General features: G+C 33.5%; 12 protein-coding genes across 19 annotated transcripts; 7 read left to right on the forward strand and 5 right to left on the reverse strand.

The window, feature by feature from the left end:
* The first annotated feature begins 6,691 nt into the window (after positions 1 to 6,691).
* LOC133697962 (putative leucine-rich repeat receptor-like serine/threonine-protein kinase At2g14440) lies at positions 6,692 to 10,901 on the forward strand. The gene is made up of 9 exons (XM_062120805.1): positions 6,692 to 7,002; positions 7,096 to 7,639; positions 7,743 to 8,200; positions 8,387 to 8,522; positions 8,621 to 8,692; positions 8,773 to 8,841; positions 8,975 to 9,046; positions 10,284 to 10,352; positions 10,459 to 10,901. Exons 1-9 carry the CDS (start codon positions 6,921 to 6,923, stop codon positions 10,496 to 10,498), a joined length of 1,542 nt encoding a protein of 513 aa, XP_061976789.1. The 5' UTR covers positions 6,692 to 6,920; the 3' UTR covers positions 10,499 to 10,901.
* A 357-nt stretch (positions 10,902 to 11,258) lies between these two features.
* LOC133697963 (uncharacterized) lies at positions 11,259 to 12,184 on the reverse strand. Its single transcript, XM_062120806.1, has one exon. It carries the CDS (start codon positions 11,979 to 11,981, stop codon positions 11,274 to 11,276), a length of 708 nt encoding a protein of 235 aa, XP_061976790.1. The 5' UTR covers positions 11,982 to 12,184; the 3' UTR covers positions 11,259 to 11,273.
* Positions 12,185 to 22,886: 10,702 nt separating this feature from the next.
* On the reverse strand, positions 22,887 to 24,548 carry LOC133697852 (probable membrane-associated kinase regulator 1). Its single transcript, XM_062120663.1, has one exon. The coding sequence runs from the start codon at positions 24,319 to 24,321 to the stop codon at positions 23,227 to 23,229; it is 1,095 nt and encodes a 364-aa protein (XP_061976647.1). The 5' UTR covers positions 24,322 to 24,548; the 3' UTR covers positions 22,887 to 23,226.
* A 7,442-nt stretch (positions 24,549 to 31,990) lies between these two features.
* Positions 31,991 to 35,758, forward strand: LOC133697411 (cyclin-T1-4-like). Of its 3 annotated transcripts, XR_009842866.1 has the most exons (7): positions 31,991 to 32,187; positions 32,705 to 33,266; positions 33,369 to 33,450; positions 34,129 to 34,263; positions 34,610 to 34,785; positions 34,985 to 35,188; positions 35,328 to 35,758. XR_009842866.1 is itself a non-coding variant. In XM_062119928.1 (6 exons), exons 2-6 carry the CDS (start codon positions 32,710 to 32,712, stop codon positions 35,073 to 35,075), a joined length of 1,041 nt encoding a protein of 346 aa, XP_061975912.1. In that variant the 5' UTR covers positions 31,991 to 32,187; positions 32,705 to 32,709; the 3' UTR covers positions 35,076 to 35,758. The 3 variants fall into 3 exon arrangements, 2 of the variants coding, with proteins under 2 accessions (XP_061975912.1, XP_061975913.1); XM_062119928.1 differs by having other exon boundaries at positions 34,985 to 35,758; XM_062119929.1 differs by lacking the exon at positions 34,985 to 35,188 and having other exon boundaries at positions 31,992 to 32,187.
* Positions 35,759 to 35,913: 155 nt separating this feature from the next.
* On the forward strand, positions 35,914 to 39,434 carry LOC133697412 (cyclin-T1-4-like). Of its 2 annotated transcripts, none has more exons than XM_062119931.1 (4): positions 35,914 to 37,131; positions 37,844 to 37,917; positions 38,196 to 38,341; positions 38,892 to 39,434. In XM_062119931.1, exons 1-4 carry the CDS (start codon positions 37,102 to 37,104, stop codon positions 38,921 to 38,923), a joined length of 282 nt encoding a protein of 93 aa, XP_061975915.1. In that variant the 5' UTR covers positions 35,914 to 37,101; the 3' UTR covers positions 38,924 to 39,434. The 2 variants fall into 2 exon arrangements, with proteins under 2 accessions (XP_061975915.1, XP_061975914.1); XM_062119930.1 differs by having other exon boundaries at positions 35,914 to 36,752.
* Positions 39,435 to 42,525: 3,091 nt separating this feature from the next.
* LOC133697845 (long chain acyl-CoA synthetase 6, peroxisomal-like) lies at positions 42,526 to 52,105 on the forward strand. Its single transcript, XM_062120654.1, has 23 exons — positions 42,526 to 43,020; positions 45,310 to 45,370; positions 45,463 to 45,540; positions 45,679 to 45,750; positions 45,828 to 45,909; positions 46,075 to 46,180; positions 46,264 to 46,340; positions 47,126 to 47,170; positions 47,309 to 47,395; positions 47,840 to 47,929; positions 48,046 to 48,125; positions 48,225 to 48,318; positions 48,658 to 48,746; positions 48,838 to 48,926; positions 49,245 to 49,374; positions 49,470 to 49,588; positions 49,689 to 49,812; positions 49,896 to 49,982; positions 50,573 to 50,676; positions 50,755 to 50,840; positions 51,357 to 51,443; positions 51,551 to 51,637; positions 51,750 to 52,105. The coding sequence occupies exons 1-23, from the start codon at positions 42,882 to 42,884 to the stop codon at positions 51,846 to 51,848; spliced, it is 2,112 nt and encodes a 703-aa protein (XP_061976638.1). The 5' UTR covers positions 42,526 to 42,881; the 3' UTR covers positions 51,849 to 52,105.
* A 4,879-nt stretch (positions 52,106 to 56,984) lies between these two features.
* On the forward strand, positions 56,985 to 65,758 carry LOC133697147 (chloride channel protein CLC-d). Of its 3 annotated transcripts, none has more exons than XM_062119534.1 (23): positions 56,985 to 57,542; positions 57,639 to 57,711; positions 57,923 to 58,144; positions 58,242 to 58,288; positions 58,377 to 58,475; positions 58,587 to 58,661; positions 59,406 to 59,494; positions 59,749 to 59,883; positions 59,982 to 60,052; positions 60,144 to 60,223; positions 60,356 to 60,505; positions 61,060 to 61,119; positions 61,225 to 61,299; positions 62,272 to 62,423; positions 62,752 to 62,887; positions 62,960 to 63,091; positions 63,809 to 63,886; positions 63,964 to 64,019; positions 64,110 to 64,196; positions 64,293 to 64,449; positions 64,546 to 64,647; positions 64,729 to 64,775; positions 65,388 to 65,758. In XM_062119534.1, exons 1-23 carry the CDS (start codon positions 57,366 to 57,368, stop codon positions 65,479 to 65,481), a joined length of 2,394 nt encoding a protein of 797 aa, XP_061975518.1. In that variant the 5' UTR covers positions 56,985 to 57,365; the 3' UTR covers positions 65,482 to 65,758. The 3 variants fall into 3 exon arrangements, with proteins under 3 accessions (XP_061975518.1, XP_061975517.1, XP_061975519.1); XM_062119533.1 differs by having other exon boundaries at positions 56,986 to 57,542; positions 59,749 to 59,889; XM_062119535.1 differs by having other exon boundaries at positions 56,986 to 57,542; positions 59,749 to 59,889; positions 64,729 to 64,770; positions 65,388 to 65,604.
* A 4,473-nt stretch (positions 65,759 to 70,231) lies between these two features.
* On the forward strand, positions 70,232 to 73,290 carry LOC133696763 (sugar transport protein 8). Its single transcript, XM_062119039.1, has 4 exons — positions 70,232 to 70,352; positions 71,323 to 71,642; positions 71,793 to 72,419; positions 72,535 to 73,290. Exons 1-4 carry the CDS (start codon positions 70,232 to 70,234, stop codon positions 72,943 to 72,945), a joined length of 1,479 nt encoding a protein of 492 aa, XP_061975023.1. The 3' UTR covers positions 72,946 to 73,290.
* Positions 73,291 to 73,547: 257 nt separating this feature from the next.
* Positions 73,548 to 75,717, reverse strand: LOC133696436 (mavicyanin-like). Its single transcript, XM_062118619.1, has 2 exons — positions 75,397 to 75,717; positions 73,548 to 74,013 (listed from the first exon to the last, which is right to left on the reverse strand). Exons 1-2 carry the CDS (start codon positions 75,566 to 75,568, stop codon positions 73,628 to 73,630), a joined length of 558 nt encoding a protein of 185 aa, XP_061974603.1. The 5' UTR covers positions 75,569 to 75,717; the 3' UTR covers positions 73,548 to 73,627.
* A 3,502-nt stretch (positions 75,718 to 79,219) lies between these two features.
* On the reverse strand, positions 79,220 to 83,953 carry LOC133695891 (sugar transport protein 13-like). The gene is made up of 5 exons (XM_062117856.1): positions 83,672 to 83,953; positions 82,665 to 82,987; positions 81,381 to 81,505; positions 80,402 to 80,693; positions 79,220 to 80,118 (listed from the first exon to the last, which is right to left on the reverse strand). The coding sequence occupies exons 1-5, from the start codon at positions 83,805 to 83,807 to the stop codon at positions 79,402 to 79,404; spliced, it is 1,593 nt and encodes a 530-aa protein (XP_061973840.1). The 5' UTR covers positions 83,808 to 83,953; the 3' UTR covers positions 79,220 to 79,401.
* A 16,529-nt stretch (positions 83,954 to 100,482) lies between these two features.
* LOC133695691 (protein TIME FOR COFFEE-like) lies at positions 100,483 to 108,072 on the forward strand. 3 transcript variants are annotated; one of them, XR_009842515.1, is made up of 13 exons: positions 100,483 to 100,887; positions 100,982 to 101,470; positions 101,553 to 101,734; positions 101,827 to 102,139; positions 102,295 to 102,697; positions 102,797 to 102,857; positions 102,976 to 103,068; positions 103,192 to 103,456; positions 103,586 to 103,652; positions 103,749 to 103,815; positions 103,897 to 104,256; positions 104,353 to 107,250; positions 107,913 to 108,072. XR_009842515.1 is itself a non-coding variant. In XM_062117616.1 (12 exons), the coding sequence occupies exons 1-12, from the start codon at positions 100,791 to 100,793 to the stop codon at positions 106,777 to 106,779; spliced, it is 4,824 nt and encodes a 1,607-aa protein (XP_061973600.1). In that variant the 5' UTR covers positions 100,483 to 100,790; the 3' UTR covers positions 106,780 to 107,430. The 3 variants fall into 3 exon arrangements, 1 of the variants encoding a protein (XP_061973600.1); XR_009842514.1 differs by lacking the exon at positions 107,913 to 108,072 and adding an exon at positions 107,588 to 107,873; XM_062117616.1 differs by lacking the exon at positions 107,913 to 108,072 and having other exon boundaries at positions 104,353 to 107,430.
* Positions 108,073 to 111,949: 3,877 nt separating this feature from the next.
* On the reverse strand, positions 111,950 to 117,422 carry LOC133697586 (vacuole membrane protein KMS1-like). The gene is made up of 8 exons (XM_062120236.1): positions 116,912 to 117,422; positions 116,216 to 116,427; positions 115,847 to 115,925; positions 115,120 to 115,419; positions 113,800 to 113,957; positions 113,148 to 113,264; positions 112,659 to 112,838; positions 111,950 to 112,434 (listed from the first exon to the last, which is right to left on the reverse strand). The coding sequence occupies exons 1-8, from the start codon at positions 116,976 to 116,978 to the stop codon at positions 112,258 to 112,260; spliced, it is 1,290 nt and encodes a 429-aa protein (XP_061976220.1). The 5' UTR covers positions 116,979 to 117,422; the 3' UTR covers positions 111,950 to 112,257.
* Between the last annotated feature and the right edge of the window lie 13,398 nt (positions 117,423 to 130,820).

A 130,820-nucleotide genomic window follows, 5' to 3' on the forward strand; every position in this document is an offset into this window, starting at 1 on the left:
AATATTTAGTAGTATTACAAAAAAATAAGTTAGAAAATATTTTCTAATATTTTATCGTATCATGAAAAATAAACTTAAAAGTAACTTTTTATTTTTTTTCTAGTTTTTTTCAAGTTTATTAAAAGAATTGAGACTAGATCTGATAGTTAAAAAAATTAAAATATAATGAAATTAAAAATTATATATAATTTTATAAATTATTTCAAACAAAATAAATAACAATAAAAAAACAGAGACCAAATGTGAACAGATAAAAATATTAAAAGATAATGAAATTAAAAAAAATTCATAAATTATTTTAAATAAAATAAATAACAATAAAAAATATAAACTAAATCTGATAAATAAAAAATTTTAATTAGTAAAAGGATAAGAGAAAAACAAATAACAATCAAAAAAACGAGAACCAAAGCTGTTGGTATAAAAATTAAATTTCAAACGATAAAATTAAAATTAAAATAAAAAATATAACAATTAAAATATTGAGAATCAAATTTAATATAATTTATAAATAATATGATATTTTTTTTATTTCTCACAACTTCTAAAAAGTATTTTTCATCTAAAATTAAAAAAAAAATCAAGCTAAATTTTTTTAATTTAAAAATATTCATTAATCAACTTTCATAAAAATAAACAAACTCTTTAAAATATAACTTTTATATAAACATTTTTTATGAAACAAACATCACCTGGGAACTCTATAATTTCAAAATCGCAGTTTTTTTTCTCGAAGTACCCAAAACCAAGATTCCTTCTCTATGATGGTTCAGATGTACAGAGAGCAAAGATCTCGCAGGCCAACCAAACACGAGAAAATCTTGACAGGGAGCGATGCACATGAGCATATCGCACATAAATAGTATCCTTTCCGCGGGCCTGTCAATTCGGTGGTTGCATCTCCACTGTGCCCGTGGAGTGGGGTCTTGTAGTTAGGCCGGAGGGTGAAGATGTTATCCACTTCTCTAGTTTGACCCACCTAATTGACTTGCTTATCGCTGCAGCAAGGATCAAGAAGGAACGACGACGAATTAATTGCGCTAACTAGCTTTAATTATTTTTGACGAAGTTTCAAGCTACCAGAAAAAAAACTCAACGGCATCCATTCAACATGCCAAGTGCTAGCCGGTGACTTTAAATAAACGACGCAAAGGCATAAAGAGAATGAAGACAGTTCGCCGACGAGGTTGTTAAGTTGGAGAATTGTTGTTGTATGAAAAAAAGAATCGCACTGCACTCAACTGGTTGTTTAATATTCTTTTGAGATTCAAATTTCTCCACTTATCTCTCGCGAATTTCATTAATTTATGCATTCTTTATGATCTGTTTATTTGCGACTCTATTTTCTTCAAAATTTTCAAAGCTTTCTCTTTCCTGGCTTTGTTCGACAACTCCCGCACTCCTCCCTGGACTCACAGGGATTGAGCCGGTACACGAGAAAAATAAAGTTTATAGCTGAAACATAAACACTTGAAACTTCATGAATCAAATATATAAAAAAATTGAGTGCCAGAAACTAGGCATCGTTAAAAACAGGACCTTATATTATTAAATGAACGGTAAAAGCCCGTCGTCGTCTAGCATACTAGCAGTAATACTGGAATATTGGCTACTGCCTGTGTTACTGGTCACATTATTTTTTTAGTGAAAAAACTGTTAAGGTTATGCACGGACTAACTTGATATAATAACCCAATGAATTTGTTATATCTAGAAATAATTCAAATGTAATAAAAATATAATTTGATTTACGTAAAAACCAATACAATTCCCTTTTCTTTTAATATTAAGATAGTAATATATTAAGTTGATTCGGGTCAGTCCAAATTAACCTAACAAATCTATAATTAGGTTCACAAAATCATAATAACCCAATTAAAAACAAATTTAGAAGACTTGAAGTTTTTAAAAAATAAAAATAAAAAATTGAAGTTGGGATAATCTTATAAAAAGCAATACAATTTTAATAGATAAAAATAAATAAAAAATAACTCGAGTCAATCAAGGTTAAATTGTCAAACTCATATTATAAAACTAGAATAACACAATGAAAAACAGATCAAAATAAATTATAAAACTCAATTATTAATTAACTTGATATTAAGTAGTGAGATTGAAAAAAACAATAAAAGAAGATAAAAAACAACTTGAGTCAACCCGGTTAGCCTGCTCGAATCACAAGAATAAGATAACCCAATAAAAAATAAACAAAAATAAATTATAAATATAATTTTAATTAAATTGTATATTAAAAGATAAAAAATAAAAATACACTAAGAAAACATAAAGAAAAAAAAAAAACATCAAATCACTGTTCCAATTAGTGTTGGTTATAATGTCCCAGTGAACAGTAATTTACGACGAGAGAAACATATTCTGTCGCCTACAGTGATTATAATGATATATATATATCCTCGTTGAAAAAATATTCTGTCACCTACAGTGGTGATCTACAAATACAAGAAAAATGGACAAGAAACTACACTCGCTGGATCCAATCCCTCGGCCCTGCTTCCAAATTTAACAATATCAAAATAGCATCTCGTAGATAAACTCTTTGAAATCACTTAGATTATTGTCCTTTTGCGTTGATCAATTTTTTATATATAAAAATATATATTCAGGTGCTATTAATATGATTTTTAATAGTTCAATATTGAATGATAAAATATAAAATAAAAACTCAATTAAAAAATTGACACGGAAAAACACTTGGGTTAACCAATCAAATTCGTAACTCGGATCATAAGACCATAATAACCTTGTAAAATGCAAACCAAAATAAAATATGAACCCCAATTCTCATTCAATCCAATATCAAAATGACAAAATTAAAAAAAAAAAAACCTCAAGTCAAACAACCAAACTCGCAACTCAAGTCATAAGACCATGATAACCACATATAAAATAAATAAATAAAACCTATGAATCTCGATTCCTAATAAAACCAACATTAAATGATTAAATTGACAAAAAATAAAATAAAAATGAGAAAAAAAATATTTGAGTCAACTTAGATTAATCCATCAAACTCAAATCAGGAGACCAGGATAATTTCATAAAAATCAAATTGAAAAAAATATATAAATTTCAATTCTCGGTTAACTAAAAGTTAAAAGACAAAATTAAAAAAAAATATTCAATTAAAAAAAAAGAAAAAAACATAATAGGTTTGTCTATTAATTATCAAATAAACTCAATGTTAAATGATAATAATAAAAAAATAGGTTTGAAATTAAAATCAATCAATAAATAAAATTATCAAAATATTCGAAGACCATAATGAAAAAAGTCTTAACATTCTACTGTTCATTGCACATGTTAATAATAATAATAATAAATATGATTGTTAAAAATACAATTACTAGTAATGTTATATTTGTATTTGCTGAAAATAAAATTCGGAGAATTTTAACAAGTTAATTCATTGTTTTTCTCTCAAAATTTAATGATTGTTGAAAAAATTTATGAATACTTACTGCTGTTTTTATGTTCAGCACATAACGAGAGGAGATTGAAAATCGTAAAAAAAGCTTGAGTACACGAGTTTATAATCCGACGTAAGAAGACGACTGAGAAGCTCTTTATGGATTAAAATGGATTGGAGCCCGACTCTTATGTTGGCCGAAACTTGATAAACTCCGAACTTCTTGTCGGAGCCCCCGAGTTTTATAGCACGAAATCTGAAAAATATGAATTTTTATTTTTCTTATCAAATAACCTAAGCTTTAAGTTCAGAATGAATAATAAATAAATGGACATCTTTCGTGCTGTTTTGAATTGATGAAAGAGCGAAGCGTCTCAATGAGAAAATAATAAAATATATCATTGCTGGTAAAAGTAAAACAGAGGCCCAATTGCAATGCATCACAGTATAATATACTGGACACTAAATAATTTTACTTTAAAAACTTGTTTGAGATTGTGATAATAGTTATAATTTAATTAAAATAATTATTTTTTATTTTTTAAAAATTATTTTTAATATCAACACATTAAAATAATTTAAAAATATAAAAAAATTAATTTTAAATAAAAACATTTAAAATTACAGGGAACACGATTTGTACCGCATTTCCAAACATGTGTGATACGTGTTTTACTATAATAATATATTTGAAACTGTTTAATTAATCAATATACATTATATCCCATTAGTTTTTTCTTCTTTAAATTTTAGTTAAAAAATATAATTGTATATATTTTAAATCATAATCACAAAAATTATCAATATACAAAACACAGTCCAAGTAATAAAATTGAACTAAATCCATGTCTTCTTGTCCCGTATGATTTCTTACTTAGATAGTGTAGATAGTGTTTAATATTGTGGTATTGATTATTTTTTAATTAGAATTTATTTTTAATATTAGAATATTAAAACAATTCAAAATAAAAAAAAATCATTAACGTTTTTTAATATATATATAAACATATTTTAAAAAATAATTAGTCTTTTTTATTTAGACAAACAACAATTTAAAAAAATACTTTCCATGTTATAAAATGACGTGGTAATATTTGGAGACATGCGAGATACGCAATAATTCAAATTTTATACTCCTACTAAACACAAGCAACATTAGCATCTCAAAAGAATTTCGAACATTTATGTACAAGACGTGCCTGGAATAGCACATGATACCTCGTTTCTTTTTACAAGGAAACTAGAATTCATTGAAAAGTGGGATATAAAAATCAATTAAGCCGTGAGTTTATTAATGAAACAAATTGATAATTCAAGTCAATATGATAATAATAATAATAACTTATCTGAATAAAAAAATATTAGCCTGCAAAAATTTAATTGAAAAAAATAAAAGATAATTCATGGGTACATTCGAGTTTGCTTGGACCTTAATAATTTAATGTAAAATTTAAATAATAGTATATTGAGGATATATAGTAGAGTTGTTAAAAATATATTTTTGACACGATACTGAAAATACAGTATAAATTCGGATTGTAAGAACAAATCGTGAAATCATAATATCGCAAGGTAATTTTTTTTCCATACATGATCTAAGCACCTAACAATACATGGTTTGAATAAAAAAAAAAATACATAGTTCAAGTAACTTGAAATTACAATACATTTACTTATGTCCATGGATCTTCATTAACTAACAATAACAAACTCAAAATAAATAATTTGTTGGTGTATCATGCACACTAAAAATAGTTTCATTGTTGCCATCTTCCTCGTTATTCCTCGAGCATTCATTAATATTATTATCATCTAGAGGACTATTATTGTCATTGCCGGTACCAACACAATATTATTTAATTCGAAACTCCTTGAATTATTTGGACTAATATCTATTTGAATCTTCAAATCATCTTTAGTACCATGATTATCAATTTTAGTATCGTTAAAAAATTATTCTTCATTACTTTCATTTTCTTTACCATTTTTTCTTCGTGTTGCACTATCAATAACACTAAGCAAATTAAAGCTCGATGAAATATCATGTTTTTCCCTTAATTATCAAATCATCATCGGACAATAAATCATCTAAAACTACACCACAATCACTAGCTTGCTTTTTGACTTGGTTGTTATTCAATTTCAGATTACACATTACAAATACCATGTCTTTTTTTTTGTGTAAACGATTTATTCATTTTGTATAAACCTAAACAAGTCATTCAAATTTATAGCTTACAAGATTCTTGTCAAATATTTACACATTAAAAATAATAACATAAAAAAACTCACAATCTCAAATTCATTATAGTCACGCTCACATCCAAATGAAGCACAAATCAAGTTTAAAATTCGGATTGCAAATCTTTGTAATTATAAACACTAATCCCCATAAGAATCTCACAACTAAGCTAGAGGTTTTTTTTAAAAAAAATCTTTTGTTGTCTTGGCAACTTCGAATGCCAAACAACCTTTTTATATCTTGAAATGATTCAGATTGTAATTTTATACTTTTTGATTGCATTAGACACTATTCTTGGAAGTATCATTACAATCAAGGCAAAGCTCAACTAGAAGTATCTTTTTAAAGATATTCATATTAATAAATGACAATATATGAAATAAACAATTAGTAAGATTAATATTTTTTTTTATAAAACTAAAAATCACTTATCATATAATTTTACAATTTAATTCGCAATTATAATAACCTTGATTGATAGAGCCTCCAATAACTTAATAAAAAATTTAAATAAGTTTTTTTTATTATTTTTTTATAGCTATGTAATTCTACTTGGCCAATATCCATAACAAATTAAAATAAATTTACTTTCAAATTAAAAAAGATACGAGGACCATCACAATTAACAGCGCTCTTAACTTTTATCAAATTGATGCATTATAAATTCCTTTTTAAATATTATATTTTTTTTAAAAAAAATTACCCCTCCTCGTCCCTAAGAGAAAGAAATGCTAACACCTCATTAAAAAACAAAAGTATGTAACTCACAGCTATCTAAAACTGATCCCCATAATAATCCTTATATGGTGAATTTATAGGCGGAAAGAAGTCAATTTATTACTCCCCACCCTTTTTATTTTTATATTTTAAAAATATTTTTTTTCTTAAGTTAAAAATAAATTTTTAAAAATAAAAAATATTATTTTAATATTTTTAAATAAAAAACATTTTAATAATCTCAAACGACATCAGAAATCAGAATGCGTCACACAACTGTACTGGTATCTGCTTGACCTGGCCCTCCCATTTCCCGCGTCACCAAAATTCCTTCCCTCTTCTTCACCTCCTCCTCCCTATTCCTTTCTTGCATCCTATGACTCTCCAACGACCCATTCAATGCCCCATTCCACAATGACCTCCACCACTACCGTATCCAACAAACCAAACCAAACCCATTCAAACAAAAACAGAACAAGCTTCTCTCTCTCTCTCTCTGAAGTTCCAATCTTCTTACAATTTGGATTTCTCCGTCATGCCCCCTCCGTCTCTCATCATCTTGATTTCTCTTTTTTCTGTCCTCTCCCTATCTTCCTCCCAACCTCCGCCTCTTCTCCGTAAGCAATAACAATCCCTTCACTTCTCTCACTCTCTTACACCTTTTTTTCAATCACTTTCTCTAATCTTTTTTTTCTTTCATTTTTTTTCAGGCACTTTAATTGATTGCGGTGCTACTGTGCCGTCAACTATCAACGGTCTTCAATGGATCCCAGACACCGGCTACATCACCAGTGGGACCTCAAAGAACCTAACAATCCCAGTCCTCGATCGCACTCTCTCCACGGTCCGATCATTTCCTCTACAAAACAATCTCCACCGCAAATTCTGCTACGTGGTCAGCGTTTTCCGCGGAGCAAAATACATGATCAGGTCAACTTACTTCTACGGAGGAATCAACGGCAATGACCCGCTTCCTGTTTTCGATCAGATTGTTGATGGAACTCTCTGGAGGGTGGTGAATACCACAGAGGATTACAGTGACGGCATGGCGTCTTACTACGAAGGTGTTTTCTTGGCTCGAGGGAAGACAATGAGTTTCTGTATTGCTGCTAATTCGTACACGGAATCTGACCCGTTCATTTCGGCTCTGGAGTTCGTGATTTTGGGAAATTCCTTGTATAATTCGACTGATTTTAAACAGGTTGGACTCAGCTTGGTTGCCAGGCACAGTTTCGGTCACAACGAGTCTATCCGGTGAGTCATCGACACCTACTATTGAATTGCGTGCTTATTGGTTTGTTTATGATTTCTATTTCTTTACATATGTTGAATGGTTGTTTTTTTTTTTTCCAATTAGATATCCTGATGACCAATTCGACCGGGTTTGGGAGCCATTTGGAGAACCAGTAATTCCACCTAGCAAAAACGTGTCTGTTTCTGGTATCTGGAATCTTCCTCCTTCGAAGATATTCGAAACGGAATTTCCAATGGGCCGGTCAAGTCTTCGGGAACTGAGGTGGCCTCCTGTGCCACTTTCTAATTCAATGTACTATATTGCTTTATACTTTGCAGACGATCATAATTCCTCTACAGGGGGATCGAGGATGATTGATGTAAGTATCAATGGTGTGCCGTACTATAAGAATTTGAGTGTGACGCCAGCTGGTGCTGTTGTCTTTGCTACCAAGTGGCCTCTTAGTGGTCCTACCACGGTTGCTTTGAGTCCAGCTACTGGTTCGAGCGTTGATCCATTGATTAATGGTGGAGAGGTATTTGAGGTGATTGCACTCGGAGAAAGAACACTCACAAGAGATGGTATGGTTACTAAGGACCTGCCTTTTCTATTGGAGTAGTGTAATCAGTTTGTTTTCTTGTCCTAGTGGTGCCCAGTTAACACTTAAAGTTGGGTAGATTGGGGTTGGATTTATTATATAATTGTGCTTTGAATTTGTCACTTGCGTTGTAGTACTGGTTATACAGAATTCTTATTTGTTGGTGCAGTGATAGCTCTGGAAGCACTGAAAAGCAGTCTCCAGAATGCTCCACTTGATTGGAACGGTGATCCCTGTATGCCGCTTCAGTATTCATGGACTGGAATTACATGCTCTGAAGGCCCCCGGATTCGCGTGGTTACTTTGTAAGTTGGGTTTGGTCATGAGAGAGTGTTTCTCTGTCTACGTCCTGCTCCTTAGTCCTTGACTAACAATTTATCTTTTGTTTTCTTCTTGTTTCCAGGAATCTGACAGGCATGGGTCTTTCAGGATCACTCCCACCAAGTATTGCCAGATTGACTGCATTGGCTGACATGTAGGTTATCAAAACTATAGCCGTCAATTAGCAGAAATTGAACCGGGATTTCTAGATTGACGCTCTCTTGTTTTTAACAGCTGGCTTGGGAACAACACTTTATCAGGATCAATACCTGATTTGAGTTCACTAAAGATGCTGGAGACATTGTAAGATTATCCTCCCTTTTCCCTTCCCCTGTTATTTTTCCCTGTTCCGCCTAAAATAGGGTACTTGGTTGCAGTTTTTGGTTAAATATGACATAAATAAGACTTTACCTGACATTGTTTTCATTTTGGAAAGGCATTTGGAAGACAATCGATTCACTGGTGAGATCCCCTTGTCACTTGGAAACATCAAGGGTCTGCGAGAACTGTAAGTCTTTTTAGCTCAAGAGCATATGCAAGTCTCATCTTATCATGTTACACGTTGCTTTCATGGCTTGGCTTTTTATCCACTTATTTGCAGTCAATGCTGTTTACCCCTTAGGAGTTTGTCCTTTAATGTGCTTTTGGTTGTTATGCTAAATAAATGGAACCCCAATCCAAGAGTCTATGATTTAAGTTTTTGGAAATCCTTTACCGTTCAATCATAGATCTGGAACTCGGTGCTATTGGAAATGTGGAACCATTCACTGAACAATTTAAAAATTGTGTTACTGCACACATTGAACCTTTGGTGTTCTATCTCATCATGATTTTTATAATAAGGTAGTGGCATCTGCATGTTTACTCCAACCCTCCCCCAATTGCATAGGCACACAATCTCTTTTAAATAGAAGTACCAATGTGGGATTCACGTAGATTATCACACTTGTAACTAAAATGTCAGAGTAGAATCCGGAAGCACTCATCTTTGAGATTGGTAATTGACCATTTCTGACTTGGTGGACATCATTTTTATACAACTTAAGACATTTTATATGGCGCAAGCAACTTTTAGCTCAACACTGATGTTCTCACATAGTAGTTAATGAAATAGACATAAGAATATTTTGAGGAGTTGATGTACACGGTTTAGTTTCCAGGTTATGATACCCAATCTTTTTCCATGTTTGGGCCATTGTCACTGATTCATTGCAGATGGCTTTTGCGCCTGTATGATAAGAATTATCCCTGCCAAAATTATTTTTAGTTCATAGACCTGTAAGTTTCTAGATAGAAGCGCTGGATTGAAAAGGAATCGGAAGAACTGCTATCCGACATATTTTGTCATCCTTACTTTCTCTATTTAAGAGTGGTTACAACTTACAACAAGTTTGGGTATCAGACTCACGTTGCATTTACTGATTTAAGGGTATCTTGTCCAATGGCCTTTAATTGCTGTCACTACCCATTACGTGTTTACTAAGTCTTTCAACTTAAAAACCTACATCGTAAAAAAATCTGGATGGTTAGCCATTTTATAGCTGGGTTGTTGACTTATTCTTCATTTTTGCTAGAAACCCAGACGTGTTTTAATTTATCTGCTGCTGATGAAATTAATGACAACACATTTGAACGTTTCGTTGCTGTGTTTTTTTGGTCATATGTAGTTTTTTTTATTCAATTGCTTATGTGGTAATTCTTTTTTTATTCTCGATTCATCTGACTTAGTTGCTTTTGTCTTTCAGATTCTTGCAGAACAATAATCTGACTGGTCAAATTCCAAATAATCTTGTGAAACCTGGGCTGAACCTTAGGTAAGTTTGAATGAACCGATGTTGTTTTTTTATATCATTAGTTATTTACATGTAAAACCATTTGTCAAATAATAGTTTAAGCTAATTCATTTTTTTTTTTAATTAGGACGTCTGGAAACCAGTTCTTGGCCCCACCACCCTCTTGAGCAAAACACGGTATATGTACCCAGTGCAAAAGCGGAAGACTGCATTTACTGAGAAACCGATTTTAACCATTTGTTTAAATCTTGATTTTTTCTATTTAGAGATTTACAGCGTCTAGCTAGGCTTGGAAATTTTTCTAGAAGCTTTGTCATTGTCAGGTCCAGTTGCAGTCTTATCTGTTTTTACTTCAGTCGGTTGTCCATACCAAGTCAATCTGATTGTTCTTTAATTCGGCACAGTTGGATTATGCTGTCAACCTGTACACGTAAACAACTGATCCTATAAAATTCATTCTTTGTTGTATACTTGTATCTTTTTTCTCTTCTTACCTTCCAGTTTGTGTAATTTGAAACACCTGGTCCCCATGTTCTTATAAAATGACGAGGTTTGATGGTTTGCTGTTAATGAACGTCTTATATCATTTACTTTCCCTCTGCAAATGACTCTGCAATCTCTTATTCTCAGGCTCTGCATCTTTGCAGGTGGCATGGCACCTCTCAAGTTCCTATCCGTAAGCAACTGAAATGTACTTAATTGTCTTCTAAGCAAAAACAAAGTGGAAGAAGATATTATTTTGTCCAAACCATAGGTTTTGTCGTCATTTTCATTATAATTCATCGTATCCATCATAATTAGCAGTCCTCTGAACACAAAAGCAGGGGAACAAATTGAAGTTTGAAATGAAGTAAATGGACTGATAAAAGAGATGAACGTAAATACTGAACGATCCAACGGTTCTTACAAACTCGATCTACTTTCCCCCCCCCCTTCCAATCTTCACCTTTCTAGCCTCCCTTTCTTAAGGGGAAACAAAGGCGGCAATGCACTGCTCTTCACCGGTGTGCAAATTGGGACATTTATCATTGGCCTTATTCTGATACTGGCTGATCTTGTTCTCTCCAGTCCTTTCTTTATCCTCTTCACATGCTTCTCTCTATTCCCAGAACCGTGCTTCCCTTCTTCTTTAGTAACAATGTCTGCAAGGGCCGAGCTAGAAGTAGATGATGTTGAAGAGGAAGACGAAGAGGGGGACAAAGAAGAAGCACGTTGCTTCTTTAGCCGTAGCAGCTCTTTCCACAGAACAGTGCACTTTGGTGGCCTTGGAGATGGGTCTTCATCAACAAACCAAACCCTTGGCTCTTCTTTGCTCATCTCCTCCCCTTCCCCTTCCTCAGCTTCTTTAGTTTTGAGGCTAATTTTGTTGAGTTTCTCAGAATGCTGCATTTGCCAGAAGGGAAGTAATCTCCCTTCGAAAAAAAGCTCATCTGCTGTTAGCATGGTCTGGCTGCTCATTTTGCTTGAAAGGAACTCAAATTCTGCATTTCTAGCTTTTTCTCGCTCTGCTTCTCCATCTTTCTCAGCCTGTGGGTTCGGACTAATTGGAATGAAGTTCTTGTCATGAAGGAAATCAGCAGAGAAGGAAATTCGGGGGCTTGAAGGTTCAATGGATCTAGATGTTGCTTGAACAGTTTCTAGGGAGATCATTTTCGGTGTCTAGAACGAGAAAAACAAGGAAGTTTGTGGAGTTGACCGTGGAGAGATGTGGATGAAGAGGTGCATGGAATTTGTGATAAATAAAGGGAAGGAGGTGCCTGCTTTATAGTGTCGTGTAACTTTTTGATCTCCTTTGTTTTGTTATGTGAGTAGTCTGAACGGACAGAGTATAAGGTGTTGTTTAGAATATGGGTAGCAGCACTTGGACACCCTGGGAGGAACTAAAGACAAGGTTTTTATTGCTAGGATAATAATTTTGCATACGATTCGGAACTCTTTGTACAGTCTTGTTTTTAAAAAATCCATGGAAAGAAAGAAGGAAGGAAAAAATTGACGGGAATTCTAGTCGTTTCAATTTTCTTCACAGTTAATTAATCTCGGGAGAAAACTTTTCGAGGTCAATCTCTAGCCATGTGAGGGCTGGATCAAAGATAACAGCCTGAGATGCATTTCAATGACCAAGATACCCTCTGAAAGAGCTTGGCTTATGCAGGTATGATATGTTATTTACTGAACCTGGGATGGGTTTCTGGTTTCATTGGAGAGGGTAGATATCATATCTATCTGCATGCCACTTCTTGAAAGGCTTCCACGTAAGATTTGGACAGCTCTGATGAATTTCAGACAGCTAATAAACACAGGAGTTATCTTTTAGGTGTTATACATGTTCTGTGATTTGATTATTCACAAACACATTATTTCAGGCAGTCTGTGGCCCTCCTCTGTTCTATTATTGAGGAGAGACAATAATGTTGAAAGCTTTAACAGATTGAACAAACAACCAAAAGATCCTAAAGTAAGATAATTATTCTGTCGCTGTCTCCCTCCTCTCTTAGTAACTCCACAGCAGGACGTAAAACTTGTCTAATCTTTTATTAGATGAGCGACATATCCACAGAGTCTCTCAATAGTCTAGTTTCCATGCATTAAATCAAAGCTTTATCCTCTATCATGTATTTACATGTTCCCTTCCTTTGTCACGAGGTTCCATCAAACATGTTAAGGTGGTTTACAAGACATGCATTCGGATCTGATGTCATGAAGGGAGCAGCTTGAGATGCCTAAGCAATATGGAAGTGGTGTTGGCACTGGGCAGAGTAACTTCTGTTTTTCCATGTAGCCAAGAAAAAGAAAGAACAAAATCAAGATTATGAAACTTTTTGAACAGCATAAGAGCTTGATACTGCAACTAAGCCAAACTGGGGCCTGTGGACATTGAAGAGTAGCTTAGCTGTTCTCTCCTCTTACTATTTTGGCCTAACATAATGAGAGCTAGGTTACTGTTGCAATAGCAGACAAGAGTACTGGCTTGAGACAGGGAACTTGATAGTAAATACTTTTGGGGAAGGGGGCCACAAATTATATGATATCTTGACAAATTAAGAGAAGGATCGACTAGTGACACTTCGCGCAATTCTAATTGGATGGAAGAGATTATTGACCCACGAAAGACTCCAAGGCAAAGCAATGTGGCTTAACTGTTCTTGAAGCGGGGGACCATTGTCAGTTTGTATTAAATTAAGCATGGATTTAGTCTGTTTAACGCAAATATTAGCTGTTAATTACAACATCTTGATTTTAGATACCATAATAATAACTCAGCCAGGAAGGGTATAATGGCTGTTAGAGACGAGTGAGAGAGAGAGAGAGGGATGGCCTACTAGTTTTGACTCTGACCAAGCATGTGTTGACCGATGTGTTGAGGAAGGCCACTCATTGTTAGGTAGGCACTGCTAGGCAGTGAATTTTGGTTGGTGAAAGTCGCCTGCTTGGCTTCTAAATCTGTGAAAAATAATTCAAATAGCGACTTTTCTAAAATAAATTTCTTGATGGGAAGGTGAGGCATTTGCTTCAATGTCAAGCAGAAAAATAGACATTTCAAGGGCGACTCTTTATTCTACACGCAGCAACGAAGACGTGTTTCCAAGTAGAGCCACTACTGTGTCTGGCAGGCAAGAGTAGACCTGTCCTTTATTGGGCATTCTTTTTTTGCAGCCATTGCATTGAGTTTTATACAAAAAAAAAAAAAGTATTTGAATAACACTACTCATTTACTCTATCTTAATTGAAAAAAAAACCAAAAATTTATAGCAGTTGACCCTTATGCGACAAACTGCAACCAATATTTTCTTCCATATCAATGATGAATTAAGAGTTGAAATTACATGAGTAATTTAACTAGTTAAATTTTAAATTTATTTTTTAATAATTATAAATTTAAATAGTTATTAAAACTTACATAATTATTCATTTTAAAATCTGTAAAATTAATTAAAATATATACAATCTCATCCGGATATTTATATTAATAAAAAACATAAGTTGAAAATAAAATAAAATTAGGTTCAGCCGGTTATGTTCCTTCGTTAATCCTCTCGCTACCCTCGCCGAAAATAAAGAAGAAGAAGAAGAAGAAAAGACTGGTATGACAGGCCTTAACCCTTTACCTTCCTCCATTAGCCTAACTTTAGGGCTTGGGCCTTGGCCGAGGCCTGTTTTAACAACGATGATGCACGTGACCTTTTCCATATTATCCATTCCATCGTTTGGTTCACTAACCTCTTCCTGAGGCTGTTTGGAACGCTCGGGAGTTTTATTAGATTTAATTTTTTAATGTTTTGATATTAAAAATAATTTTTAAAAAATAAAAAAATATTATTTTAATGTATTTTTAAATAAAATTTTTTTAAAGGACAATTATTACCGAGTTTCATGTATATTAACCAATAAATATTGTTTTAAAGGGCAACGAAAACGAGAATCACCTCCGTGATTAAGGAGGGGTATTGGGAATGGCATAACGCTATTGATTATCTTTCGAATCCAGAAGGAAAGAAACAACGAAGTAGTATTGACCTCTCAGCTCTAGGGCTCTATGCCGGGGAGCCAGCACTGCAACGTGGATCTTGTGTACGTGGCTCGTGCTGAGAAGAGAATGATTCATCAATTGAAAGGCTCTTTGCTGGGGCACGTTCCTTGTCTTGGAGGGGTGATTCAGAAGTTGGGGCAGGTGTTTCTGGGCCTGTCTTCTTGTTAGATTTTGGGCAGTTATCACCTGATGGCTGATACTGGGGCAGAGACACTTGAGCCAGGCACATCTTCAAGAACTCCACTCAATAAAAACTCGCAGATTCGATATAGGCCAAGGAAAACTCAACAGAAAAATAGAAAATCCACTTTCAAATTATAAAAACGGCACCGGTAAAGCACAGATCTAACTAGAACCGAACAATCACAAAAAAACAATCCATATAACCAAATAAAAATCACACAAATCTTTAGATTTGAACACAAGTGGAAATGTGTGTACGAGTAATGTATTCATTTCATTATATTAAAAAAGAAATATGTTGTTTAGTATCTCTAATTGTTATAATATATATTGCGGTATTATAGTTATTTTATTATATTTAAAAATTTTCTTTTGATTTAAATTGTAAATTATAATATTTCAAAACTCGATAGGGGGTAATTTTCCTTATAAAAACTAGTTTCAATGATCTTTTTAATTATACTATTTTAAATAGTAGAAATGAATTAAATTAACAATCTTGACTATTTTACTTTTAAAATTATTATGTTTTTATAAAAAGAAAATTTCCTACCAGGATCTTTATATTTACCACTTTTTAAGTACTGTAATTGCAACATTTTTACCACCTTTTGAAAAGAAAAAAAATCCCCTAATGTTTGTTAAATACAAGTGTGAGATGCATACTGTAATTACTTTTGATGGTCCTTGACAAGCCAAGAGAAAGTGAAGATGAATGGATATCTATAAGTGAGATTTGGGATGTAAGAGAAAAGGCGAGAACCAACTTGGATTTTGAATTACAATAATCTATCACCACATTTAATGCAATGCTTTGCATTCTGCGCTCAATTTCCAGAAGATGACGAGATGAGGAGGGAGCAGTTGATTGGTTATGTCAAATTAATGGCTTTACTTCTTTCAGGAAGGAAATGGATGTGCACGTTACGGCCCTTACGGGTCTTGGGATATTCAATGGATTAGTGGGAAAGTCATCCATGCAAAGAGGTCCAGGACGATGGATGTGGCGACATAACATGATCTTGCACAGTTCATTACAGTGCAATAATTTTATAAAACAGAAAGGAGACAATGAGTTTATATATATATATAAAAAAAAAAATAGAATTTGTGTTGTTAAGGGTATTTTTAAAATATTATTTTACTGTCGATTTAAAGGAATTATCGTTGCAAATCAAAGCGTCTCTCGTTTAATTTATTTTTAGTTATTTTTTAGCAATTAAATTCCATTTAAATCAATACCCTTCAAGGATTCTAAAACTAAAAAATTGAGTCAACTCTTAGAAGAGGCACAAGCAGGCTGTTAAGGAGCGGAAGACACAATGCTACCCTTGGAGGGAAAGTGCCGCTAACTCCATTGATAGATCGAATATTGCCATAAAAGCTATGCAAGCCCGCCTCTAAATCAGCCGAGATTAACTCACACGGAGGCTGTAACAACTCACTTGTGTTCACCGCCACGTCACTATAAAATACTGGATTTTTTTGAGTAGTTTTTCGCCAAGATTGATGGAAAGGCAAAACGGATGAAGCTATGAAAGAAACTCGAAACGGATGATGGAGGTAAATCGAGACAATACATGAATCTTAAGGAGAAATTCAGTGCGCAACAACTCACGATGCTAATTAGGTTTCCATATTTCCACGAAGGTGAGCAGGAAATTTTGCTGGTCTCCTGATAAACACCTCTGGCTGGATTTCAAGCGCTCGAATGCCACCATCCATGCTGTTCATAATGCTTAATTAATTGATTTGGTCACTGTTGATTGCCTTATCATTGCTCTCAACAGACTGAGATTGGATTGGCTGAGTATTCTCCTCCTGCCTGTCCCATTGATAGGTGTGCTTGATGATCTAATTCACTAAAAAAGCCATGTTCGATAGAGTTTCCATTGCAAGGCAAGCTAGAGATCCAAAATCTACAGCAATAATGATGTTGCTGCTCGTCAAAAACCAAAGACAAAAGCATTATATAAATCATGGCTGCTTCTACGCCTGTTTATTTTATTTTGGGCTTCAGCGCGCGCGCGTTGTGATATTTTGTAATTTGTATTGCATTTACTCACCCTTTCTAGACCTGTGCGGTTGGACGACAACATAACAGACCCCATTTTGAATTCTGAAATAAAGTGAAGCCGCCCCCATATATATAGCGAGAGAGGGAGGGAGTGAGGTCGGCCCGCCTAATTAAACTATTAGGTGATAAACTACAATATTGTCTAGTGAATAAATTTATTGCTGTATTATTTGATTTAAAATGATTATATCAACCTAATATAATATTTTTTGAGTTAAATTAATAAAAATATTGAAATTTGGAATATCACATTAATTTAACATGGATCCTGTATTTGTATTTATTTCATTTTAAGATTCACATAAAAAATAACTTATTCATATATCTCATACCACCCACATTATATATCCAGATAAAACATTCATAATTAATATTCTCAATGATGTATGTTTCTATGATATAAAATTAAAAATTAAGTAATGCAATGCAAAATGTTTTTTAAATGAAAATATATTAAAAAAATATTTTTATTTTTATATTAGCGTATTAAAATTATAAAAAATATTAATTTGATATTTTTTTAAAATAATTAAAATATATGTATAAAAAAAAAGATTACAACAAAAAAAAATACTTTATTATAATTCTTTTAAAATCCTAATCTTAAATAACAACAAATCACATATCAAATTACTAACGAATCACGGTAAAGAATCTTCTTCTACTCTCTCGTGTGCACTTATTTCCCTTTTCTTTTAAATCTTCTTTTATTAATTTCTTCTTAACGGGACTTACACTGCATAATCGGAAGTAATCTTAGGCATATGATTTTAAAAACTAATAATAGCACACTAATTAAAACCTCGTGCAAATTAATCGCGTTTTTCTGAAGAAATTTCTTATCTACTCCTATAAATATTCATCAATTTTTACAACGGGTATTTTTTATCTCTTAATTAATTATTAAAAAAAAGTAAAAAACAGTGGATTAAAGGGAGGGTTCAGATCAAAAGGGAAAAAAAAAATGAGATAGTCACTAATTAAATTGGCTAGACAAGGAAAACAAACTAATTTATTTTAAAGAAAACAAATTTCAAAAAAATAAATAATATATAGGATCCAGATTCAAGTTTTTATATAATCCACGTAATCGAGTCAGTAAATCAAATAAATAGTTAAGGTCACTCTAAAATTTCCCAGATTTAAATGGTAGGAGTAATTAGAGGCAAATCTTGGTCTCCTTCACTGGATCAATATGAGATGTGGAAATATAAATAGCTAAAAGTGTTAGTAATTGTTTTTTAAAATAATTTTTACTTAAAAATATATTAGAATAATATTTTTTATTTTTTAAAAAATATTTTTCACACTAACACAATAAAAAATATATAAAAAGTTAATTTAAAATAAAAATAATTTAATTTTTAAAAAAAAAACATAATTTCAAAAGTATTTCCAAATAAACTCAAAAGCCACAGCCGATAACCCAATGATACCCAGCCCAGATGCTTGAATGTACTATTGCAGCCTAATAGCATCTCAACGAAGATGCTAAATGAGGAGCTAAAAATAAAAATATATAACTCTTCAGCGCTTATTTTAAATGCTTTAAGGAAATGCTGAATAAAATTTTATTTTTTTATATTCTATAAAAATGCTAAAACATTATTTATTATAAGAGATCCAACTCATCTGATGGAACATGGTGAGGCACCATATACAGCATGCATATGGGGGCATGATGCTGTTGTGCTCAGATTGATAATTAGCATGGCCAGAGAAACAAAAGGTCAGTGCCAAAGAAGAGAGGGTTTGTTTACACGAGCTGGGTCCATAAACAAGTGATCCTGAGACACCCCTCCGTGGGATGTTTTGTGACCCATTGTGGATCCGGTTCATTATTAGAGGGTATGGTGAATAAGCGTCAATTGGTCCTCTTTCCAAATGTTGGAGACAAAATAACCAAATGTTGGAGACAAAATAATCAAAGAAGATTTATTTATATGAATATTTTTATTTTTTAGAGAAATTTATTAGAGAAATTAAATAGTGTTAAAATATGTGTTAAACAATTTAACATGAAAATGAATATTAAAATTACCCTTGATTATTCGGTTATTACATTTTGCTGATAATTTTCAATTTGAGTAACAAATCCAATAAATTTACCGACTTCTCTATTTATTTCTTGTTATCTACTTGAGAATGCTTATATGGGAACAATTGTTCAAATTTCCTCCATTCTCTACAAAGTAAAAATGTACTCGAACCCATAGCTGTTTTGTTTGTTGTTCAGCTCCTGTAATTGGATCCTTACTTGTATTTAGTCATGCAAGGACAAGTAAACAATCTTCCTTTGGTGAGAAGTTTTTACTTTTTTATGATTTTTTTATTGCATGGACATTTAAATTTGAATATGTTAACTCATCAATTAATTGGTTATAATCGCTTGGTTGAGAGAGAATATCTTCTGATTCGCTCATAAAAAGATTAGTAAAAGAGCTTGGAAAATTTAAATCCATTTATATTAAAAAAAAAAACTCAAGTTAAAACCTTATAAGAGAGTGTAAAATAAGCTCACATTCAATGTTTAGTAATTTTGTAATTTCCATACATGTGAATTAATAATAAGCATTGCCTCCTACTTATTATAACATTACAATTTGACCATTTTTTGGAGCTAGAAGAGGATTAATATACTAGTTTAATTGCATTTTCAACGAGACAGAATATAATTAACCTCAAATTAAAACAGACAATAAAAAATAAATAAAAATTATCATCATTAACCCATATCAAAAACATAAAATCACAAAGAAATAAAAATCATCATAAATATCAAATTAACAACAAAATATCTAAAAAATCAAGAGATATAAAAGAGAAAAGAAAAAGCTTTTAAACAAGTATATCTTTTAATTTCAGCTAATTAACACAACCAATGTTATTAATTAACCGAAAAATATTGATTCTTGTTTTTCTAATTTTGAGAGAAGAGTGAGGCATAATAGAAGATTTTAAAATTTACAAGTTTCTTTTCTTCTACTTTTAAAGAAAAAAATAAATTATCAGCCAACAACTATAAAAATAGCTATTCATTTGCCTGAGCCGTTAGAGTAAATAAAAATAGAAACAAAAACTAAAAGTACAACTTTTTAAATTTACCTTTCCATTTAGCTCTCTCATTGAAAATGCTCTTAACTTGTAATTTGTCTATATATTTATATAAAAGTTTATTTTAGGTGTTGTTTAATATCACGATAATAATTATATTTTAAATTGCTAATTACTTAAAAAATATATAATAATAATATTTTTTAAATTTAAAAATTAATTTTAAATATCAATAAATTTAAAAAAATTCAAAAACAAATTTAAATTTTTAGCAAACTTATGGCCAGCGGTTTTGCCAAACCGGATCTTAAACGACAAGTGGGAGATCCAAAACTTAAGGTCAACTTTAGTGATTCCATTTCCCAAACCACAGGTTCCATCGCTATCCCTTTTACCCAGTCGTACCATGTCTTCGAAAATAGGGTTATGATTATTTTAAAAATATATTTTTATTAAAATAATATTATTTTAATTTTAAAAAATTATTTTTTACATCAACACATTAAAATAATATAAAAATACAAAATAAAATAAAATAATTTTAAAAATAATTTTAAAATATAAAAACAAACATAACCATAAAAAATAAGAATAAATATATATACCACAATTGATCACAAAACAAAATGATATTAATAGCTCTTTCAAAATTATTTCATGGTTTAGTTTATTTCTGGAAATTAACTTTGTGATATAAAGTTTGATTGTAGTTAGATTTTATTTTGAATTATTTTAGATATTAATTTGATCAAGTTCGAGTGATTTAAAGGCTAGTTCATAATCAAATTAGCTTGATTAAAATTAGATAAAATATAACCAGATTAATTTTAAAAAATTAAATAGAAAAACAGGAAATAATATTATTTTAAATAAAAAATTAATATGAATAAAGTCGATGATTTATTGAAAGACCCCATGGTCGAATAATTCAAGCCTGAAATCAGATAAGATCCTGCATGCTTGAGCCACGCAGAAGTTCAAGGGGCCTTGGATTTATTGGCAAGGTAAAATTAGAGAGCAAGGGACTCAATATAGATCATAACTCTCGTATAAGTGTCCTCACCCAAGCATATATATCTCTATCATCAAAAGTACGTGACTGCAAATGGCGATGATATCCTTGGTGGGGCCCATCATATCATCAGCCCGGGCCCCTTAGAAAACAATATTCTTGTAAAAATCTCAAGATGATCCGTTTATGATAAGAAATTGGCTGTCGAAATCGTCTCTCATTTCTCGCCATAAAGAAGCTACACTAACAAACAAAATCATGAATGCAAGGCTACGACAACTCGAAACTGAATCGCGAAATAAGCGGTCCCGTACTTGTACTGTATCAGTGTATTGTATCATTGCCTCGCTCGTTTCACTATCATGCACCAGCGCTCGTTTTTTTTTTCTAAGAAGAATTACTGGGTTAAAAAACACGGGTGCTATGCTATTTCCTTATTGTAAAGGACACGCAAAGTGCAATCTCAGGGACAAGGTGAAACTAAAATTCTAGAAACAAGGGTCTACTTAAAATTTGATATTAAATAAATAAGGGTGGATTATTGGCCCACAGTAAGTTTTTATTTGTTTTTGGTGGGGACGGCTAGATACATATTTTTGACGGCATATGCGCTAATTAATTTCAAGGGTGCATGCGTATAATATATATATATATATATATAAGATTTTAAGCGTAATTAATTTAGAAACTTATCGAAGTTGGGGAGGGCACCTCTCATGGACCCCCGAAGAGTCACGGGTTCATAATTCTTCATGTATTTGCGCGCATATACTGATATGAAACATCATCCGTCATCCGACGTACTATAATGCAAAAAAGGGACATAAAGTGTTCGGAAGAATATTCAGGTTAATCTGAGATGTATTAAGCTATGCTCACTGATCATCATAGGATCCACAAGTGGAATCATATGATCAATATTATGTTAAATAAATTTATTTCATCATCAAACCACATTAATTGCGAAGGTGGGTGTGCTGCAGATAGACCGGGTGTTATTGGTGAGTTTTTATTTATTTTTATTTTATTTTATATGAAATCGGTAGAAATATTATTTTGTCCGATTTAAATGGATCTGAAACTTCTAGTTTCTTAATTTAATTTAATTCCAATCTAGCTAAAAGTAATTTCTACAATCTGCGCTCCATTAACTCGATCGTATAGATACTGGACCTCACATGAGTATAATTTCTATATATATATATATATATATATATATATATATATATATATATTTGTTTTCTAGCTCAATGATTGAAAACAATTTAGAAAAGGAATTAATGGCGTGTGCACTTGCGGACAACATGTGATTTTGGATTATTAAAAACCGGAACAATAATGTTTCAAATTTGAATTTGAAAATATCATGATAAATGAGAAACTTCAACGTTGCTTCAGCTTTATGCATGCTATGTAATAAATGCACCGTCTTTGTCTATCAGAAGGGATTCCTGAAGGCCTGAAATTTATTCATTGTTATGCACATGGCTCGCTGATTCCAGGAACCACGATATAAAAACAAAACAGAAATGTCAAGGACTCAGATACCATGCACGCATAGTTGCTTACTAGAAAAAATGGAAATACCTGGCATAATTAATGGCTCGGCCGGAATGGCAATCACTTTTTTTTTGGGGACCTAATGACAAGACGTTTTCAGATCTAAAACATAAAGGCAACAAGATCACCAGGCACAGAAAGTAATTATAACGACAACCCAACATGTAACTGTTCTGTTCATGTCAAAAAAAGAAAACAACCTAGGGAAATGGAGAACTGTAAACAAGTTAATTAAACAGTTGGGACTTGGGAGTTGCTAGAGTTGAGTATCAAATTAGCTAGTGAAAGACAAAACCTAAAAGACCTCAAATTACAGGTTCCAAGGCTAACAAACTTCGATTTTCATGTCCAAATTAACTGACAAAATTAAAATTCAGTGTTGCACAAGTACACCATATGCAGGGAACACACATAACAGTACTAAAATTAAGTAAAATAAATTAGCTTCCTGATCAAGAGTTAATTAAATCTCTAGCTTGCATTAGATTTCATTATTGATCATGGTCTTGTTTTGCATCATGGAGTTCTTGCAATGAGCAATCGCACCTTGTATAGCACTCTGCAGCTCCTCCATGGATGATGCGTCTCCGTAGCACATGCCACCACCTGCAGATGCAGCAATCCTGCTTGTTGGACCAGCTGAACCACCCATGAACCCGTTTTTACTAAGCACACCAGAGTGACTAGGAGATGACCGCATGGAGGATGGACAGCTAGAAATGCAGCTTCTCCTTCTTGGGTACCTCAAATTTCCCGAGAAAGAGTGAGAGAATACTCCAGTATTAGCAGTACTTTCCTTTCTCGCATCCTTGCCAGAGATCACATCATCAATATCTTTCATAGATCTCTCCAATTTCGTTGACAGAGTGACAGTTGTATTAATTGCTGTTGATGTCGGCAATATTGAATGCACATGGCCTCCCATTTTTTGCTGTTGTTTCTGAGATAGTTTCTCATACAATGGCTTCACTTTCTTGAAGTACTTCCTTATAACCTCTTTTGCTGTAACGCTTATTCTTTTTACTGAAGAACCGGGTACGTTATCATTTTCACGGCTCTTGTTCTCTTTCTTGAAAACAGAAGAGAATCTTGATAGAGAGAAGTACTTATTGCTACCCTTCTTATTGATCTGTGAACTCAGGTGAACATCGTTTTGAAAATGAGGGTGGTTGTTATTAAGCCTCCTGAACTCATCATCTTCAGTGACTGAACTAGGTCTTGACGAGTCACAATCTCCTAGCAAGACCATATCACTCGTAAAGGAAGAAGTAGAGTCATTGGAGCTGCCAGTGGAGTCACGGGAGGTGGTGGTGGTGGTGTCAGAGGAGGAAGAGGTGCTTGATGAAGCTAAGAGAAGAGTACGGACCATGGAGATGCGTGGAGAGAGATGGAGAGGCAAGAGCTGGCCCTTGTAGAAGAGCTCATCAGCTGGGCAAAGAGTTGTTGAGGATTTGCGTGGAGATAAAGAGATTGTGAACTCAAAGTCTGAGGAGGAAGAGGAAGAGAAAGAATGTGAGGGTGACGGTGGTAGAGTTTGAGACGATCTTGTCGAAACTTTCTCGCTTCTCTTCCCCATCTTTGCTGCTAAAGCTACATGTTATTTGCGTATAACATGATGCTGATGGGGATAGAAAGAGCGAGGGCAGAGCAGGTTAATCTGAGATCAAAACTGAACGACAGAGGAGGCTAAGTGGGGGTTCTTCTAATTACAAATGATTTATTTCTTGTTAGAAGCTGTGAAAGTTTCGACCCAGGACTTCTCAAGGACGATGGGTTATCGTAGATGTAGTTTGACAATCAGGTAGCTCTTATATTGTTGATCAGTATAAATGGATGGGGCAGCGTTTAGTTTGACCTCACACGCCGTGGTGGGGTGTGTAAAACAAGCGCCACCAGTAATCTGGTCAGTGGTCCATGTATGTTTCAGTGCACTGTACGTTATTTTAGCTGGTTATGTAAGTCCTGGATCTGGGTAACAAAGGAGATAGAGGTCACATGGGAGTTTGTTACGTCTCTTTCTTTCTTCTATGTGGCTGATCAGCTAATAACGTGTGATATTGCAAGTGTTCTGATTACACGAAGTGAGGCATCACGTGCCTCAAACGTGAAAGGTGGGGTTGGATCATGGGTCAGCCCAGAGAAGTGTCTTGTAAATTGCTAGTGTATTTTTATTTTGCAGTGTTTCTTTTGTAACATGCATTTAACATTGGGACAGCAGAGACAAAGGCAAAATGCATGCTGTAATTAGTGTAATCAGTAGTTGCTGACTCATATGATAACTGTACTGTTCAATATTTAATTTTTTACCTGCTAGGTACAGCTGTTTAAGGTTCACAGGCTATGGATTTGATGGTGATTACTGATCAAAATCATGGTTGGTTGCATTATTATATGCCGGCTTTTGTGACAACAAAAGCTTGCTAATTATTTCGGTTCTGTATAATCCGCCAGCATGCATGAAATTAAATGCCTTCGAAGGGATTTACAGTAAAAACCTTGAGCTACATCTCCAGTATCCTACTTCTCTCTTCTAGATCTCACCAAATATTTTCCACCACATAAATGAATCCTTAAAGCTGCATGGTATATGCTCCGGAAATTAAATTCGGGACTGTTTTCAGAACTAGATCTTTGGCCTTAATTATTTGATCAGCCCCATATATATATCAACTCGATCTATAGCCTCGATCGAATACTGGAATACTTATTAAATGAGGAAACGATAGCGAAGGATCTCGCTGTTAAGGTTAAATCAAGCATTAAATCCCATTTTCCAAAACACGGTTTAACCATTTATTAATCTTCCTGTAGTACGGAGGGATTGGATAACAACAAGGATTGTATTCTAAAACCTAATGCATCGCTACGATGTTCAATAAATCTGCTGCTGTAGTGCACAGAACAAGATGTTCTGCAAGTATGATGTTTAAAAATGTAAGTGAAAAAAGTTGCTTCCTTTTAAGCACATTGAAGGAGGTGCTGGAGACTTTAAAACGATGAAATCTTGAGGTATTCAAGGCACCGGAAAGCATAGTATTATGAGTACGTGAAGAAATGGTCTAGTACTTGTTAAACAAACAAAGATTAGAGGAATGCTAGCTAATTTCTAGTAGATGTCAATGATAAACTGCCATGCCGACTGGTCCCTGGAGGCCTTTAGCCTCGAGGGACCATCGCAATTATCCAAGCAAAGAAGAGTGAGAATTATGCATCTATATCTTTCATATAATCTAGAACTATTTTTTTTTTGTTTTTATAATACTTATAACATGGAAGGATTACTTTCATGATATGGCCCAAAACGCATGGCCAATTATCCAGATTCAACAAGGGGACCCGAAACAACTAAGCATAGATCATTAGGAAGCCGGCTTTCAATTAAAAATACATTTTCGATTCGGAAAGACTGCTGTACGTAATTGATGCCCTCCTTTGCTCTCTTTCTTTAGCACAGACAAACACTAGTTTATGGACACTGTTGGGCATTTTGCATGTTGCAAGCTAGATTATCTTGCGCAGGATTAAGTTTAGAATGTTTTTGTGCACAAAAAGGAATATATATTTCTATTAGTGATATTCCAAGTACGCTTGGACTCTAAAGGAAAATCAAGTTCTTGTTAGTATATTTGGCAAATTGAACGAAGATCAACGCCATTATAGTAATCCTATATAATTCATAGGCTAACCTTTGTTTGCTCGAGTGGACAGATAATGCCTTTAAATAAACTGGTAGTTTACTAAGGATTTTGTCACGGGCCTACTAAAAAAAAATGGAAAATGTCACAGAATATTTTATTGGTGTAAAGAGAAGATTCTGTCATTACTGAAAATTGTCCATGAAAAGGGCAATGAAATACTACCATTAGAAACTATCTTGTAAGGTTTTTTATTCAGAAAAAAATTTCAATACCGATAGAATTTCTATTTACATCTAAAATCAGCTTTCATCATCTATTTTCTATCAAAAAATCCATTGAAATTTCCTAATTGCCAACTAAAATATAAAAAAATATTTAAAAATTGAAAGGTACCAGAGACCCCGTTGGAGTTTTTAATTTTTTTTGTTTGTTATAATCCCCAATCCAAAAATCATTCACAATAAACCCACAACAAGAACAAGAAGCAACTCCAAAAATTTTCAACAAATTTAACAATGAATAATGCTAAATGGATTATGTACGTGGACCTATGAGTTTTCACAGTTGAAAGATTTAAATAGTAAATTCATATAAATAGCTCAAAACAATGAGATAGATAGAATTACATACATAAACATTACAAAGAAAAAAAAAGTAGAAATGTACAATAAGAGATACTAGTAGATTAAAATTCGAATTGAAATACAATAAAATCAACAAGGTGAAGTACATCACATCGGAGGTGTAGAAGATTGAAGAAGAGAAAAAGGTACTCATTTAGTCGCACTTAGTTGAGCCCAATACATTATATTTTGTTATAGGAATTGTGCATTCATCTTCTCTAACTCAACAACCACTTGTTCCTTAACCTTTTTCTCCACAATCTCATCAAACTTATATGATTAGTAACTTGTGGTGTAATGTGATATGTCTAGAGTTGAAATTATATGACCCTCTAGGTTCTCAAAAAGATATCATATGCAAATCATAAAGCTGATTCATATCGAGTCCATCATTTATAGTCGCCTTCAACTACACTTGAGGATCATGAAGAGTATAGGTTGAAGTGTATTTGTCAAATTTGTAAACCATGTTGGCATTATATCTTTTTTGTAAAACAAAAAAAAATCAATTTTTAAAATTCAATTACATTTCATATTATTGATATAAATAAATAATATTAAACCAATTATAATTATCAAAACACTCATAACGAACATATCAACTCTTTTATCAACAAACTTTTTTTTATTTTCCCTTTATCCCCCCTTTTTAACATGATTTTCCTCATATAACTCTATTCAAGTCAGTTCTTATCCAAGCTTTTTTTCCTTATATAACACTGGAATCGCTCTTCTAGTATACTTGCTCATCGAATCTTGAGTTTTTTATTTTGATTTTGTATACTAGATCTTGATCGATATGTAAAACTTTATAATACTATAAATTCAATATACATCATTCAATTACAGTATGTGATATATTTTTGTTTATATCTTTTTCTCATCTATATGTTATTGACTCAACCTTCTTCGTTGCTCTTACGTAGATGTCATATCAAAAATTACACAACCTAGTACAACTAATAGCTAATGTATACATGATTTAAATTTAGTAAATATAAATTAGGTAAGAAAATAAATAAAAATACAATTTTATAACAATATAACACTAACATGACGCTTAATTATAATGAACATATTGAATATTGGTTATTTGAACTTACCTTGTTAGCGCTGAAATTCCAGCGTAGATGCAATGTTTTAAACCCATTTAATTGACACGGGACCATTTCAACCATCTTTCTTCAAACCCATGAACCCGGGCTGTTCTTGATGGTTAGCCTGTTTAGCAAGGATAAATAATTCAATCTAGTGCCCTTTTATACTTATAATGTGAAAATAGAAAAACGCTATTTATTAAGTATTTCTTTAAATTATAAGAGGGTCCCTGCCTAGTTTCTCGTTAGTTTTGGCGGGCCCAAACCTTGAAAAGGCTTCTCATTAGAGATGCACCGAATTGCTTAAATTTAGCTTTCTGTCATGTGCAGCAGAGGCCCAGATTCAAGTGGGTCATTAATGGGCCTGTCATTGCTGGTCTAGTATAATTCAGACTTAAGTGAGCAGAGATAGCATGGCGGCCTGCATTGGACTCGTGCCGCCAGGCCGAAGCAGCGTAGAAAAGGGCACGTGACATGTTATTGACATAGCCACCCCTGCTATGCGTTTTGTTATTATTATTTTCAGTCAACTGCACATAGAAAGAGAGAGGAGAAGCAAAAATAACAACCATCATAATCAGGAAAAAAATGGCACCGTAGGTGGTATTATTTGTTTAAACTTGGTTACCTAAAACGTCTTGTTCGAGTTGAAAATAAACTAAACCTAGATTTTCCCCGAAATTAACTCAAATTTTATATTTTCTTTTTGTAGTAATAGAGAAAAATAAATATTCCTTCCATATAGAAAAATATTTCAATCATTTCCTTTTTTTTAGCATTTTTTTCCATTTTTCACAGTATTTTAATCATTTTTTCTTTTTTTATTTATTTTTGCATTTGCAGTTTAGAAAAATACACTTCATATCTAATTAACCTGAATTTTTAAACCTTATAAAATAATGTTATTATCCTCGTATATATAATATATTATAAAAAAAAATAACAAATCACTCTCTCTCCCTCGCTCTCCCTCATCTCTCTCTCTCCATGAAAAGAAAAAAAAAACAATAAACTCTTATGTTTTTTTTCAACTTCTTCCCGAGAAATTGATGGTGCAGGGGATTGACCGATAATATCCTGTTAATTGTTTCCTTAGCTCACTTTAAAGAAAAAAAATACAACTAAACAAAAAAATTCTACGTGTAAATATTATTATGATTTTTAGTGAATCATGTGTTTTTATTTTTATATTTGTTTTTTTTTAAGATAAATTCAAAAAATAATTAATGTAATATTTTTGTTTTTTTAATTAATGTAGATGTCTGGATCAGTTTATGCGTACTTCAACTAATCCCATATACTCTAAAGTTAACGACCATATAAGCTAGTGATCATCGTATTAACAATAAAAAAACTCAAACTTGAAACCACAATGAATCAAATATTTTTGTTTAAAATTTTTACCTCCTAAAAGATTACTAATGTAATATTACTCAATAAACATAATAAAATTTCCCTCCCTTCATTAGTTCATTAGTTCATTAAATTGATCTTTCAATTACACTATTCCATGTTCATGGTTAAGTCGCAGGGTTATTAGCCTTCAAAAAATCATGTGTTCGATCTAATCCAGATAATTTGGATTATAGACGAAGAAGAAGTTATTGAAGAGAAAAAACTATAATTCGCAGTTCATGAAGGGAAATCAAAAATGAAAATCCAATCTGGATCATATAGGATCCAATTGGGAGTATTTAGATTTGAACTTGGGCCTGGATCTGAGAGAAAAACGATGAAATAAGAAAATGGGGATGTGTTTACGATTATTTTTGCCGGTTATGTGCTGGTTTTGGAACAAGATAATATGAATTGGGGATGGGTTTTTAGCATTCCAGCAATAGCCATGGCAAAGAAAGCCGCAAGCTAAGTAAACTGGAGCAAGAAACAAAGCGGTGTCGTCTGGTCCGTGTATGCATGTGTCTATCTCTCCCTCTCGCTCTTGTCGTTCGTTTAGGCTGCGTGGAACTTCTCTTCTCAGACAATCCACTCCTGCTCAGGCTCATCTCCATTACTTTTGTATAGTTACCCTTTTAATTTAATTTTAACATGTTAGTCTCCACGGGCTTGCAATATGCTACCTTTTTTTTTTAAAAAAAAAGGGGTAAGATATCATTTTAAAACCTAAAGTCTAATATAGTTCCAACTTAAATTCCTTTTAAAAATAAACGGAAAATACATTTCCTTTTTTTTCTATAAAATGGCAAAAAAAATTATACCTTAACTTTTTTTTAATATAATTTAAATTTGATACTAGAGAAATTTCAATTAGTGGTCTAGAATTTGAGTTATACGAGGTTTAGTATGTGCTTAAAATTATGGTGAAAAATATTTTTTAAAATAGGTTTTCATTTTAAAATATATTTAAATAATTTTTTATTTTGATATCGGTACATAAAAATTATCAACATTGAAAAAAAATTAATTTGATGTATTTTTAATTTAAAAATAATTTTGAAAAATATAAAAAAAAAACAGAAGCATAGATAATATGGCTAACTCACTTTTCACAACAAAAATATTAAATTAGTGTTTTTCAATAATTTTTGTATGTTTATATAAAAAAAATTAAAAAAAATTATTTTAATATATTTTAAATTAAAATATATTTTTAAAAAGTATTTTGAAGTGCATCCTTAAACACACAACTACTCTTATGTGACTGTAATAGTTTTGTAATATAGCTAGAGTGTTTTTTAAAAGTATTTATTTAAAATACATAATTTGTTATTAAGATGTTTTTATTTAACCATAAAAAATAATAAAAACATTAATTTTATGATTTTTCAAGCGAAACATAGTTTTAAAATACATTAAAAAATAAAAACTATTGCACTATTGAACCCAAAAATCTAATATTTCAATCCAAAAATACTATAAATATTAAGAGAAAAAAGGAAAATAAATAAACTTGCCAAAAAAAGGAGGTAAGGTTTTTTACCTACCAACGTCCACCCAACTAAAATCTCACCCCTACCAAACTAAAAAGAAAAAAAAGAAGAAAACAACCCAATTCTGGATAAAACAAAAGAACAAACCGGGTAATTAAAACACAAAAATAATAATAAAAAAAAATCAGTGAATTGAAATAGAAGCAAAAAATTGTGATATTTTTAACTCAACTAATTAATCGATTCGTAATGATCAGTGAAACTAATCGATCAATTCTTAAAATAATAATAAAAATTTTAAAATTATCAAAACCAGGAGTCCTAGCTAGATTTTTGATATCTAATAATTTGATGGTTTGCATAACAATACAACGACTATTATATGGAAAACAACATTTGAAAACTTATGTGAAAATTTGAACACGGTTTAATTATCGAATAAAAAATTATGAATATTTTGAGTTTTTTTTTTTGTTTGGTATAACCAAATCTCATCTTAGACCTAAACCTGTACCACTAGTCTATAAATATATATGTGAGACCATGCACGTAATTTTTCTGGGCAAATCTTTACTTGGTTATAATAGACTCACACCTAACTTCTAAAAATAACCCACTACTGTATGAATAATATTTTTTTAAGATTTTATCTAATTTTATTTTTTAGTTTACAAGTTGAATAGAGAAAGTTTTAACTCATAAACCATATATAAAGAAAAAAACTTTATAAAATTATTTTTTTTATATAAAATGACTGAACAATTAATATAATTTAACTAGTCACCTAAATAAAATAAAAAATTAAAATTTGATCGTGTTTTTAAATTACAGCATAATATTTTATTATTTTTTTTTGAAATTATATTATTCTACTATTTTTTTATATATTTACTTTGCTAATTGTTTTTAACAAAATCTAAAAACACAAAAGACAAAAAAGCAAAGCAAGCAACCGCCTGACCTAACTCAACCATTAAGTTGTATATTTATTATATCTTCTCTCCTCCTTTTCAAATCTCCATCTCTCGTTTTTTTTTTTTTTATGACCACCTTCCTTTACGCTTTCTCTTCTTTAATTCAAACCCTCTCTGCAATCTAATAATCTCAGCCTCCTCGCCCGATAAAAACCAAAATCCTTCGCGTGGTTTCTTAATCTTAATCACGGAATTTTCAGATCTATATCTCCACTAATCACTGTAATTATTCGTGATCTTATCCCTCTTGCTACCGTTCAATTGATGTTTTTGATGTGTGATTGGCATATATGAATGATTTTGTTTTTGTGTTTTTGAAAGTCTTTCTGTTGTCTTTAGTATTCTGTAGAACTTTAATTCGGATTAATTAGATCAGTGTATTACATATCTTTCTTCGGTTTTTTTGTTCATTAAATGGCTGTTTCAGAAAAATAATTGGTTTCCACCAACAAACTTAGCTTAGTACAGGCCTTTGATTTTGAAGAAATGCTTAAGCTTTTATCTGGATCTTTGTTGTTGAAGAAACTAGTATTTTCATGTTCCGGCTCATGTCAAATCGATCTTTTTAAGGAAAGTTCAAATGCCTATAAGCACAAAATTTTGAGAAAAACAACTACACTACAAGTGACTTGACTTACTACGTGAAGTTTCAGCTTTTCTGGACGAGTTTATTATTTTTGCGGTTCAATCTTATTCATAGTGTTTTTTTTATGTTTTGTTTTTATGGCTAATTTGTCAGGAAAAATGTCTTTTGCACGGAATTATCGTTCACAAGGAGGAACATGCCATGATGATCGGTGGACCTCTTTCAATGGAAACAATTTCAACCATAGAAACAGGAACGTGAATGTGAATAGGAGCAGCAACTACAACTACATCTGGAATCATAGCAATTTCCGTGATTTCTCCTCGGGGAAATTCAGGGACCATGTCAATGGTTATGCTAACCCTCCTACTGTTGCACCAGCTTTTAAAAGGAGAAAATTTAGTGTGGATACTTGGGGAGAGTGTGGTGGGAGACACTACCCTCAGTACAATGCATATGAATGCGCTGATCAATCAACTTACAATAGTTCAGCCCCTCTGATCACAAGATCCAATGCTGAGGTCTCTACATCTACATCTATGAGTTGCAAACGTGACCGCTCAAAACTGGAAGAAGATGAGCCAGTATTTTTGTCAAAGGATGAGATTGAGAGATACTCCCCATCAAGAAAAGATGGAATTGATGCACTACGTGAAACACATCTGCGGTATTCTTATTGTGCCTTCCTTCAGAATCTTGGGCTGCGGCTGGAGTTGTAAGTGCTCCACCTGGAATGTGTCTCGAGTTATTATTTTTTGTTTGGACGCTTTCTTATCAGAATTTCAATGTTATTAACTTACTCCTTTGATTCTTGTAGGCCACAAACTACTATTGGCACCGCCATGGTTTTGTGCCACCGGTTTTTTGTTCGGCGATCACATGCTTGCCATGATAGATTTGTGAGTTCTTAATGCTTATGCTTGAATTTTTGACTACCCTGTTACCTTCTTGGAGGAGACTTTGCGTACTGTCATTTCATAGGGGAAACTATTTTACTCTAGAAACCTTCCCTGAATTGTGCTGGCACTCTCCTTGGCGCTATTTTTATTAAGAGAATATTGTTATTAGCTGTTTAGAACTTTGAGCTGATAAAGAACTAAACAAGTATTATGTCTAAACTGATGGTTAATCTATGGAAGCTTGGCGTACTCTCTTATGTTTTCTTGATTTGGAAATTGACAAGTCCTCTTGGCTTATGATCCCTCCTCTGCTGAAGGTGGAGTTAACGTTCGATTCAAAACAATTCTTTTGACACAAGGATCTGGGTTGTGTAGCTGCTTTGTTCACGTAATCTGATACTGCAGCATTCTGCATTTGTGACTTTAAAAAAATTAGGCAGACAGCAATGACTTGTTTATTCTTATCTTTTGGCATTTTTAGATTTGTTGCATCTATTTTTTAGTCCTTTTATTTTCTGATTTATGGCCAGTAATGACTTGTTTAGTCTTGGTAAGATTTTTCATATACTCACATGAATGCCTTCTGGTGATGCTTGGAATATGATTATGCGATAAATCTAGTGCATGTTCCTTTTTGTGATGATTATGTTTGTCATATTTGTTTTGGGCTTGTTGCAGTTAATTGCCGTTGCTGCACTTTTTCTTGCTGCAAAGTCTGAGGAGACACCTTGTCCTTTGAACAATGTAGTGAGAGCCTCTTGTGAGATTTTCCACAAGCAGGATATTACTTTCTTGTCGTACCTGCTCCCTTTTGTAAGTATCTTGCAGGCTGATTCATAACTTCTTATCTGTTAAATCTATTAAAAGGGGAAAAAAATCTAATTTGCGTCTGTTTTAAAAACATAGTGTGGATAACATAAAATATGCTCATGTCAATTCATGAATGGAGCTCCTATCTCGAAACGTGTTGAATTTACTCCTTGGTTAATTTATACCTTATTTCTTGCACAGCATGAAATTTCAAAGTGACAAGTATCTGGTAATCTAACCTATTTGTAAAAGCGGCTCCACTTGTGCATTTTACTACTGATTTTTTTTCTTGAAAAGTTGCAGCTTCAAGTCTTTAGCATGCTAACATGAAATGAGATTTTCTAAACAGGATTGGTTTGAACAGTACCGAGAGCGAGTGATTGAGGCTGAGCAAATGATTCTGACTACACTCAATTTTGAACTCAATGTGCAGCATCCATATGGTCCCCTTACATCTGTCCTCAACAAATTAGGTCTTTCACAAACTGTGTTGGTGAATCTGGCGCTAAACTTGGTCAGTGAAGGGTAAGTGCGCTACTTTCAATATGGTATATTTTATTGGTTCTTTAGATTTGTAGTGGCGCGATTCATTTATATCAGCTAGTTTCAGTGTCAAAATGAACTAGCTTTTATAAAATGAACTTTTGTATAATAATAATAATAATAATAATAATAATAATAATAATAATAATAATAATAATTCTGATCATGCTCCTTTCTTCAGGAAGCAATTTGATTTGGACTATCTTCTTGTAAATATATTATATCTGGATTTTCTCACACTAGTTCAGCTAAAGACATGGTTTAAGATTTAGCAAGTGGTCTTGCAGTTATGATGGCTTGTCTGTGTCTATAGATGGACTGGTTTGTGTCTAAATCCCAACGAATCGGAAGTTGTGGGGGACTCTTTGTACTTGGGCCATGGAGAGTATGTGCTGGGTTCTTCTTTTTCTCTTTTGGTTCAACATAGTGTTCTACTAGTCTCAATGGTTTTCTTTCAAGTAACTACACTATGTAGTTATTCTGGTATGGGATATTGATGTTTTTGGCATGGCATATAATTGCAGGGTCTACACAAGATTAACGTGCTCACCTGTATGATATTGTTAGCTGGCGGATTGATATGCTGTGCATGGAAAGTTTTTAAACATCTGAAGTTGCTTTGCCAAGATGTTGTGGATCGCATTACTGTGATTCGCTATACCCCCATCAGCCGGGTTATTTGCTAAAAAAGATAGCCTCAGAACATCCAAAATCTTTTTTGCATTCAACTTTTTCTCACTCTCTTCTTCCTTTTTCATACTTTCATTTGGAGCAAGTTGTCTAGCCTCCTTGTACAAACTTAAAGTTTGTAAGACCTGGCTGCTTGTTCATTTAGCATCCATTCACCCTGATTTGGAGGAAACTAAATTGATTTGACAATGATCAAAATCCATAGTGACTGGGATATCTTTTGTTCTTATTTTCCCTCCTTAATGATTTTTGCCCTTATTTTCTATATGGCATGAGTCCCCTCTGATATCCTTTTTTTTTCTTATCAAAAAAGAATAAAAACATTTTGCATTAACTCCTTTTTTCTTCAAATTTGGTGGCACTTTTTTGGTCTGATATCATTAAGATAAGGTTATTTTAGAATAAAGAGGTTAGTAAATTGTTCAACAGGTGTAGATACCTGAGTGTGTCAGAAGGTTGTGTAGCTGCATAGTGTGATAGATTGAGTTTTGATGTGCCAGTGTGAGGGCACTTGTGCACCTTAAAGTTTGACTGAGTATCACCGTGCTGGTGTTTTGTGATGGTTAGCTGGTGGAAAATTGTTTGATGTTGCCAGCATAGATAAAATTGAGAAAGGAACAAACAGCATGGTAGCTCTTTTTTTTATTCTTTTATATACAAGGACACTCGAATCCAAGTCCATTAGGGGATGATGGTCACAGTATAGTAATTGATCTATATGGCTCATTGGCACAGATGTCAGTTTCTCGGTGCTGGTAAACTCACATGTATAAAATGCATAGTTAAATTGTTTGTTTGGAAACAATTGGCACACAAACCTAAGACATGTCAAAATCTGACAATGACCATGTTAGGACACATATATTTGTCGTGATCTTAATATGATGGATTCCTTTAGTTGTGGTGCAGTTTCCGTCTGATACCTTGACCCTACCCTATTATTGACCTTGGCTGTTTCGAAGACCTCTAAAATGGGAATATCTGTGTGGTTTTTCTGTGCACCTGTTGTCAATTAAATGGACTGCATAAACCTCCATGACTATGAGCGGAAGTGGTGCTACTGCTTGTATCATCCAGGAAAAAAATTAGATGTGGGCATCCTTATACTTTTTTGTTATTGTCATCTGCTGCTATCATTATAATTTCTACCAATATTGCTGTTGTTATTAATATACCTGCTATTCTGGTGCATGACTCACATGGGTGTGGTGAGCTGGGTTGTCTTTTTATGCTCAGCTATCAAATGGCACCTGGAACAGGTACCAGCCTGCTACATTTTGTGTTAAATACATCCAGGCATTTGTAAATCAGAGTATGTCAAATGTTCTTTAGGAATTCTAAAAATATAAGAAGCTTGAACTTTTTCCCCTTGGTAAAATTGGAGTCTGAGACCTACTCCATTCTCACTCTGCCCTTGGGGCTATGCTTGATTAAAGGAGCGATACTATTGAGCATGAACACTCAATCTCCTTGGTCCAGGGCTCCTGATCTCTCCCATGCTATGCTTGGGGTGGCAATATCAGGCCAGAGGTTGTTCTTTGCCCGGCTTAATTAGCTCCATAGGTGATCTCTGCTTCCTTTTCGATTCATGGTGTTGTTGACTGGCCAATGACGAGCTACATTGGAAAAATATTCCCTGTAAGTTAAAGTCTTGAAATTTGGATTTGTTTTTCTTTTGTAGAAAGATTGAAGAAACAACACCTTTCACGGTTCAATGCCATAAGCTGTTCTTATTCTTGAAGGGGGACTGTAGGATGGGGGGCCAAGTTAGCAAAACAATGCTATAATATCATGTTTTACTATATTTGCCCCCAGCATTGGGCCTTGACCCTGACCCCTTCGATATTCTATCCCATTCATCTCCAGCTTCCTTTGACCCTTGAACCTTTTCAAATCCAAACATACTTTTCTACTTTTAACCACTATCAGTTTAGATGATCCCTTGTATCAGTTTGAGCTTTTAAATCATTCACAAGTATGGTTCAAAAGATTTCAGAACCCTTTCATATAGCCCGATATTATATATATGGAGTAATTCAGTTTACAATATATGTATACAATTATGCCATATCTTTTTGCTCGTGGATTTAAATGTTGCTTATAGCTGGCTAGAGGATATGGGATGGTGTTATTCCATGTCTGGGGTAGCATGCCTGATTCATGAGCATTAGTTCATGTGTTTTGACAAGCCTTTCCAGATCAAGTTGCGGAGCAGAAGATGCAGAATGTGCTGCTAGTTTCTATTTGTTTTATTATTTGAATTGTGTATGTTTCTGGAGTTATAAAGCCTCTGCTTCAGAATGGGCCTGGGAGTTGATTTGTTTATAAATGAGTGTGTTGTTTGTTATAGTTTTGGTACTCTATCAGCAATCCTGCAGAGTTTCTTGCAAAATATTCTTCCTGGGTTTGCTGCTTTTGTGGTGGGTAAGAGAAAAATGACTTGACTTGCATTTTTTTTTACTTGAATCCTTAATGATATATTATCTGCTAGTGTTTTGATTTTCTCCGATTGTATATCTATTTTACTTTTACTGCTAATGTGCCTCTGATCAAATCTAGCAATATGATAAGATGCACAAGAGCCGTGGTTTCCATATTAGTGCCGCGAGGCTGGTTGGTTTGACAGTTTTTTCACCTCTCATCATGTGCTGGCTGCTGGTGGTTTTAGCACACTTTATAAAAGCTATTATTTTGTTTTGCAGGCTTCGGAGTTCCTTATGGCTTCAGTTTAAGCCCCATCACATTGCTGCTGGTGCTGCCTATCTAGCTGCCAAGCTTCTAAATTTTGATCTTGCTTTTTACCAGAATATCTGGCAGGAGTTTGAAACAACACCAGCGATTCTCCAAGGTAGCTCCACACAACTTTCATGAGTTATATTAATTCATTACACTGGCTTAATCCCTTGTACTCAAATTCAGTTACTGGATAAATAGTATAAAACTGGTGATTTTCCGAATCTTTATATATGCTGTTCAAATCTACAGAGTCAACTTAGCTGTGAATAATGGACTGGTTCTTTCATTTCTGGATCAGAATCTTGCTTCAATTTTGTGACATTTTGATGATGTCTCAGTGGACAAAATCAGTAAATTGTTCAGGGAGACAAACTCCTTTTTTTTTCAAAAAAAAAAAAAAAAATTTAAATTGTAGTGGCAATAGAGGGTGAAAATTGGCTATGTGGGTTGGCTGGTATTCACCATTTTAACTTTGTATGCTTGTAATATGTGTCCACATGTGTCCATATGCATGCATGCATGTTTGTCTCCGTGCATCCGTAGTGAAGTTTGTGCTTGCATTTGATGAGCTTTTCTTAAATTAACTTCATGCTAAATATTTCTATAAGACTTATAAAAAGCTTTTCATTGCTAATTCATTTGTATGTGACTATACGATGCAGATGTATCGGAGCAGCTGATGGAGCTCTTCTAGTGAAATAGCATAGTTGCTCCAGCATGGTTCACCCTGGAGGGTGATGCAGTTTAGGTGTTATAAGTACAGCAAGGTCAGAATATGCGTGTTTAATATGGTTACAAAGATCATCAATATTGATTATAGTGTGAGAATGTCATGCAAGAGAGGTGAAAAGAGATGCTCATTTCAAAAAATTAGCTGTTGAAGTACAGGTTAAATGGACCTGTAGTTCATCGTGTATGTCAAGAGTGTCGGTCAAATTGAATGACAAATTAGCTGAAAGCGTAAACTTGGAAAGGTGTCCATTGCCAGTTTAATTTATGCCTGAGGTTTCAATAGATGTTCCTCTTGGTGAGAGAAAGCATTAGCCTATTTGGTTCCTTTCCTTGGAAGGGTCTTATGCATGATCCTCATGCAAGATTGGAGTTGGTAGAGTGCAAAATGAAGGTCTGTTCTGAATCTTTGCTTTAAACACGCCACCAAAGCTTTCAGGTGGATTGCCATGCAAATATGAAACATGCTTTTGATATTTGAGTTGACCATTGTTGCAGTGATTATAAAAGCTGATCGATTTTGGCATTATGGCTAAAATAATGAAAAAAGTTGAATATAAGGGTGTTTGCTCCAATAATTTTGGTTAGATACAAAAGGATTCTTTGGAATCAAGGGGGGGATTTTCCCTGTCGTATTGGATGGGGATGATCTGATGCCAGTAGGTGTTACTATGTTGCTCTGTCATGTGTTGGCAACATCAGTTTGTGCCACTTGAAACTTCTTTAGGCCTCTAAATCCTACGCCAAGGTAGTATCGAAGCAAAAAGAAAAAATGTTGTCAGGAAAACTAAATGGAAGATTTTTTTTTTTGGAAAAGAAATTCAATCAAAATGGAAAGGGAAAAATAGAAGGGTTTGTGGAGAACCTTCCCTGTAGCAAAATTCCAGTAAAATCTAGAAAAAAACAGATCAAAGGGGTTGGAGTGAATGGATTGAGCTTACAAGACAACATGGAGGAAGTATCACTATAGATTAAGTGTTCCCCACGAACGGACATGAGGGACCTTTAAATGATTCTTCAAGTTTCTGTTCTTTTTGAAATTTTATTTTTCTTGGTATTCCTTGACATGTTGGTGTATCTTGTGAATGAGAAATGAAAATTTTGATCTCCTTGATCTTCTCTTTGTATCCAAAATGACGGGAGGGCGGTGGTTGTCCTGACTCTCACTACTTTCTAATTTATTTCCTTGTGGCGTTTTTTAGCCACTGGCATTCTAATTTTTCGTGGAGAAAAACCAGTCGATGCATTCTTGTACTTTTAAGCTGATGTCTAATTTTCTGATGGAATCAAACCACACGAGGGATGGGATTGAATGATGTAAATCCCTGAGAAATTTCAATTACAAGTGATTTTGATTGATGGGATGTAAAGACTTTTTCGAATTTGAGTACTCGGCGTTGCTTAGGGTGACAAACATGTTTGCATAGGCTTTTTGAAACAAACCGAAGTTCGACAACGCAAAAGTTTGACCATGACCACAGAATTTGATTACGTGGATTAATTAATTTGTGCAATAGCTAGGGGGGATGCATGCCTATGCTAAACTTTTATAGAAAGCTTGACCACTAATCCATCATAAAAAAAAAAGTTTCATTTTAATACATAAATTTTTTAATTTACGTCGGTTCATAGAAAATACATTTTATCTCTCGAAAGATATAGTCATCATTAATTTTATTTAATTTCAAATAAACTATTCTAAGAATGTTTCATGTTGGAACTTACTGTACCTCCTTTGAATTGACATCTCAACCACTGAACTAATTTCACCATAACGACTAGCTGTCACGATTTGCACAAGGAAAAATGCTATTCTGGTGCCCGAAGAATAGTCGGTAGATCTCAGACCCCGCTAGCTCTACCTATCAACAATCCACCCTCTGTACGCTTTCCCCATTACAGAAACGGAGGAGGTCCGTTTTGTGATTCCATGTGTCTGTGAAACTTCCTCGGGGGGGAGGGTACGTCCGATTTATTTTTCAGCACAAGAAAGAAAAACAAGTGTGCAGTAAATGTGTCCCACGAAGAGATGGCGGTGACAACAAACGACTAGTTTCCGGGTGCAGTAATTGTCTGGGACGGTATTCTGCTAAAACCAGCAAGAAATAATTGGTGTTCTTTTAGAATTCAACGCCATTGATTAGGCCTCAATGACGCCTTTCTCTGTATTGTAAGCAAACTTTACATATAAAACTTTCATACAACAACATGCAAGGGATTGCTTTTTTAACAAGCTAGATACCGATCGTTTGTTAATGCATGGAAACCACATTTAGCTACTTGATAGTTGATAGATCCGTTTATACAATTTTTTAGTGCAAAATACTTGTTTACAAGTCAATTTTTCTATTGAAGTTAAGATTATAGTTCTTAAAATATTTTTTAATTTATCAAAATAATATTTTTTAAATTTATTCTTGACATAAAACGTTAAAACAGTTTAAAATCATTAAAAATTAATTTAAAAGAAATAAATTTTTTCAAAATTTTTTTCTAAAGCAAAAACAAACAAACTATAATTTACATTGCAGAATTTGTGGAAACAGAGAAAAGAAAATAAAAGAAAAGCCTTAGCTGATTGGATTAAATTTAATTACTGTCTGACAGGAAGGGTAGATTTTCTTTCAAAGATAAAAAGATTTCCATTCCATCCAAGAAATCCTGATCAGTAAAGATTCCTATCCCTTCTTCGCCCCCCTCTCTGACTATGACTGTCTATTGAAATTATTGGAGATTTGACTTTGCCTACAAGGACAAATCTAGAATTTGATGTTTGATGATTAGAAGGGCTAGAATGTAATATTCTTAATTAGAGTGGCCATTTCATGAGGATTTATTTCAAAATTTTCCAAGAGCAGAGGGGAATTTGTGTTTTGTTTCTTTTTTTAAAAAAAAACTCGGGGGAGGAGGTGCTAGAGTGTTTGGCAGTGTAGTAGCAGTTACTTTTCAAATAGCTTTTCATACTGAAATACATACTAATGATGTTTTTTTATTTTTTAAAAATTATTTTTAACATCAGCACATCAAAACGATCCAAAAAGTATAAGCCGCACTCAATTTTAACAAAAAAAAAATTCAAAATTTGGTAAAAAACAAGTTGAAACGCACAGCCAAACAGACTCTTAATCCTCGGCCCCTGCTGGATTCGTTCTGCTTGTCACACATGAAAAACCAGAAAAGATAACCAAAAGGGCCGTCCTTACATTTTAAAGGTCGGTCCTCCATGAACATGAACTATCATAAATATATAGATGGATCACATGCTGCATTTAAATTTCGTCGCTAGAGAGTTCACATATCGAACCACAAAGGTTAAGAATTTGAATATATATATATATATATATATATATATATATATATATATATATATATCACGATTCAGGAACGATTCAGGACCTTTTCCTTGGATGCCGCCAGGTTCCGTGTCATGTCGAACCACTTAATTATTCACGTTACTGTAATAACAATCTATGCTTTCCTTAATAAAACACAATAATTTTCTTTTCCGAGAAAAAAAAAAACACGGAGGACTAGTAATGAAGGCCAGCTCTTACTTAACGACAACATAGCCTTCCATATCTCACACGTCTCCTATTCAAGTGTCTTGCATAACCCAGAATTTTTCTGCGTTTAAAAAGAGCAATTGTTTTTGTTTCCAAGTTGCCACAGGCTCTAAAAAAAAACGCATTTTCATCTCAGCCGCACGTTATCATCACCACTCTAAAAAAGCGTGCCCACTTCTCCCCCCCCCTCACCCTCTGATCTTATCTCCCTGTTTCTCTTTGGGTATTCGTTTTCTTCGGAAACACAAACAGAACGAAGGGTTTGTTCTCTCGAAACTAGTGCCACAAAAAAATATATATATCGGAATTTATTAGAACAAGCGACGTTAAACGGTTAAGAAGCCAAACGTTCGGGAAAATATGGACTCGGCGATGACAGCTCCCGATACAGCTCAACGTCGCATTAAAGCTATTCACAGCCACCTCATCACCGCCGCTGCCCATGATGATTCTCCGCCCCAACTCCGTCACAATCCCACCGCTGGAGAGTTCTTCTCTGGTACGTAACTCCCCTCCCGCCTTCCACGTGTCATATCACTTACCCCAAAATATGACGTGTATCGTAGGATAGAATACTATCTTTTTAGGTGTTTTCTTATGCGACCCTCTTCCTCTCTCCATGGCTGATCGATTAAAATGGTGATTCTTTTTTAAAAATGTCAGGATAATCAAATAATGATGCAGATAAATTTTTATGAACACCTTTCAATACATACAAACATACATACTTTGTGACAGCCATCAACATTAGCATCAGTATTTTAGAATCTCCCACATATATTCTTGGTTAGAACTTAGAAGGAAGAGGCTTAATCAGTGATCTCTGAGATCTCTTAAGAGGGAGTAGATGTCACTGTCCGACCCTAGTGAGAGGCTGCGACCCCTTTGAATAGTTTTTGTGATGCACAGTGCTGCTGCAGCCCCTAAGAATTTTCTTCATTCAATGTTCGTTGGCCACCTGGAAATAGAACTTGAAATTTTACTTGTTTTTTCTTTTTTTATTATTATTATAAAAACGAACCTCTGTCTCAACTCTCAACTCTCAAGTCTTGAAATTTTTTATTTATCAAAAAATATCCTTGAGAATTTGATGAATCATCACATATTTTAAAATAGTTTTATTAATAGATATAAAATATATTGTTTTCTCTTAAAAAGACAATGTGACAAAATTAAAAAGACTTCCCCTCTATGTAAAAGAAAGTGTTTTTTGTACACACAAATTAAAAAGTTTATAATACTAATAGATAAATTCAATTCTATTTCATTAAAAAAAAAGACTAAAACATTATTATAATCCTTAAAAAATAGATTAATTCCATTTCTTATTACATATCTATTTAAACATTATATAAAATGTTAAATTATATAAAATAAACTTCTTAAATCTGTTGACACTATATTTTGAATTTTAAAACCCTAAAAATGCTTTAAAATAGATCAATAAAAGCCAAATTAAAATATGAAAGGAAGCTATTGTTAAAAGAAGATTATATTTTTCATATTTTTCATTTCTATGCATGCCATATATAATTATTTTAAAAAAAATAATAAAATAACATCAAAAGTTGACAAATTATAAAATTGAAACTTTTGTTAAGTTTTTACAGTGAACCCCGAGTTATTTTCTTATGTTATTTTTTTTTTACTTTTTTATCAGTATTTATATCCTTGACAAAGTTTACTCATATTAAAAAAAAGAAAAACTCCTTAGTAAAAAAGTAAAATAAATTTTGAGCTAAATTATCAAAAAAATTTAAAGATATGAAATTTGTTTCTCTCTTTCTTCCACCTGATGTGCTTAAAGCGGACTAGGAGAAGTGCCCTTGGACTTTGCCTTAAGGTGTTCAAGGGTGGGTGGGTGGGGGTTGAGGTAGGTTCTATGTCCAAATCTCATAAATCCCTTGAATTTGATAGTTTTTGAAAGTGAAATTTTGGGTTCTATCAGTGAATTGGAATTTGAAAGAACAAGAGGCTAATTACTTATTTATTCTGTGTTATCATACGGCTCCTGAAATCTTCGTCGTTGATTGTGAATAAGAAAGGAACCGGGCCGTAAACTGGGGCTATTTTTCACCTATTTTATACTTTAAAAAGAAAATCCTCTTGGTTTATGCCTCGAAAAAAGTTTCACAAATGCTCGTTTACCAGCTGCAAAGGTCAGTCAAACATTCCAGGATTGGTTTCAGTGCTTTTGAATATGAACGATAGATGTGGGCTTATGTGATGGGATATTTGCAAGGAATCGAAGGAGATGCGGTGAGGAGTAATGTCGTGTTTGGATTATAATGTAAAGTATAACAATAAAAAATATTAATTTGATTAAAAAATTCAGTCCAACAACTCCCAAACGGTGCTGGAGAGGAAGGGAGTGAACGGTTACTCCTACTTCTTACCCTTTCTAATTGGGGTGAATCGTTACACCCTTTACTGTTATACTTGAATGTTTCTTGATGCCAAATACAAGGAAGGAGGAGAAAGGTGAAGCAAGTTTTCATTCCCTTTCTCATCCACCGAAGACTTGTAGTTTACTCCAGCAACATCTCATCCCATTCTTTTTTTTCTGCTTAGGAGATAAAATTACCTCTTAGATTACGAGACTTGCTATTGCTTGTAAGGAATCATCGGGACACATAGGGTGAGATGATAATCTGTATCTGGTAATCAACATGGTTTAGTCTGCTTGCCTGCCTAATTTTTTGTTCTTATACATATCATGTTTCTCGTTTTTCTTTTGTTATGTGTGTATACATTAATATTGTCAATCTTGGTGTTTTATCCTGAGCAGAGCAGGGGTACAGCGTTGTGCTTCCAGAGAAATTGCAAACAGGAAAGTGGAATGTGTACAGGTAGGCATTGGCCAGTATTCTTGAAGTTTCTTTTCGTTGCTTTTCGTGCTCGTCTGTTTAGATGTTCATATGTAGTTCTTTTTTAATGGCAGGTCTGCTCGCGCCCCTTTAAAGCTCGTGAGTAGATTTCCTGATCATCCTGAAATTGGTACATTGCATGATAATTTTGCGTAAGAATCCTTTGGTTATGTGGCTTCATTACATTTAAGTTATCTAAGTTACATGTCATAAATCTCCATAATCTAGAAAGCGTCCAACTACCTCTATTTTAAAAGCTAAATATGGTTTTCTCGAACTTGTCTCTATAGGCGCTCGGTTGAAACTTTCCGGGACTACAAATATCTGGGCACGCGAATTCGTGTTGATGGAACAGTTGGAGAGTAAGTTCCTTTTAGATAAATTTCACTTACAATGCCACTTTTAAGTTAGCTTATCCATTTTCATCTGTTTATTCTAGCTACAAATGGATGACGTTTGGAGAAGCAGGTACTGCACGAACTGAGATAGGTTCTGGCTTAATACACCATGGAATACCTAAGGTAAATGTACAAATAACAGTCATCAGGTCGAATACAGATCTCATTTAACCTTGTTTTATCTGGTTTGATTTTTCATTTTTATTTTATGGTGCTGTATATAAATATCTCATAAAATTCTCCTTCTTGCTTCCTTGAAACCTGATTATTATGGGGTTGTTATTACAGGGATCTACTATTGGAATATATTTTATCAACAGGCCAGAATGGATGATTGTTGACCATGCGTGCTCTGCATACTCTTACATATCCGTACCTTTATATGACACACTCGGTTTGTTGATGGTTGGACAAGTACTTTTATTTGATCTTTGCCTGTGTCCTTATAAATTAATGTCAATTATTGTTTCTCTGCAGGTCCTGATGCTGTCAAGTATATTGTAAATCATGCTGTTGTACATGCTATATTTTGTGTGCCTCAAACATTGAATATGGTGAGTTAAATTTATTATGCCCTTCGTTGGCTGCCTTTTAGAAAACAGGTGTATTCTTAGCTTTGGAAGTTGAATTATCTTGTAGCATCAAATTCTTCTGAAATATAAGCTGGAAATCACTTATCCTTTTTTTTCTTAGTTTCTGTTTTGTCCACTGAGGTGTTTCTGCGCTTATGGAGTCATGATATAGATGCAAGATATTGCAAGCTTGAGACTATGATCTAACATTCAAACTGTATCTGGAGCGAAGACCATTGAGAAACAAGATAGAACAAATTCTTATTACTTAAGATATTGCTTTACCTAAGAATTGTAGACATTTTTTAAGGCAACTTCTTGCAGTCTCCATTTTGATCTTGCTGTCTATCAGTATCAAGTCTGTGCTTATTGAGCTAATGAAATATGTTGAGTTTTTTTCTTACGAGGTTTGCAACCTTGAGTTGAGTATGGAATTCCTTTATTGGGATGGAGATAATAAATATAATGTTCACATAACGCACATAGGATTAGCAATCACTAAAACTTTATATATTGTCACAAGGTGGCTGTATGTACTTGAAGACTTGATAGCTAAGGATTTTTGTCTAGTGAGTCTACAGTTATTTCCAATCTTAATGGACGACTCGATGAAGACAGAAGGTGTTCCTTTTGCTGCCTACTGTCACTTTTTATAATTGTATTCCACCTTTTTCATTCTTTCAGTTGTCTATAATACATGAAATTGAAAGCTTCTGACTTAGAGCTTCTGCAGCAGTACTAAATATTATATCATTTGGAATTTGCAGTTATTGAGTTTCTTGTCTGAGATTCCATCTGCACGTCTAATTGTGGTATGAAATCCTCCCAGTCACTATTAATTGAATATTTGAGCAGGTTGCGATTATTGGATATTTAGAGGCCATTTACCATAGAAAAAAAGTGATACCCCGTTGGTTCTAGAGTTTTCATTTGCTTTTCCTATAAAACAGGTGGTTGGAGGAATAGATGATCAAATGCCATCTCTTCCATCGTCAACTGGAGTTCAGGTTGTGACATTTTCAAAACTGCTGAGTCAGGTAATTTTATATCCTTCTTTATCTTTATAATCATATAATTGATACACTTCATGTACGCTCAGTTCATACCCTCTTGAAGCTGGACTTGCTCTGGCTGTCCTCCTTTGTCAAGGATAGCTAATTGTTGTTTCCTTGAGAACTCTCTTTCTCTTCGAATTGGTTGATGTGGGCCTTGAAACTCAGACACTTGAATGATAGTTTTCTTTCTAGGCTTTCACATGCTTCACATACAATGGCATGTAACGAACATGGACTAACCCATGAATTCCAGTGTACATGTTCATGTGACTATACATTTAGGTGAACTCTCTTAGTTCAAGATCAAGAGTCATTTTTATTATATTTTATCCTGTTTCAAGGTTTATAATGTGATATTGCACAAGATTATTGCATTTTGCTTTATCTTTAATGGATAATTTCCTTGTGCAAATGACTATTTATTAGGGTCGCAGTAGCCTGCAGCCCTTTCACCCGCCAAAGCCTGAGGATATTGCTACCATTTGCTACACAAGTGGTACAACTGGAACACCAAAGGTAGATATACTTGCCTCATGCATCCAACTCTGTGGTTCTCAGGCAACATAATTTTCTAGAAATGTTCTTACTTCAACCAGCAACTAAAAGAAATTATTTTGATGAATTCTTTAAAGGGAGTTGTATTGACCCATGGAAACTTTATTGCAAGCGTTGCTGGGATCTCGCTTTCTACTTCATACAGCACATCAGATATGTGAGTTCTACTGGTTTTATATACGGTGCTGAAGTGCTATCGTACCCTGTTTATATATGAAACTGTTTTCTCCTACTGAAATGAACTCTATTTTGCCAGTTTCATTTCATATTTGCCTTTGGCGCACATTTATGAACGGGTAAACCAGGTCATGACGGTTTATTGTGGAGTTGCTGTTGGATTCTACCAGGGGGTATAAGACTGAACTAAGCTATTCGTTATGTTTTTGCTGTTCGAGTTGATATATTATTGATGCAATGTAAGATATGCTGCTGCTTCCCATTTACATTATGAAAAATTGTAGGAAGCTCTAACAAGTAGATGGAACTTTGTTTCTGGAGACAAGTGACCCTCTGAATAATAACTACTTAAGGAAACAGATCATGCAATATTTTATTCAAACATTTGGTTGTTCTAACTTGATTGAGGAGTCCATTTACTATCCATACCCGCAGAGGAAAAGGCCTAGGTTTCGTAACCTTCTTTTCTATCCTGACAACATCAATCACTACATTATAACCTCTATGTGCAGGATAATATGAAACTAATGGATGATATGGCTGCTCTACGACCCACTATATTCTGCAGTGTTCCTCGGCTCTACAATAGAATATATGCAGGGTGAAGTTACTGTCCATAGCTGCTGAATTTATATATTTTCTTGCGAGTATTATGTTCATTTTATAACTGAGTCAAATACCTTGGTTTGCAGTATTATGAATGCTGTAAAGGCATCTGGTGGGTTAAGGGAGAGGTTATTCAATGCTGCTTATAATGCTAAGAAGCAAGCACTAATGAATGGTAGGAATTATATCGATAAAGTTTGTTTTAGCATGGGGTTTTCTTCTATCTAGGACCTCTTGTACCTAGATTGTTAAATGAAATTCGCTGCTATAGTCTTATGATTTGATGGAGGTGATGGCAACGGTTTGAAAGATATAAAATCACACAAAGCTCTTATGTAGCAGTGGCCAAAAAGTATACTTGTCCAACTTGACAACTTCATAAAACCAGAACCAGAGAACATTAAAGTACTTTATTCCATGTCATAGTCTAAATAGCTTAAATATTTTTCTGCTTGGATGTTTAACCAATATTGTTGCATATATATTGCTGCAGGCAAGAATCCATCTCCAATGTGGGACAGACTGGTGTTCAATAAGATTAAGGATAGACTTGGAGGGCGAGTTCGTTTAATTGTGTCAGGTGCTTCACCGCTGTCTCCTGATGTGTTGGAGTTTTTGAGGATGTAAGTTAGTTGCTTTTAGTCAACAAAATGTTGTTAGCAAAATTCCTTTCCTTTTTCTTTCATAATGCTTTGATGATTTCTGGATAAATTGGCAGCTGTTTTGGTGGGCGGATAATTGAAGGGTATGGAATGACTGAGACGACTTCTCCTATATCTTCCATGGATGAGGGTGACAACCTCAATGGTCATGTTGGTTCTCCTAGTCCAGCTTGTGGTGGGTTTGTCTTGAGTTTACATGCCTTTTTGCCTTTCTTCTGACATATTTTTCATTTTGTTTCGGGATGGGTTTTATTAATTTGTATTTTCTGTAACAGAAGTAAAGCTTGTGGATGTTCCAGAAATGAACTACACATCTGATGATAAACCATATCCTCGTGGTGAAATCTGTATAAGGGGTCCAATTGTTTTCCAAGGCTATTACAAAGATGAAGAACAAACGTACTCACCTTACCTGTGGGCTGTTTCTTTTACACGATTGACTTGGACATGAGTAAAACTGACAATATAATGATGCAATGCAGGAGAGAAGTAATCAATGAAGATGGATGGTTTCATTCTGGGGATGTAGGATTATGGCTACCTGGAGGCCGTCTAAAGATTATTGATAGGTGAACTCCATACCTCTAATCAGTAGTCTTTGGTTGAATTGATAGATGATAATACCTACTCTTAGAGTTTGGTTGGAATTCTTGAATCAATGACGGTCTTGGGATAAATTTTGAATGATGCTATGTGCATGCAAAAAAAATAAATAAATCAATCCACACCTTTGAAATAAACTCATTTGGGTGGGGTTTAGACCAACCCTGGTTATTTTTTCAACATTGCAAACATTGTACTTGGGCTGACAAGAGAATCTCTGTTTGGAGATAGTCGCTCTAGAGTTCACTTGCTAGCTTATGACAAGAATTCCACTAATGGCATTACATTTTAGTTCCCTTGCATGATGGCCATCGACATGTTTTCTTGTGAATTAGATGTTTAAAACTTCTTTTACACGTTCATGAAGCATTATTAGGATTGAGTTTTCAAATTGTGGTAATTACATAAGCCTGGATGCTTTTGCTCCTTTGACTGGAGTAGGACACCTCAGAAAAACTAAATTCAATTCGCATGATGTCATTGATTGGAACTTGGTGATTGCATTTTGGAATGCATGCCTTTGCATTCTAATGGGAACACTTATTTGCTGTTACAGAAAGAAGAACATTTTTAAGCTGGCACAAGGAGAGTACATAGCTCCGGAGAAAATTGAGAATGTTTATGCTAAATGCAAGTTTATTGCCCAGTGCTTTGTCTATGGTATGTAGATAAGTTTTATAATTTAATACATATTTTTCTCTCTCCCTTATTGTTGACTCTTAATTGTTTCTATTGTAGGGGACAGCCTAAATTCTTCTTTGGTAGCTGTTGTTTCAGTAGACCATGATGTGTTGAAAGCATGGGCTGCTTCTGAAGGCAATAAGGTGGCATTTGCTTTTTACTAAATTCAAGCTGATAAGAAAGAATTATAGCTGCCTCATCAACCTTCGGTTTACCTGCTTCTATTTGCATTCAAAAATCCTTTTTTCAGCTAAAAGTTTTTCACTTTGCAATTTTGTTGTTCAATCATTAGATATAACTAAAATTGAACTGTCATTACTTTACACTTCTTTTTATAGGATGTTTCCAGTATTATTCTGATACTGCCAAGCTCTTGAATCAGATTAGTTTTCTATCTTGCGTAACTGCATGAAGCTCCTTGATTTTTTTTTTTTACCTGAGGAGGAATGCTGATTACAGAAACGGCTTTTAATAGATGATCAATAGTTTTATACTGCTTTTCACAATTATTCAAGGATAAAAAAATCATTGATTGCTACAGTTTTTGTGCTGGAGTATGATGTGCCTGCACGTTTGACTTATTTATGGAATATGTGGGTAGTAATTGAATGCCCTGACCATATACTGATGCTTTTTTTTCTGGCCATGTGCATGTGCAGTATGAAAATTTAGCACAACTGTGCAATGATCCTAGAGTTAGGGCTGCTATACTTGCAGACATGGATGCTGTCGGAAGGGAAGCTCAGGTAGTGCATTTGGAGAAATCGAATTTTTAATTTGAGCACATAAATGGTAGCTTTACCTTGAGATTTTCACATTAAACCTTTTATTGGTTGATCATATTGTCCTGCAGCTGCGAGGTTTTGAATTTGTAAAAGCTGTGACACTGGTGCTAGAACAATTTACAGTGGAAAATGGTCTTCTGACCCCAACATTTAAGGCAAGTGCACAGTTTTTTTTTTTTTTTAAAGAAAAATTTATAAGCTGTAAAAGCTGTGAAGAAAAGTAAAAGTGGCCAGCGACAGCTTCTCACTGTGCTTATTCGCTTTCAGATTAAGAGACCTCAGGCAAAGGCATACTACGAGAAAGCAATATCAAATATGTATGCAGAACTGGCTGCATCTGATCCCTCTTCTAAGAAGGTGTTGTGAAGAAAATTACAGAGATAGAACAGTAAAATAGAGACGTGGCCAAGCTCTTCATGGCAGCCTTCACTTGACAATATGATTTCTGGACGTGACAGAGAAAAAAGGCCTAAAGTAATCCTCCCCGGCAAAGAATTCTGCATGTCAATACCTGTTTGTGTTTTTCTTTTGTTGCCTTGAATAAGGTCATAAAGAAATTTGATTGTTTTGTTTGTATCACAGCTCAAAAAAATAATATAAAATTTTGCATCGTTATATGATCATTTGTTTATCGTACCACAGCTCATTTGGGTTCTCAAACAAAATGAAGAAAATAAACTCTGATATTTACGAAGCTTGGAAATTGATCATACAATTGCCAAACGGATCCGTAGATGTATTCGGTGATGATTTCGAATTTGCTAAGAAGCCTCTGATAACGTACAGGAATTATTTAGTTTGAGGTTGGTATCTCTTTGTTACTTACGCGAGACAATTCGTTTTGTAAATGTCAGTAGGTTTTAAACAGACTGTCTTGATTAAACGGACCGAAGTGCAATGCTTTCTTATGGAGTGGTCGAGTTATTGCCTCTGCCCATGGAGCAAAAGTCGCTTGAATTTTGCCTGCTAGCCCCTTTCCAAGCAAGGGGGGCAGAGATCAGAAAGTTGAGAGAATGGAATTTAGCTTGTGTTTTTAAGAAGCATTTGGTGCCTTGTTTGTGTTCCAGGCTTTCTTTGGGTGGCATGGTGTTTCAATTTATGCATCGAGGGGCAAAAGTTTCTGTAGCGTATCTCCTTTCCAAGTGATTGTTCTTGGATTGGAGATGACGGTTGAAGCTCGGAGGTATTGCATGGGATAAAGAGTAAAAGATCGTAAATTGGGAAATGGTACAAACATCTATATTGTCCTCTTACCAAAGCAGATGGTAACAGTATCATGCATGGAACCTGCCAAACCATCGGAAGTGATTATTCCTGAAGAATGGCATGGGCCTGCTGCTAGATCATATCGTAAGAAGATAATACCAAGATATGTGGCCTTACTCAGCCTTTTCAATTGAAAAAGGATCCTATGGTTTGGAAGCCAAGTCCTGATGAACAATTCACATTTAAAGTGTATCGAAGATTTTCAAGATAAAAGGGACCAGAATGAACCGTTATGAGCTAATCTGGGGACCATCACATCCCTAGACGAAGAGTACATAGCTTTGTCTGTTGGTTGTCCTGTCTATCTTCGATCAAATATCTACATAAAGAGTGTAAATGAGCTCGGGTCCTTCTACTTTTAGTGTTTTATTAAAATGGTCCCTCATAAAAAAACCAATATCAATGGAGATAGTGAGCACATCTTTTTCGTCGTGCGCTGTTACTAGAAGAGTGTCGCAGAAAGTTCAAGTCGCGTGCAAGGATTATAGACAGGTGGGAGTTTGGAATCATGAATTGAGTTGGGATAAACAATTTCTGCAGCAGAAGGGATTCCTGGCAATGTTACCGAGACTTGCATGCTTGTGTCTGGAAAGCCAGGAATAACAAAATGCACCATGCTGCATAGCCATGGAAGAATGAAGCTCCTGTTGATTAAGATCCATCTACAATTGTGTACATTAGTAGCTAGCTAGCTTTATTCAAGTAGTCTCTACTGTTTTGCATCTATCGTTGCTCTTGGTAGGATCCTCTATATATATATTCGGGACTAATTCCTGTAGTAATTGCATTTATTCTAATATAATTTCTCATTTATGGAAAAGAGAAATTCACACAAGAGTGAATGGATAAAAACATTGATACAACAAAATTTAACAGAAAACTTCCTGTTAATGCACAACCGTGGATTGATTAGGACAGCATCCCCACTTGTGTTTTTGAGTGAATGTTGGTGGTGGAGCTGTAGCCTCCTTTTTATGGATCTCTTTCCTTTGACTTGTGTTGTGGAGCCTATGAATTCTTCAACTCGCTCTTTGTGGTGTTCATTTTTTATTGGTCTTAATGCTCAAACTGTTTTCAATTGAGTTTTACTGGTCGGTGTGGCTGTATAGTTTCGAGAATTTCATTTTATTTTATTTTGTTTTGTTTTATGGTAATTGAACTAGATAAGTTTAAGAAAGACAATAATTTAAATCATATGGAAGAAATGTATTTGTTTTATTCAAAATGATTTTTATTCCTGTATTTTTTTAGTTTTAACAAAAATATATTTGTAGCGGGATTTTTTAAATAAAATTTAAATTTAGTTACAATGAATATTCATAAAAACTTTTTACTAATTTAATTTAAGAAGAAAAAAATATATCTCTTTAATTAAAACTCTTTTTTTATTCATGTATTTTTTTGTTTTAATAAAAATATTTTTTTTATCAAAAATATTTTTTTTTAAATAAAACATATCATGATTTAAAAAGAAAGTTTTAATTAAAAAAAACATAACTGACAATTTTTAAATAATTTTATGAAAAAAAATTCAAGAATAATTAATTTAATAAAATTATATCAAAATTTAAAAAATAAATATTTTATTATCCTTAATATCCACGAGCTATTTAAAAAAAAAACTACATATTTTGTTGGTATACAATATTTATAAAGTAACTATTAATAATACCATCACGAGCTTTATTGTATTTGAAAAATATGGTATAATTAGATAATTTTTTAAATATTATTTTAACAATCTTATTTAAAAATATATTTTTAAAAAAAGTGGAGGGCGATTAAAATATGCCGTGTACGCTTGGGCTTGAAAAGTCAAGGAACACAAGTTTACAAGTCTATGTGTGCTTGAACTCCTGTGTTTTTTTAAAGGAGTGGATGTCACTCATCCAATTATTTAAAAAATATATATATAATGGAGGATGACATGTTGTACAATGAATTTTTTTTTTTTTTTTTTATCATCTCGGTGATTGGAGAATCGAGCTCTAGGTTTTTGAATCTTCAAAACCCAATTTTTATTATGCTTTTACTTAAAAGTGTTTAAAAAATATTGTAGGAACTTTAGCAACTTCTTTTTCAACTCTGGAACATTCTTTTTTTAATTAGTCTAAGAATCCATAATTAAATCTAATAAAAAAACTCTTTTTTAAATTTTAATATGTGTTTTCTAACATAATTAAATATGTTAAAATTACTTTTATCTAGCTTCTCTTAAAGGCAAACCCATTAATATTAATATCAATTTTTTTTATGATCGAAATATTATCGATTCAAATTTTTTTTTATTTTTTTTCACGACAACTTTCCTGTTCATCTCTCAATTCATGAAGATTAGAATGTGAGAAAAATAAATTTTAAGATCAAAATACAAACATCTAAAGCTACAGAGATCGGATATGACAAAAAAAAAAATGAAGGATCGAAATGGATTTTCCAGAGCTAAAAACTGCACAGGATTCCTCGAGCACAATGGTTCACAGTGAACTGAAAAAGGCGCTCTAGCATGTGACAAACCTCGTTTTATTTTAGTTGATTACTTTACTTTAATGTATTACGCAAGATTTTTATATTTAGATTCTCAAGTAGATGGTCCTCCTCAAAGTAGAATTTTTTTTTTTCTACTTTTTTTTTTATATAAAATTAAAAATATACTAAAATTCTCAGGCTTTAACCATAGCAATCCACAGTGAAAGGCTGAGTTTTATTTTAAAAAAAAAGCTTTTCCTCTTCATTTTTTTATGCCTTTAGTCTTTTTTGTTTTTGTTTTTTTCTTTTAATAAATTTTGTTTTGTTTAATTTAATTTATTAATGTTAATATTTTTTTAATATAGTTATCAGATTTTTATGACATTGATCCCGGGTTTAACAGGTTAAGTTAGTTTCACGAGTTAACCCGAATTTTTTTTAATTAATTTTTTTCGTTTACTTTAGTTTGTTAATGGTAAATTTATTTCTATTTAGTTATCAGACTTTAATGATATATATCTCAGGTTTCAAGAGTTAACCCAATTAATTATGGATTAACCAGTCCATTTTTTTTGTTTTTTTATTTTGTTAATGTTAATTTTTTTATTTAGTTATTAGACTTTCATGACAAGAATTCCAGGTTTAACAGGTTAATCTGGTTTGACGAGTTAACCCGATGTTTTTTTTGTTTTTAATTAATTTTTTTCGTTTACTTTAATTTGGTAATGTTAAATTTCTTTCTATTTTGTTATCAGATTTTCATGACACATATCCTAGGTCTGACGGGTTAACCTGGTTTTACGAGTTAACCCGGTTAATTCAGGGTTAACCTGTCTATTTTTTTTGTTTTTTTTTAATGTTAAAATTTTTTTATTTAGTTATCAGACTTTTATGACATGGATTCCGGGTTTAACGGGTTAACCTGGTTCAACAAGGTAACCCGAAGATTTTTTTTATTTGGTTTAATTTAGTTTGTTAATGTTAAATTTCTTTCTATTTAATTATCATACTTTCATGATACATATCCCGGGTTTGACTGGTAAACCTGGTTTCACGAGTTAACTGAGTTAATTCTAGGTTAGTCCATCAATTTTTTTTTTATTTAGTTATCAAACTTTCATAACATGAATCCCAAGTTTGATGGGTTAACCTGGTTTGAAGGGTTCACCCAGTTAATTTAGATTTTTTTTCTTTTTTTTATTAATTTTTCTTTTTATGTTGGTTTTTTTTTGTTTTTTTTTAATTAATTTATTTAATTATTATATGTTTATGATATGATCTTGCAGCCATATCCACGTCTAAAACTTTTGGATTAGCAGATGCTAATCATGAATATAGAGAAACTCCACCCCCTTTTTACATAATGCTAATTATTATTATAATTATTTTTAACAGCTACGCTAGTTTCTGACTCTCTAACCATCTTTAATAAACCAGATTAAATCTCGACCAATATATTTCTTTCCTAACAACATGCAGTAAAATCTTCAAGTAAAGCAATCACCAGGAGAGAATGCCTTCAGCCAAACGAGTCCCCCTTCGTATTCTGACAAAAACAGCAAATCTTCTATACACTTGATCCTAATTATATCAAATTAAAGATTTGAAAATAAATAAATGTAAGGTTAAGAGATTGCTTGTCAGCTGCTAGGCAGGGCACCTGTCCTCAAAGACCCAAAACGTCGTTTATTTTGACCAAAACGGTAGGTCCAAAACACCCTCACGTACACCCAATTTCATAGCAAAGCACCAATAAAAAAGAAGGGAGAGAAATTCAGTTTTAAGAGTCAAAATTCTAAAATTCTAATCGAAAAAGAAAACGCGAGGAAACAAAACGAAAAAAAGAAAACCCAGCGAAACAGAAAGCTAGAAACACCACCAGGGAGGGGAGAGAGAGAGAGAGAGAGGGGTCACTCGCGATTCTAAGCCACAGTCCGGTCTTTGTCCTTCTCTACCTGATGTTCGATTTCTCTTTAAAAGCAAAATTCTCGATTTCATTTTCTGCTGTCTATTGATTATTAAATGCCGTACGGGATCAAAATTCTCCATATATACGGCAGAAACTCCGATTCCGGGATTTTATTATTAGGGTTTAGTTTTAGTGCTTGATTTCCTGAAGAGCGAGCGAGAGAGATCGATAAATAAATAATGTTATCGAATCAATTGCATAATGGAATGGAGACTGCGAAGCTATTGTGGTCTCGGATTCCAAGCTCAGAGGACGGTGAGGTTGACGGTGTTAGCATGTTGAGAACCAGCAATGGAAACACTGCTGAGAGTCTTGACTATGAAGTTATCGAGAATCAGGCGTATCGATACGAGCAGGTTTTTTCTTCTTGTTTTAATTATCATTGTAGTTTGATTTATTTTTTATGTTTTGATTAATTGTCGGTGTCTTTATTTTTGTTTTGGATCTGATAGGCGCAAAGAGGGAAGCTTTATGTTGGATATCAAGTGGTAGTTAAATGGTTCTTAGCTTTGCTCATTGGTATTGGTAAGGTTTTTTTTTTATTATTATTTCTTTTTTCGTTTCAGTTTTATGAACTTAGTTTGATGATGTATTAGGTTTTTTTTTTAAAAAAATAATAGCAAACACAATTTTAATCATTGAATAAATAGTAATGTTTTCCTGGATTTTAAATTAAGTACAGCTCGTTGCATGATGTTAATTATGAGGTTTTTAAAGATTATTTCTGTGATCTCAGGTACTGGATTAGCGGCTGTTTTCATCAATATATCTGTCGAGAATTTTGCTGGCTGGAAGTTTTCTTTGACGTTTTCAATAATTCAGAGATCATATTTTGCTGGATTTGTAATATATGTATTAATTAACTTGGTTTTAGTCTTTTCATCTGTATATATCGTTACGCATTTTGCACCTGCAGCAGCAGGTTCTGGTATTCCAGAAATTAAGGGTTATTTGAATGGTAAGCCGGAGATCTCAATCGAATTTCTTGGTATTGTTTGGGTTTGAGCCTTTTCAACTTTCATGTCTAGCAGTTCTCATTTCCTTTATGTGTGCAGGGCTTGATATTCCTGGTATTCTACTCTTCAGAACTTTGATTGGAAAGGTGCGATAGTGCTTTCGGGAAATAAATTGTCTTTTGTGAGATTTTCACCCTGCCTTGATTTTGACAGTGTTACATTTTTTATTTGTAGATATTTGGAAGCATTGGTTCTGTGGGAGGTGGCCTTGCTTTAGGAAAAGAAGGTCCTCTTGTTCATACTGGTGCTTGTATTGCTTCCTTGCTTGGACAAGTAAGAACTTGATGCATGGAGTGGGATATGTTCTTGAATTGAAATCTTGTGTTTCAGAATCTTTTTTTTTTGTGGTTCTCCATCAACCCTAGTTTCTTTTTGTTAATTTAGGGTGGATCTACAAAATATCATCTAAGTTTGAGGTGGCTTCAAGTTTTCAAGAGTGATCGCGATCGTCGTGATCTTGTGAGTAACAAATTTCTCCTAATTCAGGCAGACAAAAGCTTACACTTGTCCACTTATATTGTGTTTTTTTCTTCTTTTTCTTATGTATTCATCTTTTGGAATATTGGAGAAGGATGCACTATGAATGTTGTGTCAGTTTCTATTTAACTTCCTCCTCCAATGATAACTCTAAAGTTTTACTTGAAATTATAGGATAAATGAGTGCGAGTGAAAAATCATTAAGTTTTTCTTCTAGTGTTTATAGCAAGTCTAGGGGCCATTGTACTGTGCAACCAAGAAATTGTTGATTTGAGGATTGATAGCAGCCAATTCATTCACAATGGTTGAAGGCCAGGGTTGCTTCATAGGTCTCTTTCTAGTATCCATTTCAGCAGACAATAACGGGATATGAGCAATAAATGTGTATATATTGCTCATATTCAGTTATGTGGCCTTAGTTTTTTTGCTGGTTAAGGAAAGAATGCTTTCTAAAAAAGGGTGTCAATATCATGAAGTAGAGCTTTATCTGGGTACTTGTATAGATGATGGAAGCGTGAATCTTGTTTTATGTTGGAGAGTTTGATACCATCATTCTAATCCCATTACATCATCTGTAACTGCCTTTGGAGAGTTTGCCATTATCTTTTTATGTTGCTCTGGTATATACCAAAATGTTTTCAATATGGCCTCTTTATTTTTTCTAAGAATAGAGGTGGCGAGCCTCTTTATTGTGTTCATTTTTCATTTGTCTAATGTTTTGAAAAGGTGACCTGTGGGTGTGCGGCTGGTGTTGCTGCTGCTTTTAGAGCTCCAGTTGGTGGTGTATTATTTGCTTTGGAAGAAGTTACATCCTGGTAAGACAGTTCTGTTCTTGATCATGCTGCTGAGAAATGCATTTGTGCCAACTACAAACAAGATTCCTTTCTTTTGAAAAAAATTTGTGATATATCATTGCATTTCATGTGCACAAGCATGTGTTCATGTGCATTTTCCATTCATGTATATGAATTTGACCTGCATTCATGTGTTTGATTCTCTTGTGAAAGTTCAGTTGATCTGTCTCCTTGAATGTTTTAAAAAATTAAACATCTCTGCTGTGCCTTTGAAGGTGGAGGAGTCAACTCATGTGGCGTGTCTTTTTTACCTCTGCTGTTGTGGCGGTTGTGGTGCGTACTGCTATGGGATGGTGTAAGAGTGGGAAGTGTGGGCATTTTGGCTCCGGTGGTTTCATAATATGGGACACGTCAGGGTTAAGATCTAAGCTTTGCTGTGCTTCTTTGGTAATCCCCGACCTAAGATTTTAATGATTATATAAATGCTTTATAATTATTTTTTTGACAGTGGTCAAGAGGACTATTCTTTTGGGGAGTTACTTCCAATGGCAGTTATTGGGGTTATTGGTGGTCTACTTGGTAATTTCCTATTGACTAGCCTTCATACCTTGCTCACGACATGGCAGCATTTTTTTATTTGGTTTGCTCTAATTCTTCTCCCTTTTACTAGGTGCGTTATTCAATCAGCTTACGCTTCATATAACCTACTGGCGACGGAATTATCTGCATAAGAATGGGAACCGAGTGAAGGTAACAGAATAGGATGAATCTCAGAAGTCATAATTTTTTTTTTTAGTATTTATGCTGGTTCTTCCAAGATTGTGATGTCACCTAATGCTTTACATTTTGTCCCTTTCTTCACTCTTAACAATATTGTGACAGATTATTGAAGCATGCCTCATCTCTGTTATTACTTCAGCTATTTCCTTTGGACTACCACTTCTAAGAAAATGCAATCCATGCCCTGAATCAGATCCCGACTCTGGCATTGAATGCCCAAGGCCCCCAGGGATGTATGGAAATTATGTAAATGTAAAGATCTAGCTTTATCAGTCGATATTTTCTTATACGCATGAAATCTTTTTTTTTGCCAGCCTTCCTATAAATTTCATGCAAGAACTTCCGTTTGCATTCACACTTACATATTTTAATAATTACTACATTCTTTGATCTTTCAATAATAAATACATATTTCCCTGCTACTTTGCTGTGTGGGAAAAGAAAGGTGAACAATGAAAAACTGAAATTTTGTTTCTGGTTTGAAGATGAACTCGAGAATTATACACGTTCATATTTTATTTATTTTTTCAATTAGATTTTTCTATTTTCTTATAAAAAATTCAGGAATTATACTCAATTGTTTCACTAAATTTTCACCACAATTTTTTTTTGGGTGGGGTAACCCACAGTTTGATGGTTTATTTTGTTTGCTCATTAGCTTAATAATTCTCATGATCATAGCATAATGTATACCTCATGATTGTAAGACTTGTTGATACTTGGAACATCCAGCAACAGTATATGTTGGTGTTTTATTTCTATGTACTTTCTCAGGGTAATGTTGTTTAATTTCTTGCCATTTGCAGTTTTACTGTGGCAAGGACAAGGAATACAATGATCTTGCAACGATTTTCTTTAATACTCAGGTTTTGCTAGAATTCTTAAAAAGTCATTTTCTTCATTTATTTATTTATTTATTAACGTGGTATTTTTATGGTCTACATTCTAATGAATTTAGTTGGCTATCACAGGATGATGCCATTAGGAATCTGTTTAGTGCAAAGACAATCCATGAGTTCAGTGCCCAGAGTTTATTGACGTTTCTGGTAGGTTCATTTTTTTCCGACTTTGTGTTCGAGAAGACAAGCCCATGTTGTTTTTCATTTTTCTAGACTAATGCTGTTGAATCTCGAGTCTTTCACTAGAATCCACTAGGATAAACTCTTGATTCTGAAGAAGCTTCCATGAGTCGACCTGGAAATCAAGGTTGCTGAGATCCATAGAACAAAGAAACATGAGAAGATCCACCTCTTAACTAAAAACTCAATTCTTCAACTCCCAAAAATATAATCACACAAGCATGCTTGTGTAGGAATGTAAGCCATAAAAGTCCTAAATAAGCTAGTACTTTTGATTAATTATCACTGCGATAGTAATACCATATCATAAATAATAAATTTCCTAAATAATATCAAAATCCCAAAATTAACTATATCCTTAACTGCATCGTCGATAATTAACTTATACTGTTGCTTTTGCTTTTTTTGTTTCAAGTTCTGATTTGAAAATGGCAGATATTCCTTATCTAGTTTCATGCTCTATAAACTCAAAACTGACTGCCTAGGGCTCCTACGTGGACATGAAAATTTATGCAATTAAAAAATTGTTCTTCTTTTTACGGGTTGATGGGAGAAATGTCAGAATGAATGCTTCTACAAGGACATCACTAGAGGAGCAATATATTATAAATGGAATCCGTAGTCGAATAGATTAAAGCATCTAATATAATCAAGGAGGCATATGCTGTCCAGCATATTGTTCAAGCCCTCATGCATCTGTTTTGCAAGACATGGGTTTTAAATATCATCTGTTTTGACCGCCAAAGACAAATTTTGTTCCTTCTCACATGGTTGTTCGTGATGTTCCATGGCATTGTGAAGCTTTATTGTTTGAAGTTGTTTTTCAATTTTTGTGGGAGGATGCCTTAGTCCACTAGCTTCCCATTTCTTTATTTTCTACTATCCAAACAAATAGGCTTGTAATTCAATCTACCTTCTCCTGGTTTATAATTTTCGCAGGTTATGTTTTATACTTTAGCAGTGGTGACATTTGGTACTGCAGTTCCTGCTGGCCAGTTTATCCCTGGAATTATGATAGGCTCCACGTATGGGCGCCTGGTTGGCATGTTTGTTGTTAATTTTTACAAGAAGCTCAACGTTGAGGAGGGAACGTAGGTTTCTCATTTGGTTCAATGAAATTTTTACTTATTAGACATCAAGCATGTAGAAGATTGATGATAGATCTTGGGCATTCATCTTTAGCATATTGTCAAAACCTGTCCTGGTTAAACTGTTTTATGTGTGTCTGGACAAATTTTGGGTCTTCCAATATTCCAGTTTTTTTTTCCTTGCTTTCATTCCCTTCTTTTTTTCCATTGTATTCTTCACTTAATATGTTTTGCTCCAAGAATGTCCTTTGCCTTCATCCATACAATGCAAACTTGTTGGATTCTTCATTTGTTTCTGAAGTGTTCTATATGCTTCTTGGTGGATTTCTAGATATGCACTGTTGGGAGCAGCTTCTTTTCTTGGAGGTTCAATGCGAATGACTGTCTCTTTATGTGTAATTATGGTTGAGATCACAAACAACTTGAAACTTTTACCTTTAATCATGCTTGTTCTCCTGATATCAAAGGTATACCTCTCAATTTGCTTTGTGTATTTGCTTATGGATGCTCTGTGAATACTAAGACTTTTCTCACTGCAGGCTGTTGGTGATGCATTCAATGAAGGTCTTTATGAACAACAAGCACGATTGAGAGGAATTCCACTGTTGGAATCTAGACCTAAATACCAAATGAGAAACATGAAGGCAAAGGAAGCTTGTGGAAATCAGAAGGTGATTTCAATGAAACGCTTGATATTTCTGTCTATATTTAAGAGGGTTGCTGCTTTGGAAACTCGTGTTATAACTCAAAAGAAGCACATGTTTTAATTCTAACAGTATTGACCTTTTAACTACTACATGGCCTGGCTAATTGAAATCTGGAAAGGTGTCACTAAAGCTTGTCACTTGTAGTCGATGCTTTGAGTTGCATGGAGCCTTCAGTAACAGCCAAAAAAAGAACGTGCCATCGTGTGGACAAATTTGAGCAAGGAAGGGTGAAGTGTAATTCTGCACATCTATGAAGATGCTTTGATATTCTTTGAATAGAAATCAGAATTCAAAACTGAGAAGGGTTCGGGAAGAGTAAAAGCAGTCAGTTTTTACCAATAAAAGATTGAAACGTTGGTCTAACTTATTGACTATCTCTCTCTATTCTTTTCTGTAAATTGTTCTCAAATCGTGGCATCCTAAACTCTGGAGCTTTTATGAATCCATTTTATGGGAGAATCTATCCAGTTGTTTTAAATTGAGGATAGAACTTTGGAACTTTAGGGGGGGGGGGGGGGTAGTACTTGGACAGCCCCGAGTGCCATCCAATGTTCTTCAGGACTTTCTGCTGACCTTAATCCTAGAACAACACTTTCTGCTTTCCTTTTTCCTTTCTTTGGTTGTATTGCATGCCATCCTGAACTCAAGGATTTTATTTTTTTGTTTTTTTAAACTTTGTAGGTTGTCTCCTTTCCCCGTATTGTTAAGGTTGCAGATGTTGTTTCTATTTTGCAGAGCAACATACACAATGGCTTTCCTGTAAGCTTTGCTTCCATTTCTCATCTTCGCTTGTTTACACCTGAGATGCCTAAAGTTTATTTTTACTGTTTACTCAGGTGACTGATCACACGAGAAATGGGGAAACACTTGTAATTGGACTTGTGCTTCGCAGGTAGAACATGTTTATGTTTTTTTTATTTGTTAGAAACCAAGGCAATGCACTGGCTGAACAAACTAATTTAGTATTTGGTTAACATTGCAGTCATTTGCTAGTCCTTCTCCAATCCAAGGTGGATTTTCAGCATAGTCCTTTACCATGTGATCCAGCAGGTGTATCGAAATCAATCAGGTACTTGGAGGCTTGATACCTGCTACTATTTTTGTTACCGGCATAATTCTTTATTTGGCCATCATTTTTTAACCTAATGGGTTCTATTCACTCCAGGCACAACTTCAGTGAGTTTGTGAAACCTGTTTCCAGTAAAGGAATTTCTATAGAGGATATTCATTTAAGTTCAGATGACTTGGAAATGTACATTGATCTTGCCCCATTTTTGAACCCCTCTCCATACGTTGTCCCTGAAGATATGTCTTTAACAAAGGTGTTGGTCTTTTTCCCACCATTACTAATTTATCTGTTTCATTCCTTTGTCTTTATCATATCATCCAACAAAAATTGCATCTTGTTGATGGTATAGGTATATAATCTTTTCCGACAACTAGGGTTGAGGCATATATTTGTTGTTCCTCGTGCATCTCGGGTAGTTGGAATGATTACAAGAAAGGACTTGCTGATTGAGGTGTGCTAATGGCATTTGTTTCTCTGTGGTTTTCAATTTTAGTGGACTTTATAATAATTGAAGTTATGTTCTGTACTGTAGGATAACGAGGATTCAGCTAATGTGGAGCTCCAATCAACTAGTGTAAGGTCTCTATGCTGCTTTTCTTGTGTTATATTTGTTAGCTATTATACATGCGTGAAGAACTGAATTTGATTAGGGTAATATAAGTTTTTCTTTATGCGGATGTTCCTTCCAATCAAATGAACATAAACCATGGTCATGTTGCCATGGCAGCACCTTGGCCTTGCTGATGCATATGGTCACTGCCAATGGTGAAGTTTTTCCATTCAGCACTTAATTTATGGATGCACAGCAATCTTCGTGGAAAAATTTACATGGCAGACATCAAAGAAATTTGTTTGTTGTGTCTGTGACTTGGAACTCGTATAGTGATCACAACTCTTGGTGTTGATGGGTGTTCAGTTCTCCATTATGTACTTGAAGGCTACATTGGTAACTGCAGTATCCTGTTCAAACACCTTGACATGTTGAAAGCTTTTTCTTCTTTGTTCTTATTCCGAAGGCAACTAATTGATTTATTGGGTGGATAACCATTACTGCCATGGTTCTGGATATAACTGTGCACTTCTGGCTTTCCTCTGGGTTTTTTTTTTTGTTTTTTTGGCCACTATATCAGAAGTAACGCTGCATGTATATTTTCAACCTTCTGATCTTATTGTTTAATTGTGTGGTGGCAGAGGGCACCGTCAATATAGGATGATCTCGAGGAATGTGGATGTGGAGCGCCCTCTTCTTAATGGTCTTCTAGTTCAAGATCATATGCTTGGTTGAAATTATTGTCCGACCTTCCTCTTTGGGCATGCCTGGTTCATTCTGCTGTCCAATCTTTCTCAAAAGACCGACTCCATGTAGCTTCCTCCATTTTTTACCTTGTGAAATCAGATTGTTTCCTTAGCTTCATCTCCATAAAATCATCCTAGGTTATAGGTTTCAGTATGGTTCATTAATTTGTACCCCCTTTCATGCGGGGGATCATAAACCACACCCATCTAAATTTTGTACATCTGATGATAATTGATATGAAGAAAATTCAGGTGATGATGAGAAACGAAGTTGCAGAGAGAGTGTTTTTATTAGCGGTGAATTGAATGTAGTTTCTAATTTACCAAGACATCATTCACAAGCTCAGGTTTGGAGAGGAAGACAGTTCAATTTAATTGAGTCAGGTAAAATTGGGAGGTTCGGTGCGTTGTAATTTTTCTTTGGTAGCGCGAGAAGAAAAAAAGGAACAAACGAGTACAGTGAAAAATTCTAATCATCTGAAACGGAACTCACCTCTTCGGAATCCAATCAATTTATCAGACTGCTCAAGAATATGAAGTTAAATCTGCTATGCTCACGAAGTCGTATACTGTGTCTTTTAAATAAAAGCATGGAAATGCAGCCGTTAGTGCTTACGATAGTGAGCTGTGTCTAAAGGTGGATGAAAAGGGCTTCTCGAAGTGAAAACCGACCAGGGACAACAAATTACCCGTACCGTACCACCTCTTCACCCTCTGTTCTGGGAGGATTTTCACGAACAAGTTGAACTCAATGGAATGGTGAATTAGTAACCTGCGATGCTAAAAAAAAAAAATCAGCCCCTACAGTTTGGGCCTAGAGCAGCACAAAAATAATAATAAAATATTATTTTATCTCTTCAATGTTTGTTTTACATGTTTCAAGAGAAATGTTATTTTACCATTTCTCTTGTGAAAGGGATATTCTTACATGTATTGCAAAAAAATACTAAAATACTATTCATTGCAATAGTATTTTTTTTCCATTAGTTTTTTTTTAAAAAAAAATCTATGTTTTTTTATTTATTTTTTATGAGATTATTATAGTCATATGATTGATGTTATGAGTTTGGTGAATTCATCCGAGTTAACTCGGGTTATTTTTTTAATTGATTTTTTTCAATTTCATCTTTTAATAGTGGGTTAGTTAAAAATTGTTCGGGTTGTTTTTAATTGTCAAGTCAATCGAGTCATATCGGGTTGTTAAAATAGTTATGTATCAAATATATTAATATATAATTAGCTTTTCTAAATAGTTTTTAACCATTTGAGTGCATATAAGTAAAAAAGTAATATTTACACTAAATAATATTTTTCATTAAAGAAGAATGAAGGGAGCTAGCACGGATAGAAGAAAAAAAAAGCAAGAATAAATGGGATGTTGGAGCCACACTAGAGTTTTGATGAAAACACATGAGACATCATCAGAAAGATTTTAACGAGATTAACACTAGGAAAAGCCATCATCAATAGTGGGAAGAATTTCATGTGCTGCGTTACGATAGCTTGTCCACACTCTAGTGCAAGTGATGCACACACGAGCAATTTTTTCCCTCTTATTTCATTTTAGTCCCTCCACTTCATTCCCTAATTATTGTACAATTCTCCAGTTCAATGTCCAAAATTGAATTAGGCGAAAAGGAAAGGAAGTGTAAAAAAGGGAAAACCACTATGCATCTTCCACAAACATTGTTCATCTCCCACAATTACTCTCCTGCACAAGGGACTGGCCTGCACAACGGAATGCTCTCCTGCTAAGAGATTGCATGTCTCCAAAGAGGACACCTACCTACCTTGCTCGTCAATCACTTGTGAGTATCAACCTTCCATTAATTATACAATAAGACACTATAATCAATAACTCAACTTTTCAAGTTATCTGAAAAAAAAATAACAATTATTCTCCATTATTATTTCACTCTCTGTATATAAGCTGAGGTGATTGAGATTTATAAATACATCGAGTTTCTAGATAACAATAAATTTAAATCATTCAAGAACTCGACACTAGTTTTCTCAACAACACAAAATAATCACACACTCCTTACATTTCTCATCCTCCTCTTTCTTATATATTTTTTTCTCCTTAAAACCAAGCCACAAAAAAAGCTCATATTCAAGCCCAAGCCTAGTCACTTCAGTTCAAGATACAATCGTGTAAAATCCAATCTGAAATTTTCACGAACATATCAGTAATTGTGTCTCTATGCACGTATGTTTGTGGTGAGCATGAGCATTGAAAAGTTTTAATATGTTAGTTTTGGGTCAGAGGACCTAGCGGAGATCGAGTCCTATACAGGGGGAATAAGACAACTTGTATGTACGGGAGTTTGCATCTAATTATCACGGGACGTTTAAGGTTGAACTGTCTGATAGGAAAATAAGATTTGAAGGGCTTATTTCAGAAGTCAGATTATAAAAAGGTTGAACTATATATTTGCCCCTATAAAGTCTTTGGTATTCCACTTTTACCCCTATGGTTTAAATTCATCAACATTATCCTCGAAGTTTTTTCAGAAAGTTCCAATTTTAACCATGGTAATTTAATAGCTAATGATGAACCCGCGTTTTCAATTTTCTGTTTTGAGTTTTCTTGTATTTTTATGAGATATTGCCACACATATATAGGAATTTGAGAGGACAGAATGATAGACTGAACAAAGTAGAAGGAAAAAAATACAGAGATCATATTTCCTAGCTATTTAAACAGTGAAGGATATCATTGAAACTTTCATAAAAATACGAGCATAATAAAAGAAAGCTTAAAACCACAAGGGTAAAGGTGCGGAACATTGGTGAATTTAAAATAAATTTACGAATGAAATAAAATTTATAATTAGATAAAATAAAAAGCTAATGATGAGATAGGTGTAACAGGATACACAATTATAATCAATGAACATTTTGTAATCTTATTAAAGACACAATTAGTAAAATTAATATACTTACAATGGCTTGGTACAGAGTAAGTGCAGCTTTTCTCTTTTTTAACACAAGAAAATTACAACGGATCGTCATCTCGAAACAATTAGTCAAGTTATAGAAATAATATGATAATTTTCCACAACATAATAAGAACGCTTACCAGAAGGTAACTTGAAGACATTAGCAGGGTATGTCCAACCACAGGACAGTTTCTGGTTGGCTTCCTCTTTTCATGGGAAGTTCAAGAGTTTCTGAAAGATGGGTTGGATGTCCGAAAAATATAATAAAGATTCTTTTACTCTTTTTTTTATAAGAATATCGCTATTTAAATATTTGAATTCTTTCTCTCTTTTTTTAAGTAATTATTGATAGTTATTCTTCAATATCATAAGAAATTATCCTCTTTATTTAAACCCTGCTGAGTTACATGTTTTAAGACTCTAATTGACTAGGCCCTCCCTCAGCACACGGTTTCTGCATATCCATTCCTGCATTAATATATATTTGATCAATTTTTCTTTCTCGACAAGAAATTATATAAGTGTTGTGAATAAAAGAATTGTAGTGGGAAAATAAAAGAAAGACATACAGAGAAAGTAGGAAATTTCGTTATAGAATATATCTCAAATTAATTAACATGAAACAATTAGAATATATCTCAAATGTCTAGCATTCCTACATTTAGTGCGATGATTTTATACATCTCTCATATGATTTTGTAAATTACCTCATTTATGTAATGTCATTGCTAGTAATATTTTTATGTATTGAATTTACCAAAGAGAGAAAATGAATCAGGTTTTGTATTCTGCAGCTCAATTATAGGCTATCATACAATTATTTTTTTAGGATTGCGAAATTACAAAGATACCATTCCAAATTGACAATATGTTAATAAATGTTTTCCACGGAGCATCACTTTAGGCATCAAATTAATATTTCATCTACTTAATTGATTTGCCAAATTAAAAATAACCTAATATGAACAATTCTTTTTTAAAAAAAAAGTAATTCTCATAAATATTCCATGAGAATAAAATATCTAATTTTATTAATGTGTAGTTTTTATATAGTTTTCCTGAAATAATTATTACTTTATTTTTGCATATAGATGCATAAAAATTATCAAGATATATATACACACACACTTAATTTTCAAATCATGATAATTTTTTATTAAGAAAATCATTTTATTAATTAAAAAATATTTTTTATATTTAAAAAAGGAAATACACGAACAAAAAAGCTAATTTTAACTTGAGAAGTTTTGACAAAAATTCAAAAGAAAAAAACTTTTTGTCTAGACAATTTCTTAAAGAAACAAAAATATTTTTTATGTTAAATTAAATGCAAGTTGTTTTCTGCTTTGTTATGAAAATAATTTGGCCTTTATAGTACTACGATGGATTTCATATATAAATTAAGTAAAACAACTTATGTTCACACACCAAAAAAAAATTAATGAAAAATTTTAAATTCTAGTCGTTAATTAAAATAAAAACTTGCAGCGTATCGTTGACTATCCATAAGAGCATATGTACAATACCACCTAGGACTATTAAAGAGGTGTAAGAATTTTATCCAAAAACCTAGTCACTATGTTTTCCACGGAGGATCCGCATTTTAGGCATCAAATATTAATGTTCCGATTACCTAAAGGAATTGATTTGCTAAATTAACGAAACGTTTCCTTACATATACTAAATGTATCTCTCGCCAGCCTACAAAAGCCAAGCAAGAACCTGTAATCCTTGTCTACACGTTTCATTCTTTACTTTTTGTAATTTTTCACTTGATAAGTTCATCGAGAAAGGGAGATGACAGACAGTGAGAAGCATGATCAGGATTTCCCATCAAAATTCACTGTTTATGTGGTCATATGTTGGATTCTTGCAGCTTTTGGTGGCTTCATGTTCGGATATGATATTGGAATTTCAGGTATGCAGTCTTTAAGAAAAAGAAAAAAAAAAGAGTTAAACCTAATACACTATTACGTTGTAATTTTTAACGAAGAAAATAAGGAGTACTTGTAATTGCATGTATATACGACCAAGGTATTGTGGTGGTCTGAGTAACATGGTTTTTAGAACATGGCAATTACATTACCCTCTTTTTGTACTCTTCTCTTACTATGTTTATTGGATACTGGGACTCTTTATTTTCTTTGTATGAGAAATTAAAATTAAATACACTGACACTTGTAATGCAAACATTTCGCTACAGTACTACAGTATTTTCCCTGTTGAGCGCACGTCCTGTGCAGTTAGTTGTTTAGAAAAATCCAGGTTTCTCTCCTGTTCTGGAAATGAATTTGTTTAGTGTTGTAGTCTCTGATGAAGAGAATAAAAGCAGCTAAATCAGAATATGATAAGTATTTCATTCCGTTTCATTATTTTAAAAATACAGTGGGATCCGGCCTTAAATGTCATAAATTCATGTGGTAGTACTACTAAAACTCTCTGTAAATAAAGCACATTTTTCAATAAAAATTGGACTCTATATTAAGGGTATTAATAAAATGATAATGGTGCCTTAGGATGATATATATACATGTATATTTTACCTCTGGTTAAAGTGAAATTAAAAAATCTCCAAAAATTGCTTCCATTTCTTATGTATGACCATGTAGTTCTTTAATTCAGTGATTTTGATTTTTTTTCCATTGAATGAATTTGGAGTCACGTATCTTATTCAGGGTATAAATAATGATACTGAATATTCGTATTGTTAAAGACTGTGTATATAACACTTCTGTCAACTGAAAATTTCAGTATGAAGTTAAATTCTCTTATCCTAGAAAATGGTAAGATTGAAAGGTGATGGCCGCTCTGTTTTCAGTTCAAATCAATTGTGGGTTATGCAGATTGATCTAAAGCAATGTACATGATGATTTTGTATCGATAATCAGGTGGTGTGACAGCCATGGATGACTTTTTGATCAAATTCTTTCCTACTGTTCATGAAAGAAAGCTTCATGCCAAGGAAAACAATTACTGCAAGTATAACGATCAATATCTTCAACTTTTTACATCTTCGCTCTACCTTGCTGCCCTTGTTTCGAGCTTTGGTGCATCAAAGGCATGCACCAAATTTGGCCGAAAGCCGACAATTCTTGTTGCATCAGTATTTTTCTTGTTTGGAGCAGCCGTCAGTTCTAGTGCTCAAAACATTTGGATGCTAATCATTGGCAGGATTCTCCTTGGTTTTGGGGTAGGATTTGGCAATGAGGTATGCATATTTGAGAAATATTTTGTTTCTGAGTTCTTTCTAGTCGATAAACTTTCTTCTCAGAATATTGTTTTGCAGCTTTATTTTAAATTGGTGCCGCATTGGGTAGGTTAATGAGAACCTTTTGCAAAATACTGAAAAACTTTGCAGGCGGTTCCTCTGTTCTTATCAGAGATAGCACCAGTGGAGCGTCGGGGGGCTGTGAACATCCTGTTCCAATTCTTTGTTACAGTAGGGATATTCTTTGCAAATCTAGTCAACTATGGCACTTCGAAGATGCATCCATATGGATGGAGAGTATCCCTGGGCCTTGCTGGTGTGCCAGCTGTGTTCCTGTTTATAGGATCCATAGTCATCACCGAAACACCAACAAGCCTAATTGAACGAGGAAATAAAACTGCAGGGCAAAGCACGCTCAGGAAGATTAGAGGAGTCGACAATGTTAATTCCGAGTTCGAGCAAATTAAAGCTGCCAGTGAGATAGCCAGGCAAGTCAGGCATCCATACAAGAAACTCATGAAGCGCTCTAGCATGCCCCCACTAATTATAGGCATCCTGTTGCAAGTCTTTCAACAGCTTACAGGAATCAATGCTATAATGTTTTATGCACCTGTCCTGTTTCAAACCGTTGGATTCAAAAATGATGCTTCACTTTTGTCAGCTGTGATAACTGGAATTGTAAATGTGCTTAGCACATTGGTCTCCATCTTTTATGTGGATAAGATTGGGAGGAGGGTTCTGCTTCTTCAAGCCTGCGTGCAGATGTTAATAAGCCAGGTCAACATTCCTTTCTGTTTGCCTTTAATTTTATTGCCAAATCTGCTGGATTATACTTGTATGACGTATTTTGCAGTTTATCTGTTTTGCTGAATGAAAAGTTTCTGTGATGCAGACTGCAATTGGAGGAATTTTACTAGCTTTCTTGACAACTACAGGCTCACTTACCAAATTACAAGCAGCTTTTGTTGTGGTGCTGGTGTGTATGTTTGTCATGTCCTTTGCATGGTCCTGGGGTCCTCTTGGCTGGCTGATACCAAGTGAAACATTTCCTCAAGAGACCAGAACTGTAGGGTTCGCCTTTGCAGTTAGCTCAAACATGCTCTTCACTTTCCTCATAGCTCAGGCATTCTTATCGATGCTGTGTCATATGCGTGCCTTTATATTTTTCTTCTTTGCTGGCTGGATTCTCAAAATGGGGTTGTTTGTGTATTTCCTGTTGCCGGAGACAAAGAATGTGCCTATAGATCTTATGGTTGAAAGAGTTTGGAAGCAGCATCCGGTCTGGAAAAGATTCATGGATTAATGGTAATCGTAATTAAGTGGTAGAAGATAAAGTCCAATGTGAAAGAAAAAAAAGTCAAATAAGGCAGTTTAAAGATTTTGGTGTGTACGTATTCTGATTATACCTGTTTGGATTTTTGAAGCTTGAAGGCGTCTCCTGGAAGTAGGCATCTTGAATTTATGTTTCTACTGAATGCAACTTATTTTATTGAATTAATGATGTTTTTTTCTTAGTTTGGTTTTGGGAGGACAGATGATTTGTGTTGAACGAGGTTCTATCTCATTTGTGATTGGAATATGTATGGAACTTGAGTTTCGGAAATTACAGCTTACTTTCTTGAAAACCAGAAATTACATTTGCCTTGTGCCTAGCCATCTGCTAATATATGTGTCTGCAAGAAATGTGAATTATATTAACGGTAGTTTGCTTATTTGAAATTAAAACTTTGAGCGGCAAAACAAGAGAGACTTTGAGAAGCAGGTGCGCCGCCCATCTCTATACACCAGAGATCAAAACTCACACCATGTTCTATCAACTGCCGATAGGGTCTATCATATGAACTCATCCTTGTACCAGGTTCAGAGTTCAATCCAAACAATTGATTAAAGTTTCTAACAAAATGATTATAGATAACTTTTTTGATTGCATTGACCTGCAGAACATCTATCGTCCCCCGAATTCTCAGCACAACAAAGCCTCCAAATTAAGCAAGATTGATATAAAAAAAAGTTGCCAAAACAGCCATTGCCAAACCAAAGCTACAAAAAGGACTTCTCAAAGCCTTCAATGACAAGGCATTACTTGAGGCCGGCCCGGCTACTCTGGCAGAAGGAACTGGCGGGGAGGACATTGAAGAAGATGCAGGAGTTTGTGCCCTTTCATCGCTCCGTAGCACATTAATGTCAACCTTCTGTCCAGCTTGGCAATGGCCAGGGACACCACAGAAAAAGAAATGGTGACGACGGGTCTTGATAGTGATCGAATCATTGCCGGTGGTGTAGGTTGCCATAGGGGCAGAGGTATTGCATGCTCTGTACATTGCATGTGTAACTCGCATCACATTGTGAAATTGAGCATTGTATTCGAAAACTGATACAGCCATTGACAGTCAACATGTAAGTGCATGTATAGTTTTAGGTAGAACCACAATTAAAAGGACATGAAGATATAAATCCTGAGCAAAAAGCTAGCAAAATGGCAAATATACTGATGTACAAGATGAATGACGAGAACTCCAAGGATCTATTGCATTAGTCGGCACTGTTTATTGCTATTTAAGTCTATGAAAATAAAATATGCCTTCTTTAAAAAGGGGTGAATTGAAGAGCATCTTCACACTTTACTTCAAATATTAATGATCTCCATTCCATTCTCATCCACAATACATTACTTGCCTTTCAGTTTGTACTTCCAAAAACAAAAGAAATCAGGTGAATGGATTAAAGCATACCTTTCAACATATGCCTAAACTAAGCAATGTCAAGAAAAAGACGGTCATTAAAGCTTTGGAATATTAGCTCTACCACCCCCCCCCCCAAAAAAAAAAAAAAAAACCAGAGCAAGAAACTTCTTATTTTCCTCGTCATTTCCATAAATTGTACGAATGGATGTGATGTTTTACTTGCCTCCCACCTCGGATGAAATGTCTCAAAAGAAAGAGACCCATACCGACATATCATGCCAAATCACGAAAGTTACGGCGTCTATGTGATGGACTATATAGGGGAATGTAGCATGCTGAGTGCGATTCATCATTATTGAACAGAAGGGTCAGAGTTGCTATGGTGGGGGCAACATATAATATACATTCATGCTAGCATTTGCATGGCCCACCAATATCATCATGAAATCTTAGCAAGTAAACGTTGGAGCTAAAATTGCTCAGCGCACTTGAGGATTACAGGTCACCCACATATGTGGTCAGTAAATATTAACTGTTCTAGTATAATACTTTTTTGTGCTAATAATTAAGGCCAGTTTACATGCACAGTTGGGCTTGCCACAGGGACAGCCAACTGGGATTAACAACACTACCCGTCAAGATCAAACATCAAAACGTTGAATCCAGAACAAACAAGCAAAGAAACTATGTGAGGGAGAGGGAATAGACAGGAAAGTTTGCTGCTGCTAGTCTTGATCTGCACGCATTGTGCTCACCCACCTAATTACAATGAGAGGCCACGAGAGGTAAATTGTAAAGCAAATATAGCAGAGTTGGAAAGGCACGATACTAGCAGAACTTGTCCACCAATAACCAGATTTTGAGATTTATATGGAAACCATAAAACAATATTTCTAAGAAAACATTGGTGGCTGGAAACTGAAACTATCAATTTTAGCCTACAAGATTATGGTTTGTATGGAAAATGAGAACCCCCAGAATTATGAAATGTAAAGTCAGAATGGACAACCCAAATGCAGCCATAAAAGTAAAGATTGATGAGGGAAGAAAGGGCAATGGAATTAACTTACGGATTACGTCACCAACTTGAAATGTCTTGGTAGCAGACCATTGTTTGTAGTCAATGTTACCGCTAGCGGTCCAACCAGCAGAGTCCCCAACCTTGTACACCGCTGCATGGATCAACTCCAGCATTAATGTCATTACTGTCAGCAGAGCCACGGCCCTCATCACCAAAGCCATGGCCTCAAAACTGTGAAAATCGAGATGCTTGGTGGGTTTGTTTTGCTTGAATTGAGTTATGAGAACTGGAGAGGCACCTTTCACTTTAGGCGTTTATAAATCTTTTGGAATTTACATGGGGTTTGGCTGGCAGCTTGGTGTCATTTAATGATGATAGATTTTAAGAAAATGAGACTTTGGTCCCCCAATATCTTAATATATGCGACTGAGGACCCTTTTTACAGTAAATTGACGACAGAGGTCCAAACTCCAAACTACAAGGAAAGAGAGACCGTGCACTCATAAAATTCTTTTATTGATCTTTTCCCTTCAGAATTTTTAGACGGAAGAAGGACAAACTATCACACGTGTCTAGGTGTAAAGTAATTTATTATGAGCAGTTTAAAAGGAAAAAGGAATAGGTTTGTCGTTTAAATGATTTCATTGCTGACGTGTGGATTGTTTAAGGACAACATTTGAGACAAACGACCTCCGCGTTGTCGTTGAGAAACTCTAAACCAAATATGTTAAGTGTTCATGTGAAGTAATTTTTTTAAACATATGTTTTAAAGGCACGCGTTAATTGGTACTATTAAGAAATTCATTTACATAATTAATTGATTTGCTTTCATAATTGAGTAAAACTATATTCCATAATTCAATATCATCGATTATGTAATTTAATTGTGCTATTTATATAAATTAACACGAACCACACGTTAGAGAAGCTAGCCCTTATGCAAATATTGTTAAGGAAAATATATCTGAGAAATACTTGAGTAGCCATTGCGGTTTGTCCATATCTGACAAGGCCAGTAAAATATTAATTATCAAATTAATTAGTGAGATGGGTTGAAGGAGTCCAAACCATTTTTTCTCTCATGTCGCCTTCCAAATTGAGACGTGGGGTAAATGACTTGGAATTTCAACCTAGGTATTGAGAACCAGTATTGTAGGTGGCAACTTGGCTCGGTTGATGCGCTTCGCCGCGGGGTTGCCTTCTTCTTCTTTTTTCCATAAGAAATGATGTCGAGGTATCAACATCACAGTCATGTTTTTCTATATATATAAAAAAAAAGTGTTGTAACTTGATTTATAGATTTAAAATTAAATAAGATGGTTTGTTTTTAATTAGACACAAATAAAAAGTAAAAAATAATAGATAAATCAATTTTTTAAAAAAAAAAGTGATTAGAATTACTTAAAAAAACTCAAAATAATATAAATGATTTATCTCAATTCATAACTCATTAAATATAAAAGAACAAGATGGGATAAGAAAAGGACACAAAAAGTTGATCCTAATCAACCTAAGTTAGTATAACAAATCTATAACCTCGGTAATCAAGGTCAATCTGAGATATTCTGTTAAATTTATAACTCGGATCATGAGATTGGAATAGTCTTTTAAAAAATTATAAAGTTTATTTTTTAAAAAAAATCGTGTTAACTTTTCAAACCCGAGTCATTAAACTTGAAACATTGTATTTAGAAAAAATATGAAATTTAATTCTCAATCAATCAAATATTGAATAATGAGATTGAAAAAAGAATCTAAATTATATATAAAATAAATATTCAATTAAAAATATCAATTAAAAAAATAAGAATTGAAATAAAAAAATAAATTTTATATATGGTTTGAATGGTGAAATTGAAAAGAAAAATTAATTTAGCAAAAAGACCTAGAAAAATCAAAAGAACGAGAATTAAAATTAACATAAAAAATAAAAAAAATTGATTAAAAGGTGAAATTAAAAAGAATAATAATTTTTATAAAAGAACCAAGAAAAAGATGAAATAACATTTTTTGATGCTGGGAGGCGCCACACGAGACGCCCAAAAAGCCTTGGGGCTCCCAAAACTGTCTTTTTGTTTGTTTTTTTATTTGTTGATATTTAGTCAAATATCAAATTGCCCCACTTGATAATATCAAAAAAATCATTGTAAAAAAACGAAAAATTCCCTTGGCTCCAATTTTAAAATATTTGCTTTTAATTATATTTTCATTGTTTTATTGTACTTTTTAATTGTTTATTATTTTTATATTTAATTAAATATCAAATTACCATTTAGCTGACATTATAACAAAAAAATCATTATAAAAATACAAGAACATACCTTAAGGTAAATTTTAAATTATTTTGCTTGAAAGTCATATTTTAGTTATTTTACTATACAATTAAAATGAGAGAAAAAAATTATTTGTCCATGATTAATTTAATAATAATCAATGAATCATGGGGAATAAAATAATATACTTGAAAGCTAATGTTAAATTTTATTTTAGTGGAGAAGAAAATTATAATTACACTAAAAGAGTTAACAATATTCGAATCTGGAGGTAAAAAAAATTTGAAAAGCGAATTAGGTTTGATATGGTTGTTGCCTCACCCATCCCCGCTGTTTTCGGCATGTAGCAACTTCAAAGGAAAGAATCATTGGTGTTGGTGAGTGGTGGGATGCCAGGGGCAATGATCACGAGCCCACCATTATTACTTCCTACCGGTGGAGTCAAACTGCTTACTTTGTTCATCGGACAAGTATGGTCTCGCAACCTCCGCTACGCTACGCTACTGCTCTTCACCAGCATGTTTCTCTATCCAACAACTTCTTCTTCTTCTCAACTCAAATTTTGGAACACTTTTTTTAGGTAAACTCCCGTTTCAAGTCTTTGATTAAAAAAGAATAGCGATGATGTCACTTGGCTACCGTAGAGCAGCGGTATGCTAATAAAGAAAATTAACAAGTAAATTGAATATTAGCATTTCTCTCGATCCCTGATGTTAGTCGAGTGAATTTAAGACAGAATTTGAGAAAATCTTAGTCAATAACCATTTATCTAAGACTCTAGGCTGCATGCCCAATAAAAAGAATGGCACTGAGAACAGAAGGGCCTCTTATCACACTGTGTCAAAGAGGCTATGAAGACAGTTTTTCCCTGTGGACAATCACAGCTTCTATGAATCAGTCCTGCTTGTATTTATTTCTTTATCTCACCAATCAATCGCTATATATATATATATATATATATATATATATATATATATATATATATATATATATATATATATATCATTGTGCATTCCATCGCCCTCTGTGGATCAACTTATTGAGCCTCCGAGGTTAATTAAACAAATTTATTTTCACTGCAGTTTGAATATATAGTCAATTTAGTGGATAGAGTGTCGAAGACTTTGGTTGGTGCAGAAATTGACAATCAGGAGGAGAAACGCTCATTTAAGTAGGATCCCAAATAACCTCATATATATTTGCAAAAATTAAGCTTGTAAAGCACCTTTTACGCATCGATTGCCCTTCCATGCTTTTTTTGGAATCTTAAATTTTCACTCTTTGTTTTATCAATTTATTTGTTAGGTAAATTTCGACAGTAAATTGTTAGGATCATCGAGCTCTAAGCCTAGTCGTGGAATAATCTCTTTCAACATATAAGAAAAGATACAAGTACGCTGGCTAGTTTAGCTACCAGAAAATAGCCCAATATTATAGAACCGGGCTTAAGGCCGAATATATGGTCTTTTTCTTTAGTAGTGTATGGCGGAAGGGTGGTGAGAAACCCGGCCCAAAGGCCCAAAACCTTGTATTGCCAGGATGATGAGGCCTGAAGGTATTAATCAGATGATAATTAGTTATGAGAGGCAACTCGCCAAGTAATCAAAGCGAATAGAAGAACTTCTCATTAAGGTATAAGGTATAGGGCAGATATAAAACATAAAACAATGTAAAAATCCCACCGGCACTAGATTTTTTACAATCATATCCTAGAGCGGACACGTGGAAAATTTGATAGCTATTCGATATTCATTTTGCAGTATCCTTAAAAACCCTCAAATTTAAAACTGGGAAGCAGGATCAAGTCCATTAGAATGCCCCTTTTTCGGTGAGTGGTCACCATTAGTTCCAGTTGCTGCTACCTCCTCATTGTTGTCCATAAATCTCTTCCAGAACCAATGTTTCTTCCACACTCTCTCAGTCATCTCTTCAATAGGTATATTCTTCGTCTCCGGCAGCAGAAATACCACAAAAATTGACATGATGAACACCCAGCTAGAGAAGAACAAGAAGATGCCAAACTTCAAAGTGCAGAGCATGGAGAGGAAGGACTGAGCCATAACAAAAGTGAAGATCAAGTTGACACAGACAGTGACGCTTTGACCAGCTGAGCGGGTCTCCAATGGAAAAGTTTCACTGGGGATTAGCCATCCTAGAGGCCCCCAAGACCATGCAAAGGCAGAGACAAATGTGCACACCATCAAAACTACTAGAACTGCGAAACCACGATGAAGGTCATTAGAGTTGTCTTTAACCTTAATTCCCAGTAGTATTGCTATTACCACTTGAGAGAAGAACATTTGGACACCAGCTTCCAATAAGAGCATCCTGCGACCTATTTTGTCCACTGAGTAGATGGATACACAGGTGGAAAGAACGTTGACAGCCCCAATTATAACAGCTGAATAAAGGGAAGCATCACTACCGAATCCCACGGTGTCAAATAGAACCGGTGCATAAAACATGATTGCATTGATTCCTGTGAATTGCTGGAAGATCTGTTGCAACAGTGAATTAAAGATCATCAGGCCAAATCTTTGGAATACAAGGTAATGAGGTATTAGTGTATGACGGATAACTAAACTGGTGAAAACAATATGGTATGATTGAAAACTGAAACGTGCTTTTTAATCTGTTAGGTTAATCAGGTCCTCATTATTATGCTCGGCAAGTATCATAGTGAATTCACGTTGATACATATTGCAGTCTAAATGCCTCTTAAATTTAACCAAGTTGATGGAAGATGTCAGTTACAGTTTCCATTCATTGAAAAGTACTGACCTGCAAGGCTATTGTTATAGCTAGTTGGGGCCAATTCCTCCTCTTGAGGAGATTTCTGAAAGGATGTTTTACTTCTTTTGCCACTCGGCTTGCTTCAACGAGCTCCAAGAACTCTGGTTCAATGTTATCTGTACCACGAATCTTTCTAAGCACAGTTTTTCCTTCATCCAGGCGACCACGCTCAATGAGGCTGTTAGGGGTTTCTAACACCAGGAGAGCCCCTGCGGTTAAGAGAAGTGCCGGAAAACCAGCCAAGCCCAATGAGAGTCTCCAACCCCATCCTCCTTTGATTCTGTTTAGATAAGGCACCCCGCAAATATAATTAACAAATTAATTATTAGCAGCAAAAGTAAGAATATAGCCTAAATTTGTAATAGTCATCCTAGTTTCATGTGGCTTGTGAAGTATATAGGGGGATGGCATCAGACTATAGGGTAGCACATCAGATTTGCACAAATGACAAGTATTTTGATTGTCATGGACAAAAAGAAACTAAAATTAATAAGGGGGAAACAATTGGAGGTAGACAATTGAGATTTATCTTGCTTCCTCATGCTGTCGTGCAAAGATTTCATCTTCTTTTAATTTTTATACTTAAGCCAAACCACTCTCATATTGGTCTTCATCAGCCAAAGATTTTTTCGTCTCTTGGTTGCAGGTAAGGAAGTTGTTGATCTTCGATTATTTCAAACTTAATCCTTAACCTTAATGTCAACAGTGGAGCTGTGGATATATATGCAAAGGGGAAGATTGCATGCGTTTTTTAGTATATTCGAATAAAAAAAGTTCCCGAGTTCTAAGTTCTAACACTTCCTGCCAGCCAAGTGATTGTCTTTCCAGTCCACACTTAATTTGATACCAATATGTAGAAAGAAGTGGTTATAATATTGTAACGGTGACTATTCTACAATCCTGTTTGTTTTCTCTTTATAATTTATGTTATTGCAATAAAGTAAGGTTGTTGGAAAAGAAGACTTACTTTGCAGTCCCATAATTGACAAGGTTAGCAAAGAGAATGCCAATGGTCACATTAAGCTGGAAGAGTATGTTTAATCCTCCACGAATTCTTGTAGGTGCTATCTCAGATAAAAATAATGGCACAGCCTGTCATGCATTGAAATTGAGATCATCAGATATAATAAACAAAAGACAATTTTAAATTTCTTGACAACTAATGCTCAAACTGTTGAATCGGAATATGGTATTGCACTATCAAAGTAGTTAAAAAAATATATAAACGACGACCCCCTGTCTATTCAATTTTGACTTTAGGACAGCTCTTATGTTTTTACATCAGCAACAACGTTTTCCACACAGGCCGTTGAGTTTAAGGTCCATGGATAGGATAAACAATTCAAAAATGTACACCACACAAGCTATGACTAGCAGCTGGAAAAAAATAGCGAAGGGTCTACAGCCTGCAGCCCTTCAAAATCACGTTATTCAATAAAAAAAACCAAAGGACTATTCAAAGAAAATCATTCTTTAGGCAAGAAGCACGATGCAATGAAATTGGTTGTCACTTTTTCTGGATAATCCCAAGCTATCCATCCTTGTCATATGACACTTTCAACGATCTAGCCTAAAAAGAGAGAGATAAAAGGTCTCGATCACGTGTAAGAACATCAAATGGCTAGAATGTATTTAAAGCCAAAAAGATGACATGTGCTCGTCATGCATTTTGATTTGATGATAAGCTCCCATATTCCATCCCGTAACTATCACCCATCAGTGCACGAAGGATTACGTTTGTGAAAATTATACATGGCACAAAAAGATTTGTAGACATAAAAGAAAATTAAGAACCTATCTCAACACTTAATTTGACTAGCAAGCTGACTTGTCGATCAGAGAGCACCTAATTGGTGTTTTCATCATGGAAACACAATTTACAGTCTCGTAAATTTGCGCAATCGATTAACTACCAACTTTGAAAGTGAAATTATGTCGGCAACACATCAGGATATTGATAGGCCTTTATCCTCTGCTTAATTAAACTCCTTAGATTGGATGCCTCCCTCAGAAACCACCTTTAGCCCACAATTCATAATTCAATCCTCACATTAAACCATTGACTCCTAAATATTTGAGAAGCGACAATTTAAATGCACGTAATTGTTTTATTTTTCAATTTCAACCAGCTAGGTGTCCAAGATTCTTTGACTAATCAAATAAATTAATTTTTAAAAGCAATAAATTATAGAGATAAATATAAAAATCTTACAAACTGACATAGCAGAGCAGATGGTGTAAATATACGAACCTGATTAGCAAAACCAACTCCACATCCAAGTAAAACCCTGCCAATAATGAGCATGGCAAGGTCTTGAGCAGCAGCATTAATCACCACACCAACTAAAAAGAAACACCCAGCAATCAACATGGTTGGCTTCCTGCCTAGGTTTCTAGTAGTCCAGGATGCAAAGAAAGTTGCTACCAAGCCAGCCAAGTAAAGCGATGATGTGAACATTTGCAAGTTCTGATTATCGTACTTGCAGTAATTGCTGTTAAGATTGGGATCCTGGGTTTTCCCATAAACGTCTGGGAAGAATTTTTCCAAGAAATCGGGCATTGATGTAACACCACCTGATCATCATCATCATCATGTATTAATAACGTATCCATAAATTAATAACATCATCAAAAAAAAATTTATCCAATTAAACAATAAGGATCTTAAAGATTTCAAAAAATTAAATATCAAAGGGCCTAGAAGAATTTTAAAAAAACAACTAAATATAAAAGGGGTTAAAAAAATAATTTTATGAGGAAATAGTGGTGGCGCGTCCTTGGGAAGCAAAATCAGTCACGGGAAAAATTCTACACTTTGATTGGTGTTTGAGTAACGATACCAACCACCAAACAGTGCTCTCTCAGCTGCCAAAAATGCAGCGAACTCTCTCCTCACGCCAACGGTTAGGATCACCGTATTTCCTAAAGTACCCCAGTGTTCTGCGCCCATTAACCGGGGATATTATAGTAATTCTGAGGGAAACAGAACCTTCCCGTCTGTTTGGCGGGAGTTGACCCTCACTCTTTTGGAAAATGTACACAAACTCTAACTCTAAATGTCTCAATTAATTTTATCCATCAAGGAGTTTTCGCCATCAAGTCTAAAAGAGATTTAAGCTTTTTTCAGGATAGAAAAAAACTGAAATCAATGTTGTCCAAAGAATGCACAGAAACTTCTTAGTAGAATTGAGCATGCTTCAAGAAAAAAATGAAAACGAAATGAAGAGTTATATAGGGGAGGACGGAAGGATTAATAACCTGAAACACCAACGTCATAGCCAAACATGAGGCCACCAGTGGCAGCCATTATGCAAGAAAGGATGACGATCGGAGTTATCTTCGCCTCAAACTCCACTCCTCCGGCCTTCGCCGGCGCTAACCCTCCGGCAGGCATGATTAGCTAGGAAACAACACAATGAACTCGAAGTGAAATTATTAACCCTTATCTGAAGTTACAAGGGAGAGAGAGAGAACTGAAGAGGAGGAGACTTGATTTTCTGTTTCGTGCAAGTAATTATGAAATGGATTAGTAAGGTACAACGGAGCTTTAGTTAGTTTATATAGACGCGCGAGAGGGAGCTGGCAAAATCAAAATGGATTGTGCGACTTCCGATGCTTCCACGTGGTGACTTAGATCAGTTTTTGTTATTATTATTTTTTTTTTCTTCGACGGGTTGCTAGTGGCTGGTCAACGAAAGACTTTCAAATCCCATACAGTCACAGGTTAACCACAGCATAAGTAAACTAATTAATGAAGTCATTTTGATTTTCTTTTGTTTGTTTGTTTCTTGGAAAGATATGTTCGATGGCGGGCTTAATGGTGCCACGTAGTTCATGTGACATGAAATTATATCATATGTGATTGTGTTCGATATTACATGTGGTCGAAGAGAAAATATATGTTGAATAATTGAAAGTGTAGGCGAAGAAAAAAATCAGTGGGGCTGATCGATCATTTGATGGCACGGTGGTCCATTTTGTTACGTGGCGAGATGACGTAATTGATTCTTTTGAAGATTTGATTAACATTTTAATTATTCTAAAACAATGGTTTGGCTAAGGGGAAAGAATGGTTATGATTAGACACCAAGGAAGAATATTAGCTAGCTATTCCCTAGTTTTCTATTATGTAATTAACCGTTTATGTTAGAGTCTCTGTGTTTAATAATTGACTCTATATCAACCAATTAGAGCTATAATGAGCTGTGAAAATATAATGTAACTCCAAATTATGAATTTTAAACGTCACATTAATTCATTATTTGCAAAAATCGGTGGTCCAATGCTACCTTAAGTTTTCAATCCCATGGTGACTTCATATATACATTCCCTCCAAGTTATGAATTCTCCAAGTGTCATTGATTCTTTAATTTGTAACCATTGGTGGTCAATTCTCAATTCACATTGTGAATAAGGATGAGAAAATGAAGTGAATTATTTGGAATGTTCATAAAAATCAATTTAGAGTTAACTAAATTGATAGTATTTTGAATTTTTTATATAATTTTAGTTAGAAAATTAAAAAAAAACCATTATTAGTTTTCATTTCAAAATCCAAAACAAAAAAAACTAAATCAAATTAAACTGTGTTAAAAAAAATCAAGGTTGTTAAATAATAACAAGTTAAAAATAGTATAATTAAAAAACTCATGAGTTAAATTGAATTTTTTATTTTAAAAATTATAAACCAAACTAAACTGATAGTTTGGTTTGGTTATTCAATTTAATTTTGTTGAAGATTGTGAAAGAAAAAAATTATCTTGGTTCAATTTTTATTTTATTTTATTTTATTTATATATAAATTCAAATCAAATCATTTAAACCAATTTTCACCCCTAAATTCTATCGTACTAACCGCAAAGCATGAAAACACAGTACATATCAACCTTTTCGAAAATGCTGTGATTTTGGATCCGGTTACGTACGGTTCCGTGGCCAACGACCGCAATATCGCCGCTTTAGGCGAAGCACTAGCAAATTTTGAGACGATGCCAGGTTGCCCGTAAAATCAATTTGATTTCTCCAAGTTTTAAGGATGACAGGCCGTACTTTAAAAGGTGTATAACAATTGCACGAAAAAAAAAAATTTACCAGTTACAGTTTTTTTTATGTTTTTTTATCACATGAAATCATAATTTTAAAATTTAATCTGACTCGACAGATCAATTTAAGATTTGCCTGATTCAGGACTAGAATTAGATCGAGTTGAAAAAAAAACATGGAAAAAAAAATCTCAGTATGACCCCGTCAAAAACTCGATTGCATCCCGTTAACTTTTGTTTTTTTACTAAAACAATATCGTTTTGATTTTTTTAAAAAAAAATGAATTGACCTGGACAACCCGAACAAAACCGGGAACCCAGGCTTTGTACTGAACCGGGTCTAAAAACTATGCATAAACTGATAAAATAAAAGTGAAATAAAAGACATGAATAATAAATGAGCATTTTATATATTTTTTGGTCAATAAAAAGTTAACACTTGAGATAAAATATTCAAGATATCTTATTATAAATACAAGATTTTATAAAAAATACCAACCAATAAAACCATATCATGTGACATTGAAAAAAAATATAAGAGCTTCTACAAAACTCTATAAATAAAAAGCTTCAACCTATAAAAAAAAGTGAAGAAAAATTATTGAAGATACAAAATTTTCTTTAAAAGAAGCACTTTAAGTGAAAACTTTCTAAAAAACTCTTAAACTTTCTTCATCTACGCCCGAAGTCTATAAAAAACAAAATATTAGATCAAGCTTAAACATCTCATAAGAGTTCTCCAACAACACTTTGAAGACAAATCAAAAACATTTTTAAAAGTATTAAATCATCAAATATCATTTAAAACAAGCGATTATGTGGTGGCTTGGGGTTTTATTAAATCTCTACACATTTCTTTTTTTTTTATTTCTCACGTTAAGAACAGCTTTCGATGTGGATACACGTTTCGTCCAGTTAATTTCAAATGGTAACGATATTATCCATAGAGAAAGCTTAATGGATGTGTCGATAGATTTCGAAGTCACCAATTTTGACCGGTCTGTAGGATTTCCCATGAGACGGCAGCTAGCAATTAAGGTTTGACCAGCGAAGCTCTTTCCTTCCTTTTGGATAAGAAGACGGAAGGAGATAAACGAGGTGCAAAGAGCCCCCTGGATTGGCAAGCACGAGAAAGAAAGATTGTCCTGGCGCAAAAAGAGAAAAAAAAAGAGAGATTCTGGAGACTTGGCGATTGCAAGTCAGCAAACGGAAGGTTAGGACCCTTTTGAACTTTCACGCGCGCGACTGCAGCCATCAAAAGAGGACTGGAGACACGAGACAACGATGCTTATAGGAAATGTTGAAAACTATACTCGTTATTGAAAGGCTCGTGTAACAATTGGTGAAAACTCCAAGAGGATGGTTGGTGATGCCGTAATTTTTATTTTTTACCCAACCAAAAAAAATATTTGGATTGTCAAATAGGTTTATATTTTGCATTAAGCTACGTTCTATAATTGTGTTTCAAGTATTATTTTGTAAAAGTTAAAAGTAAAGAATAGGTTTTTTTTTAAATAGAAGTTTTTAAATTCAATAGAATCCACAATTTGAATCATGTATTTGATAGATTAAATTATAAAGTCTGATTGATTTAATATTTCATGTTTTAATATATAAAAATATCATTTAAAAAAATTAAAGTCAACCCACACTTTTTATCGATTGTATGAGTTTTTTCTAGACATACCAAGTCGACTGGGTCAGATCGAGGTAAAACATATGCAAGTTAATTTTAAATCCAGGATAGACAATGAATTGGATCTAGAGATTTGAATGTTGAGCTATTGGGTCGAACCTTTTTATTATTATTTTAAAAAAAAATTTCATCTTTCAATTTTTTTTTCTAACGATTGAACCTATTTTGTTTTTTTTCTCAATTTTATTTTTTAACATTAAGTTGATTTTGAATTGGTCTTCATAATTTATTTCAGTTTGCTTTTCATAAAGTTATCACAATCTCAAAAACAAATATCTTGATATTTGATTGGTGCATAATTTTATGAGTATCAATTTTTGTCAACATATCATTAAGTAAAAAATGTTAAAAAAAATTGTTAAACTTGGTGGAATCTATGATCTAGATCTTGAATTTAGTTGGTTAAGCCGCAAATCAATCTAATATGTTTTCGTTTCAATATTAAAATAGAAAAGATATTATTCTTAATTTTTGTAAAGCTAAACCATATTTTTTATTTATTATTTGAGTTGTTTTTGAACCCCATGTTAACTTGGTTATGTCAAGGCAACACTATGTATGTTAATCTTAAACCTCGTTGGGTAAAAAGTCATGATGATAAATTTTAAGATTTACATGTTAAATAGGATGTAATTTCACGTGGTCTGAAAAACCTTTTGATGTTAAATTTTATATATATATATATATATTATCTTCTCCGCAACGTATTGCTGGTAATAAACACCTATAAAAAATGTTGGAAAGTGTTTTATTTTTTATCATCTGCTTATTGAAAAGTAAATAAATATTAAAATGTTGGGTAGCAAGAGTTCCAAGATTACAACAAGAGGATAGATCTTAGTTCGGTGGCGGGTAGGTCTCCATAGGATGGGATATATATATATATATATATATATATATATATATATATATATATATATATATTATATAAGCTGAGCGCGGGGCCATTGGGTTGGTGATGGCTGATATGGGATACGTGCACATGTGAAATGGATCCAATTTGTGGTGGGGTTATGTGATACTGTCGGCAGTTGGGCTGATACTTTTGCTTAATTTGCTTTATGCTTAAGGTCATCATACATTTTCCTAAAAAAAGAGGCAGGCCAATTACCTCCATTAATGAGCACTGACAGAAGAGAAAGTCTTTTTCTAGAATTGGCAGACTCAGCAAAACACAACCATAAAAATCATGCATGGATTGACCCTCCCACGGAGTAGAACTGTAGAGGTTTAGCACGCCATTATCAAAGATGTTGCTTTTGAAGTTTAGCCTAATTTACCATTATGTTTTTGTCTTGCCTTGAACTGCGAAGCAGCTCCGTCGTAGTTATTGGGATCGATGGAGGAAGAAATCCCTTCTCCACTCCGGAAGGATCGGCCATACTCGACCTCTAAATGAACTCACTTTTGCTGATTATTTATCAGAAGCTATTACCTGTTATACCAATGATTGGAAAACAACACTTTCGTTTTTTTCCTAGCAAGATAAGAGATCAGATGGGCAGATGAGTAGATTATATGAAATATCATGTTTGTTTTCCTCTCCGCGCCACCATGTTTTATAGCTGTTCTTGCAGCCGAAAAAGCAAAGCCCAAATCCACTAAGCCTCTTTGATTTTTAGCCAGGCCTGCATTGTGAATCATGTAGGCCTGGTTTATATCTATTAGTTTCTGCGAATGTCATATGCCCATCTATGCTATGCATCACATTAATTAATTCCCCGAATTTACCCCAACAAAAGATCTTAATTAGCCTCGGAGATGGTGGTTTAGGAGGTTGGTGGATTTGTCCCTCAAATTATTTTTAACCTAAATACATCAGAACAATCCGGCAATATAAAAAATAATAAATTTAAATAGATTTTCTTAAAATGTTATTTGAAATGGAATTACAAACAGTAAAAAAAAAACTAGAAACAAAGTAAGAGCAGGTCCAAATTACATTAATCATTAGAATAAAATATCTGAAGTTAATTTTATGATTATAAATTGTTAGGTACGGATACATGTAATGGTATGGACTGCAATGCAGTGCCCTAATAAACAAGTTAAACTGCTGCTTAATTATTAATTGTGAAGTAACCTTGTTCCTCGTGGATTGATTTTATACGTAACCCGCATTGAAGAGTTCCATCATCAACATGCGATAAAATGAATAACCCTAACAGCACACGTGCTATGTTAGATAGATGTCCTGTTTAGTGTATTTTTGAATCAAAATCACTTTATAAAATAATTTTCCCGGCACTCCAGAACAAGCGAAAACCCATCTAATTTCCAGGAGCACATCGTGGCAGGCACTGTGTTTGATGAAAAGCAATCCTTTTTTGCGTGTTTTTCTTGTTTTGGAGGAGGTCGCTGCTCTTAGTGTGCTCTTATAAACACAGACATGCTAGTTTGTTTACGATTAGAAGAAGAAACAGAAGGATGAAAAATCTGGAGCCAGGGGAAAGAGGCTGATCACCACCCTCTTCCCCCCTCATCAAGATAGTTAGTATCTTGATGTTATTTCCATGTTCTTCATTCCTTCTCGCCTCCCTTATCCATGCATAAGTTTCGATTCTCGAGATAGAATTTTACATTGGAATGCTTAATTTGTTATCGTGTATTGATTGGGCTTCAGATGTCTGTCATCAAAGCGATGCGTTCTTGTAACCAGCAGCGCTTCAACAGGTGTGGAATAACGAGTGCCAGTTCAAAAATTAACCATGGTTAAAAAATTAAACTGGGCTAATTTCGATCCATAGATATAAAACCCCAAAACATATTTTAAATCACTGATTTATCCATAGATATAAAGGTTCATGGCTGCGCTCATTTGCGTGGAATAATAGATTGTCCTTTTCTTTCCTCGTATTTTACTGTTCTAAAATTCAGTTGTGTTTCTTTATGCTTTGTTGAACGGCAACGATCAATCTACAGATTGACATGATAATTATAAATAGATAGTTATATAAGTGTGTTTTAAATTGAGGTTATAGTTATTTTTTAAAGTTTTTTTATTAAAAATATATTAAAATAATTTTTTTATGTTTTAAATTTTTTTTTTACATTAACACATCAAAATAATTTAAAAACACTAAAAAAAATTAATTTTTTTAAAAATATTTTTAAAATATAAATTATTTAAAAAATAAAAATTAAAAATTATTTAAAAAATAATATTTATTACAATCACAAACCCTAGCTAGTGGACAACTCCTTGTTTCTACCTATGTCACAAGTTTTTCTTGTTAAACGGGGATTCCGGACATTAGATTGGAGAATTACATGTTGCAAGACATTTATCTTTCAGTTTGTTTGTAATAAACTGAGTTTTTAAAAAATATATACTAAATCTCTTTTTTAATATTTAGTTGTGTGTGTGTGTGTTTGTATGTATGTATGTATAATTTTAATAATATTATGTATTTTAAATTATTTTATTTTGAATTAATAAAGTATTATTCAACGTGTAGAGAAGCACTCCATCTTTTAAAATAGAAATCACTTTTTTTAAAATATATATATATATATATATATATATATATATATATATATATATATATATATTTAAAGAACAGTAAATCTTGTTAATCAGTTTTCCAAGCAATAACATTGAAAAGTTTTTTTCTTAAAAGAAAAGAACTTTCTCACAATCAAACAGATGTTAATATTATCAATGCTCTGAATCTCTCCATGTCATATTGCAGGAATTTTTGTGGAATTCCGAAAGGATGAGAAATGCCGATTTAAGGTATACTTGATTTTCATAAAAAAAATCTTTTCTTTTTTCTTCGGATTTGGTTTCCATTAAAATAAAGCCGGCAAGGTCCGGCCTGCCAAGTTCATTGCCCTAAGAAGGAATCTACCCGATCCAAAAGAACTCTGGCAAGAAGTACCGGATATCCCCGCCCAAGACTAATCGGAACACGAGATCTCGGTAAATATGTAATCAAAGAAAGTAACACCAACCAATCAACGAGAAATAGGAGAGGACCCAGCTGGGTTTACCATCTCAAGGTCCAGTTTCCCCAGTATCAACAAAATCATCATGAGAGCCCCCCCGGGAAAAACTCCGGCGAACAAACATAATTAAACCATCATTTTCTCTCCGAATTTATTAAACCCGGGATTGATCGGGATCACATGGGTTGTCTTACATTAACTTGAAAAAATTAAAAAAATATTCAAGAGTTTAATATTTTATAGAAAAGTTAAAAAAACATCTCACGTAAAAGGTTAAGGAACATTCAATTATATATATAGTTATTCTATATTAAAAGGTTAAAAATATTTTATATGAATATAGGTTATAAAAAAAATATGTAAGGCTAAATGTTGATAAATAAATTATATATTTTTATATTTATTAAAAAGATTGTGAAAAAAAATCAGGTTTTACTAGATTATACCGAGTCACTCGGGTATAACTAGATCAAATAAAAACCAAATTTTACTTATTTAAAATTCAATCAAGACTCAGATTACTTGAGTTTCAAATCAACCCTTTACCGGCCAATTTCGCTACCATGCTTTTCTCTACAGAAAATTCAGGGTGGAACACTCCTTAGTAGGAGGCACGGTTCGTTTCATGGAGGAGGGTACAAATTAAACATAAACTCCATCTTCACCTCTAATAGATGGCCAAAATTTAGGCTGGAGTAATGGATAAGTTGGGTTCTCCTGCAAGAGAGAGCACTGTGAATTTCTCGAGAAAAAAAACAATAATATTGTTAACAACAACAAAATATTACAGACTTTTAAACTGCATCATATCCTAGGAAGGTAAGGGAACGTTGATGAATATTTTTTAATTACAGATTCGTTACATAAATAAATATGATATCTGCTTCTTTTCAAAAATAAATATTTAAATAGAGCTAAAATACCATAATGTATTCACTCATCCTCGTAAGTCGTGCCTTTAGCAAAATCTAGATCCTACTCCACGTGAACCGATCCAAGTTGTTGATCTCATCATAGTATTCTACGCGTTGAATTTTAAATGACTAACGGGGTGGTTAAGAAAGTATACCTTTTTCTTTGATTTTTTGGTTTTAAATTTTGGAACTAGCCGTTAAAATAAAATTCTCTTAAATATATATATAGAACTTATTTATTTTTATATTCCATTTTTTTATCATTTTTTTGCTTCAAATTAATTAATTTATATATATATATATATAAATTATTTTGATGTGTTAATATAAAAAAATAAAAAATATCATTTTAATTTATTTATAAAAAATAAAAAAATTATTATCATGATATAAAATAAACCTTTTAAGCTAATGAGAGGGTGTGTTTTTTAAACCGTTAAAAAAGATGATTTTATCTTGATTGATACGTAATTCAAATATACCTTCTGTTATTAAACTATCAAAACAAGTATTCCATCATGATTTGACGTCGGAGATACGAAAGATGCTGTTATCTCCGCCACATTTTTATCCTTTGAAAAATGTCTTTTTGCCTCGCAAAACAAAGAAAAAGCTTGGCGTGAGTTATGAAAACCATGAACTTGTAGTCGAATAAGCTTATTCGTATTGGACACGGAGGAGGGGGTTTGATTACAATACTTGTCCACCGCATGTTTTGATAAAAGTTCTTTTTAATTAGTTTCTTTTTTTTAATAATAGAATGACATATTTGTTATATTCAATATATAAGTGTAATATAGTGATAATTTTGTAAATAATTACTTATTTCTTAATATATATATATATAAAGTTCATGATGCGAACAGTAATTTTTTAAATTTAGTGAGCAAGTGTAATTTCAATTAAACTATAGAATGTTATGAGTAATCTTTTAAAATAAAATTAAAATTCTATGATTAGTTATCATGAATACAAAATATGAAGGTAATTATTTTGATTTTAATTTCTTGTAAAAAATAGTTGTAATTTTAATGTATTTTTTTATTTTTTCTCTAGTCTCATAAATTAATATATTTTTACATTTTTTACTGTGAAATGAAAACTTGAAAATAAAAATAAAACGAGAAAATTGTATCTTATTGTGAATAGGCCCTTATGTTTTTTACCCACGTGTATTTGACTATTTGGAGTAACCTCCCCTGCGTCCATACTACCATTATCATCTCATTAAATAATTTACTATTGAAATTCAAACCTTGTAAGCATGAACTCGCAGGCGCGGGGAAAAAAATAACCTGCCATGCATGGAAATTAGATTATTAATGTTTTCCAAGACAAGATCCAAACAGAATATTGGAAAACAAGATGCAGACAGAGAATATGAAACATGGGAGATTATGTTAGTTACTGTTAATAACAATTTATATATTTAATCTCAAGCTTATAATCTCAAGATTCAGATATGTATATATCTAGTTACTGTTAATATTTTTTATTTCTTGATATATATATATATATGATTATTGATTTATTTAATTATATAAAATTTTAATTTATATATTTGATATTTTTTAATGTAAAAAATATATCAGAACAATTTATATATTTGATCCAGCCCGGCCATGAAGTACATTGTAAATAGGCAGTGGAAACAAAAACAAGGACCAATCACCTGCCGCTGCCATGAAAGAAGAGGGGATCATATAACAACCCTTTAATTTCACATATTTGCACTTTGTCCCCGCTAATGTTGCACGTGGGGTCACATCCAGGTGGCTCGATCACACGTGTTCCCCTCGACAATTCCTCGATTGAAATAACATATTTGGTCCTTTTGTCCATAGCGTAAGCTTGGATCTTGTGATTTAAATATAAAGATGATTAGCGCTTCTCCTCCCTCTCCCCTGTAGCGAGGCACAAGAGAGCTTGTCGCGTGCCACAATCACAAATAAATTTATATTCATTTTTCTCGATAAAGAAGCAACAGTCATGCTAGGGTTAGGTCAAATAATTCAAACTCCACTACACAATAAACAAAAAACCCAACATGTAGTTGTTCAGCATTTAGATCAGAGGTCAGGTTTTTTTTTTCCCCCAGGGCTCAAAAGCAGGGCTATAAACAGATAAGATCACAGGAGAGAATAACAATCTGCGATTTTTATTTATAATTAAAGGACGGAAACGATAACAAAGTTGTGTGAGAGTCACTGTATGATACTATACGCTTTGTCCCCCTCTGCGGACCTTTTCTCCTTCATTTTGTTTTCTTTAAACGCTGCACCGTCAAAATTTTAAAGCGACCATCTGAATAAAAAATGGGAATTCTCAGTTTTTCATCCTCTCGGGCCCTAGGAAATCTGTGAGCCTGATAAAAGGGAAGTCTACGAGTATTATACCTTAAAACCTCTTTATCATTGTAGCAATGCCTGGCCTGAGCTTTTTAAACTGCATACAAATTAGATTTAGAAGGATTATTTATAATACTGTTTATATATATATATATATAAAGCTGGAATTTTTGATGAAATTGAGAGTCTAATCATACTCCATTGTACAAAAAACTGAAAAAACAATGCATATTAATGTCAAATTAAAATGATTATTGAACGAATTTGTATAAAAATTAAGTTTGAGAACATAATTAGATTTTTAATATGTAAATTTGATTCAATCATGTGTCTAATTAAAATTTTTATTATGTTTAAGAATTAATTTGGGTCAAATTAAAAAATCTAATTAAATGCAATGACTCAATTGTACTTTTAATATGTCAAAGTAATTTTATTAAAAACTTAATTGGTGAAAAAAATAAGTCTGGGAATCCGGTTCGAGCTTAATTGAAAAAATTAAAATTTTAAAAAATCAAATTTAATTTTTATAAAGTCAGTTGATTGAAATCAACTGTAAAACTGTAACAAAATATTTTTTTTTTGTTTCAATTTCTTTTTATTCTTTACGGGTAGCTAATGGTTATGTTGTAAAGAAAATCATTTTACGAGGCATAAATTCTTAAAATTTTAATTCTTAATGTTTTTTTTATATATATAATCTTGTTCATTGAGGTTTTGACATTTCTATCATTTATTTCACTTGTTTTTTGTTTCACCCCTTGCATTTACAAGTAGATGCAGTCGTAGAAAAACGATGGAGAAGAAAGAAATAAGCTAGGTGGTCAGATTCCATGGACAAAAAACTCGAATTTAGTGTGAATGTGTTCCGCTTGACAGGTTAAGTGCTATTAAAATATTTGTGAGCTTCCAAAAAAAAAAGATTAGGATCAAGAAATATTTTTTTCATGTTTAATTTTGTATTTGTCCTTGCTAATTTTATACTTTGCTTTTCATGTAAATGTATATTTTTATAATTCTTTAATTAGATAAAAATTGAATCTTAGAAAACAAGGCTATTATTAAACCTGCAATGGCTATGACCTAGATATTATGTCAAGTTAATTAATATAGAGCTAAGTTGATGAACGCATCGTTTTATGACGTTCCTCTCCTACGAAATGAGGTATGTACAGCTACACCAGTTTCAAGACACGTAGGAAGACATTTTAAAAGAGATGTCTTGTCAATAGACGAATGTACACGACTAGCCCCCAACAGTTTTAAAAAGTTTCAAAGGGCCAAAAATAAACTGATGAAACAACCATGCCCGACAGTACACAATAGTCTAGCCCTTATATTTACACTCCTGTCACAGGATGCCTTAATGACGTGCTAATATCAATTGTAAATAACAGTAAATGCTCTTTAAACATCCGATTAAACTAAAGGGCGCTAACAAGCCTAATCTTCTAGTAATTAACTAATTAGGTGGCATGCCATTCTGTGAGTTAATTTAATAATATTATTAAAAAATAAGATATTAATAACAAACCAAGTGAAAAAATAACAATGATTCAATGTAAAAGATAAACACTAGTTAATATTATAAAAATATATCTTCATGATATTTCAAAAATATCTTAATGATTTTATTTGTTAACAAAGTAAAAATTAAATGAGAATATAATAATTTTATAGAAAAAAAAATATAAAAAAAATATGAATATAAAAAAAATAAGACAAAAAAAATCAATTAATATTAACTTTTTAAACAATGAACCGGGTTATAAGACCGAAAATACCGTATATGAAAAATTGCAATAAAAAATAAATCAAAAGGTAAAAATAAATTTTAAGTGAGTTAAATTGAAAAAAATAACAACATTAACAAAAGGATAAAAATCAAAAGAACAAAGACAAAAAAAATAACAATACACTATAAACTTGGATTTAAGAGTGAAACTAAAAATAATGAAACTTTCATAAACGATTTAAGAAAAAATCATAAAAATAAGCATTAAATCTTAACCATCAAAACATGATAAAAAAATAAATATACAAAATTCTTCAACATTTTTTTTACACTAAACAAAACCAAATCATATATGTTGATCTGGTTTTGTTTGATTGATTGATTTTTTAAAAAGAACAAAAAAAAAAGAATCAGACTAGGTCCAGGTGCTGCTGGGTTTAGTAAGCCAGATCCGACCCTTGGCTTGATAAAGCAACGGCCCATGCATGAGCCTTTACTCTTTTTTTAAAAAAAAGTTTAATAGGACGATGTGTCATTTGCTTTGGTTATTTTTTAAAAATGACGCGTCGCTTGAGAAACCCAGAATCTAACCACTACGATGGTCGGAAAACGAGTTCCTTTGTTGTTCACACAAAATCTTATTTTCAACTCATTTTGATAAAAAAAACACTTATAAAACACCATAAAGACCTCATTAAATCAATCAATACCCACCTAAAAGCCAATAAACCACCCTAATTCCACCTGAAATAAAAAAAATTTCGAGTCCATATATGTTGTTTTAGGTGTTTCTAAGGTAAAAAAATACTTAAATGTAACCCCGTTGTCATATAGAATATTTTAACACAAAAATCAATTGTTTTGTTGCTGAAATCTTTCTTGACATTCACTTTTTCTTTCTAAACCAGAATATAATGACTTTTTCTCCCTCTCAATAACAAAAAAAAGAACCGGAAAAAAGAAGAAGTTAAATATCAAAATGTATTCCTTTTGAATTCAAGAGACTGATCATTTAAAATCTAAAAAATATGATGAATTAAAATGAATATTGCAACGAGATTTTCAACTCGCTTTCTATATTATCCGTGATTTTTACTTTAGTTTCTTAAGCTTTTAATTCAACCTTTCCTAAAAAAAAAAAGTAATAAAAGGCTAATTTGGGTTAAAAGATAAAATTGTGCAAAATAAATATTCAAAAATCAAAATAAAAATTATAAAAAAACACTAACTCAATCCATCCAAGATATATTATGAGAAAGCACACAATAATTCCAACATAGCAAAACACAGATGGTTAAACAAGTATAAGAATAGGTTGGAATTGTAAATATAGCAAGTTATTGGCGGCCAGGGTTCTACACATGGTCGCTAAAGTTGTGTTTTGGGAGTTCAGCGAACCGTGTTTCTTAAATTCTTTTTTATTTTAAATTATTTTTAAAAAATCATTTTAATATAAAAAACATTAGATGACATCCTCGGTATAGCGAGGACACGACATCCACAGAGGCAGTAGTGACGTAGCCAACTATTGTACACATGACAACTCATCGGGACAGCGAGGGAAAGAAAGGAAAAGCCCGCCCCCTCAATACTCTCGTCCATACATATAAAGCGAACAAAAGGAAGAGAAGGTGATCAATTGTGGTGGGCCAACCATTTATCGTGGGCCCTAATTATGACGTGGCCACCAAAAATAATTCTTTTTTCATGGTTTTGGTAAATGACACAACGTTGTTAGAAAAAAACTTTAATAGCATACAACTGGCAAAATGTGGACAAAGGATTCATCAATATCTTATCAGCCTCAATCAATAATATCTAACCTTCTCGTCACTCTATCCTTTCCCATTTAAAGAAAAGATATTTATTTCGAGGAAATGAAGTGAGAGATGGTGAGTCATAATAACAACATCCGAGAGTTTTTTGGGATTTCTAACATAGTAATTTTTTTTAATAAAACAATACAATATAAAAAATGTTTTAAAAAGAGAACAATTTAATAGTCATGCATAATATTTATCTTTCACGGGTTATAAGTGTTATATACAATTTTTTAAAATTGCAAAATTATTAGACATAAAATTTAATAAAAAAAGAGAAAAAAAGATCTCAAAGGTATATAATATATTGAAATTTTGATAATGACAAAACCTCTAAAGTTTGAAAGATTTCGATGAAACAAATCCAATAATACAAAGAAAGGCCACTAATAATAATCAAGTGGATCATATAAGCAGCTTAAAGACAAGTGATCTCGACACTCTTGGATAGTTTATGTAGCCCACCTCGTTTACCGTTTGTGACACTCTTTGATGTTGTTGAATTCGTTTTGTTGAGATATTTTCAGCGATACTTATGTTGTCTTCATCAGAGTTTCAGTATATCTCCGGAATTATTATCTTTTTATTTTTTTTCTTTCCTATCTCTTTATAAATTACAAGGAGAGAGGAGAGATAAAAGAAAGAAAGAAAAAAGATTTTGAAGACACACCGATAATAACATTACTAGTACTGTTAAAAATATCTCAATGAGACGAATAAAAAAATACCGTAAAAGGTCATCAACAATAATCAGAGGTGACCGTATGAGTGGATTGAATCTTGTTTCCAACCATCTTTTTATTCTTTGTTTTTTTTAATTGATTCTTGTGTTTGATAATTTTATAATTTGAATAATTATAAATAATAATTATAATTCGTTAAATTATAATATTTTTTTATACCTTATTAATTTATCCTTTTTTTTTTTTACGAAAAAAACTCCTAGATTCAATGCGCAAACAAGCGAAGAGAGTGACAGAGAACTAATCTATGATATTTTTTTAAATATTTTTTACATTATATTATTTTATCTATTTTTTTTAACGAGAAAAAAAACTCCAAGATCTAAGGCGCGAACAAGTGAAGAGAGTGATAGAGAACTACACGTGGCAGATAAAAACACCGACACGTAACGAAAATGACTCTGCCATGCTGGACGGCTACTTTTTTAATTTAGTGCACGCAGAATGTGAACGAACTCTCTCCGCTATAAGTGCGTGGAGTAGAAAGCGGGAAATCAGAGGGAACTTGTTTTTTTCCCTTTCCATTTTTATCCTATTATTATTTTATGCTGCTTTTTTAATACCTTTTAACTGCGCGGTGAAATTTGACCAAGCGAGTATATTCCGCCTCTGGTTCTAAATGTGGGGCCCAGTACACGTCACCTAACGAGCTGCCACCATCTCGCGAACGTGACAATAAGGCCACCTCCTACGGGAGGAAATAATTTCTCTCTCTTTCTAGTATCTAGATCGGCAGCTAACTGTGTTTGTTTCTGTGTCCCACCCTTTCTCTTGACCGTGACTCGAGTTTCCTCCCCTGCTGCTCAACTGATATCAGCCGTCAGATTGAAAGAATCAACAGCCATGATATGGCGCACGGATCAAAATGAGAAAGCTGACAAATGTTTTTTTGGTGCGGTGCTGCCAGCTCGGACTAGCTTTTTCGTTGGTATCTGGGATTTTGTTTTAAATGAAGGGATATCCACGTCAGATGTGATCCAACGGTTGAAAAGGGTGTTTCCCTGGCTAATGACAATCCTACGCGTTGGATTACAGTTTTTTGATTGCTTTCACATGGAGCCCACATGTTCTTGTCTGAGTTACTCTCATACCATAATAATAATAATTTATTGAAATATTGGAAATAAGAAAACGTGGAACCGAAATACAATGAATTTCACCGGTTGGAACGATATTTTCTGCGGTCACCTAGATTCCTTGTGATCGTACTGTTGCTTTTACCAAGGTCAGTGTAACCGGTTATAGCCAGTTTCGAGATCTCTTTGGGAAATTCAAGGGCAGTGGGCCCTCTCAATTTTGATAGTGATTCGTGGGCAACAGTATTTTCTCACTCTTCAAACATTGAATTAACTAATTAAAGTATTAATCAATTTTATATTAATATTTTTTTTGTTGTAATTGCCATTGCAATAAAATAATAGCAAAATCGGGGCAGTGAGTGAGGTCGTTTTCCGTGGCCATCGTGTAATTTTTTTTTAAGTTTGATGATGCGAGAAATAAATTAAAATAATAATAATAATATTTTGATATATTTTTAAATAAAAAATATTTTAAAAAATAATTCTTACTGAACATGGAATGCTTGAGCATAAAGAAATAAACAAGGCGGCCACGTGGAAATACTATGCAATAAAAAAGTTAATTGGTCGCTGAGAGGCAGGGTATCAAGGGTTGCGATTTTGCCATGTTGGTGACAGCCTATCAGAACCGTATGATGTGTCGTGCAATAATGGTTTAGATCTAACCGTGGAATACACCTAAAAATCGTGGCCGTCAACTAGGCCTTGGCAGTAAGTTTCAGAGTGATATGAGATGAAATATAGCTAGAAAAGAGGGTTGAGAAGACGAGAACACAAAAGGGAAGAGAGGGAGAGAGAGTGAAGGGGGGCTGGGCAAGTAGAGAAGAAGATAAGTGAAAGCTAGGATGTTTCAACACCGAAAATTTTTCTTGGTCGAAAATCCTTGATTACCCCAAAAAAAAAAAGATCACTTGTTCTATAAGATCAAATACATCGGTATTTCTGAAAAACCCAGTGAGCCAGACTCAATTATGCGTGGTTCTTGGTGATATGAGAGATGAGATAAACTTTCTGATTACAAGTGATTTGTTATTAGAAAGGCAAAGAAAGAGATGGATAGAAATAGAGAAGCAAGAAGAGTGGGTATGGCAGCTAGTAATGGTTTGTCTAGAAGAAGACACAGAAGTAGCAGCCTAAGAGACTCTCCAGGTTTGATTTCTCATCAGATCTAACTCTCTTTGGCTCCTGTTAAATCAAGACCGTTCGTATTAATTCTGATGTGTTTTGGTGTTCGTTATTGCAGAAGATGATGGACCGGTGGAGTTGCAAGAAACAACGAAGCTGCGAGATCGAAAAAAGGATCGAGATCGAGATCGGGATCGGGATAGAGACAGGGACCGGGACCGGGACCGGGACCGTGAGAAAGACCGAGATAGAGATCGGATTAGCGGCAGGAGTAAGAGGAGGAGAGGGGAGAGACTGATGCACGGGAGCAATAGGGAAGATGGAGAGCGAGACGAGACCTCAGACGAAGAGAGCGTTAATGATGACGAAGATGAAGATGACGATGATGCGGTTGGTGTTGCAGGAAGTTCCATGAGGATGCTCCCACCGAACCCTTCTTCTTTATCTTCTTCTTCTATGTCTAATCATCATCATAGGAAGAGCTTTCCGCCGCAGACAAAAGTTTTTAGAGCCGCGCCCACGATGGCGAATACCACTGCTGCAGTTACACCGTGGAAGGCTCCTGATGAGATGATTGGTGTGTCGGTTCCTAGAAAAGCTCGGTCAGGTATAGAGGTGGAAGAGATTTAATATACAAAGGCAAATTTATCAATTTTAGCTGATTGCTGATTTTTGGTTTTCTTTTGCAGCATCTACAAAGAGGTCACATGAATGCTGGACTTCAAGTGGTGGAGTTGGTAGTGAGCAAATTCACCGTCAAGCTTCAATATCTCCGGTAAGATCGAGTGGACCAGCTATGTTAGCTTCAGCTTCTCCGGCGGCTCCTGTCTCTCCTCCATCATCTTCCAATGCTTCAGTGAAAAAGAAGATGGTCCGTTGCTTCATTTCTACAGGATTTTGCCTTTTCTTTTAATAATTTTTGGGTCAATAAACTGACGATTGCTTTTACTTTTGCTGTTGTAGAAACCTAATGGACCGAAACAGAGACCTCCTAAATCTTCTTCAAAATCTACTTCGGCACAAGATGAGATTGAGTTTGAGATCGCTGAGGTGTTATATGGGTTGCTGAGGCAACCTCAAGGAGCTACAAAGCAAGAAATCATGGGAAATGATTCGATCAAGTTTGATTTCAGAGAAGCGAACCACAATAAAACTACTAGTGATGCTAAATCCAGAGTTTCCTCACCGATCTCCAACTCACAGTCCACTGTTCCTCAGTCATCTTCTATCCCACCATCTAATTCTAGTTCTTCTGCTGCTCCCATGTCTGCAATTGGTGAGTTTTCTTGAGCAGAAGCGGTTTCATTTTCTTCCTCAATGCTCTGGCGATTTTAAGGCACAAGGATGTGATCATAGCAAAGGTTCCTCATTTTGATTTCATTCCTTGTGTTGATGTAATTTTTTTTTTTGGGTTTTGGTTTCGATTTGCAGCACCTAAGAGGAAAAGACCGCGGCCAGTCAAGTATGATGACGAGCATCCCACAAACTTTCCAGCTCGTAATAGTTCCATTTTGTCAATAGCCAAGGTTGACGTTGATCAGCCTGCAATAATTGATTCTTCTCCTAATTTAGAGAACTCGGGATCTGCAGCGGAAAATGGTGGAGCTTCACATGATTTATTGGCTAATCAAGCTGCTCCCGCAATGACAGAGGCGCAGCTGCAGGAGGCGGTTAAGCTGGAGAATCATCCGATATCAGATTCTAAGCCCACGACTGAAGAATCAGAATGTAGAGATTTGGGTGGACTGATAGAAGAAACTCGGTCTCCGAAGAAGGAATCTACTCCTAGTCTTAGATTGGGTGATGATTGCGAGAGTTTGACAGCAAATAAAGCGTGAGCATCGATTAAATGGACGCTTGTTTGATTTTGATCTTCTTCATTGTTCTGAACCCTGGGATCTGATTTGGTTATCCCGGATATTTTTTCTTACAGGAATTTGATGGTCTCTGAGATTGATAGTCAGCGAGAAGAGAAGTTCCAGATAGATCTGATGGTGAAGATTTATTCACAATTTTACAACATTAATACTTTTCTTCTAGGAAAATTCATTTCTGGGATTGTAATCTATATATATATATATTTATTTATTTTTTATTTTCATCGAGTCACAGGCTCCTCCTCCATCAAGGTCATCTCCAGAAAGGGACAGTGAGATTGATTTTGTGGCCGTAGATCCTAAATCTATGGTCACATATGGGGAAACGGTGAGTGGGACCACCTTGTACTTTCTGCTTTTTGTGACTTATCTGCTTATCTGTTTGTTATGATGCGGTTTGTGAAAAATTAATGATGTTGGTTCTTATATTTTTGCTTGTTCAATATGGCAGGAAAAGAAGCCTGTGATGGTCAAAGAAGATGAGAAAGCATTGAAAGTTGTAAAGGAAGATATAAATGTGGAACCTGTAGAGAAAAAGACAAAAGTTATTGGTGAACAAGTTGAATCCCAGAAGCCAATTGTTAATAAAGAGAGGAATATTGATCTCCAGCTTGATCCAGGGAAGGCTGATAGAGATAGCGCCACTGTTACTATAAGTAGAAATAATCTGCTTCAGCATGTGCGGCAGCAGCAGCAACCCAACACAGAGAAAATTGGTAAAAAAAAAAATAGCGGATCTCTCCTCTTTCTTTTTTTAAATTGAGAATTGTTGTTCTCGTCAAATTTTTCCAATTGGGTTGCTGATTCAATTTTTTTCCTTCCTCTTTTTTCTGTCCCATTCTCAGCGCAATCCAGTTCTTTACCTTTGCCAATGTCTATGACTGGCTGGCCCGGTGGGCTTCCTCACATGGGGTATTGTCTTTTGGGTGTTGTTTGATTCTTTCATTCTTTGGCCGTACAATGCTTTAGATTCTCTTCTCTGGGGAAATGACATTTTCGTATCGGCAGATATATGGCACCTCTACAAGGAGTTGTATCCATGGATGGAAGCACTGTGTCTTCTGCAGCCATACAGGTATGTAACGCTTGTTTGAGCATCTGGAAAAGAATGTAATCCCTCCTCCATTCTGATGGGTTCTTTGTGAACTTGTTGCAGCCTCCACATTTAATTTTTAGCCAACCACGGCCAAAAAGGTGTGCAACACATTGCTACATTGCAAGGAATATTCATTGTTACCAGCAATTTACAAGGATGAATCCTTTCTGGCCACCAGCTGCTGGTTCTGCTTTACAATATGGGGCTAAAGCGTGCAATATGAATGTGGTGCCATCCGCTGATTTGCATGCAGGTAGAGGTGTGAATTCTGCGCAAGAAAAGGGACAGAGTCTTGCCATTTTTCCCGGTCCCTGTGGGAAGGAGAAGAATTCTCAAGGTGCCAACATTGCAGAAGCTGCACAGAGAAAGCAGATTTTGCTCCAGCAAGCCCTGCCGCCAGGTGCTGCTAGTAATATCATGGTATGGTCGTCTCTTGAGTTGTAATGTTCTTAACTCTGTGATCTGTCCATGGGTTTTGGTTTTTTGAGTGTTAGTTTTCCTTCTGTTAAATTCCAGCATGGACCCACTTTCATCTTCCCATTGAATCAACAACAAGCTGCTGCTGCTGCTGCAGCAGCAGCAGCAGCTTCTGTCCGACCTGGAAGTGTGAAGTCTCCTCCTGCTGCAGGCAGTGTAGCCTCTTCAAGTGCCTCAAGTTCTGCTTCAATGAGTTCCACAGCATCAGCTATAGCTGGTCCTACACCAATGAGCTTCAACTACCCGAATCTCCCAGGCAATGAAACCCAATACTTGGCAATTATGCAGAATGGAGCGTTCCCGATTCCCATACCTGCTCATGTTGGGGCCGCAGCAGCTTATAGAGGAACCCATCCTCAGGCAATGCCTTTGTTTAATGGATCGTTTTATTCTTCTCAAATGCTCCATCCTTCACAGCTTCAGCAGCAGCAGCCATCCACCCAGACACAACAAAGCCAACAAGGCCATCAAAATCCGAGCATTACCAGTGGTTCCTCATCATCCCAGAAGCATTTGCAGAATCAGCAGCAGAGATTGCATGGCAGTGGAGCTGGTGGAGATGGTGGAAATCTGCAAGGTTTTCCTGGCCCTAAAAACCAGCTGCCCCATTCCCTGCCAAACCAGCAACGGCAGCAGATGCAAAATCAGAATGTTTCTCACCAAGCTCGTCAACTCGAGAGTGAATTTGGTGGTGAAGACAGCCCTTCAACTGCTGACAGTCAAGTCTCCCGTCCAAATATGAGTCATTATGGCCAGAATTTAATGCCAATACATCCAGCGAACTTTGCTTTGATGAATCCCACATCGATGGGTGGTGCCCATAGTGCAAGTGGCAATACTAGTGAAAAGAAACCCCAGCAACCACAAACACAGATCTCTAAGGCTGGGGCTGAACCTTCAACCTCTCAGGCTTTTGCCATGTCATTTACTTCCATCAATGGAACCACTGCTTCCCCGGGACTTGATATTTCATCAATTGCACATAATCATGCTCTTCTCCCAGAGGCAGCAAGGCATGGATATCACGTAATTGCTGCTGCCCAAGCAGCACAGCAGAAGAAGAATTACCGTGTTTCTGAAGAAGGGAAAACTGGAGGAAATGACATTTCTAATGTGGAAGAAGAGAGGAAGGCCATTGCAGGAGTAAAGGCTCCATTAACTGCCGGGCAGTCAATTGTGTTCTCTCGGGCAGATTTAACAGACTCCCCCATTTCAACAATGCCAGTCAACAATGTCATTGATAGCTCAGCCCGAACTCTTAACCTTGGGACTACTCCTGCTCGGACCTCTGGCTCTGTTATGTCAGCTACTATCAGTGGTGCAAATGCACCAAGTATACAGCAGCAGATGCAGCGGAATCAGCAGCAGCAGCAGCAGCAAATTCTTCAGCTTCAGAAGCAGCAGCAACAATTTGTGGCTGCAGCTTCCTCTCGTAGTAAAACCCCAGCAACTAGCAATGGAAGTGCTTATCCCGATCATATTTCATCATCATCAGCCATGGCCACCAAGTTCCCTAATGCACTTTCTGCTTTTCCTCAAAATTTTGTTCAAAACAGCAGTAGCCCTGCTCAATCACCCCAGTGGAAAAATTCCGTGAGGACCACCACCTCTCAAGTTCCTTCTCCATCTCTAACCCCAGCTTCACCAACCCTCAAAAATCTTCCCCAACAACAAGGCCGAACACAAGGAGGTCACACACAGATATCTTTTGCGGCTAACCAAAAACCATCTGCTTCGCCACAAGGGCAACCAAATCCCAGCAGTAACCAATCCCCATCTCCTCCGATGATGGTTGGTTCTCCCACAACATCAATTTCTAAGAGTGCAGGTGGAAGTCCGAGGACATCCGCTTCCACGGTTAACAAAGGTGGTCAATCTTCTACGTTATCATCTCAACAATCCAACTCTGCATCAGTACCTGTGCAAAAATCGTCTCCAGTTGGGGGAAGAAATGTTCCATCAATCCTTGGTCATCCTCACAACACCTCTTCATCTAACTCTGGTACAAAGCCTCAAATGTCACATCAACAGCCGCTATCAAAGCATGCATTCCATCAGGCTCCGCTAATGTACACTAATGCTTCTTATATGCAAGCCCAAGCTCAACATGCGGCAAGTTCAACAAATACTACACCAGCGGGTGGTGGGTTTTATCTCCAAAGACACCGTAGTGATCAGCAGCAGCAATTACAAGGCACTTCAGCTACCTCCTCTACAGGGATGTTGTCATTATGTCCTCCAGTCACACTTGCCTTTACCAGCAGTACTGATCCTGCAAAGGCAGCTGCTAACAATATGAAAGGAGGTGGCTTACCTTCACAGGGTCTTATCCATTCCCAATTTGCTGCTGCACATCCCGCTGGAAAGCCGCATCAGATTTTACCTGCTGGCTTCGCTTATGTCCATTCTGTTCCCACTGTGGTTCAGGTGAAACCGGCAGAGAAGAAACAACCTGCTGGCGAATAGAATCATGTGCCTGGTGCTTTAGATGGCAACCTGCGGATCGGAGAAGATTGAAAAAGACTAGTAGATTGGTTTGATTGGGGATTTTTCTATTTATGAAGGGAAAGCAATTAACAAGCCAAGGAAATGACATTTTGAATACCTTCTGGCAGAATGAAGGGGTGAGAAATGTTCAAGGAAGCACGCCGTGTGGATCCGAACCCAAATTTTGGTAGAAGGAAGTTGAACCAATGGGGGCAGTAATGGTGTCTGCTGACTGGACTTGCTCGCCGTGCGTATTATCTCTCTCTGTACACTTGTGTCTATAGGCTGACAAGGTTGATGGTCAGGTCTAGTTAAATTTGATTGGTTTGATGACGAGAGGCTGGGAATGAAAAGACATGGGAAGAGATTGGTTCAAGTGTTTTTGTAGAGAAAAAGAGGAAAGATGGACGTGGAAAGGTGAAGAAAAAGAACTACCTTTCCCTCTCATGGGTCAGTTATTCTCTCCACTGTGCTAGATTTTCCATCCCTTTTTTATGGGGTCTAATTCTATTTTCCTGAAATCGCATTAGGCAGTATCTTCTAAAACAACATATATATCGTGCAGTGGATGGTGTATATGAATTATGTCTTGCACATATAAAAGTAAACCCACCCAATTTTTTTATTTAATATCTGTCTCCATCCTTGTTTTTCTTGTGTGATGATGTCATATTTTAATTTCTGGGACAATTTAGTCGTGCTAGGTTTATAGAACATGGTGGGATTTGCTGTATTGAATTGAGGGGGTGATGGTTTGTCATATTTGTTGAGAGAGGTTGTTTTGCAGATACACCGGCGCACCTTACCTGAGGAAGAGGTTCAAACTTGAAAACAAGAGCTCCGATTTTGGCTTGCAATTATTTGGTTTTTCACTTATTAGTGTAGTGTCCATGTTGCATAAAACCCTAGCTTTGCCTTTGCGAAATCGTGAAGTACTGCCACGTCATCTCTTGACCCTTGAAAAGGGGTTTGTCACTTTATGGTCTTTGTCTTACACGTTGCCGTTGCCCATTCTTGTGGATTGAATGTGATTACGTCATCTCTCACAATGTATTGCTCTGTAATTGTCTTTATTTGTTTGTTTGTTTGTTCTTTCTTTCTTGTTTTTTCAGAGGGGTGCTCTGTGGTATGTAGTTATCTTTGCTGTAAATTAAAAGGAGGAAGCATGTACTAGATTTAGTGTATGTCTGCAGGTGCATAAGATGATTGTAGGAGGATCGATTTTTAAAAGTATTTTTTATTTAAAAATATATTAAAATAATATTTTTTTAATATTTATTTTTTATATCAATATATCAAAATAAAAAATAATAATTTGAAGATAAGATAAATTCAAGATTTTTTATAAACATCACACCTTAAGGTTGCAATTGTGTCTAGATGATTCTGTTGAGACCCCCAAAGCCAAAGCCCAGGATAGCAAAGGGAAGGTTCGCGGGAGAAATTAAAATACTGCAAACGAAAGATATGATTTGCTACCAAAGTGGCCCTCGCTTGTGGTCCCCATTACAAGACAGCTTTGGGGCCCATGTTCTAGAATAGCGACGTATGTGCTGATGTGTATATCCTGCCTGGAAGTGTGATCTTGCAGGCTCATCTCTTCTACACGTGTTACCCCACCTCTCTTTTATCCTCTTCAGCTTTTATTTATATTTAACGCGGCAACATCTTACAGTTAATGGAGAGTGACGTGTGTCTGTTCGAGAGAGAGAGAGAGAGAAGGTGAAGTGGGTACTCCAAAGTAGAATTGAAATTACTTGCCCATGATACGAATGTTTTGTTTTGCATTACAGTTTATCTCTGTCTTTTTTAAAAAAATTTAATTCTTTTTAAAAGATTCAAATTAATATTTTTTATTAATTTAATATTTTAAAAAAACAATATATAATACACTCCCGAACATGATGGAACATCATCGTGCAAGTGTTCGGAGGTGATGAGAATATTTGGATCTTGGCCATTTCTGAAATCTCAGGTGTTCTTTAACTCTTTTAGCATGATTGCCCCTTAATTTCTGTCCCTTGTTATTTTGAACCCTTTTAAAGGGTTTAAGGTCCCACAAGAGAATCATTTTAAAATGGAAAGAGCGACCCACCCATGCCCACTTCACTATTGCGCTTGTGCAGCTGCTTTCGAACATTTGAGGAAGCTAACGTAATCACACCCAGGATTATGTCCTTCCATGTGTATATTAAGAGGGTGTTTAAGAGATTAATATAGCAATTTGTCATGCTAATACGTAGGTTAACATATTGGTATTAGAAATACACACAATCATTTCTACAGTTAGTGATATGTAATCAGTGTTTAAGAGCATTTTTAAAATACATATGAGCTATAAAAACAGTACATTTTAAGATTTGAATTTTTTAAATGATTTTAATATATTGGTATTAAAAACATGAAATGTCATTTTTAAAAATACCATTTTAATATTTTTCAATCCAAATACGTGCACTCTTATAAAAATACATGATTTGTATTACAAACACATATATAATCATGTCATATACATATATAATCTCCAAAATAAATATAATAAATAGCTCACCACGAGGCATGAGACGACAAACATTTCAGTCGCATGGCTTCATTCAGGCACGAGCAGAAGATTTTATCATACCAAACTTTTTATTTTTCCCAAAAAATTCTTTCTTCATTACCATCATGTGATTATGCCTTGACGGAGAAAAAGTACTTTCATAGATAAAAATTTACCTTCAAAAAATTACTATACCACGGTTCTGAATTAGATCATCGCTCTGTGCTTCACTGCAGTTTACGTTGTAAGTTTTTTGAATATATAAAAAAAACATTTAAGTATCCCTAACATATTTTACAGTAAAAAATAGTTAAATCTTGTGAAGAATAAATATGACTCGATTAACTTGGTAGGACATAAAAAATATTCCAAGTCAGCTCGTATATTTATCAAAACCATAATCCTGGTCATGAGAATGAAATAACCCCATAAAAAAATTAATTGAAATAAATTATGAAATCTAATTCTCAACCAATCGAATATTAAAAAAAAATTAAAAAAACATCAATTAATAAACATAACAAAATCTTTGTAAACCTGGATTAATTCCTAATAAACAAAAATGTTATAGCAAAAAATCTTAAATAAAAAAATTAAATCAAAACAAAAAACAAATCGTTGTTATAGCTAAAAATGTTGCTTTGTAAGGAAGTGACTACTGAATTAACTTTTTGTTAATAATAATTAAATTTTGTTATTGCTTGTATTGTCAAGCTTTTATATTAAATAGCATTTAAAAGTAAAAAAAAACTATCTAAAAATATTTCCGGTTTCGATTTTTGGTTTTTAGATAGTTTTGCAAAAACAAATTGCCTCTCAGATTATATATATTACCCATTGAAGGCCCGGCACGCAACATACAGCCAGCCGATTTTTTTTTTTAATATGTAAAAATATTTTTAAAAAAATTAACAGAAACTTAAAGTTAGCTTAAACCTCAATTAATTTAATATTATAATAATAAAAAAACAGCAACAAATAATAATAATAATAATAGATAATGTCAAGTTGTGTTAACACATGAAACTTATGACCCAACATATGAGATTTGGATTATTTTATAAAATGATAGAATTAAAAAAATATCAATTATAAAAAAGAATCTAAAAAAGAAAAACTAGATTACTTTTCAGGTGTTTATGTACTTTTGTTTTTAGTTGTTTTTCAAAAATGTTTTTAAAAAAATATGAAATTGAATTTTTTTTAACGTTTTTTTGATAGTTTTAATATGTAGATCTTAAAAATAAAAAAATAAAAAATTATTTTAATATATTTTCAAATAAAAAATTATTTAAAAAAATATTCTTCAAACAACAATAAAAAGTAAATTCACAGCAATCTAGAGTGTAACCACAATTCTTGAAAACAAATGGAGGAATTATTAGACATGTTTGTACTCACTTTCCTCACATAAATTTCAATTTCAACATAAAAGTTATTCATAAATTCTATCTTTATACGAGGAAGGAGAATAAATTCTCGGTATAGTGAGTAATTCTTTATGACGTGGAAGAAGATGGGATGCTCGTGAGAGCTTTCCTTTCCTTTCGTTTTTTTTTTTTTTTTTTTTCATTTGATAATTTTTGTGCGTGAGAGATATTTTTCAGTATTACCTATCATGAGTGAATTTGAATTTTACTCCAAAATGTATGTCAACGACAGTTTTTTTTTTTAGAAATAAAAAATAATCAGTCCATAAAAACTGCTAGTTCATTTCTTTGTTCTTGATGCAACGCAATAATTAGTTCTTGGTTGCATGTTCTTTCCATTTTCCCAAATCTTTTCTTTATCATCCCTCATTTTTCTAGTCAACGATGGTTTCCCTGTGTTTTTCATTTCATTTTTGATCACATAGACGCGACCTTTCATGGGAATCCAGCAATCATTACGCAAAATAATTGCATTTGTTGACTATAACAAGAATAAATGATTTAATCCATGTAGTAGGTAATGTCTTTATATTTTTAATTGGGTTTATTATGTCCATGCATAATATTTATTTCTTCAATATATCTTTCTATCAATTTTTTTTTATCATTAATTATCAATAATATTCAATTTCTCACCTCTGTTGATGGTGATTTTATATTTTTTTTCCCTTTCGGATTGAGAATATATATAATTCAAAGCATTACGTAATTGATGATTGCATGTCATTCTATATTTCTATAATCATTAATTATCGTTTTTTGGCAGCTGAGGAGGAGACAGATTGTTCTCATCCTGAAACCTTGACTCGTAAAACTGTAAGAACAAGTTCAAGAGATTTTATTGGCAAAAAGTTTTTACCAGCGTGCGGTACTCCTCCGAGTCAAGCTGGCACACTGCTAACCACCAACCTCAAAAATTAGAAAGTTTTATTTCTCACAGCATTCCTGGATTCAAGAGGTTTTTGTATGAACTTTGGTAAGAGAGAAGAAAGTACTCTCTGCTGTCTAACAAGTTCTGAAGCATGCGGAATACGCCCATTATACATTCAATGGCATCAAACAAATTCTGAGATGGTGAATCCACATGTAAAAGAGAGGCTAAAATTCAGAGCATAGGCATGCAAACCCATTGACGAAACCATACAGCGTTATATTAGAATCCGAAAAGTTTAAGCACTTGACGATCAATCACCAGATAATTTGTCTTGCATTTCCAAAGAATAATAATAGTAAGTTTCCGCTAACATGTCAACAGTTCTTACCAATGGGTGAACAACTACCCAAAATAATGCCTCTCCCAGTATGACACTGGCCATCGTGTTCCTATTTTATACAAGCTTCTACCAGGAACTTGCTGATGTAGACAGATTTTCAGAGACTTACGAAAGAGCTGTTACTTTAACTTCCCTAAGCTAATTGAAAAAACGAAAAAAAAAAAGGAAGAAAAACAGAAATGCATGTGTCATAGTTCTTTCGGTCAGGCTCCTAATCTGAATGTGTCAAAGCTGATGCACTATTTGTCAATGCAGCTATCTCCTTTTCCTGCTGTTTTTTCAGATAACTCTGTGCAGTTGAATTCACAATTTTAAAAAAGAAGTTTAAGAGCATGAGCCATACAACCGTGTTCCACATTCCAGCAAATGAGAAATCCCAATTTTTGACCTGGGGATGAATGAACAAAGAGGGCATGTAAATTAGAAACAGACCTGACAATCAACGCAATATTGCTGAGAATTAAAAGCATTTGAATGCAAAAAAAATTAATTAAAAGCATTTGAATGCAAAAAAAATTAATTAAAAGCATTTGAATGCAAAAAAAATTTGCACCCTACAGTCAACTTATACAAGAACCATCTAGATGTAGCTATTGTGGTCAATCAGGGTACCTTCATATCTGAGGATGCAGGAGGTGCAGGTGCCATATATTTTTCCTTCATTGCATGAAGTTTTGCCGTGAGGTGAGGCAAAGCAGGAGCGAAACCAGGTATAAGGCTGAGTACCCAGATCAACTCATTCTCTATCCAGTTAAGAAGTTGATTGTTGCAAACAGAAATAATGAAAATCGTCTGCCAAAAATACAATCGACCAAGAGTCCGATCACAAGCAATTCAAGAATAAAGCACCATCCAACACCACCTTTTAGCAGATCAATGTTAATTTCAACTCTTGATTTCCATTTTCCCACCATATTTTAAAGTACTTAACAATATTATCAATGCTAAAAATTCATCTATACCAAGCTAAGAGAACTACGATGGTCAAAACACCAATCACAGAATTGAAGCTTCAAGCACAAAAGCACCTAAAACTTATTATAAGCTGAAAGTTTTTAAAATGTCTGAGAGATATAAAGAAAACTTAGATATATCACAAACCTGTATGTGAGTTTTAACAATTGCTTTTCCAATCAATGTTGCTGCAAAGAACTTCCAAAATGGAACACCGAATTGTCCACACATAATGCCAGCAAGGTCAAATAGAGGATTTGGCACCTAAAAATAGTATAACTCATCAGCAAGTTGCACATTAATAAGGAATGAATATGGCATGAACAGATACTAATCAACATCGACTTGTTAGTACCAATGTCATGTATCGGATGGCATAGAAGAATAAAATTACTTTGTTCTTATGTTTCATGAAAAGCACACCTCATAAATACAATGAAAACAGTAAGAGTAGAGCCAATATTATCTAAAAATATAATTTGTAATTTGTACAAAATTTTAAAAATTGTAAGAAGCCAAGCCCATTTGTTATCAGACCTGGTATTTGCCCCACATGAACACTGAAACAATGTCAAATTATTAAGGAAATATTGCACCTGTGAGGATAGATTACAAACATTAAACAGGTTTAAAAAGGGCAATTAAATGCATGTCAGAACATTTCAACTAGGAAGAGTCAATAAGGATCTTAATGCAGGCATGAGTACCAAGAGAACAAAAAAAAGTCTCTCGTGGAACGATCAGAGCTATTTTCAGAAAAAACTTAATAGTATAAAATATAGATGGGCATTGCACTAACCGAAGCAAGCACTAAAATCGTGAAGAAGTTCAAATGTTGAGAGTGGGTCAGAAGCCAATGTTTGATTGCTGTGAGGCGAGTAGCTATGATTCCACTATTTTCATCTAAAGAAGCATCCAATTCTTCCATGGCTTCCAACTTGCTACCTGATATACGTGCTGCTCAAAGCGATGTAATCAATTTGCAAGAACAATTATGCTGAGAGGTTAACATATTAAATCAAATACATCAATTTGCAAGAACAATTATGCTGAGAGCTTAACATATTAAATCAAATACATCAATTTGCAAGAACAATTATGCTGAGAGGTAAACATATTAAATCAAAACTCATGTTCGGCAACTACCATACTCTCACCAAAGACAACAGATAGAATAAACAGTTGTCTCATAAAGGAAAAAAAAAAGAAAAAAAAAAGAATCAGATATGCACTTGAGAATAATAACCCATGATATTGTTTTCTTTTTTTCTTTCAACATCTTGATATTGAGGTGCATCTTGATATTGAGGTGGATTTGGTTACAGCCAACTCCTACTAGTAGGGATTGAGGCCTTGTTGTTGTTGTTGTTGTTGTTGTTGTTGTTGTTGTTGATAATAGTAATAGAAACATGTTCGGTAATAAATAGGGGTGGCAATGGGCACCCGCGGGTCATATTTCTTGATATACGTACCCTACCCCGTTACCTATCAAGTAAAAAATTTAGATATCCATAAACTATCATCAGATTTCGGTTATCTATATGGGTATTCATTATCTAATTATTATTTATGATCCAATAATAATAATCAGATTTAAATTATAAAATTATAAATATAATATCCGTGTTTTATTTTAATATTAAGATGTGTATATATCATATTGTATTAAAAAAAATCTAAATGTTCTACAAATATATCAATATAGTGTAAAAATATATTTTGGGTTAGGTTCGGACAAGTTTTGGGTCGGGTTTGACAATATTCATACCTTACCCACTACTCATTGGGTAAAGTAACAATCGAAAAAATATCCATCTATTCAGGTTGATATCTATTAGGTTCGGATTGAATTGTCATCCCTAGTAATAAATGGGGTTTAAAGATCCTAGGTTTCATATAATCTCAAAAGTGGAAAAACCAAAATAGTCCTCTGTATAATCTGTGAAGAAAATCATGTCTGATACCCCAAACTATCATATTAATCCAGAAATTCAGTCTGATAGCATGACATCAACCTCAGTGCATATGGATGGTCACAAGATCAGAAGATAAGCATTTCATTCTCAGCAATTTTTTTAACCAGATAAATGTATTACAAATGCAGAAACTTAGCGCATACCTGCCCTTGAGATAAAATAAGGAGGAAGCTCCCCAAGTGCAGTCCCAACGCCCCACAAAATAGCCTCTATCTGGACCTGGAACAAAATGCTGATAATAGGAACCCGCAATCCATGTGAGAATGGAAACATTGGGTCCCCAAACTCCTTGCAATCTTTGCCAAGCCATGAAGGAACTCTTTTCAGCTGTATTGTATCATATGGAGCACTTTTTAAATCAACTCGGCCACATTGCATTGCCTTGATCGTGAACAAGGCAATGTGAGGACCCAAATAAAGAACAAAAGTATGCAAACCAGATCCTGAAATAAAATTTAAGAAAACAAACAAAAGAAGAGATAAGAGATCAAGTTCGGTGAATTGCAGATCTAAATTAATTTATGTGAATGAAGCCAAAACAATAGACCAAAAATCATGGGAGAAGTAAATGGACACACTTTACAAGCACAAGGCACAGCCTAACTACCATGCAACTAGAGTTTATCAGGCAAGGATAAAGAGGATGATAAACTTGTCCAGCTACAATGTTGGATTTTATGATTTTGAAAACCTTGGAATACAAAACTAAGAAAAAAACTCGTACTAAATTAACTTGTGGCAAAAACATTATCAATAATTACGTGCACCAAAAGTTGCTCCCAAATTCGAAGCACTCATATAGCTGCCGACACTCTTCACTGTTCCCAATGCCAGAGTTTTTTTATATTCATCAAAGTAAATTTTGCTCACCAAGACCGATAGATGATGCAACGCCAAGGGCAATCCACCACAATCCAAATCGCAGATAATTAGAAAGTTCCTCGACATGCTGCAGAAACATGACACAGCAAGTAAGCAAAATCCCACTCTGTAAATTTGAAGTAGAGTGGTTAATTATGGAACAGCATGAATGCTCACAGTGAGAGAGATAAACAGCATATGCAGATCTTAATATATTCACACGCATGGGAAAAGGTTTGACCATAGGGAACATTATAGTACCATGGCAGTAGCAATCCAAGAACATACGAAACATAACCTTTCACTTATAATTTCATCCATAGGAACATAACTTTAAGTGAACTCAAAGTACCTACAATTTTCTATACGCTGCAATACCTTTTCATGAGGGCCGTCAATGGTCACAAGCACAATTCCAACAGCTGCTACCACTGTGCTTAATAGCATTAGCCAACCACCTTTAGCCAAAAGGTAGAATACTGATCTCTTACAGTATTGAACCATAGCCAAAACAAAAAACTTCAATGTTTTGAAGGGTTGTCCAGTCATCGTCAAATTCTCGAGTTCCTGCTGATGCCTTTCGTGAAGACCTGCAAAATACAGCAATTCTCTCAGGCCATAGAATTTGGCAGGTACAAAAATTCATTCCCTCAAAACTTCATATTGTATGGCGTTCCTGGTTTTCCTTTTCAACCGGAAGCAGGCCAACAAGCAGCAACACGAGCTCTCTCTATCATACACATTTTCTACTGTCAATATGCTGAGCTAAATTAAATTACCTGCACGCTCACCTAATCATTTCCACCTTGTTCCGCCAAAATAAAACGGATAAAAAAATAAACTTTACCACATGGAAACCTCGAAAAATGAAGGCACAAGATATTCAAAACAGAAAATTTTCAATTGCAGTTAGATCATCGATCTGCTTACATGGAAAATCCAAAAGGTTCAAATCGACGTAAAATTCATAGCAGTTCAATTCACGGATGATTTTTCTAATACAAAAAGGAAAGACATAACTTGAAATCGAAATCATGAAAGTAAGAGCGGAAAGAGAGCGAGGAAGTAGCTTGCCTGCGATAGACATGTCCATGTTTTGAGAAGAGGAGGCCTTTGCTTCTTTGTCAGACCCCATTACCATCAAAACATGCTCCGATCAAAATCACAGAAAAAACCCCTCTATCTTCGTCTTCTTCTTAATTATAATTAAATAGTTAAAAAAAATCCCTCCTATTAATATAAATAAAAATTAATAGAAGGTGTTCTAATTTCCGTGATGATAATTATCACGAAATTAGAGCAAGAAGGGGGTTTTTTTTTCAGTGAAATAATTCTGTAGAGGTAGCTAAATAATAATATTTAAAGGTTAGACTAATTGCAGATCTAGGAAAGAAAAAAGAAACAGAGAGAAAGGAGCTTGCTTTGCGTGGAGATCTCTTCTCTTGGTCAGTGGAGCATTTACCGTGCCTTCTCTCTCAGATAAGAGAACCCGCCGTCGCAACGCCACCAAACTAGTTCTCTCTCTCTCTCAAGTTTCGATGGACGATAAATTAAAAATAGAAAGCTGAAATCTTTTTCAAATGTGCACTTGTCGAAATTGCTTTAATACCCCGGAAGAAAAGAGGATAGAATTATTCAAGCATATGCTCCCGTGCCAAGAATAGAAAAGGGTTAAATTATATTAGGTATTGTAATTTAAATCGAATTCCATGTAGATCAACTGAAATTAACGAATGGTTTTAATATCTGAAATTAGATAAATAAAATATAAATATTTAAATTTTAATCTGATTAATAATTAATAAAATATAATAAAAACTCATTACATGGCTGCCAATTATCGTTTATAATTGCTATAATCTTTTCATATTCAAAACAAGGGAGAAAATGTAAATTGTAAATTTAGAAAAAGTTATCACGAATGATGGTTTGATGATTCTTGCAGTATCTTTTGCTTACTACACCTTTTCGAATCTCACAAGGTGATAGAAAGTAAAACTTTCATGAATTTTTTAATTTGAATATGGATAATTTATTTTTTAATTATTATTAATGTGAATGTCCGGATTAATTTGCGCGTACCTTGATTAATTTTACGAGTCCTGAAGTTAACAACCATATAATCCTCTAATGACCATCATATAAAAAGAGTAAACCCTCTAGACCTAAACTCTTATTACTCGCATACCAGGTGATTATAATTTATTTTTATTTTAAGGTAGATGGGTGAATTTAATCCTGATGTAAAAGGCTTTACTTAACCACAAAACAAAACAAAAAATGAATGAATTTTATTGATTACAAAGATCATAAATTATTTTAGCTATTCGTTTTTTTAATTATCAAAGATTATATTTATATTATCAGAGATTTAAAAGGGGACCAGGCGATGAAAAATGTTTTCCGATATCCTATTGTATTTATGCGCATGTTGGTTATTTATTTGTAATTAATGAAAAACATTCTGTGATGGTATGAGAAGGGAACAGGCAACGCCACCAAATATAAACTCAATCTCAAAATAAAAGATGGAGGATTTATCTTAATTTCTTCTACCGCTACAGTATTTTTCTCTTAAACAGTTTAATTAAATTCTTCAAGGTTAGGGCCTATCTATTAAGTTTGATTAATAAATAAAAAAGGTACACTGGGATGATTTGGAATTTATTTGATATTCTGTTGTTGTTTTTTTAAATATTTTTTATTTAAAAATATATTATATTTAAAAACAAAAAAAAAATCAAATCTTTACAAAAAAAAAAATGCTTTTCAATTAGCGTTGTCTTGCCACACAAACAGCCCCTTAACCGTTCTATGTGCAGGTACTCACTATGTTTGTGATTATCATACGGTAACAGTACTGTAAGGTAATAACTCCTTCCTTTTGGCACTAATCTCCTCCCTAATCCGAGAAAATGCGTTCATGAAGTGACTCATGCTGGTAATGTTAGAGTAAAGGAGATAAAAAGAAATACTTATTTTTTATTTTAAAAATATAAAAATTCATTTAAAAACTGTTTAAAAATAAATTTATATTACGAGTAATCACAATCAGAAGTGGAGACAGAGAATAAGTGGGAGCCTGGGCAGTTTTTTTTTTTAAAAAAAAAATCATCCAGGGCTAAATATCCCTACAAAAAAATTAAATTTATCCTGATTTTGAGCCCTAGAAATTAAATTATTCTACATTCGCCCCCGATCACAACCATGGTGTCTTTCCATTAGTTAGGGACCGTTTGGGAACGCGGCTGCGGCCGCGTTCCCAAAAAAATTGAAAATTTTTTGTTTTTTTTTTTGCTAAAATTTAATATGATTTGTACGTTTTGGATCGTTTTGATGTGCTGATGTTAAAAATGATTTTTAAAAAATGAAAAAATATTGTTGACATGTATTTTGGCACGAAAAGTTATTTGAAAAGCACCCGCAACCACACTGCCAAACACTCTCTTAATAAGCGTTTTCGTCATTTTGTTGATAGCAGCAAAGGTCTTGCTGATGTGTTTGATGACAGAAAAATAAAAGGCTAACCGCTAAAATCATGGCAAACTCCAAATCAAATCAACAGTCAAGCCGTGCAAGTCAAGAAGAAGAAAACATGGATGAAGTCTCCCGAGACGCCATAAAATAACAACGAGGATAATTCATTCGGTGCTGATCTTAGTATTAATTAAAAGTTTCTGTAGCCTCTCGCTATTGATGTTCACTACGGCCAGTCTAATCAACGATACTGACTGGTTTCCGCCTTTCCACCTGCAAACAAAAGCCATCCAACCGCTAAATAGTTGTTTTGGAATTGAGTTAGTGATTGTAATTTAAAATAATTTTTAATTAAAAATATATTAAAATAATATTTTTTAATATTAGTATATTAAAGCAATTTAAAATTTTAATAAATCTTTTTAAAAACAGCTTTAAAGCCTCTAGCATCATTCGGTTTTTAAAATATTTTTTATTTAAAAATATATTAAAATAATATATTTTTTATTTTTTAAAATTTATTTTTGATACTAATATTTTAAAAGATTAAAAAAATAAAAAAATAATTTTTTTAAAAAAAGAATAAAAAGAAAATTATCACATGTTTGGTTATTATTATATATCTCTTTAGGCAGTTTGATGTATCTTCGAGCATTGCCTATTCCGCGTCACCGAAAATCTCACAGACAAACAAATTATTTTCGCTTCCCCAAAACTTCGAACCAATTTATAACTTGGAGGCAAATATCTTGTAGGCTGGTAATTAGGAGGGCTGTAATTGTAAACTTGCAATTTCCTTTATAATCCAGTAGGTTTGGAGTTTCATTGCAAAAAAAAAAAAAACATAAATGACTAAAAATACACCCATTCATGTTTATGCGTCAAAGAATTCTCATGCGTGGTTGTAATAAAAAATAATCATCAAATTAATGTAAATTCTTTAATTATAAATTGTTAAGTTATTTCTTTGCATTCAAAGCATTTACAGAGGTGTTTAGAAAATACATTAAAATAATATATTTTTAAAAAATTATTTTTTCATATTAACACACTAAAACAATTCAAAAAATCAAAAATAATAATTTTAAAAAAAATAATTTTAAAAAAAATAATTTTAAAAAAATAATTTTAAAAAAATAATTAATTTTTTTATAAAATATAATTTGAAACACAAATCCCTACAACCTAATAACAAGCGCCAAACCATTCCATTACTCTGAACTTCGCTGAAGAACATTTAAGAGAAGGTTCCAGTTGATGTACCAAGCTTCTCATCAATGAATGTAAGTTTTCTTGAAATTCCATCAATGATTAATTAAAGCTTTGTTTTCTTACCTTCAACGTCTGCATGTTGCTTAAACCACAATTTAACAGTACAAGTATTGAATTTCGATTGCAATTATACCTGAAAGGTAGATAGTACTAGATCAAAGTGATTAAAGGTTGTTAATACTTAAATTTTAGAGCACATGAAATTAATCGAGATATACTCAAACGATCCAAACATCTATATTATTAATAATAATAAAAAGTTGTTAACAATTAATCCTTGCAACGCAAATTGCAAAGTCTGGTTTTGCAAGTTGATTTTAGTCCCTTTTAATTTATTTAGAATGCGTTTGGAAATACGGTGCAAACCGTGTTTCTAAAAAATTCAATTTTTTTTATTAAAATTTAATATGGTTTATATATTTTGGATCGTTTTGATGTGCTGATGTCAAAAATAATTTTTTTTTTAAAAAATCATTAATATATATTTTAACATAAAAAATTATTTAAAAAATATTCACTACTATGCTGCGAAATATTTTCAGAGTAAGAATCAAAACAACAAAAACAGGACTAGAATAGTGGAGTGCATCCCGTAGTTAATCCAATTTACAAGAACTAGAGGCTAATAGTTGGACTACTTTGCGGCCCACTATCCAATCATCTCCTCAACATTTTGTTTAGAAGTTTCTTATTTGAGGTAGATACTCTGTGTGCATTTGATAATATACAATAAGGTGTGTTTTAATTATTTTTCTTAGTTATAAATGTATTAAAATATTTTTTCATTTTTTTTCAATATTAATATATAAAAATTATTGAAAAACATTTTAAAAATTCAATTTAATATTTTTTTCAAATAAAAAATAAATTAAAGAACAGTTTGAAAAACAAAAACTATAAGGAAACATAAAATCCCCGCAATAATTAAGTTTGGCAAACTTGAAAGCTAACGTTTTTCGCATAAAAAATGAGTGTATAGAAGTTGTGGTATGCATTATTATTGTCGATGTAGTGTATGCATCCATCCATCTCGAGTGAATTACACAACAATTCATCTAATCTTGAGAAATGAATTAATTAGTTCCTTTTGTTTCAAAAACTTATTAGTTAGTCCTTTCCATCCATTTTATATTTTTTTTCCAATTTATTTTAGTTTTAAACCATAAATAAATATCATGAAAAGTTTGACGAGAAAATAAGATATAATTTGAAACAAAGTAATGCTAGATTAAGCACAATAAGCTGGTTTTTTTTTTTAAAAAAAAAAGACTAATTAATTCATTTCTCAAGAACGAATTAATAATTTATTCTAGCCAGTTTTTTTTTTATATAAAAAAAACGCATCCATGCTTTGACTTAGAGTAATCAAGAAAATCAAATCAATCAAAAATCCCCAATAAACTCTCGCATCTCTCACAGAAGCCCCTCCCTGACAATTTTCCCAATAACAATATTATTATTTTTTCTTTTAAAAATATATTATTATATAACAATTTTACCCCCTTCTATCCCCAATAAAAGAGGGTAAAATAATTGGCCAGGCAACAGGGCAAGCGAGTCTTCCACCCGAATTTAGTTCAATTCGGATTTAATTTTTTAAAATATTATTTGTTTTTGTGTTTTAAAAATATTTTTTAAAAAATAAAATTTTTAATTTACTAAATTGTTGATCCGGCTTGGATGGGAGATAGCCTTGGCAGATAAAAGAATTTCTAAATCCTAAGCCCAGATGATGGGCCGAGATGCCTAGGCCTGTTATCCGGCAATATCCAACTGAACTCATAAAATCACATTCTTCATTATCCGATCACCAGCAACTATATTCCTGAAAATCATATTCCAGTAAGCATCTAAGAAAACATAGCAAATAGCCCAGGACATTTCCAATGTATTACCTTTCAGGCTAGCCATTGGGAGCCCTTACAACTCAAGGGAAACATTGTTTGAGATTGTTATAGAAATTGTTTTTTAATTTTATTTGAAAATATATTAAATTTTTTTTTTATTTTTAAAAATTATTTTAAATATTAAAATAATCTAAAAATATAAAAAATTATTAATTTAAATTAAAGAAATAATTTTTTTAAAGAATACTTTTAAAACATAAAAATAAACATACTTATAATAATTTACACCAGATGATTATAAGGTGCATATAAACACATAATGTCATCGTTTTTTTAAAAGGAAAAAAACAAAACACAAAATACTCTTGCATGAATTACAGACCCACCCCAGAAACCTCCAATGCTTGCTGTACTCGCAGGTCATAACCATGGCAATTTTTTACTCCTACAAGACGATGGCAGGAGACTACGACGTGATTGGAAAAAGGTAGATGGCATGGTTGTTGTTTCTCCCCTTCCCCGTCACTTGCAACAATAAAATAATTTAGGCTGAAAAGATAGATTCGGTGGGATCCATATTGATATTCTTTTGCCCATATCCAAACAGAGAACAGGCCCGGTGTGATTGGACTGTAACTTTCCGTTTTTTCTCAAAAAGGAGAAAAATAAAAATAAAAAATCCCACTGGGCCTGTAAATGACCTTTGTTGAAGTTCGCATTTTGACACCGAGATTGCAATGCGATTTGTATGAACAAATTGGAAAATTAACATATAAAATATAAAAAAAATCATGAATTAATATAGTAACAATTTTTTAAAAAGAAAATAACAAATTTTTAGATGGTATGGTTCTGATTTGTGATATTTAATTAAATATCACATTTCTAATTTGTAATATCAATTAAATTTATAATTAATTGATTAACCAGTTGAAAAGGAAAATTACGAAAATATAAAAACCAGGCCTCTGAGATAATATTTTTGAAATCTAAATTTATGACGGTTAGGATAGCAATTCTAGAAACTTCTATGAAAATTTAAGCGTAATTCAATGGCTAAATCAAAAGTCATGATATTTTTTAGTTATTATTTTAGTTTGATGTGACAATACCTTTTCTCAGGCTTAGACTTGTTCCACTGGTTCATAAGTACATTTACTAAGCCATCTATTTAATCTGTCTTAGACAAATCTTCATTTAATCATGACAATCTATACTTATCTACTCAAAATCATATGTTATCACAAGTCTGAATACATCATTGACACTGAAACACAAAACAATTATTGTGTGAACAATAACCTTTTCAGATTCAATTTGAAGTTTAATTTGAGTATACAACTCGTAAAAAATATATATTTTTTTACTAATAAAGCATATTTGAAAGAAAAGTTCATAAGATTATAGTTTTTACATGAAACGTTCGACTGGTTGATTCAGATGATTGACAATGAAACTGCATGTTAAGTTATCGCGTTTCAGAAACACAACATGTTTAAATATTGCTAATATGAAACGCGAAAATTATCTTGCCGCTTTAAAAAATAACAATATTTTATAAATATTGTGTTTTAAAATCACGATAAAATAAGCCACTTCACCAATTTGTTTTCAAATTGTGTTATTATGTAAAAACTTATAATTTACTATGATATTCTTTTTTTAAAAAAATCCTCTAAATTGAAAATGCCCGGTGTTCCATATTTGATTTGACTATATATGATTTTAGAAAACCCATATTTGATCACTGGAACATCATGACTAATAGAAAGAGGGGACGTGAAACTAGATTGTAACATCTTCTTCCAACTTAATTTTTGTTGACAATGAATCAGTTGTAGTTTAATTACTATTAATATTCTTTTATCTAAAACCACCAAGAATTTTCGAATTCAAAAACACACACACACACGTGGAGCTTGGCTCGCTATGATCTACTTCGATTATTTTTTTATCAAGATAAAAAATTATCTTTTAGAAAGTTCAGACTAGTTATGTTGTGTACATAGAATAAAAGAGACTTCCTTACAGACATGGAGCTTTAAATTTCTACGACAACCATCGCACACCAGCACATGATAGGGAGATGGAACCAAACCCGTCCAAACCATTCTCTCTCCTTTTTTTTTTTTTTTTTTTTCCTGTAAGTATTTTTTTACCTGTCCCTTTGTTTTAATGAAAAAATGAACTGTCCTAATCGAGTTTTAAGAGCCATTAATGCCTGGCCCCAAAAGCACACGAAACCATATTGATTTCAACATTAGCCAACCAATAACCATAATTAGCTTGCGCAACTTTAATATTTCTTTAGCTACAAGCATTCAAAACCTTGTGTAGTTGGCAAGGCATGCGAGTGTATCACTGCTACACACTAATTATTATAATAAAAAATAATTTTTTTAAAAAATATTTTTATTTGAAAATAAATTAAAATAATATATTTTTTATTTTTAAAAAAATTATTTTTGATATCAGCACATCAAAACGCTCTAAAAATATTTTAAAAAGTATTTTTTTAAAAAAATACAATTTCAACTGCATTCATAAATGCTTCCGAAAATGATAAGCTACTTTAGCTCTTTTTTATAATAAAATTATTTTTAATCTCATATAAAAGGATTTGAACTCGTAAATTTTTATTGTTACTGAATGCATATCAAAATGATTTAAAAATATTTTAAAAAATAATTTTTTTAAGAAATGCAATTTCAATCATATTCACAAACGCTACCGAAAGTGATAAGCTACCTTAACTCTTTTTTATAATAAAATATTTTTAATGTCATATAAAAAGGATTTGAACTCGTAAAATTTATATGGGAAATCTATTGATGAAGTAAATTTAGTTTGATACGTGAAACTGATTTCAGGTCACATAAAAAAGGAAAAAAAAATATTTGATTGCAAGATGAGAGCTAGCTATAATTTTGAGACGGGTTTGATTTCAATGTATGAAAATTGACTTGAAATAACCGAAAAGGGACTTAATTGAAGTTTTTCTTTTAACAAGGATGGGATAGATACTCCATAAATCAAAGTTAAAACTATGACGATTTATAATATACGAAGCTGCATGTATTAATAAAGTTCTGCTGTAGGAACTATCTAGGTAGTGGTCTACTGGTAAGAGTTTAAGATCAAGGGGTTTATTTTTTTTATGGTCTCAGGTTCGAGCCCTGTGGTTGCTCATATGATGGCCACTGAAGGCTTATATGATCGTTAACTTTAAGGCCCGTGAGATTAGTCGAGGTACGCGCAAGCTGGCTCGAACATCCATATTAATTAAAAAAAAAAAAAAGAAGTTACGTTGTAGGTAGATCAGCACAGGAAACAGAAAACCGAGAAATTACTCCTCTTTGATTGGAAAGCCAGTAATTGCCTAGCACACAGAAAGGAGGTAGCGTTGTCGAGAATCGTGCATCCTGAAACCAAACGAGTCTTCTGGTAAATAAAAATTACTTAATAAGGTGTTATCATGTGATCATACTAAATCTGATCTTATTTTATATTGCCAAATTCCAATAAACAGCTGAGCCAGCAAGAATATTAGGAAAACCTGAGGTGAAAACATATCACGTGAGTAAGGGGAAAAGAGAGGTGTAATAACCAGTTTACTATTCTAAAAAATTTTGATGAAAATATGATATTTTAATAAGTTATAAGAGTTATTGTCAAATTAATCGGGTATAAGTATATCTTTTTACATTTTATAAGTATAGTGAAATGATTAAATTATCTTTAAAACAAAACTTATTTAACTAGTTTTAAAGAATCTTTTTATATTTTCATCCTGATTTTTTTAGTTATTATCAAATTGATTAATAAATAATTTTTTAATAAATATAAAATATATTTTAAAAATTAAAATTTCATATACTAGCGGGTGGAAGGCACTCACGGTCTTCAAACAGCACGTGCGATATCCCAAAAATAACTTCTACAACAATGTTGAAAACAACAAAACATCTTGCATGGGGCAGAGCATCTTGTTGTTTATGTGTCGAAGTGTTGCTAGGAACATGTTCTTTTTTTTTTCTCTCTTTTCTTTGTCATTCTCTTTCATTCTTGCAGGCCATTCAAAATTTTAAAAGTTTTCTGATTATTTACTAATATTTCAACTTTTATCCTTGTTTTTTTATTTCTAGTTTTTACTTTTGATTCTTTTGTCAAAATTTGATTTGTTTTCGATTTTATTCTTGAATCCATAATTATGATTTGTTTTTTTTTATCTGGTCCTTATTTTTTTATTTTTTTCTTCGATCTTTTTGTGAATTTAATTTTTCTTTTTAATTTAGATTTATAGGTTGTCCTTTCATATATCTTTTTAATTTTATTAGTTATTATCAAATTAATCAAGTCTAAGTATATATTTTTACATTTTATAAGTATAGTGAAATAATTAAATTATCTTTAAAACAAAACTTATTTAACTGGTTTCAAAGAATCTTTTTATATTTCTATCATGATTTTTTTAGTTATTATCAAGTTGATTAATAAATAATTTTTTTAATAGATATAAAATATAATTTGAAAATCAAAATTGCACACACTAACGTGTGGAGACGCTCACGATCTTCAAACATTGCGTAAGACATCCAAACAATAGCTTTTGCAATGAAGTTTAAAGCATCAAAACATCTCCTTTTGCACGTGGCAGAGCATGTTGTTGTTTTTGTGCTGCTAAAGACATGTTTTTTTTTTTTTTTTCATTTCTCTCTCATTTTCGCTGGTCACTCAAGATTCCAAAGTTATCTATTGGCCATTCAAAATTCCAAAGTTATCCTGTTATTCACTAATATTTTAATTTTTGTTCTTATATTTTTTTTTTATTATTGGCTCTTTTATCAAAATTTTATATGTTTTTGATTTCATTATTGACTCCAAAATTATGATTTGTTATTTTTTTAAAATCTAGTCCTCCTTCAATTTTTTTGTGAATTTGATTTTCCTTTTCAAATTTTTCTTCAATTCAGAATTATAGGTTGTCCTCTCATCTATTTTTTATTTTAATTTTTTTCCTTACTCTTTTAATTATTGTTTTTTTGCTTAGGAGCCTTTTGTGTAATTAATTTTTTTTCTTCTAATTTCATCATTTAATATTTAATTTGTTGGGAATTAAGCTTCGTGTGGTTTTCCAGATGGGATGATTCTAGTTTAGTGACTCGAGTCATGAATTTAAAAAATTAACACTAGTTGGAATCATTTTTTTATTTTAAAAAATGAACTTTGTGATTTTATTTCAATTAAGCTACCCTAATCTCATGAATAGGGCAACGAGTTGTATTTTTCTAGGGTCTTTTTTATATCCTTCTCAAGTTTGTTTCTTCAAAAGTTGGGTTTTTTTTAAAACAAATCAAGTTTCGCCATTTTTTCAGTTTCCCCTTCCATTAAGTTGTCTCATTTGCATGATTTGGTTTGCAAGGTTTGACAGCCTTACTCGAAATTACAAGTGTTTTGTTTTTTGTTCTTTTTGTTAATTGTTTTTTTTTTAATTTTACTCGTTAACACTTGGATTGTTAGGGATTAATTATTGTTAATATATTTTTTTAAATTTTTTTTCTATGAAGTTATCCGGTACTCAGGGTTGGAAGTTTGCCACACCAGCTTATATTGACTTGAGGAGCTTTATTTTGTTTTTTTTTTAATTTTTGTCGTTTAACATTAAGTTATCTCGGAATTCAACTCTGTAGTTTTATTTCTTTTTTGACATGCGTCCTTTTTTTTATTATTATTATCACTCTTTATTTTAAAATTGAATCCATTTAATGTAATTGTGTTTTATATCATATAATTCAATGAAACTATTTTATTGGAAGAGTAGAATTTATAACTCGAGTTACGAAATTTTTTTTTTAAAAAAAAGTTAGCAAAATATTATTTTTTATTTTATAAAAAAACCCGACTCATCCAGCAATAAAATGCAGAATACCAATTTAGTAACTTGTTTAAAAGCCCTGTACAGGGTAGCGGATTTGACTAATTCCACATTTATTTAGTTTTTTTATCCCGTCTGCAGTTGTATTATTTTTCCCATGAGTTAATTAATAAAAATAATCAATCATTTTAGAAACTATGTAATCAATCTTAATGTTTTTAATTTAGTATTTTCATCAATTTTATATCCCTTTCTATTTTTTTTTCTCCTGCGAGAAACAGAGAAAGAAAAAGAAAAGTAAATGTAAAGAATGAGGAAAGAATGCATTTTTTAAAACAGAATACTACTAAATTAAGAATGGTTAAGACTAATCAAGAGATCATTTAATTATTTTTATATTACAATAAATATTTATATTTTTGTACAAAATTTTACTTTTATGTATCTCGGTTAATGATCGGTAGACTTTGAATAGATAATTTTACCACAGAGCAAGCATGGATGGACAGATATCCATTTCGAGGTCAATAAACTATGTCTCAAGTACTGATATTACTATCTTTTTTCCAGCTAATAAAATTTGAGTTCTAACCTGTCTTTTATGAAACTAAAAATAAAAATAAAAATAAAATCAATTTTTTGCTATTTATTAACTATAACTATCATCCCAAAAAGTTACCAGGTGTTTATAAAAATCGACAAATTGCTTTAAGCATCCCTCCTAATAATTGATGATATTACACTGCTGAATCTTTAATAGGCCCCTTAATATTTTTCTAATTTTAAAGGGAGTAACTTAATTAATTAACCCTGAATTTATTTTCCAGAGATCATTAATTCAAATGCTATAAATTTTATGTCAGGAAATTTGCTACTTGCATTATTGAATTGAACCCCTCGGTCTTTTTTTACATCCTTGAAAAATTGAAGACAGAAAAAAATTAGCGAAAGATTAGGAGTATCTGTAAGAGTTCAGAATATGAAAAGGTATTTGTAATTTTTTAAAGTAATTTTTATTTAAAAATATTAAAATAATATTTTTTATTTTTAAATTTTATTTTTAATATTAAAAATTAAAACAATAAAAAAATACAAAAATAATTAAATTCTTATAAAAATAGTTTTTAACCGTAAAAATAAATGAACCTGAAAATAATTATGAAATGATGCAACGGTGGATTATACCGAGAAAAGAAAACCCAAATGGCATCATTGAATTTTTTTTTTATATATTTTTTTTCTGGACTAGCTATGTAATCCTGGTAGAAAAACTCGTTTATTTCAGCTCATTAATCAATCAACCTCACCTGTTTAACTTCAACCCCAATTCAAAATTTTTTTTCCTTACATGTTCCTCCAAAGTTAACAATAACTGCTCCAGATCTTTAGAAATCTCAGTTCTTATTACTTCACAATCAAGAAAATGCCATAATTGACCATCCAATTCATAATGGGTAGCCCCAGCAACCATAACAACCACCAAGTGTTTCTGGCTTTTAGCCTCCGCTGTCACGCTGTCGATCGGTGGCTAATGCACAAGTAGTGCAATCCATTCTCCAAGGGAAAAATGAGATCAGGAGAGGAGAGTATCCTATGTCACATCGATTCACCGGATTTCTTGTTCTTTTCAAGAAAACCAAATGGTGTGCATGCACATTTTTGTTTTCTATTCTGGAGAAGAGAGGACTGTCAATTGCTATTATTACTTCTTACGAAACTTCATCTCCATCGCGTTGTTCTTCGCCATGACTAATGAAAACGAAGTTGAAGGAGAGCATGGACAAGACGTCTAAACCCAGCTCAGATGGCTGGCTAAATATTATTAACTAGTTGCACTGAGCAGGGGTTTTTCTTGCACGGTTAGTCATATCCTGCACATGAGGGGAAATCTCGTGCCGATTCCTTGCAAACAATCGGGGGCTCATTGACGGGCTCCTGTCCAAGTTTGCATGATCTACTGTGTATCGGATGGCTTATGTTTGCCACGTGAGGCTGTAGCAGTTCTTTTCTTGACTTCTTGATACCTTAGAAAGGCAAGTAATTTACACTTAAAGTATAATCAAAACCCAAATATGAGGCCGTTGATTCGCCAAATTCACAGCTGAGATCTTCAGTTAGGCTAGCTTGTTCCTCTTGATCACTACCAAATTTAATTCAAGTCACAAAACCATTGTTCTAGCTAGCTATCAATTATACATATTTAGAACTCACAATAGCAAGGGACATCAACAATTAATTAAAACTGAAGCTTCCGACCTATCGATCTTAAATTCAATTCTGAAATGCGTTTGAATGATGCAAGAGAACCATTTTGCACTATGCAATCTAAAGCTCAAGTAATTGCAAACAAAGTGGTAAAGCATTAACCCGATAAACTGCTAAGGACTTGTACCTCAGCTAACAATAATCCCTCCCTCTCAGCATATCTCGAGTCTGAACATCTTTTTTATACAAAGAAAGAGCACACCCACTAAAGCATAAACCTCATTAGCATATGTTTATACTGGATTTG

The sequence above is a fragment of the Populus nigra genome, chromosome 6 (genome assembly GCF_951802175.1).
Source record: "Populus nigra chromosome 6, ddPopNigr1.1, whole genome shotgun sequence".
Classification (NCBI taxonomy): Eukaryota; Viridiplantae; Streptophyta; class Magnoliopsida; order Malpighiales; family Salicaceae; genus Populus; species Populus nigra.

What these genes read in the sequence shown, in the direction of transcription:
- LOC133697962 (XM_062120805.1), top strand. Translation starts at nt 6,921, where the DNA reads ATGCCCCCTCCGTCTCTCATCATCTTGATTTCTCTTTTTTCTGTCCTC. An exon ending in TTGACTGCATTGGCTGACAT is followed by an intron (nt 8,693 to 8,772) that starts GTAGGTTATCAA and finishes TGTTTTTAACAG; the next exon opens with CTGGCTTGGGAACAACACTT. An exon ending in ATCAAGGGTCTGCGAGAACT is followed by an intron (nt 9,047 to 10,283) that starts GTAAGTCTTTTT and finishes TTTGTCTTTCAG; the next exon opens with ATTCTTGCAGAACAATAATC.
- LOC133696436 (XM_062118619.1), bottom strand. Translation starts at nt 75,568, where the DNA reads ATGGCTTTGGTGATGAGGGCCGTGGCTCTGCTGACAGTAATGACATTA. An exon ending in TCAAGTTGGTGACGTAATCC is followed by an intron (nt 74,014 to 75,396) that starts GTAAGTTAATTC and finishes TGGCTGTATCAG; the next exon opens with TTTTCGAATACAATGCTCAA.
- LOC133697845 (XM_062120654.1), top strand. Translation starts at nt 42,882, where the DNA reads ATGGACTCGGCGATGACAGCTCCCGATACAGCTCAACGTCGCATTAAA. An exon ending in ACCTTTATATGACACACTCG is followed by an intron (nt 46,181 to 46,263) that starts GTTTGTTGATGG and finishes GTTTCTCTGCAG; the next exon opens with GTCCTGATGCTGTCAAGTAT. An exon ending in TCATACAGCACATCAGATAT is followed by an intron (nt 48,126 to 48,224) that starts GTGAGTTCTACT and finishes CTATTTTGCCAG; the next exon opens with TTTCATTTCATATTTGCCTT.
- LOC133696763 (XM_062119039.1), top strand. Translation starts at nt 70,232, where the DNA reads ATGACAGACAGTGAGAAGCATGATCAGGATTTCCCATCAAAATTCACT. An exon ending in ATATGATATTGGAATTTCAG is followed by an intron (nt 70,353 to 71,322) that starts GTATGCAGTCTT and finishes ATCGATAATCAG; the next exon opens with GTGGTGTGACAGCCATGGAT. An exon ending in TGCAGATGTTAATAAGCCAG is followed by an intron (nt 72,420 to 72,534) that starts GTCAACATTCCT and finishes TCTGTGATGCAG; the next exon opens with ACTGCAATTGGAGGAATTTT.
- LOC133695891 (XM_062117856.1), bottom strand. Translation starts at nt 83,807, where the DNA reads ATGCCTGCCGGAGGGTTAGCGCCGGCGAAGGCCGGAGGAGTGGAGTTT. An exon ending in CTATGACGTTGGTGTTTCAG is followed by an intron (nt 82,988 to 83,671) that starts GTTATTAATCCT and finishes GATGATGATCAG; the next exon opens with GTGGTGTTACATCAATGCCC. An exon ending in GTCAATTATGGGACTGCAAA is followed by an intron (nt 80,694 to 81,380) that starts GTAAGTCTTCTT and finishes TTATCTAAACAG; the next exon opens with AATCAAAGGAGGATGGGGTT.
- LOC133695691 (XM_062117616.1), top strand. Translation starts at nt 100,791, where the DNA reads ATGGATAGAAATAGAGAAGCAAGAAGAGTGGGTATGGCAGCTAGTAAT. An exon ending in CAGCCTAAGAGACTCTCCAG is followed by an intron (nt 100,888 to 100,981) that starts GTTTGATTTCTC and finishes TCGTTATTGCAG; the next exon opens with AAGATGATGGACCGGTGGAG. An exon ending in ACCCAACACAGAGAAAATTG is followed by an intron (nt 103,457 to 103,585) that starts GTAAAAAAAAAA and finishes TCCCATTCTCAG; the next exon opens with CGCAATCCAGTTCTTTACCT.
- LOC133697412 (XM_062119930.1), top strand. Translation starts at nt 36,684, where the DNA reads ATGACTCACATGGGTGTGGTGAGCTGGGTTGTCTTTTTATGCTCAGCT. An exon ending in TCAAATGGCACCTGGAACAG is followed by an intron (nt 36,753 to 37,843) that starts GTACCAGCCTGC and finishes TGTTTGTTATAG; the next exon opens with TTTTGGTACTCTATCAGCAA. An exon ending in AACACCAGCGATTCTCCAAG is followed by an intron (nt 38,342 to 38,891) that starts GTAGCTCCACAC and finishes TATACGATGCAG; the next exon opens with ATGTATCGGAGCAGCTGATG.
- LOC133697147 (XM_062119533.1), top strand. Translation starts at nt 57,366, where the DNA reads ATGTTATCGAATCAATTGCATAATGGAATGGAGACTGCGAAGCTATTG. An exon ending in AAGCTTGTGGAAATCAGAAG is followed by an intron (nt 63,092 to 63,808) that starts GTGATTTCAATG and finishes TAAACTTTGTAG; the next exon opens with GTTGTCTCCTTTCCCCGTAT. An exon ending in GAAAGGACTTGCTGATTGAG is followed by an intron (nt 64,648 to 64,728) that starts GTGTGCTAATGG and finishes TCTGTACTGTAG; the next exon opens with GATAACGAGGATTCAGCTAA.
- LOC133697852 (XM_062120663.1), bottom strand. Translation starts at nt 24,321, where the DNA reads ATGGGGAAGAGAAGCGAGAAAGTTTCGACAAGATCGTCTCAAACTCTA.
- LOC133697963 (XM_062120806.1), bottom strand. Translation starts at nt 11,981, where the DNA reads ATGATCTCCCTAGAAACTGTTCAAGCAACATCTAGATCCATTGAACCT.
- LOC133697586 (XM_062120236.1), bottom strand. Translation starts at nt 116,978, where the DNA reads ATGGTAATGGGGTCTGACAAAGAAGCAAAGGCCTCCTCTTCTCAAAAC. An exon ending in CATGGACATGTCTATCGCAG is followed by an intron (nt 116,428 to 116,911) that starts GCAAGCTACTTC and finishes TGTATTTTGCAG; the next exon opens with GTCTTCACGAAAGGCATCAG. An exon ending in TTATTTTATCTCAAGGGCAG is followed by an intron (nt 113,958 to 115,119) that starts GTATGCGCTAAG and finishes CGCTTTGAGCAG; the next exon opens with CACGTATATCAGGTAGCAAG.
- LOC133697411 (XM_062119928.1), top strand. Translation starts at nt 32,710, where the DNA reads ATGTCTTTTGCACGGAATTATCGTTCACAAGGAGGAACATGCCATGAT. An exon ending in ATGCTTGCCATGATAGATTT is followed by an intron (nt 33,451 to 34,128) that starts GTGAGTTCTTAA and finishes GGCTTGTTGCAG; the next exon opens with TTAATTGCCGTTGCTGCACT. An exon ending in CTAAACTTGGTCAGTGAAGG is followed by an intron (nt 34,786 to 34,984) that starts GTAAGTGCGCTA and finishes TCCTTTCTTCAG; the next exon opens with GAAGCAATTTGATTTGGACT.